At 40.3% G+C, this 108,781-nt stretch overlaps 9 protein-coding genes and 2 long non-coding RNA genes across 11 annotated transcripts; 7 read left to right on the forward strand and 4 right to left on the reverse strand.

Annotated features, from left to right (window-relative positions):
* Nucleotides 1-8,482: 8,482 nt before the first annotated feature.
* On the forward strand, nt 8,483-9,193 carry LOC122042704. The gene is made up of 2 exons (XM_042602979.1): nt 8,483-8,935; nt 9,107-9,193. The coding sequence occupies exons 1-2, from the start codon at nt 8,483-8,485 to the stop codon at nt 9,191-9,193; spliced, it is 540 nt and encodes a 179-aa protein (XP_042458913.1).
* Nucleotides 9,194-17,724: 8,531 nt separating this feature from the next.
* Nucleotides 17,725-18,428, forward strand: LOC122042708 (sucrose synthase 2-like). The gene is made up of 3 exons (XM_042602991.1): nt 17,725-17,855; nt 17,940-18,091; nt 18,176-18,428. Exons 1-3 carry the CDS (start codon nt 17,748-17,750, stop codon nt 18,426-18,428), a joined length of 513 nt encoding a protein of 170 aa, XP_042458925.1. The 5' UTR covers nt 17,725-17,747.
* Nucleotides 18,429-30,372: 11,944 nt separating this feature from the next.
* LOC122003613 (putative leucine-rich repeat receptor-like serine/threonine-protein kinase At2g24130) lies at nt 30,373-33,926 on the forward strand. The gene is made up of 2 exons (XM_042558728.1): nt 30,373-33,255; nt 33,422-33,926. The coding sequence occupies exons 1-2, from the start codon at nt 30,387-30,389 to the stop codon at nt 33,844-33,846; spliced, it is 3,294 nt and encodes a 1,097-aa protein (XP_042414662.1). The 5' UTR covers nt 30,373-30,386; the 3' UTR covers nt 33,847-33,926.
* Nucleotides 33,927-38,592: 4,666 nt separating this feature from the next.
* Nucleotides 38,593-39,044, reverse strand: LOC122003724. Its single transcript, XR_006118088.1, has 3 exons — nt 38,987-39,044; nt 38,814-38,897; nt 38,593-38,724 (listed from the first exon to the last, which is right to left on the reverse strand). It is a non-coding gene; the product is annotated as an uncharacterized LOC122003724 (long non-coding RNA).
* Nucleotides 39,045-40,461: 1,417 nt separating this feature from the next.
* On the reverse strand, nt 40,462-41,011 carry LOC121982142. Its single transcript, XR_006112010.1, has 3 exons — nt 40,951-41,011; nt 40,791-40,866; nt 40,462-40,632 (listed from the first exon to the last, which is right to left on the reverse strand). It is a non-coding gene; the product is annotated as an uncharacterized LOC121982142 (long non-coding RNA).
* Nucleotides 41,012-44,335: 3,324 nt separating this feature from the next.
* Nucleotides 44,336-44,746, reverse strand: LOC122042716. Its single transcript, XM_042603004.1, has one exon. The coding sequence runs from the start codon at nt 44,744-44,746 to the stop codon at nt 44,336-44,338; it is 411 nt and encodes a 136-aa protein (XP_042458938.1).
* A 1,450-nt stretch (nt 44,747-46,196) lies between these two features.
* On the forward strand, nt 46,197-46,952 carry LOC121982127 (molybdopterin synthase catalytic subunit-like). Its single transcript, XM_042535040.1, has one exon. The coding sequence runs from the start codon at nt 46,276-46,278 to the stop codon at nt 46,864-46,866; it is 591 nt and encodes a 196-aa protein (XP_042390974.1). The 5' UTR covers nt 46,197-46,275; the 3' UTR covers nt 46,867-46,952.
* Nucleotides 46,953-47,037: 85 nt separating this feature from the next.
* On the forward strand, nt 47,038-50,079 carry LOC121982131 (protein DCL homolog, chloroplastic-like). Its single transcript, XM_042535048.1, has 3 exons — nt 47,038-47,421; nt 48,691-48,805; nt 49,701-50,079. Exons 1-3 carry the CDS (start codon nt 47,078-47,080, stop codon nt 49,863-49,865), a joined length of 624 nt encoding a protein of 207 aa, XP_042390982.1. The 5' UTR covers nt 47,038-47,077; the 3' UTR covers nt 49,866-50,079.
* A 1,430-nt stretch (nt 50,080-51,509) lies between these two features.
* Nucleotides 51,510-56,362, forward strand: LOC121982148 (D-3-phosphoglycerate dehydrogenase 3, chloroplastic-like). Its single transcript, XM_042535069.1, has 5 exons — nt 51,510-52,110; nt 54,427-54,803; nt 54,923-55,033; nt 55,140-55,235; nt 55,593-56,362. The coding sequence occupies exons 1-5, from the start codon at nt 51,573-51,575 to the stop codon at nt 56,262-56,264; spliced, it is 1,794 nt and encodes a 597-aa protein (XP_042391003.1). The 5' UTR covers nt 51,510-51,572; the 3' UTR covers nt 56,265-56,362.
* Nucleotides 56,363-58,682: 2,320 nt separating this feature from the next.
* On the reverse strand, nt 58,683-62,328 carry LOC121982154 (ethylene-responsive transcription factor 3-like). Its single transcript, XM_042535080.1, has 2 exons — nt 61,335-62,328; nt 58,683-59,052 (listed from the first exon to the last, which is right to left on the reverse strand). Exon 1 carries the CDS (start codon nt 62,016-62,018, stop codon nt 61,377-61,379), a length of 642 nt encoding a protein of 213 aa, XP_042391014.1. The 5' UTR covers nt 62,019-62,328; the 3' UTR covers nt 58,683-59,052; nt 61,335-61,376.
* Nucleotides 62,329-69,232: 6,904 nt separating this feature from the next.
* On the forward strand, nt 69,233-70,815 carry LOC122042722 (alpha-amylase isozyme 3C-like). The gene is made up of 4 exons (XM_042603016.1): nt 69,233-69,307; nt 69,433-69,565; nt 69,646-70,454; nt 70,564-70,815. The coding sequence occupies exons 1-4, from the start codon at nt 69,233-69,235 to the stop codon at nt 70,813-70,815; spliced, it is 1,269 nt and encodes a 422-aa protein (XP_042458950.1).
* Nucleotides 70,816-108,781: the final 37,966 nt, after the last annotated feature.

Raw genomic sequence — 108,781 nt, forward strand, 5'->3', positions numbered from 1 at the left:
TTCTTCTTGGCCAAGTTGGGACACTTGCTCTTGTAGTGCCCACTTTCCCTACACTCAAAACATATTATATGATTTTTATTTTTAATTGAAACATTTATACCTTCTTGTGTAGGGATGGCACTTGCTCCTCCATTTGCTATTTCTTGAATTTCGGAGGTGGCACCATCTTCTTCTTCTTCACTTGACCCGGATGTAGAAGCTTCTCCTTCTTCTTGATCCGGCGTCACCAAGGATTGCTCCCCCTCAATCCTAGAGGTGGAGGCTTCATCATCTTGAACATGAAACAAGGAGTATGCTCCCTCCTTGTTCCCTTCGTTGCATTCCCTTGAGGATGAAGCTTCTTGGATTTCCTCTTCTTCGGAGGTTGAGCATCTCTCAACCTCGGAGTCCTCCTCTTGGTCTTGCTCCAAAGAGTCACCCTCTCTAGATTCTTCATGATCTTGTACAGTGGAGGGGATCTCTTCATGAAGCTTGTCCAATTTACTCCATAATTCCTTTGCATCTTCAAATTCTCCAATTTTGCAAAGGATGGTGCTTGGCAATAAATTGACCAAAAGCTTGGTCACTTTGTCATTAGCCTCGCACCTTTGGACTTGCTCTTGGCTCCACTTGCTCCTCTTGAGAACTTTACCCTTTGAATTTCTTGGAGCCTTGAAGCCTTCCATTAGAGCAAACCATTGCTCTATCTCCATCATAAGAAAATTTTCGATTCTTGATTTCCAAGAATCGAAACTCGTAGAAGTGTATGGTGGAGCCACCCTTGTGTCAAATCCAAGTCCATCTTGGAATTGCATCTTGAAGTTGAGCTTGATAAAGTCTTGAACTTGAAGAATTTGCTCCAACTTCTTCACCCTCTAGCTTTTCTTGTTATGCTTGACCCTTCCGGCGATGATTCCGGTGAAGAGCGGCCTCGCTCTGATACCACTTGTTAGGACCAAAAGTAGCTAGAGGGGGGGGTGAATAGCTCGTCGCTCGGCGTGGCTTGTTTCTTCAAGGATATGCAGCGGAAAATAACAGAAACAAACACACACGCTAACACTAGGATTTTACTTGGTATCCACCTCCAAAGGAGGTGACTAATCCAAGGATCCACACCACGCACGCACCCTCCACTATGAAACACTCCTTTTCGGTAACTACCGAGGGCGGAGAAGCCCTACAAGACTCTCAGTACAAGAAGAAGAAAGGGAAATACAAGTTAAGCAAAAGCTTACAAGATGTGCAGTAAAAACCCTAACCCTAACTTCTTCCTCTTGCAATAGATCCGCCTCTTGACTTGGAAAGCCTCCAAGAACCTTCAAGAACTGGCGATCACGTGCTTGTAGAGAGCTGTGGAGGAGCTGAAATGAATCTGAGAAGAGCTTGTAAAACCATGCCGAAGACCACGCTCGCCTGCGGCTTTAAACCCGACGGTCGGATCCCGATCGATTCAATGTTCGAATCGATCCGGGAGGCTTGATCGATCCACGGATCGATCCGGAGCGCCTGAGAAGCGCTGGATCGATCCACGGATCGATCCGGCGCTTATCGCGCGAAATCGACCGAGTTACGGCCGATCGATCGGACCTCGGATTGATCCACGGATCGATCCAAGCTTTCCATTGGAAGAATCGGATCGATCCACCGATCGATCCACGGCTGATCGATCCACGGATCGATCCAAAGACTTGGTTTTGCCCAAACCAAGTCCCAAACCTCCCTAACCAACATCCGGTCAACCTTGACCTGTTGGTACATCATGCCTCGCATCTGGTCACTCCCTTGACCTGCTAGGACTCCCCACCAAGTGTCCGGTCAATCCCTTTGACCCACTTGGACTTTTACTCGTCGTGCCAAGTATCCGGTCACTCCATTGACCTACTTGGACTTCCACCAGATGTCTGGTCAACCTTGACCCATCTGGACTTCTTTCCTTGCTAAGTATCCAGTCAATCCTTTGACCTACTTGGACTTCCCAACACCAGATGTCCGATCATCCTTGATCCATCTGGATTTCCTTCCTTGCCTGGTTTCACTCACCAGGACTTTCACTTAGCTTCACTCACTAGGACTTTCACCTGGCTTCACTCACCAGGATTTCCTTCTGCCTAGCTTCACTCACTAGGACTTTCACCTGGCTTCACTCACTAGGACTTTCACCTGGCTTCACTCACCAGGATTTCCTTCTGCCTAGCTTCACTCACTAGGACTTCCTTCTGCCTAACATGCCAGTTAGGACTTCCCAGTCAAGTATCCGGTCAACCTTGACCTACTCGACTCTTCTTCGATCAATATCTTATTGTCAAACATCTAAACCCAAACCAAGACTCAGCTTGGTTAACCAGGTCAACCTTGACCTGAGGGATGTTGCACCAACATTTACCAATCGATCAACATGAGGAATCAATCGATTCGGGTTGTTCGATCAAGACAAGAATCCAACAGGAAGCTTCTGGATCGATCGACTGATCAATTGGTAACCCCAATCGATCAGTCAATCGATTGAAGGTTGTAGGAGTCAAACAAAAAGCTTCTGAATCGATCGGCTGATCGATTGAAGATTACAAGAATCAAACAAAATGCTTTTGGATCGATCAACTAATTGATCGAGATTCATCAATCGATTAGTCAATCGATCGAAGTTCACTAGGTTATCCACAGAAGATTTCTGAATCAATTGGCGAATTGATTGACATTAGTCAATCAATCAGCTGATCGATTGGGATGGATGAACGAGCGAACAGAAGCTTTCTGGATCGATTAGTGGATCAATTTATGTGTGTTCAATCGATTGACACTCATGTAAATCAATTCACTGTTGGTTAGTCCTAGGAAAACATATCGGTTCCACTGTACAAAAATTTTGTACAAGTGTCGAACCTTTCCTTAAATAACCTATTGTGTTCTTAGAAGTTAAATTAGGAATCGCATATGGAACTTAACATCATTGATTCCAAATTTAACTTATCTGTTCTTAATGGTTTAGATTTGGATCGCAAGCGGAACTTAACACTATTGATCCAAATCCACCTATGTTATTAATTCCATTAAATATTAATTTCCAAAATTGGCTTCCAGAACTGTATGGCGAGGCACATGACCTTCTTGGATATGGGAGCAACCACCACCGCCTAGACAAAGCCTTTTAAGGAAAACTAATATTTATTTTCCTTAAATAACTCTAGGTTAACCAAAAAGAACAATCGAATCACAAATTCAAAAAATAAAGAAAACACAAACTCGAAAATAAATTCGAAAAACTAGATCTAATGCCTCTTGTGTTTGGAATTCATACAAAAGAAATACAACTAGTATGATGCGGAAATTAATTACTAATTATACCTTCTCTTTGTATGCTAATGACCTCGAGATCTTTTGCCGTATTCCTCGCCTCGCCTTGGACGTCGTGTGGGCGACGATCTTCCAAGATGAACACTACCCAAAAGCTTTCTTCCTCTTCCTCTAAAATCCGGCCACCACCACCACCAAGGAGAAGAGAGCAAAAGGGAAAAGAAGAGGGAAGAGGGAGGGCCGACCACACCAAAATCTCCAAGCAAGAGAATAAGAATTGATGATTCATGAGGTCTCCTCACCTCTTCTTTTATATTACTTACCCAAGGCAAATAAGGGAAGAATTTTTACAAAAATTAAAATCTTCCTCTTGCTTTTCCTTTTTCCTTTTAATTTTCCTTTTCTTTCCTCTTGATTGAATCAATCACCAAATCAATTGGATGATGATTTATTATTTATTTTGGCCGGCCCCTTGCTTGGGCACCAAGCAAGGTGGCCGACCACCTCATCAAGGAAAGAAAAAATATTTTTATAAAATTTTATAATCACTTATAAAATTTTACAAGCTCTCTTCTAATTTCCTAAAGTAGAACTTAAAAAAAGGAAAGTTTTAAAAAATTAAAACCATGTTTTAAAATTTAAAACTTCTCTTATAAAATTTTCTTTTTTAACATGATGATAGAAAATTTAAATTTTAAAACTTCTCTTCCTTTTTTTTCTAAACCATGAGAATGGTTAAAAAAGGAAAGTTTTAAAACTTTTAAACTTTCTTTTAAAACTTTTAAATTTTCTTTTAAAACATGTGGCCTAATTCAAATAAGGAAAGTTTTAAAATTTTAAATCTCTCTTTTAAAACTTGTAGTTTTATACAAAGAGAAGATTTTAAAAATTCAAAACACCCCTCCTTGTTTGAATTATTATGGTCAGCCCCTACATGCTTGGGCACCAAGCAAAGGGCCGACCCTTTAAGAGGAGATGTGGTCGGCCATTGCTTGGTCACCAAGCAATGAACCGACCCCCTTCTTGGACACCAAGATGAGCCTTTCTTTGGATGGACTTGAGGGTTTAATGAGGCTACGACAGGGACCTAGAGGAGAAATTGGTTTTGGCCTTCCGATGAGCTTGAGTATCCCGTGTTCACCCCGAACACACAACTCAAGTTCATCGATAATAACTCATTCCATTAGAGAGTTATTATCGCACTACCGCACCAATCCCAAATTACATTATGAGCTCCTTCTTATCATGAGGGTGTTAGTCTCCCTGTATTTAAGATAACGAATGCCCACTAATTAAGTAAGTTACTGACAACTTACTTGATTAATATCTAGCTCCAAGAGTAGTACCACTCAACTTCATTATCATGTCGGACTAAGTCCACTTGCAGGGTTTAACATGACAATCCTTATGAGCTCCTCTTGGGGACATTCTCAACCTAGATAACTAGGACACAGTTTTCTTCTATAATCAACAACACACACTATAAGTAATATCATTTCCCAACTTATCGGGCATATTGATTTATCGAGCTAAACCTCACCCTTTGATAAGTTAAAGAAATAAATATTAAATATATGTGCTGTTGGTTAGTCCTAGGAAAATGTACCGGTTCCACTGTACAAAATTTTTTGTGTACAAGTGTCGAACCTTTCCTTAAATAACCTATTGTGTTCTTTAGAAGTTAAATTAGGAATCGCAGATGGAACTTAACATCATTGATTCTAAATTTAACTTATCTGTTCTTGATGGTTTAGATTTGGATCGCAAGCGAAACTTAACACTATTGATCCAAATCCACCTATGTTATTAATTTCATTAAATATTAATTTCTAAAATTGGCTTCCAGGACTGCATGGCGAGGCACATGACCTTCTTGGATATGGGAGCAACCACCACCGCCTACACAAAACCTTTTAAGGAAAGTTAATATTTAATTTCCTTAAATAACTCAAGGTTAACCAAAAAGAACAATCGAATCATAAATTCAAAAAAATAAAATAAAAGAAACACAACTTCGAAACAAATCCGAAAACTCTAGAATCATATGTCTCTTGTGTTTGGAATTCATACAAAAGAAATATAACTAGTATGATGCGGAAATTAATTACTAATTATACCTTCCTTTGTAAACTTTAATGACCTCTTGATCTTCTACCGTATTCCTCTTCTTATCTCGGACGTTGTGTGGGCAACGATCTTCCGAGACGAGAACCACCAAACTCCTTCTTCTCCAAGCTAGATTCGGCCACCATTAATTCTCCATGAGAAGTAAAGGTCCGGCCACCACCACCAAGCTCCAAGGGATGCTAGAAACGAAGCCTTCTTTCTCTCCTTCTTCTCCTAGCTAGAACCGGCCACCATGGACTTCCCTTAAGTTGATGCCGCCGGCCATAAAGGAGGAAGAGAAAAGAAGGAGAAGAGGAGACCATAGGGTCGGCCACACCAAGGAAGAAAAGATAGAAAGAAAAGAATAGAGTCGTTAGCCATTAAGACACCTCTACCCCCTCTTTTATAATCCTTGGTCTTGGCAAATAAGGAAATTTTAATAAAAACTTCCTTAATTCTTTTGCCATGAAAAAGAAAAAATTAATTAATTAAAAATCAATTTTCTTTTTCCAAATTTCTTGGCCGGCCACTTTCTCCCCAAAACAAGGAAAGTTTTAATTAAAATAATAATTTTAATCCCTTCATGATTGGTTAATAAAAAGAAAATTTTATAAATTAAAATTTTTCTTTTAAACACATGGATAATTTCCAAAAAGGAAAGTTATCTCTAAAAATTAAAATCTCTTTTCAATCTACAAGTAAGGAAAGATATCAAATCTTTTCTTAATCTTTTGTAGAAACTAATAAAAGAGAATATTTAATTTTTAAACTTTCTTTTAAATCATGAACATGGTTAAAAAGGAAAGTTTTCTCAAAATTAAAATCTCCTTTCAATCTACAAATAAGGAAAGATTTCAAATTTTTTCTTAATCTTTTGTAGAAAGCTATAAAAGGAAAGATTTAAATTTTAAACTCTCTTTTAAAACCATTATATCCACATAAGAAATAATTTTAATAAAAATTCCTTTTAATTTTCTAGTGGTCGGCCACCTAAGTTTGGGACCCAAGCTTTGGTCGGCCACCAACTTGGCTCATCCACTTGGTCTTGGCCGATCCTAGCTTGGGTTCCAAGCTAGCTTGGCCGACCCCATTAGGATGGGTAAGAAGGTGGGTATGTGGTGGGTATAAATCTCTATATACAAGAGGCTACGATAGGGACCGAGAGGAGGAATTGGTTTTGGTCTCCCGATGAAATTAAGCTTCCCGTGTTCGCCCCGAACACACAACTTAACTTCATTAATAATAATTCATACCACTAAAGAATTATTATTAAACTACCGCACCAATCCCAAATTATATTTTTGGGCTCCTTCTTATTATGAGGGTGTTAGTCTCCTTGTGTTTAAGATATCGAATGTCCATTAATTTAATTGAGTTACTGACAACTCACTTTAATTAATGTCTTAGTTCAAGAGTAGTACCACTCAACCTCATTGTCATGTCGGACTAAGTCCACCTGCAGGGTTTAACATGACAATCCTTATGAGCTCCTCTTGGGGACATTCTTAATCTAGATTACTAGGACATAGTTTTCTTCTATAATCAACAAATCACACTATAAGTAACATCATTTCCCAACTTATCGGGCATTTTGATTTATCGAACTAAATCTCACCCTTTGATAAGTCAAAGAAATAAATATTAAATATATGTGCTTGTTATTATATTAGGATTAAGAGCACACACTTCCATAATAATTAAAGTCTAGTTCTTTTATTAAATCAGTATAAAAAGAACTTACCTTAAATGGTCCTGCTCAATACACTTAAAGTGTACTAGTGTAATTTATTAGTCAAGATAAACTAATGCCTAATTACACTACGACTATTCCAATGGTTTGTTCCTTTCCATCTTAGTCGTGAGCTACTGTTTATAATTTATAAAGAACCGATAACACAATCTTCTGTGTGTGACACCACACACTATGTTATCTACAATATAAATTAATTGAACTTCTATATTTGATATATATAAATGTAGGCACTTGACCAATGTGATTCTTATAAATGTTTATACAAAAGCTAGACTTTTAGTATACACTCCAACATGTGCTTGTTATTATATTAGGATTAAGAGCACACACTTCCATAATAACTAAGGTCTAGTTCTTTTATTAAGTCAGTACAAAAAGAACTTACCTAAAATGGTCATACTCAATATACTTAGAGTGTACCAGTGTAATTTATTAATCAAGATAAATTAATACTTAATTACACTACGACTATTCCGATGGTTTGTTCCTTTCCATCTTAGTCGTGAGCAATTGTTTATAATTTATAAAGAACTGATAACATGATCTTCTGTGTGTGACACCACACACCATGTTGTCTACTATATAAATTAATTGAACAATTACATTTAACAAATAAATGTAGATATTGACCAATGTGATTATTTTATTTCAAAAATAAATATTTACAAAAGCTAGACTTTTAGTATACACTCTAACATTCACATCCATTCTTGATTGATTAAAAGGGTGTCAATCGATTGGTATTCAATACCAATTGATTGATAATTGAATTTAGCTCAATTTTCAGTAATTTCTTTTTGGATTCTTCTTCGCTCTTGCTACTTAGTCAAACTTATACTATCACCAAAGTAAGAACTATTGGAGAGGCTAGGAGTATTAGTGTAGAGGAATGTATGTCCATGCTCAGGGGGATTGACTCAAAAGAAAAACATTCTTATGTTGGATATATGTTTAAGGAAGCTCACAAATTAAGTTAATTTCTTGATCATGCACATGGTGTGTTAGTCCAAAGGAAGGAGCACCGTGTGGTTGATTAGAAGCATTTTGAGTGATGCTAAAAAACATAAGCTAATTTGGAAACTCATGAATAAAGTATCATGCACATAATGTGGCGGCCCAAAGGAAGACGAGTTATGTGGCAGATGAAGGTGATCATGAGTTATTTAAGAGAAATAATAGCAAGTTACAATTTAGTTCAAAGACTTTATGTAATGTTGCACTAGATATCTCTATTAATGCCCATGTAGTAGCATGTTTCGTTTATTGCATTTTGTTATTGTAAAACTATAAAGATACATGCCTTGTTTGTTAAATTGAGCTATGTTCTTTGTTTTTGTTTATATAGTACTCTCAATGTCTGCTAATTTGAACAATATTCCTGTGCTTACTGGCACAAACTTTGGACAATGGAAAGAGCATATTACAGTTTTATTGGACTGCATGGATCTGGACTATGCCTTTAGGCATGATCGCCTTGCACCTTTGACTGATGATTTGACTTCGGATCAAAATATAAACTTTGACAAGTGGGAGCGATCTAATTGCATGCGTTTGATGATCATGAGAATGTCAATTCCGGAATCACTAAGGGGTTCGATAACTGAGAAGGAGGATGCTAAATTCTTTCTCAAGGAATTAGTGGACCGATTCACCTTAAACAAAAGGGTCGAAACTACTACACTTCTCATGAAGTTAGTGTTTATGCGGTACACAGGGAAGGATAACATTAGGGAGTACATCATGGAGATGTCTACCTTAGTTACAAGGCTTAAGACACTAAAGTTAGATATGTCTGAAAGTGTCCTTGTGAACCTTATCTTAATCGCTCTGCTTATACAGTTCACTCCTTTTAAAATTAGTTATAATACTCAAAAGGAGAAATGCACATTAAATGATCTTATAACTCAATGTGTAGAAAAAGAAAAGAGATTGAGAGGTGATACATCTTAAAGTGCTCACTATGCATCCTCATCTCAGTACTCGAACAAGAAAAAGAAGAAGGGTAATGGTAAGAGCAAGGGTAAACAACTTGCAATAACTAGGGATTTAGGGCATAGGGTGTAAAAGCAACAAGATTCAGACTCAACTTGTTTCTTTTGTAAAAATAAAGGCCATTTGAAGAAGGATTACCCTAGATATGTCAACTGGCGTGCCAAGAAAGGTATACTTCTCAACTTTGTTAGTTCAGAAATCAACCTAGCTACTATACCTAATAACACTTCGTGGATAAATACTGATGCAATTACTCAGATAAGTGTAACTATGAAGGGTTAAGTCATGAGCCGAATGCCAATTGATATTGAAAAATTCATCTATACCGAAATTGGCAAGAAAATAAAAGTAGAGGTAATAAGTGTCTTTAGAGTTTGTTTGGGGAACAATGTACTTTTGAATTTGAAAAATACATTTGTAGTGTTGTCTTTTAAATAGAACTTAATTTTTATTTCATATTTAGACAAATTCGGATATACTTGTTCATTTGGAAATGGAAAGTTTAGTATTTTTTGAAATTCTATCTTGTATGGTACTGATTTCTTTATTGACGAACTATATCGATTGGATACTGAAACTCATATAGATAATTTTATGATGCATAGTATAGATGTGAAACGTGGTGTGACAAATGAGAATTTATCCATGTTGTGGCATAAGGGTTTAGGGCATATCTCTAAACAGCATTTGGAAATCTTAATGTCACTAGAAATTCTCAATTCCCTTGATATGTCAGATTTGGAATCTTCATTGAGTGTATCAAGGGGGAAATAATTAACAAAAGTAATAAGGATTGAAGGAAGAGTAATGGAATCTTAGAGATTATACATACGGATATATGTGAACTATTTTCTAAGACTTTTTGGAATGGTCAATTATACTTTATAAACTTTATAGATGATTATTCCCGATACGGATACTTGTACCTTATTCATGAGAAGTCATAATCCCTAGACACAAAATTGAAGTTGAAAATCAACTTGGTAAGAAGGTTAAGGCTGTAAGATCCGACCGTGGTGGTGAATACTATGATAGATTTGACGGATTAGGTGAACAACGTCCTAGGTCATTTGTGGATTACCTTGCTGAGTGCGATATCGTGGTGTAATACACCATTCCCGAGACACCTCCGTAAAATAGTGTACCAGAGAGACAAAACTGAACCCTTATGGACATGGTGAGAAGTATGATTGCATTTTCTTCTTTACCGGAGTCCTTGTGGGGTGAAATGCTCAAGACTACAGTTTACCTACTCAACGAAGTTCCTAGTAAGGCAGTAATGAAAATCTCATACGAGTTGTGGACAGGTAGAGTGCCTAGTCTTAGGTATCTATATGTCTGGGGTTGTCCAGTTGAAGTTATGCCCTATGGGCCCAATGAAAGAAAATTAGACTCAAGAATCATTAGTTGTCATTTTGTATGATACTCTGAAAATTCAAGAGGTTTCAAGTTCTATAACCCCTTGAGTAGATCCTTTTTTGAGACGAGTAATACCAAATTTATTGAGGATAATGGGAGTGATAAAGCTAGGAAAATGTCATTTGAGAAGAACATTAGTGATCCTGATATGGTGACTACTAATACAACTGATAGTGAAATGGTTACCATTCCACATATGGTTGAAGCTACACAATCGGAAGGGGTAGTTGGCCATGATATTCCCATGTCACCTCTAATTTATTTGAAATGTGCATCATCTCAAATAGAGGTATTACCTCCTATTGTTAAGAATGACTTCTAATCACCTCAAGATCAAGTGTCACTAAGAAGATCTATTAGAGAGAGAAGATTCATTAGATAGATGAGATCCATGATGTCTTGTGATTATGTTTATCTCCAAGAGCATGAATTTAACATTGGGTTGGAAGATAATTCCACATCATTCCAAGAGGTCAAACAATATCCTCATCCGAAAAAATAGATCAATGCCATGAAGGAAGAGATGAAGTCTATGGCGAACAACGATGTTTGGGAACTTGTAGAATTGTCTGAAGGTGTGAAACTCATTAGTTGTAAATGAATATTTAAAACCAAACGGGATTCACATGGCAATGTCGAAAAGTATAAGGCACGCCTAGTCACAAAGAGATTCACTCAAAAGGAGAACATCGATTACAAGGAGACTTTTTCGTCCATTTCGACAAAAGACTTTCTTAGGGTAATCATTACACTTGTAGCTCATTTTGATCTAGAGCTATACCAAATGGACGTTAAGATTGTGTTTCTCAATGAAAACATTGAAGAAACTATATACATGGTGTAACCAGAGAACTTTGAGTTAGATGACTCAAAGCACCTAGTATGTAAACTAAGGAAGTCCATTTATGATTTAAAGCAGATATCTCGTTAATGGTACTAGAAATTTGATCAAGTGATTCTTCATATGGTTTCAAGGAGAATCCAGTTGATCAGTGTTTATATATCAAGTTCAGTGGGAGCAAGTTTATTATACTTGTTATTTACGTGGATGATATATTGCTTGCAAGCAATGATACGAATCTAATGTTAGAAACCAAGTCATTTATATCTGATGAATTTGAAATGAATGATCTTGGTGAAGCATCTTTTGTCTTAGACATACAGATTGTTCGTGATCATTTAAGGTATACACTTGGACTATCACAAAATGCCTATATAAAAAAGATGCTAATTCGATATGATATGCAGAATTTTGCTCTCGGCGACACTCCGGTGGCAAAGGGTGATAAAGTTAGCTTGCAACAATGTCCACATCATGAACTTGAGATTAGAGAAATACAGAATTCTCCTATGCATCAATAGTAGGGAGTTTGATGTATGCTCAGATATGTACACGTCCAAATCTTGCGTACATTATGGGGATGTTGGCCAGGTATTTGAGTAACCCTGGACCAACACATTGGAAAGTCGTAAAGAGGGTTATGCGATATCTGTAAAGAACGAAGTATTACATACTCACATATCGGAGATCAGGTCATCTGGAGATCATTGGATACTCAGACTCCGATTTTACTAGATGCTTAGATAGCAGAAGGTCCACTTTAGGTTATGTCTTCATGTTGGCAGAGGGGCTATATCATGGAAAAGCGTCAAACAGACGCTAATATCCACTATTACCATGGAGGCAGAGTTCATAGCCTGCTATGAAGCTTCCAACCATGGGATATGGATGCAGATGTTGGTTAGTCCTAGGAAAACGTACTGGTTCCACTGTACAAAAATTTTGTACAAGTGTTGAACCTTTCCTTAAATAACCTATTGTGTTCTTTAGAAGTTAAATTAGGAATCGCAGACGCACTACAAGAAAATTGGGGTTTTACAACACTTAAAAGACAACGTTTTTTTAAAAAAGAGTTATCTTTTTTTTTTAACAACGCTTTTAGTGAAAACCGTTGTCTATTTCATTATTTTCTTATTAATAGACAATGTTTTTTTAAAATCGTTGTCTATTAGTGATTTTTATGGATCAAAGACAACATTTTTTAAAAAGTGTTGTCTATTGTCAAGTCCTCATCTAAATCTAGATTAATATAAACCATTGGATCAAGTAAGAAGCAGAAAATCATAGTTTCACTCGCCCACCTTCACGAGCCCTTCTCCCAACTCCTCCGTTGATTCCCCATCGACGATGAGGCATTCTTCATCCTCGGACGCATCGGCGGTAGCGAAGCCCAAGTGCGGCGTCCGGTTTCTCTTCTTCTTCTTCCAGGCCGTCTTCATGGCGGCCGCCCTAGCGATCTTCTTCGTCTTCGCCAAATTCGCCGCCGTCGTCTTGCTGTTAGTCGCGGTGGGAGCCGTTCGCGGCCGCGAGTGCCGATAGATCGCAAGCGACGACAGCGACGGGGGAGCGCTTCGAGGCCTCTCGCCCACCCAGTTGAGGGGGCTTCCATGGTTCGAGTTTCCCGGCGTGGCCTCGTCCCGGCTCTGGACGACACCCGATTGTTCCGTGTGTCTAGTGAAGTTCAAGAGAGGGGAGAGGTGCCGATCGCTTCCCTCCTGCGGGCACGTCTTCCACGCAGGCTGCGCCGATCAGTGGTTGGTTAGGTCTCCGGGGTGCCCAATCTGCCGCTCCATCGTCAGCGACATGGGCCCGGAGCTGGCGGATTTCTAGAGGTTGATTCAACTCCTGACAATAGGGTTTCCTCTTCCCTGTACAAAAAAAACTACTCCGTTTGCTCATTCTAGTCTTTTCTTAACAATTTTTCTCTTGCAATTCAATTCTTTGCATGAATTTTAGGCTCAATCTTCAATGCATACTGTTGATTCAAACACATTTACTATGACAAAATCTAAATTATTCGTTATGTTCTTGCAAACATCATTCATCCCCAAAAACAAGCTTTAACAAAGAAAGGAATTTGCTTCATTATCTTTTATCTCCTATAAGATGTTGCAAACTTGTCAAATTTGATCTTGACCTTCTTTTCTTTTTTGAAAAACAAGATTAGAAGATTATGGCAGTGGAATGGAGTTAAACTAAGATATCATGAGATATGCATGGAAGTATAGCACTGATAAAATTGTCATCTCATAACATAAATTGATTTTTATCTTGAAAATTTTGAAGATAAAAATTTGTCCTCATCTCAATATTTTTTGGTGTTGCATGCTAAAGGTTCTTATTATTTGTTAGAATAATTATTTATGGTTCTTTAATACACTGTGATTTAAACCTTTGTTTGGCGTTGCATGCTGAGGCTGTCAAGCCTAATACATTGTGATTTAGACCTTTGTTGCTTATTATTTTGCTGTCATTTAACTGTCTGCTTCCGATTTTGTTTGGATATCCTTTTTAACGTTGCATGACATCATTTTGTTTGTTTCTACAGGTTTGATGTTGTTATACACTTCGCTGGACTAAAAGCTATTGGTGAAAGTTCATTTAGGAATACTTTTATTTGTCTAAACCCCTACTATACTTCGCTGGACATAGTTTATAACTACTTTTTCTTTATCTTGCAGTGAGAGTCTTCAATATTACTTTTTCTTTAAAATGCTCCAGTTAGTGGTATCCTTTTGACTTTCTAGTAAAATATATTTGATTTGTGAGCAATAGTTTCTCCAGCTTATTAATTTTCACTGCTGCTTATTAGTGGCTTCTTATCAATCCTAGTGGCTAGTCGCTTGGATGTAGATGCTCCAGTTCTAATCAACACAATGACACTCTAATATGGATAAGTTCTGTTTTGTATACAATCTAATTATCATTGGTGACTAGTCACTTAGGTGGAGATGCTCCAGTTCTTAAACTCTAGATCATTTTTTTCCTACTTGGCTCAAGCCACATCAGCAGTAGTTAAAAAATTACAAGGACAACAATTAAGCTGTAGCTCAGATACATTGGAGTACTTTCTTGTCTTCAGTTTGTTGCCCTTAATTCATGCTAAGTCATTATGGGTTCGGTCATCGGCATTGTGATGAATGGCACAATATTAAGTCTATTATGTAAGCTTTCTTTGCAAATATTCTGCAAGCTTTCTGCAAGATTTTTGCAAGCTTTATGCAAGATTTTGGCAAGCTTTAAGTCTATCAAGCATGTTAAACTAAAAATTCGACAAGCTTTCTTTAGGAAGTTGGCAATTTTCCACTATTGGTTAAACTCATATTCTAAAGAACGTTTCATTTTAGCTTTCTTTCTATAACTACTGTATACATTTTAGAATGGAGAAATTGCAAGCTTTCTCTGTATATTAGAAACTGCGCAGTTTGAAGAATGCAGTTTAGAAACTGCATGCATTTTAGAATGCATATTAAAAACTACATGTATTTTAGAATGCAGTTTGAAGAAACGTTACCTTTCTGCAAGCCAAGCTTTCTTTCTGCAAGCTTTCTTTCTACCGTTTAAAGAAATGTTGCATTTCTATAATAACAGTGCTTTTTGCAAGAAAGTATTTGCAGAGGTACAAAGATCCTCTTTCGCTCCATGAAAATATCGAGAGAAGTCTTTCTTTCTTCTGGATAGTTGATATCTGCATGTTTACTTGCATTGCCAAAACGATGTAATACTCAACGAGCAACCAACCATCTATTCAGCTTATGATTTACTGTTTCATGGTTTATCAACATGAAAACAGATCATTGCCTTCTTTAAAAATACTAATAGATCATCGCCTATCATACTTTACCTTACAACCGTTGTATTCTAAAATTGTCTAAGATGTAATGGCCATATTGCAATTCTATTACCCTTATCTTGAGAAACCGTGAGTTAATGAGTTCGACACATCTTTGGGATTTAGGATTTTTGATTACTCATTCAAATCTTTAGCCTTGTTCTTGTTGCTTCAACTGTTAATGGGTCTTGATACGGATAGCGCTTTAGGGGTATGGGAGAAGTTAAAGGAAAGAAGAGGGGTAAAGTGGTCTTGACACAGGGGAGGGTTTAAGGAGAGAGGAAAGCCACTGTAGCCAGGGCTTCGGTTTTTGGCCGCCGCCATCTACAGGGAGGAGGAGAGACTTCTTCTCCTCTCGCCACAGCCGCCTTCGAGCGATGAACGCCGGCGATGGCCATCCCTCCTCTTCCTCATCTCCTCTGTCCTTCCCCTCTCGCCACCGCTAAGGGGACGTTTTTTGGGTTCGTGAATGTGCCGCCGCCAGCGGAGGGGTTTTCTTCCTCCTTCTCCGACGCCGTAGCCGGAGTCGATGCCGGCCGCCCCCCGCCTCTCTCCTCTCCCTCTCCTTCTCACTGCAATTGCCAGCAGAAACAAGGAGAGCTTCTCCTCCTCTCGTCCTTCGCCGGAGCCGACACCGCCGCTTCCCTCCTTATCTTCCCCGCAGGGGCGAATCCAGAATTTTAAATTTGGGGGGGGGGGGGGGGCCGCATGATAAGTGACAAAAATAATTATCGTCAGAAATTTGTACACCCTTGAACAACCTCCGAATTCTCAATTTACGACTGAAATCGAAATCAAAATTTACCTAGAAATCACCGTCCTAGGTTACCGTGGTTGACAAGATAACAATAACGAACAAGCTCAAATGTAGTTCCGACACGAAACAAGGGCCAACGACCCTTCTCAAGTTGCGATATTACTTCAAGATTTTGATATCAAACTACCAATAGAAAATTTAGATTGCGGACTTTCTAAATATGTAATCAATTTTGAATTATGACGATCAACGATGCTACAATTGACAATGAAAGCAACAACAATGATTTTGGAGTGAATTGGAAAAGATCGAGATATCTAGCCATAGGAGAGAAAATGCCTATATCATAAATTAGAAAAGATTTCTATATAGTAATAAACTAATAATATTATTACTAATAATATTTGTATATAATTAATGATTTGTAGTTTCCTTTTGTTAAATTTAATTTTTTTTTTCAACATAATTCCTATTAGGTAAATTAAAAAACACCCAAAAGAAATATTTTTCTCTTAAATTATATAGCATATTTAATAAGTATATCAGTCAATTATATTAAAATATATTCAAAAGGAAGATTAATTTCATCATCTTATACTCCTTCACCATTCTAATTAATACTATATATATATCCTAGTATATATAATACAACCATGTATATATAGGGAGGATTTACATGGAGATTTGGGGGGGCCGTGGCCCCCCCAAGCCCCCTTGTAAATCCGCCTCTGCTTCCCCGGGACACTGCTGCTCCAGCCGACGCCGCCGGCTTCCCACTCTTCCTTCTGTTCTCCCTCTCTCTCACGCTCTCCTCGCTGGAGCCGACCCAGCGCTGCCCTCCCTCTGCTCTTTCTCCTCGCCGGCACCAACCTCCAGCCGCCGCCACCCCCTCTTCTCCATGCTGTCGCAACCAAGGAGATGACCTTCTCTCCTCTCCCTGGTCAGCGCCGCTGGACTCGCGCCGCTACCGGCGCTTGCCATGTCCGGCCAGATCCCCTAACACCGAGCTGGCCTAGCATCGCGCTGGCCACTATTATCGTTGTCACTGATTTGAGCAGCTTCCGGCCCCGTTGTGTGCCGGCCTTCGCGCCGTTATCTTGTTCCCGCTTCGTAGGTTATGGTGCTTTGGCCTTCGTGCCTCGATTATTGTGGGGCGTCATTGATGTAGCCGTATTCCGCTCTTATTGTTTTTCCGGTCTGCGTGCCGGTATTTTGTCCTGGCCTGCGTGCCGACCCAGCGTCCCGGCCTGCGTGCCGACCCAGCGTCCCGGCCTGCGTGCTAGTGTCTTATCCCGGTATGTAGCCCGTCTTTTGGGCCCATGCCGCGTTCAGCCCTTCGTCGTCAGATCCAGCTCTCCAACTTGATCGGAGTCATCTGCTCTTCCGGGTCGCGACAACTTGAGTCGCGTCCCATCCGAGGGCGCCCCCCTGGGCCAGGGTACGTTTTTCGTACTCACCCGTTTATTTATTTTATTATTATATTATTAGCCGGGTACTCATATATTCGTTGAATCTGCCTCGAGCATCGAGGTACTGGGGGCCGGGCCAACCCGGTCATCGACTGTAGATAGCGTTGACCAGAGGACTTTTGAAGACTTGGTCAACACGGGAGCCATCTCAGCACACCCCTCCTCCGGGACGTCGCGACTCCAGTCAACCTTCTATACACCTCACCCGACGGTCCGTCTGACTCAGCTTCCGGACCGGATCAGGTCTATTTTTGATACCTTGCATCTGATTATTTTCATCTCTCAGGATTATTCACCAGGGCAAGGGTATGCTGCAACCCCACCAGTTGTTGGCTGAGTATGGAGCTACCTTTTCTGAAGCCGATAAGGAAAAACTGAAGGATGGAGCCTTTGAGGATGTTATCAAGGCAGCACAGGTATACATTGGATGATACTGTTTCTAGCATCGTCATGTTTTAATCTTTTCATTTTCTCATTGGATCATCTTGTCCTCAATGCAGGAAGCCATTGTTATTCCTCCATGGGTTGCTTTGGCTATCCGACCTAGGCCTGGAGTCTGGGAATACGTCCGGGTCAATATCAGTGAGCTCGCTGTGGAGGAGTTGACTATTCCAGAATATTTGCATTTCAAGGAGGAACTTGCTGATGGAAGGTAAGTGAAGCTAAGACCTGTATCACTATCATCAGATGCTTTATACCTCTTTGAGAGAACCATTTATAATTCTTCTCCTTTCAGCCCACAGAACAACTTTGTGCTGGAGTTGGATTTTGGGCCCTTCAATGCTTCTTTTCCTCGCCCCTCGCAGTCAAAATCTATAGGTAATGGAGTGCAGTTCCTCAACCGTCACCTCTCTTCAAAGTTGTTCCAAGACAAAGAAAGCTGGTACCTCTTGCTTAATTTCCTAAGGAAACACAACTACAAAGGCAACAACAGTGCTACCTCTTGTTTATATTTCAGGCCAACTGTTCAATCTGTTCAAAGCTCATAAAGATCCTAGACAAAATTCAATTGCTTATTCCTGTAATAGATTGAGAAAGACAAGCTACTTCTTCAGTATTGTGCTAGTAATTACTGTACTGTTTTGTCCCGTTCTCAAGCCGATAATAATTTTTGAGTGTAGCTAGTAGAAGTAAACAGATTGTTGGCTTCGAGATCGGCTAGTTATTTTGTGCTCTTTTGTTTTAAATGTGAATATCACTATCTACTTTGAAACAGAATTAGTGTTAATTTTGATATTTACTAGATTCTCATGAAAATACTAATATTACTTCAATGTCAGAATTCTATTATTTTGGTATGAGTTTGAAATCATTAGCTGAGTTGATTATATGTAAAATTCGAATCTGGACATGGTAAAAGAAAAATAATAATTTCGTAAATATAAAAATAATGATTTTTAATTTTTTTTCTTCTTTAAAACGACAACGCTTTTAAAGCGTTGCAAAAAGTGTTGTGTTTGCAAAAAAACAACGCTTTTAAAGCGTTGTAATAGTGTTGTCTTTGCAAAACATAACAACGCTTTTAAAGCGTTGCAAAAACGTTGTCTTTTCTACCAAAAACAACGCTTTAAAAGCGTTGCAAAAACGTTGTCTTTGCAAAAACCGACAACGCTTTTAAAGCGTTGTAAAAGCGTTGTCTTCGCTACAAACGACAACGCTTTAAAAGCGTTGTCGTTGAGTAGACTTTTAACAGCAGTGCTTTTAACAACGCTTTTTCAGGCACATAGACAACGCTTTAAAAGCGTTGTCTATTAGCTTTTTTTCTTGTAGTGACGGAACTTAACATCATTGATTCCAAATTTAACTTATCTGTTCTTAATGGTTTAGATTTGAATCGCAAGCGGAACTTAACACTATTGATTCAAATCCACCTATGTTATTAATTCCATTAAATATTAATTTTCAAAATTGGCTTCCAGGACTGCATGGCGAGGCACATGGCCTTCTTGGATATGGGAGTAACCACCACCGCCTAGACAAATCCTTTTAAGGAAAGCTAATATTTAATTTTCTTAAATAACTCTAGGTTAACCAAATAAAGAACAATCGAATCACAAATTCGAAAAACAAAGAAAACACAAACTCGAAAAATAAATTCGAAAAAACTAGATCTAATGCCTCTTGTGTTTGGAATTCATACAAAGAAAAAATAACTAGTATGATACGGAAGAAAATTACTAGTTATACCTTCTCTTTGTATGTTAATGACCTCGAGATCTTCTGCCGTATTCCTCGCCTCGCCTTGGACGTCGTGTGGGCGACAATCCTCCAAGATGAACATCACCCAAAGAGCTTTCTTCTTCCTCCTCTAAAATCCAGCCACCACCACCAATTTAGGAATTAAAGAGAGCAAGGGAAAGGGAAGGGGAGAGATCCAGCCATCATAAGAGAGCACAAGCAAGAGACTAGAATTAGATGCCTCCTCCTCCTCCTCCTTCTTCTTCTTCTCCTCCTTCTCCTCCTTCTTGTATCCGACCACTTGAAGAAACCACAAGCAATATGTGGCCGGCCCTAGCATGATAAGGAGCTAGGGGCCGGCCCTAAGGAGGAGACTAGAGAGAAGAGAGAAAAAGAATTCATTAACCCATGAAGTCTCTCCTCCCCTTCTTTTATAATACTTGCCCAAGGCAAATAAGGAAATTTTTTTTACAAAAATTAAAATCTTCCTCAAGTTTTCCTTTTTCCTTTTTATTTTTCCTTTTCTTTCCTCTTGATTGAATCAATCACCAATTATAGATTAGTTTTAATTTGATTGGATGATGATTTAATCCTATTGGCCGACCCCTTGCTTGGGCACCAAGCAAGGGTGGTCGGCCCCTATAAGGAAGGAAATATATTTTTTTATAAAATTTTACAAGAAGAATTTCTCTTATAAAATTTTACAAGCTCTCTTTCAATTTCCTAAAGTAGGAGTTAAAAAAGGAAAGTTTTAAAAATTAAAACCATGTTTTAAAAATTAAAACCATATTTTAAAATTTAAAACTTCTCTTATAAAATTTCCTTTTTTAACATGATGATAGAAAATTTAAATTTTAAAACTTCTCTTCCTTTTTCTAAAACCATGAGGATGGTTAAAAAGGGAAAGTTTTAAAACTTTTAAACTTTCTTTTAAAACATGTGGCCTAATTCAAATAAGGAAAGTTTTTAAATTTTAAATCTCTCTTTCAAAACTTGTAGTTTTCTACAAAGAGAAGATTTTAAAAATTCAAAACACCCCTTCCTATTTGAAATATTGTGGTCGGCCCTTCCTATGCTTGGACACCAAGCATAGGGCCGACCCTCTTGAGAGGAGATGTGGCCGGCCATTGCTTGGTCACCAAGCAATGGACCGACCCCCTTCTTGGATACCAAGATGAGCCTTTCTTTGGATGGACTTGAGGGTTTAATGATGCTACGACAGGGACCTAGAGGAGAAATTGGTTTTGGCCTTCCGATGAGCTTGAGTATCCCGTGTTCGCCCCGAACACACAATTCAAGTTTATCGATAATAATTCATTCCACTAAAAAGTTATTATCGCACTACCGCACCAATCCCAAATTACATTATGGGCTCATTCTTATCATGAGTGTGTTAATCTTCCTGTGTTTAAGATTACGAATGTCCACTAATTAAGTAAGTTACTGACAACTTAATTAATATCTAGCTCCAAGAGTAGTACCACTCAACTTCATTGTCATGTCGAACTAAGTCCACCTGCAGGGTTTAACATGACAATCCTTATGAGCTCCTCTTGGAGACATTCTCAACCTAGATAACTAGGACACAGATTCCTTCTATAATCAACAACACACACTATAAGTAATATCATTTCCCAATTTATCGGGCTTATTGACTTATCGAGTTAAATCTCACCCATTGATAAGTCAAAGAAATAAATACTAAATATATGTGTTTGTTATTATATTAGGATTAAAAGCACACACTTCCATAACAACTAAGGTGTAGTTCTTTTATAAAGTCAGTACAAAAAGAACTTACCTAAAATGATCCTACTCAATACACTTGGAGTGTATCAGTATAATTTATTAGTTAAGATAAACTAATACTTAATTACACTACGACTACTTCAACGGTTTGTTCTTTTCCATCTTAGTCACGAGCAACTGTTTATAATTTATAAAGAACCAACAACATGATCTTCTGTGTGTGACACCACACACCATGTTGTCTACTATATAAATTAATTGAACAAATTACATTTAACAAATAAATGTAGATATTGACCACTGTGATTCTTTATTTCTAAATAAATATTTATACAAAAGCTAGGCTGATCCTGTCCGAATACTGAATCAACGGACGCTGGGCACGGGGCGCTTTCCGACTGTTGACGTGGATCTTCGACTGGTAGCACGAAGCTCCGGCGAACCTGCACAGAAGTCGGGCCGGGAAGGGGTTCCCGGCGGCGACCCTCCGACGCTCAAGTCAGGCAAGCAAATGGTGGAAAAAGTAGCTCAAAAGGAGTTCCACATGTACCTCCGGCGAAATATGAGGCTCTTTATATAGAGCGGTGAAAGAGCTTATGCACGTCCACCGAGGCGCATACGTGTCCGCAGCTCATACCTCGGTATGTACCTGTCAGAGAGCTTACCTGACACCATACTGCTACAGTCCAAGCATGTCTTCGATGGGACAAGAGAACACCTAGCCGTCAGACTAGGAGTATCGACGACCGCTCTGGAGAAGGCCAAAAGGTTGCTGGAAGCTGAGCGGGGTAAGACTTCCGGATTGACAAGCGAGGTTGCCCGCCTCGAAGCCTTAGTCAAGCAGCGAGATAAAGAAATAAAGACCACGACCGCTCGGAAGCTCAAGGTCATTGATGATATGGACTTGATGAAGGTGGAGAACCGGGGGCTGGAACAACGGGTGAAGGAGCTAGACGCCTCGCTAACTGCCGAACGGGAGGGTCGCTCCGCCGATCAGACCAAAGTAGAAGGAGCCTTGCAAGATCTTCAAGCTGCTGTGAATGCTTCCCAGACTACTCTCAAGGATTACCAAGATGGAGAGCCCGGTCGATCGGTGGAGGTACACAAAGCCTTCGTCCGCTCGGACGAGTTTGGAGAGAAGTTTACCGACAAGCTCTCCTTGACTTTCGAGGAGGCAATTAAAGTGGCGGTGGAGTACATGAAGAACAAAGGCCATGCTCCGGCCGATCTGTCCGTCCCTGCTGAAGACCTGGCGACCATGATGGGCTCCATCCCTGACCACCTTTTTAATTTTGATGACTAAGAATCTGTCTGTGAGGCTATTTTGTAATTCTCTGTATGGGCGTCGTTCGGGGCAAACTTTATGAATTTTGTCAATCCGCCGATCGGCGTGGATGAACTGTCTCTTGTTATTTGTCCATTCTTCCCGAGTCCGATTTTTGTTTTTCGCCTTGGTCTTAAGCTTTTTGTGCCCAAGTACATTTTATAAAGGAGCCGCTCGGCCTTACGCTATTACGTCGGGTCCGACCGAGGGCTACGCAGAAAACCATCCATCCGGCGGCCCTATAGGCTTCGGTCGCCCGTCAAATTTTACCGTCGGAACTTGACTACTGTCCGATCGGTGGGTTTATAAACGCCGAGTCATCTTTCGACGGTTTTCCGCTCGGACGTTTATAGACGCCGGCTCGTCTCTCGATATTTAACGTCGGAGCTCGACGGTCTTCCGCTCGGACATTTATAGACGCCGGCTTGTCTCTCGATATTTAACGTCGGAGCTCGACGGTCTTCCGCTCGGACGTTTATAGACGCTGGCTCGTCTCTCGATTTTTAACGTCGGAGCTCGACGGTCTTCCGCTCGGACGTTTATAGACGCCGGCTCGTCTCTCGATATTTAACGTCGGAGCTCGACGGTCTTCCGCTCGGACGTTTATAGACGCCGGCTTGTCTCTCGATATTTAACGCCGAGCTCGACGGTCTTCCGCCGGACGCTTATAGACGCCGCTCATCTCGATATTTAACGCCGAGCTCGACGGTCATCCGCCGGACGCTTATAGACGCCGCTCGCCTCGATATTTAACGCCGGAGCTCGACGGCCTTCCGCCCGGACTATAGAGCCGGCTCGTCTCTCGATATTTAACGCCGAGCTCGACGGTCTTCCGCCGGACGTTTATAGACGCCGCTGTCTCGATATTTAACGCCGAGCTCGGCGCCTTCCGCCAGACGCTTATAGACGCCGCTCTCTCGATATTTAACGCCGAGCTTGACGGTCTTCCGCCGGACGCTTATAGACGCCGCCTGCCTCGATATTTAACGCCTGAGCTCGACGGCCTTCCACTCGGACGTTTATAGACGCCACTCCTCTCTCGATATTTAACGCCTGAGCTCGACGGTCTTCCGTCGGACATTTATAGACGCCGCCTCGTCTCGATATTTAACGCCGGAGCTCGACGGTCTTCCGCCGGACGTTTATAGACGCCGCTCTCGATATTTAACGCCGAGCTCGACGGCCTCCGCCGACGCGTTTATAGACGCCGGCTCGTCTCTCGATATTTAACGTCGGAGCTCGACGGTCTTCCGCTCGGACGTTTATAGACGCCGGCTCGTCTCTCGATATTTAACGTCGGAGCTCGACGGTCTTCCGCTCGGACGTTTATAGACGCCGGCTCGTCTCTCGATATTTAACGTCGGTATAGGCGCCGGCTCGTCTCTCGATATTTAACGTCGGAGCTCGACGGTCTTCCGCTCGGACGTTTATAGACGCCGGCTCGTCTCTCGATATTTAACGTCGGAGCTCGACGGCCTTTTAAGCCTAATTTGGACAATGTTTACCTGGCCGAACTGCGCAAGGTCTTCGCCATCGAGCCTTTGGCTCGGATAATATACCTCCGCCCGAACGATCCGGGGCTTGGTTAATACACTCCCGGCCGAGCGGCACGGGACTTCCCATCGAGCCTTGGGCTCGGTTAATACACTCCCGGCCGAGCGGCACGGGACTTCCCATCGAGCCTTGGGCTCGGTTAATATACTCCCGGCCGAGCGGCACGGGACTTCCCATCGAGCCTTGGGCTCGGTTAATACACTCCCTGCCGAGCGGCACGGGACTTCCCATCGAGCCTTGGGCTCGGTTAATACACTCCCTGCCGAGCGGCATGGGACTTCCCATCGAGCCTTGGGCTCGGTTAATACACTCCCGGCCGAGCGGCACGGGACTTCCCATCGAGCCTTGGGCTCGGTTAATATACTCCCGGCCGAGCGGCACGGGACTTCCCATCGAGCCTTGGGCTCGGTTAATACACTCCCGGCCGAGCGGCACGAGACTTCCCATCGAGCCTTGGGCTCGGTTAATATACTCCCGGCCGAGCGGCACGGGACTTCCCATCGAGCCTTGGGCTCGGTTAATATACTCCCGGCCGAGCGGCACGGGACTTCCCATTGAGCCTTGGGCTCGGATAATATACTCCCGGCCGAGCGGCACGGGAGTTCTCATTCGAGAAACTATACTAACAGAAAGAGAAGATAACTGAAGAACTGACCTGCCGACCAGCGGGGGATCTGCCCCCATTTCTCGACTCCCGAATACCAGTGGAGTGAGGAAAATACGATATACTTGCTGAAAATCATCAGGGCTTCCTCGTCGGACCGATATCGGGGCAGGCGTTGCTCCCACTTGAGTTCCGGTCGAACCCTCATTTTGCCTCCATTTCGAAAGCTGCTCCGGTAGGTCCGCTCAGCTGTGCTATCCGCTCAGCTTGAGCCTTCTGTTTCTGTTGCTCCTCGAGCTTAGCTGCTCTTGCCTTAATTAGAGCGTCGGGCTTCTCACTAGAAAGCGTCACCGTATGTTGTCGTCCAGCCTCGTCCATTGTTTCCGATCGGATGTAGGAGCGTTCCCAAAGACGGCGCCAAATTGATCCTGTCCGAATACTGAATCAACGGACGCTGGGCACGGGGCGCTTTCCGACTGTTGACGTGGATCTTCGACTGGTAGCACGAAGCTCCGCCGAACCTGCACAGAAGTCTGGCCGGGAAGGGGTTCCCGGCGGCGACCCCGACGCTCAAGTCAGGCAAGCAAATGGTGAAAAAAGTAGCTCAAAAGGAGTTCCACACGTACCTCCGGCGAAATATGAGGCTCTTTATATAGAGCGGTGAAAGAGCTTATGCACGTCCACCGAGGCGCATACGTGTCCGCAGCCCATACCTCGGTATGTACCTGTCAGAGAGCTTACCTGACACCATACTGCTATAGTCCAAGCATGTCTTCGATGGGACAAGAGAACACCTACCCGTCAGACTAGGAGTATGGTCTAGCCCTAGGACTTGACAGCTGTCAGAAGATGTTCGTCCTTCTTTACCCACCATAGGTCGGGACGTCTGTCCGTCCGGCTGGACGGGGAGTTCACGCTCCGGCCGGACGGACCTCATCTCCTGCGCAGTCCGGACGACACTCTCCTCACGTCCGGACTGCCGTTTGCAGCGATATGCTAGGGAGAATTTCGGTAGGGTGCTATGTAAGAACTGTTAGCAGTACATCACCTTCTCTTAGGTCTTCCGCTCGGCTCTTTGCTACTGTTCCATTGAGCGTCAGAACCCCAACTTTAGTCGGGGCGCCTATTGCCCTCAGCTATTCACCGGTCGGCCTGCCCAGGCCGGTCGGGATCCCTATCCGGTCGTCCACTTGGCCTTTTGACTCCAGCGTGGCATGGACCCCTCAGAATGGGGGTCCACTGTTCTAACCGCCGGATCATAGGCTTTTAGTATACACTCTAACAGCAGAATCTTATCACAGGGTTACAGATTATTGGAGGCATTGATAGGCCATTGAGAATCAACTATGATAACAAAGCTGCAGAATTATATTCCAAGAACAATCGTAATTCGTCAAAGTCTAAATACATTGACATAAAATTTTTGACAATTAAAGAAAGAGTTCAAAATGATCAAATAATGATAGAACATATAAGAACAAATCCATGTTAGCAGATCCACTCATCAAGGATTTACCATCCAAAGTGTTTCATCAGCATGTGTTGAATATGAGAGTTCTTTTTTTTATAAAGTACCCATTATGTAAATCTATATTTTGTGTGATGCTCTATGTTTATGAACACATATTTTTGGCTCATTATATATATAGTACAGTTTTTCTTATATGTGTGCATGAGTTCGACTTTTTTTGACATATGGATATCATATTTACTATTGCGGTTTTACATTTGGTTGTTATAAATATGATGTAGACTCCATTTGGAGTCATAAAGTTGAATCATGATTTACGACTGTAGTTTAGCATAAGATTTTGGTAAATATGATTTGGATCCATTTGGATCATAAGGAGGACTTATTGAGAATGAGCACTTGTAGATCACATTTCATGTCATTTTTGTACTACATATTCACATTTGATCTATGTCATTAATGATATTAGTACTGTGATTACTGTTGAGTTTTGTTATAGTTATAGTAGCTACTACTTCTTTAGTCCTGTACTAATTGATTTAATGGACGAGATTGTTTAAAAGGATATTTAACTCATAAAGTTTGACATGTTGAACTTAGGGGCACATGGTGTATAAGGAATCAAGTATAGCCCAAGTGGGAGACTGTAGGATTAAGACCACATAGGTGGATTTGATCTAATTGAGTCCACATGAGTGGACTTAATCTCCATAAGATTAGGCTTACACTTGATTAACGCACACACAACTAATTGTCATTAAAGTAACTAAACTCAATTAAGTAATCTAATGTTTCAAACATATAAAGAGAGTTTGAATTAAATGGATGTGGATTTAATGTATAGATTTAATAATCCGATTCATTAACATTGATGGGTTGTTAATAAGACACGGACTTTTATGGTGGATAGTCTTCATAAGTTAGGTCAAGTATAAAAGGAAAGAGATAAGGTTCATTAGGACATACTAAACCTAGCTTTCCTATCCCAGCTTCTTCTCCCTATTGAGAAGAAACGTGGTTTTACCGGTTCAATTCTGTGGAAGACAACCGTTGCGTTCACGGGATATTCCGGTGACAAATAGGAGCAATGACGGATCTAGGGGGAGCGGGGGTGTGCTTGAGCATCCCCTTGCTCCCGAAAAATTCCACCAGTATGCTACAGTCCGAGGCGCAGCAAGAAGGAAGACAAGCTCCAGCTCCCTTCTTTGAGTACCCTCTTCATTTTTTGTCTGGATCCGCCACTGAATAGGAGGTTATAACATTGCGATGGAATTAGGACAATTATTCATAAGCTATTGTTATTTTTTTATTGAGTTTTAGAGATTAATAAAAGTTATAAAATATATATATATATATAATCTTACACTGATGGCAAGTACAAGATCGATTCAAATGGCAGAGAATGAAAATGTATCCTTTTACCTATATCATCTAAAGAGAACTATTTTTTTCAAAAAAAAAAAGAAATTAAAATAACACCTCATTTATAATTTAATATTTAAAATATGTCTTTGTCTTTCAACTTAAAACAGTTATGAATAAAGATATATCACTTTATACAATTTTAACACTCCAAAGTAGTGTAAACTTTAGCTAAATCTGCTTGAAAGTTGTACAATTTTAATCGAAATTCCCATAATTTTACAATAATATATCTCCAAAATGAAATATTATTGCTATAACTTTGGGAGAGACATACTTTTTTTTGACGTTACGGTTAAGATAGAAAGATAAAACGAGTGTCAACCATTCTTCTTCCTAAAGAAAATTTTTAAATCCTATCTCGCAATCAAACCGCATTAGAAAGATTTTAAAGGAGAAACATTTTAATTCATAGATTATAATATCTGAAGTCTACTTATATTTTTGCCTCTTTAGTGGATATTAAAGTTCAAACGACCATTAAGATAATCAATGAAACATGCATCATTTCTACATGGAGTGGGTGCACGAGCATATTCCTAAAAATATAATCATTCCTTTGTTTTTCCACCTCATTCCTGCTTCTCTCAAGTTCAAAAGGCATGCATCAAATTTTTATCTATAAAATTTTCTTTAAAAAAAAAAATCAATCGGTATTATCTAAATCACATACCCAACTTTTATAATATTAAATCATATATTATATTTCCAAAATATCCTCTTTCTCTATAGATTCATCAGCCAATTTTATCTAGAAAATTCTAAATCATTTCAAATCAAAACTAATGTACTCTTGAAAATATCCTTAATATATTTATACTCGAATCTAGATTCAATAGCGTAAATTGAAAGTAGTGCAAACATAAATATATTAAGGAGATTTTCAAGAATACATTAATTTTAATTTAAAGTGAATTGGAAGTTTTCTATATTTATCAATTAATTTAGGATGAAACTGATTGATGGACATACACCATTCAAAAATTTAAAAGTTTAATTTTTTTAAATTGGATGGCGTTGACTAATGAATATTATTGTCTTAGGTATTATAATGAACTTATGATAAATTTTATCAAACTAAAATTCACTATTCTCAATTTACACTATTGAATTCAAATCAAAGAAAATAAATACATTAAGAAAGTTTTTAAAAGTACATTAATTTTGATTAGAAATGATTTAGAATATTTTAAATTCATCCGTCAGTTTTGGATGAAACATAGACCTAAAGAGAGAGAGAGGGATATTTCGAAAATATAATACTTGATTTAATTAATAATAAATCTTACTTGTGCAGTTAGTAAAATGCCCAATGAAGAAATAAACAGAATGCATGTTGCATTGCTTTTAAAATATGTATGAGCAATTTTCTACTGGTTAAAACAAAAAAGATAAGTCGAGCAAAATGTCACCGGCCACTAACCAAATGGCAAATAAAGGAAGAATGTGGTATAATATAAAACAATGCCATTTGATACGAAGATGACAAAGAAAACATTATTGCAACTTTTTAGATCGCAATTCCTCTCTTCAAGCATAGTTGGATACAAATGTTTCTCATGCTTTCTCCAAGGACCAATAGAAATATAATTAACTAGTTTAACGTTTTCATGATCCTCCTAACTTTGACCAAAGGCAAAATGCAAAAGGCCTACAATATGATAATTTTCAACTACAATTATTTTGGTCATTTATCAGGACCTAAAACACTCTAAATTATTAGAATTTGTTCCTCAAACTCATCGTGAATCATAATATGTGAAGTCTCAAAGAGTAGTTGGCTACCATATCTACTTTTTACGTTCCAAATCCCTTTACAAAATATTAATTAAAGCAGCCCTTTGAATGCTTCTCCAGCCCAAACATTGTAGTGATTGACCTTGAACTACCATTGCATCGCTATGATTCGATTTCCAAATGGAGTGGGCGAATAGAATACGGAATACACATTAATTTATTTATTTTCTTAGAGAATTTCTTCAACCGACCAGGACGTCCTCAATAGGATCGTAGGCGATTGCCCTAGATAAGCTATTATATTTCCAAGTGCTGTCAAAAGTATCAAATGCAATCCTTAAAGATGCCAGGCATTAGCGGGAGCTAGATTTAAGGATAGCTTTTCATGCTTGGTGCAAATTCCTTTCTAAATAAAAATAAAACAAATGGGTGTAGAAATGGTTAAAGAATGATCGAGTGACTGACCTCGGAGCTCCACTGCATTGCCAGATGGATGGGGAAATTAAGTTCTTGTTCGACCGTCCTTACGACCAAATGGCAATATAAAAGGCTGAGAAATGATGCATTTACGAAAAGAATGTCTGGCAACAAAGTTGACAATGCATGAAAAACGTATTCCGTTTGTCTGCAAGTCAAAGCATCGCGACTTGCTCTGCAATTGGACCGATGATGGATCCGATGGGTCATCCAATGAGCAAACTGAACTTAATGTTCATTCCATTGTACGTAAGACTATGATGACCTAAACAAAGTCACGCCCCATCACATATAGTTAGTGGCTTCAGTGTCCACGTGACAATTTCGGCACTAAATGATCTTCTTAATGAACCTATAAATATGCTTTAATAGGTCATGCGACCTAATAATCTTAGGTGTCATCGATGCATTGTTTAGACGCATTGCCCACTATGAATTATTCAAACCCTGCCAAAGTCCATATCCTCCTCTTCTTCCTCTTGTCTGTTCTTCTTCTCAACCAACGCCTGCATCTCGACGCTGCAGATAACAATGACCGAGGTGCGCTTCTAGAATTCAAAAGAGGCCTGCAGGATTCAGATAGTGTGCTCAGCGACTGGAATAATTCAGCTCAAATCTGTCTCTGGAAGGGCATTAGCTGTGGCAAGGGAGGGAGGGTAATTCGACTCCAACTCTATAACGCATCTTTGCATGGAACCATCTCGCCATTTCTATCCAATCTTTCTCAACTTCAAACCCTTGATCTATCACACAATTCCCTCCACGGTTCCATTCCTGATGAGATAGGTTCCTTATCCAACCTTGCTAGGCTTGATCTTAGTGGTAATCAGTTGGGAAGTGGAATACCTACTTGTCTTGGCATGCTTGCAAATCTTGTTTTCTTGAACCTTTGGGATAACCCACTAGGTGGAAATCTTTCCACCTATAAATTCCACAATTGGACCCGGTTAGAATTTTTGGACTTCACCCATATTAATTTGTACGGTCCAATTCCTCCACAGATGGGCAATCACCTTCAACAGCTGCAAATGCTTTTTCTTGGCGAAAACAATTTGACAGGGAGCATTCCATCTTCTCTCTCCAACATATCCAAGCTTCAACGCCTTGATCTATCATTCAATTCCCTGTGCGGATCCATTCCTGCTGGGCTAGGGTTTTTGTCTAACCTCAGCAGACTTGGCCTCAGCAATAACAAACTGAAACAAGGAATACCAGATAGTTTTGGCATGCTTTCGAAGTTAGTGTTTTTTGACCTTTCTGCAAATGAGCTCGCTGGCTACCTTCCTACCTTCATTTTCTACAACTGTACCTTGTTGGAAACAATACACCTTTCTGATAATGCCTTCAGCGGTCCTATTCCTCCACAGATAGGATCTCATCTTCATGCTCTACGAGAACTGCTACTCGGAAAAAATGGTTTGACAGGAACCTTTCCGCCTTCTCTCGCAAATGCAACAAGTCTCGAAAGAATATATCTTGACTATAACCACCTGAATGGTCCGTTGCCATCTGACATTGTAGCACAGTTACCTGCCCTGAAGATACTGTCCATTTCTTACAATAATTTTTCTAGTGAGGAAAATCTTACCTACTTCTTGACTGCAATTTCAAATTTAACTCAACTAATGCATCTTGGCGCAGAAGGACTTCACCTCAAAGGTAGACTTCCCTCGACATTTTGTCTCTTAGATAGTCTTTCCATAATCCTTCTTCAAGACAACAAACTAGACGGAACAATACCGTCCAATATTTCAAATCTTCAAAACTTGACTTTTCTGGAACTTTCTAATAATCTATTAGAAGGCCCTATTCCAGTCGAACTGTTCCTCATCCGAAATTTAGAGAGGGTGTGGCTTTCCAGAAACAATCTAGATGGCCAAATTCCTTCTATTCCTGCTAATATCACGACTCACCTTGGAGATCTGGACATATCACAGAACCATCTTGACGGTAGAATACCATCATCTATATCAAATTTGCAAGCAATGAGGTTCTTGCAATTGTCTGAGAACTTCCTTGGGGGGCCAATACCTTCAAGCATGGGTAGTATGAAACTGGAGCACCTAGACCTGTCCTACAACTGTCTGTCTGGGCAACTGCCAGTACAAGTTGCGGCCCTGAGCACAATGACCTGGATCTTTAGCTTGTCACATAACTTGTTAGAAGGAGAACTTCCCAGGCAATTGAGCCAAATGGATAAGGTTCAGGCCATTGATCTGTCATCAAATAAATTCAATAGTACCATTCCTGACTTGAGAAGTTGTGTAAGTGTTAAGTTTTTGAATCTATCTCACAATTCACTTCAAGGGCCAATCCCAAAATCCTTTGGCAATCTTTTAAGCCTGCAGCAGTTGGATGTTTCCTCAAACCTCCTTTCTGGTGAAGTTCCTGCTTCACTGCAGCAGTGCAACGAACTAAAGCAGCTTAACCTGTCGTTCAACCAGTTTAGTGGCTCTCTGCCACAAGGTGGTATATTTGATGCTTTGACCTTCGATTCACTCAAGGGAAACAAATTTTGCGGGACAGAAGGATATCTAAATTGCAGCTCAAGGACGAGTAGCATAGCACACAGGAAGGAGTTCATCCTATTGCTGAGTATCACTTCCTCAGTACTTTTCACTCTCATCATTTTCTGCACCGTAGCAGCCAAACCTTTCAGAGGAACAGCATTGGGTCTGAGTAGGTACCCTTTTGACTTGATTAGTGATCATCCAAGAATAACTTACAGAGAACTTTGGGAGGCCACAGGAGGATTTGATCAAACTAGATTGATAGGGTCTGGTGGCTTCGGACATGTTTACAAAGGCACACTAAGGGATGGAAGTTTCATTGCCATTAAGGTATTACATCAACATGACCACAATTCTTCTCGGATATTCAACAGAGAGTGCCGAGTTTTGAAAAGAGTTCGACACAGAAACTTGATGAGAATCATCACAACTTGCAGCAATCCAGAATTCAAAGCTATAGTGCTAACTTTCATGAGTAGAGGTAGTCTAGAAGACTATCTGCACCCTAGAGGAGATTCAGAGACATTTCTGAGCCTGACTGAAATAGTGAACATTTGCAGTGATATAGCAGAGGGGATGGCATACTTGCACAGTCATGCACCAGTTCAGGTGATTCACTGTGATCTTAAACCAAGCAACATTCTCCTCGATGATGATATGACTGCAATAGTTTCAGATTTTGGCATTGCTAGACTGGCTTATGCAGCCGCAGATAGAAGTGCAACAGTCGATAGCATTTCTAGTTCAACGGACACTTTTCTGCATGGATCAGTTGGGTATGTTGCTCCAGGTAAAATATCAACTCCCTCAATCTCATTTGCATATGTGCTCTATGAATAAGCAATTACATATTTGAAGCTCTACATAAAGTAGGATAATGAACCAATTGATTGATGCACTAATTGAGAACATATGCCTTTTTTTGTCTTTGCCGAATGTCTTCTTTTCCCCCCTAGAGTACGGGTATGGTAGACAAGCATCTACAAAAGGGGATGTCTATAGCTATGGCGTTATTGTGCTGGAAATGATCACTAGAAAAAGACCAACAGATGAAATGTTTGACGGGGGTGTGAGCTTAATCAATTGGGTGAAGTACCAGTATGGAAGTCAATTGGAGAATGTTATAGACCCCTCACTAGCCAGGGAACTACAGCAAAAGATTCCAGAGGTTAAGAAAATATTTGAAGTAGCTATCATGGAGCTCATTGACTTGGGTCTTGTTTGCACACAGGAAACAGCTTCAACCAGACCATCTATGATCAGTGTTGCAGATGACCTCGACAAAATAAAACAGTACATTCGTGGTGATGAAACTGCAACCTTCACATCATCGCATGGTACGTCATCGACCATTGAAACACGGGATGATTGGTTGGTGTGAAAGGTCATGTGTCTCATGCCTTTGACATGATTCATCGAAGAGAAGAAAACCAGTTTTTCATTTCCTTATGGTACATTAGTAGCAAGAATTTGAAAGATAATCAAATAGAAAAAAATATTTTCACTTGCATTGTAGAATACGTGCCCAAAGGTTTGAAGATTGTCAGATAAGCAATTCAAATATACTATTGATTCTAGATTTGTTTAAGCAACAACTATAAATACACAATTTATTAAAAATAGAATAGTAAGTAAACAAGAATCAAGCTGCCCTAAAGTAAAAGAAGAGAGAGAAGAAAAAACTCACATCCACAACTAACCTCTTCAAAGACGCAAAATAAAAACAACCTTCCTGAGTGAATGATTTTTCTTGAGCATGACTGATTGATTCCCTACTCATTGTTATATTGTCCGAATGTAGACAAGATAGTTCACTGGGAAAGATAGCTCTAATGTAGACTAAATCAAGACTCGTCGCTGTATCCAAGTAACTCCCAAGCGCTCCTGCATGCAAGAAAAGCTTTAGTGATCGGGTCAAGAAAAGGGTCCCGACGTTAGCCCTCTGACGCTCAAGTCAGTGATCAATTTTTAAGAATGAATAGTGAGAAAAATAGTAGCGATATGTATGTAAAATTATATAGTATCGCATACCTACACCTATAGCTGGAGACCCCTTTTATAGTGTTATGTTGTGTTTGCGCACGGATTTCAAAGTATTTTTAAAAAATGACAGATAATAAAAGAGCTCTGACACCTTTCCTAAAATGGACCTACAATCTCTGCGATTGACAAATTGGAAAATTAGAATGTGTAGCTTATATACAGAATATTTTTTGTCCTCCGTGACACAAAATGTCAAAAAGGAATATGAGGTTGTTGAATCATGGGGCCACCATAGGCTCACCTGGCAAGCCGAGCGAGTCTTTAATATAGTTCGATTGGCCATCACTCACAAGAGCCATCTGGTTGACTTCGGTGAATGTAGTTGGCGACTTGGCCTTTGCTTGGGTGGACCAAGCGTCAAGCATGTCCCATCGAGCCACATGTCTGGTTGAGTAAAACACTTGGGCAAGCTCGTTAATACTTGGCTTTACGCTTCATCAATACTTAGGAGATCGGGTGGGTCAAGCGTACAATATGTCCGATCAAGCCATATGTCCGATCGACTAGATCACTCAGTCGAGCTCGTTAATGCTTGGCTTCGAGCTTCACCAATGCTTAGGAGGTCAGGGCTCGAAGCTCGACTGGCTAGAGGGTCCGATCGGACAAGCTCTCGATCTAAATGAGGATGCACCTTGGCTTAGAATATTAACCGTCTCTTGACTTTGACTGCCATGTGTAGCCGGCCTTTTTGACTTTCAGGGAGTCCACCTTAACTACTGTATCACATTAGAAAACAAAGTTCCAATGTATACTGTAACAATCTCATAACTAGCAGTCTAGTAGGCCAAGCTTTGCTTCTTAGTGTATTAAGAAACCCTGATACATCTTTTCATTGTGAAGTCCTTGATTCACTAGGCAACCATACTATTAACACCACTCGAGAAAGATGCATTACTCTAGTATAAGCGCAATCCACAATATCTCCAGCTTTAGTGAAAAAAAAATGTTTGCAAAGCTTGTTTGTGTTTGCAGGTGAAGTGTTTCTCATATGTAGCTTTATGGTAGTAGGTGACGCGGCGATAGGGATGAGTCTATCTGGCACGAGTCCACTGTCACGGTGTAGGTCAAAGTCAAGGCGATCAACGCCAGGGCTTAAACAAGGCTAGGCCGCACCGAAGCGGGAAGCAGTTTAACGACTGATCTCAACGTCCAGTCGACCATCTGAGTAAACTAGTGTGGTCAACCCGGTCGACAGGAGTGCAAGCTGAGCGGGCTTGGAGCCCGAACTGAGCAGACCACTTGTCCGGCTCGAGGTATGACGTTGGCATTGTACACATAATGAATCGATAAAATAATAAATAAAAGAGGAGAAGACAGATAATTAATGAGGGAAAGAGAAAATAAAAGAGAACACTTCATCTATCATTAAATGAGAAGAAGCCAAGACAAAGATGTCTTCTGTGGGTAATTAATATCATTAAACAGGGGAGGATGGAGCTAGGGTTACTAAGAAAGGTATAAAAGAGTATGTCAAGTATGAAAAAAGACAAGATGAATCTCTATCTCTAGTACTTTCACCCTCTTCTTCTTCTGTTTCTAATTTGAGCGTCGGAGGGTCAACACCAGAGACCTCTTCCCTAGTTTTGGTTTTGTTTTGCAGAGAGGAGCGAGATCTTCATTCAGTCAGCGAAACGGCCACCTCCCCGGCTTTCTAGCTTCACGTCTTTAGACAGGATCATTTTGGCGTCGTCTGTGAGAATGTAGCCTGCATCTGAACGAGAAGATGGAAGATGTTGAACGACTCACAACAGTGACGCTGATGCAAGAGGATTTTGACGCACTAATACATGCTTGAGTGATGAAGATATTGGAGCAACAACAACAACATGCGCTGGTTGATCGACAAGTGCAAGAGTCCGCAGCTTCGGCGGCGGGTCGCTAGGTTGAGTGAGGGGACAGAACGGAACAACTTTCCATTCGGGGCCCAAACAAGAGGTCGATCGACACCTATGGGGAAGCACCTCATGCGTCGATCCCCTTACATCGAAAGCTGTTATAGACTCCAGCAAAAGAGAGGGCCCGAGCGGACAGAGACTGGGAATCTTCCTCGGATGAGATACCCGCTCGAGATACAAGTAAAAGGAAGGCATCCAAAGAGGATAATTCGCCCGAGCGGGTCAATCAACAGTTTTCAGAAGGGATTCTAAATAACCCTCTGTCGAAACATTACACCCCACTGATGATGGGAAAATATAATGGAGCGACTGACCCTGATGACCACTTGGCCAACTTTGATAACACGACCACACTGCACCAGTACACATGGGGTGAAATGCCTAGTCTTCCTCACCACATTATTTGGATCGGCGCAACGCTGGTTCAAGCGGTTGCCGAGCAACTCAATCCACAGCTTCAAGGACTTCCGAGCGACCTTCGTACACCACTTCGCTAGCAGTCGTCGCCACCAGAAGACGAGTGTGAATATATTCTCATTGAAGCAAGGGCCCCGAGAGCCCATTAAGGGCCTATATCCAGCGCTTCAATCAGACGACGAGATCTCCTCAGATGTGTTGGTAAATGCCTTCACCCAAGGTCTCACCGAAGGAGAATTCTTCCGTTCGCTCATCCGGAGACCGCCGAAGGACTTTGGCCACCTACAGAAAAAGGCCAACGAATATATTAACGTGGAAGAAGCTCAGGCAGCAAGGAAGAAGGAGATGCATGCCGAGCCCGCATGAGTATCTGAACAGCGGCAGCCGAGCAGCCATCAACCTCCCAAGGGGTCTCGATCAGGAGGAGCCCCGCCACATAAGCCCAGGACATATGTCGTACAACATGCGGCAGCCACTCGTCCAAAGGCTGCAAAAGGCAAAGTGTGGACGTCGATGTTCTGCTCCTTCCAACAGTCAGCAACGAACAACACTCGGGACTGCTATGACCTGGCAACTAGCAGGCCGGCCCAGTGGGGATATCACCATCAATCATGGTCACCTGATCGACGACAAAGGCGCTGATCAACTATCCGAAAAGAGGGAGAAAGGACAACGCTCGAACCACGCCACCATCGACCTCAACGTGGGAACAATCCAAGTCCCGCTCGAGGCTTCGCCGAGTGAAATGAACCGTCGGCACAGGAGGAAGAGAACAGGAGTAACGTCGCTCAAGGGGAGATAGGTATGATCACAGGCGGCCCGGTCGGCAGAGATTCTAACCGAGCAAGGAAGTCACATGCTCGACGACTCGAGATTCACCCTGTTGGCTGCAACAAGGAGAAAGCGGAAGGACTCAAAATTAACTTCGACCCTAAAGACTTGGAGGGAATAGAGATCCCTCACAACGATGCACTGATCATCCGAGTGGTAATTGCTAATTATACAATCCATCAAACTTTTATTGATACAAGGAGCTCGGTGAACATCATATACAAAAAGACATTCGACCAGTTGCAAATCGACTGGAGCGAACTACCGCCGATGATGACCCCGCTCTACGGTTTCACGGGATAACGAAGTGTTGCCGATCGGCCAGACCAAGCTAGCCATTTCACTTGGTGAGGAGCCCCTGAAGAGGATAAGGACCACAAACTTGATTAGGTAGATGCACCGTCGGCATACAATGTTATATTAGGCCGACCGACCCTAAACGACACTACAAGAAAAAAGCTAATAGACAACGCTTTTAAAGCGTTGTCTTTGTGCCTGAAAAAGCATTGTTAAAGGCACTGTTGTTAAAAGTCTGCTCAACGACAACGCTTTTAAAGCATTGTCGTTTGTAGAGAAGACAACGCTTTTAAAGGGTTGTCGTTTGTAGCGAAGACAACGCTTTTAAAGCGTTGTCGTTTTTAGCGAAAACAACGCTATTACAACGCTTTAAAAGCGTTGATTTTTTAAAAGACAACATTTTTTGCAACGCTTTAAAAGCGTTGTCGTTTTAAAAAAAAAAATTTTAAAAAATTATTTTAAAATCATTATTTTTATATTTACGAAACTATTATTTTTCTTTTACCATGTCTAGATTTGAATTTTACATATAATCAACTCAGCTAATGATTTCAAACTCATACCAAAATAATAGAATTCTGACATTGAAGTAATATTAGTATTTAATTACATAAGAAGCTAGTAAATATCAAAATTAACACTAATTTTGTTTTAAAGTAGATAGTGATATTCCTCTAACTCTTCCTAAATCCAGCTTCAGTTCCACACTGATGGAAACCATCTGCTTCTCTGTGAACTTGGAGACAGACTCTGCATCAAATTCAGCAAATGCCACCCTGCCACACAACATTTCTTTCAAGATTCTAAATTATTCGAAATAAGTACTTTCCTTTGAATAAAAACTATTTCTAGCATTAGTTCTAACCTGAATTCATTCCTCTTCTTCAGTATAGTAGTCCAGTCCATCCCCACTTGAGCTCCTGTTAGAACAAGCAACTCAAACAACATCCTGCAAGTTTATCCATCTGAATCTTGTCAACATGTAAATTTAGTTGAAATTTGTGTAGATAAGATGAAGAAATTTGTGGAAGTAATCACCTGTCATCATGAACTGGAACTCCCCATTCCTCATCATGATAAGCAACATACACAGGATTTGTGTATACATTAGCAAGAGGATAGAATAATTAGTAATTTGCCCTAATTTTTCTTTGAGTTTATTGTAATTTGTAAAAGCCCTCTTTTGGTACCTGAACTCACTGTTATGAAGCTGCACTTCTTCTCTTCTTGGGAGGCGCTCATGGCAATGCCGGGACACTCAATAGAACCCGCCAACTCCTCGATCTTGGCCGGAGTCCTCCCGTAGTGGGCGATCTGAAACTTCCTCTGGGCTTGCATGAGCGTGGCGTGCTCCCTCTGCGCACCGGCGACACTTCCGGCAACCCTGTTGCGCAGCAGTCCCGAAGAGAAGTTCGCCAACCGGATTTCTCCACTCACCTTCTCTGGCTTCTTGTTCTTATCCATTTTATAGTGTCATTGTGTTGATTAGAACTGGAGCATCTACATCCAAGCGACTAGCCACTAGGATTGATAAGAAACCACTAATAAGCAGCAGTGAAAATTAATAAGCTGGAGAAACTATTGCTCACAAATCAAATATATTTTACTAGGAAGTCAAAAGGATACGACTAACTAGAGCATTTTATAGAAAAAGTAATATTGAAGACTCTCACTGTAAGATAAAAAAAAAACAACTACAAGATATATATCCACTCTAATATAAATTATAACTTTACATTAGTTTACATTTAAAATGTTTTAAATTTTGTTAGGTGAATCAAGTGTCATCACACTAGTCCTATAACATGACATCTTACAACTAATCTCTATCAAACCCCTTAACAAACAACCATTCTAGGTAAAGCTTAACAAATAACATATTTTTATATTTCTATGACCCATGGTCAAGGTCACAAAATATTACATTAGCTCACATTTTAAAATCTATTACATCTTACAACTAATCAGACAAAGAACAACCACTTTATTTAGGTAAAGCTTAACTGATTAAACACTATATTGTTTTTCTCACAAAGAATGAACCTTTTCTTTCTTGTATAAGAATCTTTTCCTTCCTAAACCTTTTGCATACAAAGACCACCTATTTGTATCTACTAAGGGCAGTTCTAATGAGCATATTTGAGCGTCTACCTTATTGGGATTGATCGATTCAGTGTTCTTTGAGTAGCATCGAAACAAACAAGTGATGATAAAGTAGACTTGACTCGATCCCTACAGTAAGAACTCATACATACAGGCTAATAAAAAACCAAACTTAACACCGATTAGTTAACTTAGACAAAGATTCTCTGCATCTTATAGAAATTGAACAGTCAAGAACTGTAGAAAAAAAATGCAGAATGCAAAATTTTAAGTAAATTAAACAGTAAAAACTCAACAGGAAACCAATGGTGAGTAAAAGGGCAAAAATTGAGCAGTAAAATTCCATATTAAGCATCCAAATCGTAATACAACAAACTAAGCAGTACCTATGGGATGGGGAAGACCTCGAGGAGCTACAAACAGACGGAGACATCCCAGAAAACCCATAACTTCCTTCAGACATGGATGAACTCAAAGCAACCCCTGGTTGCTTGTTCTCCACACAACTCTGCTCAATCTTCATGACTTCGATAGCCATGGCGCCACCATCTCCCATGCAAGCAGCAACCAGATTCTAAACCCTACAACACCAGATCAAATCACCACATCAAACCCAACTCCAACGGGCAAACGTAAACGCCACTATGGTTGTAACCAGAGCCAAAAGCTACTACACGAGGCTCAAACAGCAAGAGGAAAAAAAAACAGAAGGGATCCAGAAAAAAAAACAGAAGCAAACCAGAACGGAAGGCAAATCTCCAGAAAAGGATCGATCCGAACAGGTTCAGAAGGGATCCAGAAGCGAGATCTAAATTCTAAAACAAATCGAGGACAAAAAAACTTAGAGATCTCTCTAGCAGAACCACGAAGCGATCCAGAGGGCTTCAGATATCGAGTACCTTGCGTGAACGAAGGCCGGAAGCCGGAGATCGGACTGGATACCCACGAATCGAAGCAACGTTATTCTCACGGGATGCTCGCGTTCCGCCGGAGAGTTCAAAAGGAAACCTTTTCGCCTTCGCCCGTTGAAGCAAAAGGAAGAACTGCTCGATATCGGACGGGTAAGAGATTAATCCCACGAATCAAAGAGAAGGAAGCGTGAATGAGGCGACGGAGGCGAAGAGATTAATCCCGCGGTCTTGACGGAGAGGAGTTTGGAGGAGTGGTTCGAGGAGAGGGGTTCGCCAGAGAAGGGTTTGCCAGAGAGGAGTTGAATGGAGAAGGCCGCGTGAGATGAGGAGTTGGGAGAAGGGTTCGGGATCAAAAACGATCGGAAGATAGGAGTTGGGAGAAGGGTTCGGGTTTTCTACTCCTTACTTAGATCCAACGGTTTGTATTAATCAAGATTTAGATGAGAATTTAACAATAGACAATACTTTTTAAAAACGTTGTCGTAGACACTAAAAAAAAGGCTAATAGACAGCGCTTTTTATGAAGCCTTGTCTTTGACCCGTAAAAATCACTAATAGACAACGATTTTTAGAAAATCGTTGTCTATTAATAAGAAAATAATGAAATAGACAACGCTTTTCACTAAAAGCGTTGTTAAAAAAAATAGACAACGTTTTTTATAAAAAAACGTTGTCGTTTAAGTGTTGTAGAATCTCAATTTTCTTGTAGTGCGAGTTCCGAGTGGTGGTGTCCACCTACTGTCAGAAGATTAAGTTCCCGGTGGACGACAAGGTAGGAGAAGTCAAAGGTGACCACTTGGTCGCTCGACGATGCTACATTGAGATGGTTAGATCAGAAGCAAGGACCGCTCGAAAAAACTCGCGCTTGGAGGTTAACACCATCATTGAGAAGCCCCCGACGATGGTTTATGAAGAAAAGGAAGAAGTTCAGATTCACCCGAACTGATCGGATGCGACCACCTTCATTGCCGCCGATCTGGAGAGCGAGGAAAAGGTGGAGTTGTTTGCCTGCTTCAGGCGGAATCATGACGTGTTCGCTTGGTCGACCCACGAGCTCCCCGGAATCTCGCTGAGCGTCGCTCAACACGAGCTTCATATTCGACCGGATGCCCGACCTGTAAAGCAAAGGAAAAGGGACTTCAGTGTGGAGCATAACTGGATCATCCGGGCATAAATAGAGAAATTATTGGAGGTCGGTCACATCCGGGAACTCTAGTTCCTGAGTTGGCTCACTAATGTCGTGCTGATCTCCAAACCGGGTAACAAATGGAGGGTCTGCATCGACTTCCGTGACTTGAATAAGGCATGCCCAAAGGATTTCTATCTATTGCCTCCGATAGACCAGATGGTGGACTCTACGACAGGCTGCGAGCTGATCTGCATGCTCGACGCATATCAGGGCTACCACCAAATGCCGCTCGTCCGAGAGGATCAAGAAAAGGTCAGCTTTATCACGACCGACGGAATGTTCTGCTATAACGTCATGCAGTTCAGATTGAAAAACGCCGGCACCACATACCAATGACTCATGAACAAGGTGTTTCGAAAATAGATCGGTCGTAACTTGGAGGTATACGTCGACGACATATTAATAAAGTCAGTCTGAACTACTAATCTATATGCAGATATCGAAGAAACATGCCGAACCTAGAGGACATACGAGATGAAGCTAAACCCGAGCAAGTATCTATTCGGCATTACAAATTTGAAATTGTTGTGAGTCCAAAAAAAAAAAAAAAACGATTAGAACAACCAAATGATCATTTGTGGTGCATCGAATGAACTAATTTTCATGGTTCACTTCTTACACTTAAAGAATTTTATTTGTTTAGAATTTTGTTTTTTTGCACAATATATAGACTGTAATTTTATAAATCTAAACTTTAATAAAAAAATTAATCTAAAAATAATTTATAATTCATAGTTTTAAATATTTTTAAAAATCACGGTGGTGGAGTTGGGGAGCCGCATAAACTATACAGACTTATATTTGATGTGCCAAAAAAGAAATGCAAAAACAGTTAAATATTATTATAAATATAATAATAATAATAATAATAATAATTTATCAGGTAATGCAGAATAGAAAAGAATGAAAGGATGCATATAAGAAAAGAAGATACCCCTTTTGCATGGACAACTGCAAGTCTGCAACATGAATTAGCGTGTCAGTGCAATCTCTCTCCAGTATTAACGTTTCATTTCCAGTTACGAAAGATGTGAACTGTTCGGCTGTGCATTATGAGTATTTTGGATTAGCCAGTGCTAATTAAAAAAAGTGTAATTAGAATTGCCAAATATTTTTTAAAACCAATAATACTTAATAGTGCAAGTGATTTCAAATTAAAAAAAATAAAAATATATGGTTTATATTGTGAAAAAAGACTAAATAATTCTATTTAATAATAGTTTTTTTAAAAAATAATTAGTTTTTGATAGAAAACAAAAGGATAACATCTTAAAAATTAGAAGTCTTTCTGTAAGTTTTTATGGAAGAAAAATTAGACAAAGAAGTATATATATATATATATATATATATATATATATATATATATATATATATAACTCTTCTGTTTCATTGAAATTTAAATTTTCCATCTACAATAAATATACTCTAGGATGTTCATCGTGTGAGGCTGCTGAAATGATAAATTCCATCATTTACTATCATAGGACGTTCACCGTCCAAAATGTAAACAAATGCTTTCTAGGTGGGATTTGAACATGCTCCTATTATTCATGTTACACCGTGCTTGTGCACAAATTCCTACATTATTCACTAATCAGTTGTCATTAAATTATAGTAAAAATATGATTATGTTCATTCCAGACACCTCTTACAGTTTATTATTAAATTATATGGAGAAAAATAAATCATACAACTAGCTTATAGTTACAACCAAGTGAGTAGAGGAGGCGTAAAATTGATCCATTAATCTATTGTCACGTTATAGTAAATCTGTCGTGAGGAAGAAATGAATATCCCAATTTGAAGATGATAAAAGGATCACAATGATTAGACGCTTACGACTGCACAATCACAACTACGTCGTAATTTTCAGTTCTCAATTGTCACGTTAAGCATAAAACTAATGAGAATGAACATAGATCAAAGATTTGGAATTGAATCGATGATTTCTTGCAGTTCTGAAAAGATCAAACATTCGAATAATGATTCCTCGTAGTTTCATTTCAGATTGAGATTTAGTACTTGCGACAAAAAAAAAGAAGAATAAATTCAACCCTCGTAGTTCAAAATCAAATGCAGTCTGTAAATTGATTAGCGAGTCGCAGAACCTAAATTCGTAATCTTATATACAATTCCGCATAAAAGAATAGAAGGAGAAAGAATAGGGGAGACTCGCCGGATTCCTTAGGCATCGACGACTCCGGCGGACACAGGGTGCAAAGGTGAGGGCGGAAGGCGGGACAAGAAGCCCCGGGGCAGGAACTCGCCTCTGCCGCCTGAGCCCTCGTCGCTGTCGTGCCCCTCGTCGAAATTGAGAGCGTAGCTGAGGGGATCATAGCCAAAGTGGCGGTGGGAGCGATGGCGCCGCTTGATCCGAGACACCAGGCTCCGGCATTTCCCTCCGACCTTGAGAAGCTCCTGCGCCTTGCGCCGGATCCAGGCGGCGGACACCCGAATGAGCACGGGGGACCGACCGTCCTCTCCGTCGCCGCCCGAACCACCGCCGGCGAAGCAGCAGGACAAGTAGATCGAGGAGCGGAGCCGGTGCGCGAGGGACGGAGGCGTCGAAGCGGAGATGTGGTGATCGAATCCCATTTGGATTTGGGGGAAGAGTAGGGTTAGGGTTTGCGAGAACTGAGTGGGGATCGAGGGAGAGAGTGGTGCAACGCTGGTCAGTGAGCGGAGTGAGTGGAACCGTATTTATTGGATCTTGAAATGGGGCTCCGTGGCGGGTTTTCTCGAGCCGAACCTCGGCCTTTGGTGGGAGACTCCGCCGGGTCCTCGGAGAGTGGTGAGTGGAAATGCGCGTTTGAATGAAGGACAAATCCGAAACGGATAAAATTTATTTACTGGGACTTTATTAATTATGAAATTATTTCAGAGAAATATTTTTCTATTATCAATTTGTTTTTTGTTTTTTTCTCTAATTTAATTTTTAAATTTGTGCAAAATTGAAAAAGACTCCATCATTAAATAAATGCGTAAAAATCTTTTTGATTTGTGACTCTATTTTTTTATAAAGAATACAAAACTGGAATAAATAGATAAAAACTCTAGAAAAATATAATTGTAAAATTCAATGAAAATAATGTAGAAAAAAAAATCTTTTTCCCATCTTTTATTTCTCTTTCGTTTCCCTTATAGTTTTCTTAAAAATTATTTAATATTCTACTTTTTAAGAAAATATATTACTTAAAGGGTCAACAGGCTGAGTATCTATTAATCCTGATTATCGGCTTGAACTATTACCGAGTCGATTAAGGTTCAGGGTCCATTAACCCATTGAATTATCGGTTCGATAACTTTTTTTTTTTAATTTTCATTGCCGGGTCAATTAGGTTCAAGGGTCCATTAATCCGTTGAACGGATTTTATAAAAAATTTTATATATGTTAAAAACAACTTATCATCAGCTCTCCTAGATAATAACTAAGTATCTTAACCAAGTAAATTATAATTATTAATATTTATAGTTATTATTTAATAATTAATCAATTATTTTATTTTATTTTATTTTTATTATTCATAATTAAAGATGCATATTAGTTAATTTATAATTATTTATCAATTAAAGATTTCATGGGTTAATTAATTATTTAATAACTGATTAATAATTTTTTATATAATTATTTATAAAATTTTAAGTAAAAGATATAGACATACAAATTCATAATCCATCATTTTTTTTTTATATAGATTTCATCATTTTACATGTCTATTTTTGAAATTTTTCTTAAATTTTTTTCTTATGTCATTTCTCTAATAATAATAATAAATATAAATAATTTATAAATTTATAATTATAATTTTTTTAATATAATAATCTAGATAAATTTGGACCAGTCACGGACTGTCGGCAGGTCTGAAGAAGTCGGATCTAACGTTAAGAGCCACTCGAAATCTATAAATTAGCTTTTATGGTCAAATTTTAAATTTATGTGAAAATAAAAATATGAAAAATATCTGAACCATGATTTTAGATAGTAATAAATCCAAACATCAATTAAAATAAGTCACAAAAATCATCTTGTTTAATGACTTTTGGATGAAACTTAAAAAGTAAAGGTCACCAACTCTTTATGGTTTAATAAAAATACTAGGGCAAGGAAAATCGCCTCAACCCTCATGGCTTCGGCGGCGGCGGAGGAAAAGGATCTGGTCGAGATACTCGACGCCTCCTACGGCCCGATCGACACCATCAGATACGTCGACTTCGTGCGCGACCCCGCAGCTGGCGCGATCGCCACCTTCGAGGGCACGACCCGCGACACCTTCGAGGGGAAAAGCGTGGTGGAGCTCCGCTACGAGGCCTACGTGCCGATGGCGGCACGCCGCCTCGCCGCAGTCTGCGCCGAGGCGCGGGCGTCCTGGCCGCTCCTCCGCCTAGCGGTGGCACACCGTCTGGGGACGGTGGGGGTGGGGGAAGCCAGCGTGTTCGTGGCGGCGTCAGCGGTGCACCGAGCGGAGGCGATGGAGGCATGCCGCTACGTGATCGACGAGGTGAAGGCGTCGGTGCCGATCTGGAAGAAGGAGGTGTACGAGAACGGGGAGGTGTGGAAAGAGAACAGGGAGTTCCGGGAGAGGATGCTGCTCCATCACGAGCATGGTCCGGCCCAAAAACACAATCAGACATCCAACGGCTGCTGCGGCAGCAAAGTGAAGGTAGACGGCGCTGATCACAGGACGAAAGAAGAAGATGAAGCCACGACCGTCTGATGTGCATCGGTTGATGGCTATTGTATTTTATGTTAGCTGATACGGACGACAAGTATCAAAATAAACTCCACTTTAATTTTTAATTAGCATGGAGATTTGCCTTCTTTGCTCATAAGTGCAGTGTGATATTAAGAAAATTGAAAATTTAAATTTAAATTTAAATACCAACTTACAGTTTTTGTTGTAGTTAATTACCCATTTTGTGTACTGAATGCTTGGGAAATTGGGCCACAGTATCGGCCCAATTTTGAAATCCTTTTCTATAAACCCTAGCGGTGGTTCGGGCGCACGAGCAGCAACGATGGCTTCCTTTGCAGTGACTCTACTACTGCGACGCGTCCCCTCCCTCCGCGGCGCCCGGGCCCTTTCGGTGGCATTACCGTGGCGATGGTATTCGAGCTTATCTCGCGACAGTGATTCCGACTCTACGGTCGCCTTCTCGTATGGAAGCGAGAGCGGCTCGGACGAGTCGTCAACGCCGTTGAGGGAGAAGGAGATCATGAAAGACATTGAACCTATCCGGACCCTCGCCAAAGATATTCTTCACTCCAAGAGGTAATTGTCGTGATTCAAATCACTAGAGTGATGATAGGAAAGTAGAAGCTTGCCCTAACCTATTTCATTACAGTACTGCTTACTCTTCTGGTGTATTTCTATCATAGGATGAATTTTGGAATGTAAAAAAACAACATTTTATTTTCCCCAAGTATAACTTGGCGTTATGAGCTTTGAATCGGCTCTTTAATTCTATGGCCACTCATTGAATTGTCAAGATCTATACTTTAGCTATACAGACTACCATAGGGGTAGCCAATTTGAAAAAGAACAGCCATTCAGAGAAAGTGTTGAGTTTCTTTTTTCTTTTATTTTTTGTGGGCTGAATGGAACTAAAAAGATACATGTCAAAATGAATCTATCATCTCAACTCTTGAAAGAAACCCAATGAAAACTCTGCTTACTACTCCCTAAGTAAAGGAAAACCAAGTTCACACATCTAAACTGGAAAGCAAAATGAATCAATAGCACAAAGACAGCGATACGAAATCTTCTCACATGACCTCCAGTCTCCATAACAGTCATATCGAGTAATATCACTGAACCTTCATACCTTCCTAGCTCACAGTAACCGTATCAATCTGGTCAGAAACAGCTTTTAGTTTAACTTAAGATCATTGCCAAATAAACAGACCAACTCTTTATTGTTCACTAATTTTTACAAGACATTGATTTCCAGCAATAACCCATCATTTGCACAAATCCATATTCCTTGTATCAAAAAAATTTTCTTTGAATCCTTGGTTTCTCATTACAAATTATTGGGCATTGCACTAAATCTAGTGAAATCACTTCACATTGTTGTTTTAACCATTATAATGACTATCACCTTCAGAGAATGTTAGGAGAAGACTTAGTACTATGAAACAAATAAGAGTTCTAAGCCCATCCGTGTCTGCTAACCTGTCTAAGATAATTGGTGCTTTGACGGAATAATCTTACAACTACTTTCTCCGGTCTTCTCTCTATGTTTATTCATCTATCTAATGAAAAGAAAATAGGAATTGCATGGCACACATTTCAAATTTATGGGAATGTTCAATCTGCAAAATACATGGATATCTGGTAGCAGTTCAGTCAACACCTTAGTCTTGTATTTAAATCGTGTATGATTGTTAATGTTTTATCATCATTCATCACTAATACTTTTCTGATCATTATTAATAATAAGTTTTGCTTTCTCCTTTATTTTTTTATCAGTTTCATTGACTCATGATTCTCCTGTGTAGTAATAAGTTCTGAATTTATTCTGTGCATACTGCCCTGCAGATACAGAGATGGGGAATCTTTAAACGCTGAAGATGAAAAAGAGATCACAGAAAAAATTCTCCATTATCATCCACATTCAGAAGATAAGATAGGCTGTGGCCTCTCTTCTATAGTGGTATATTTAAATATTGTACTTTTTACCTTTGCAATTATGTATTTTCAACGCTGTTGTCCACATAGATTGATGCTTAATTCATAAACTATACTACAATTTGCTATGCTATAGAAGTAAGATATACCCATTTATTCTCTTGGAGATGTTCTCACAACTGAAACATAGGACAGAAAAATCTAAAGGTGCATTATTCTGCCAGACCTTTTACAATTTGAAGTAGGAAGTAAGCCTTTTCATTCTTTAACCTTTAATAGGAAAGCAATAAAATGAATGCTAGGATTAGGGATAATTTCACCATTGTTAGTAACAGAGTCAGCTAGGTGACAATGAATGTGTGCGGAGAGATCTGAACGGCCTGGTTGAACTTAAAAGATCATCTTGCTTTCTGTTAGCAAGCAAGTGGTTAGTCTTTAGCAGGTTGTTTTTGTTGATACCACTGAGGTTGCTATTTAGGAACTCTGTTGTGGCTAGGGCGACAGCTGATGAAGAAGCAACAAATTCCACATACGAGCACTATGTTCCAGTTCTCTTGTTCCACAAGGTGACTTCAATACTGTATTGGGGGTTCTAGAACATGTAATTTTAAATTTGAGCTCTGTGTTCCAGTCCTCTTGTTCCCCAAGGTGACTTCAATATTGAATTCATTCTGGTATTGTAGAAATTGGTAATCTTAAATGTGACTATCAAAGATCCACGATGGCGCTGAGTAGAGTTTATGGCTAGAGTTTAGTTCATTTGTCAAATTTAAATGAGAGGAAAGACGGTCTACATTTCAATTGAATTCTGTATCATTGCATCCATTTAGGAGGTTTCAAGCTATACTGCTGGGTAGGTGGCTCTTTTTTTTTTCCTGCAAAAAAACAGAATTGAAGCTTACCTAATTTTCTTTGTGAAGGTTGATCGACATCCAGAGTTCAGATATTCTCGCTGCTTATTTGTAGCACGAACTGATGGTGACTTGGTAGACTTCTCTTACAATAAGTGTCTCAAAACTTACATCCGAAGTAAGTATCCATCGCATGCTGAATGGTTTATTCGTAAACATTTTGGACGGAAATGATTGGAACGTTTTCCATCTACCATCAGAGAGGTGAACCTTTTTGGTTGATGCCATTGTTCTCTATCAATATAGACCTTTTCTTTTTTGCAGTTGTAATGTTATTAGTTGATGGATGAAAAGATTATAGACCTTTTTTCTTGACAATTATCTTGTCAATCCAAATGATTGAAGCAAACTCTAAATTAATTTTGGTGAATTGAGCTAGTAACAATCATTTTCAATGAAACTGAAGTTTGACTGCATTTAAACAATTTTGCTTATTTGGATCAGTTTTTAAAATATTCATGATCACTGCCTATTTGTTCCTAGCTATATGAATACTCTGTCAAGCTGTATCATATGCAACACTGTCACTAGAATTCGTCTTAATACCATCAATTCTTTTATTTATCAATTGTTCTTGTTTATTTATGTATATTATTTCTACCTATATCATCTTTCTTCCTCCTCACCTATATGTTTTTTTTAAAAAATTTTATTAGAGCCTTTTAACACCTTTTTTTCTTGGAGCCACTACCTACCACAAATTAAACGATCAAGCATTGTTAAAATTTGAGCTTTTGACGAACAAGGTATGTGATGAGGGTTTGGTAGGTGAGGTGAGAAAAAAAAATTGTTTAATCTTTGGATATTTAAAATTATCAAATGACCATAATTTTTTATTACACACTATTAAAAATATGTACGTGTATACTTTTTTTCTTCAAAAATTTTGTGAAACCAATCGCATCTAAAAATTTTAATATTGAATGAGAATGACATGCTATTTCTTGACTTAAAATTAAATATAAAAACCATCACCAACCACAAAGTTGTCAGATAGTCGGCATTTCGTCAGCTTGTTCAACTACCATTTATTATGATATTTTTTTTTAGTAAAGAAAGCCCTTAAGAATGTATTTAATATTTAACATATCTTTTAAAATTTATATCACTTGAAACCAAATTGAATTTAAATTGCTCCAAAAGGAAAAAAAATTGTACTATTTTATGATAATTTTAGTTTAATTTTTTTAGATAAAATATGAAAGAAAATATTGGATGATTTTAATAAAATTAAAATACGTATATTCATTTAATGATGTGAATAAAAAAGAATTGTCTTTTTAATTTTTAACCTTTTTTTTTCTTTCTCTAAAATGAGAAGGGTTGTTAGGGTAGGTTATTGCTTCTTTACATGCAAAGTTTTATGAACAATGACAAATATGGAACTAAACTTAATTCTTAGTATTATTAAACTAACTAAAGAATGCCCTCCGATTTAATGAAAGTAAAGCATTAAAAAAACATGAAAAATAAGCCAAACTCGATCGAATTTGATAAGGGCCGTTCACTTGGGTACACTTGGGTAGATCAAGCCAAACATTCTCTCAAGGCTTGATGTGACAGTAAAAGATTATATCCATTTTAAAAATAATTACAGTTTAATTCTCACGGAAGAGACCTCTATAACAATTGAGAAGGCCATATTAGTAATTATCATATTTTTGATTTGTTTGATAAATAAAATATAGGATCAGACCGTACCGTGTATCTCAAATTAATCGGATTGTAAAATTTAATTACTTAGTTAAAAAAAAAAAAAAACCAAACCCGACCTGATGCAGTGCGCTATAAATGCACACCTCTGAGTCTAAGCAGGCCGCTACGGTCCATTTTCAAGATCTTCGGGCTTGTCACGGTGCCATCCTCACTCGACCAACTCCAATGGCGGCCTCCACCGGACCCATCGTCGATCCTTCCCTCCGCCTCCGCCACTTCTCTTCCCTCTCTCGCCGCCTCTTCCTAGCTCCTTCTCGGCTCCACGCTTCTCCTATTCTCCGCCACCGTCTCCCGCGCTTTGTCGCGATGGCCGGAGGATCGGACCCGAAGCCGAGGGTCCTGGTTGCCGAGAAGCTCGGCGAAGCTGGTATGGAACTTCTCAAGGGAGAGGCCGACGTGGAATGCTCCTACAACCTCTCCCCCGAGGAGCTCCGCTCCAAGATCGCGCTTTGCGATGCTCTGATCGTGCGCAGCGGCACGAAGGTCGGCCGCGACGTGTTCGAGTCCTCCGGAGGCAGGCTTCGGGTCGTCGGACGCGCCGGAGTGGGGATCGATAACGTGGATCTCGCAGCCGCCACAGAGCACGGCTGTCTCGTTGTGAACGCGCCCACTGCGAACACGGTGGCCGCGGCAGAGCATGGGATTGCTCTGCTCACCGCCATGGCCCGCAACATCGCTAGATCTGATGCCTCCATGAAATCTGGTATGATCTTTAGTCCTCCCTGAACCCTTATAGTCTCGTTTGAACATTTTAAATGTCACTGGCCTTTCTTTTATGGCAAGTAACGGAAACATGACGGCTTAGTTTTCATAGGAAAGAAAGACATTCTATTTTTTGAATCCTTTTGTGTGAAACGAAGAACCCCACCGAACGTTGTATATAATTACAGGAATATTGGGAATTTACATAAGCTTGCCATTAATTTTCAAGGAGTCACTCCTTTTTTATCTTCCTAGTTCCTATATGCTAAATGCTAAATCTTATGGAAGAAATCTTTAATAATTTCGTCTGGTTTCTATATTACCTTTTTTTCTCTGGTTAAGTGAAAGTTTCAAAATGTACATGTTTGCTAAATGAATCTACCAAATGAATAAAAGAAAGAAATAAAGAAAAACAAAAAATAACAAGAACGTTACCCTACAAAGAAGGATATCAAGAAAGTGAAACTATCCTTTTTGACCAAAAAACAAAAAATAAAAAAAAATAATCCTTTGTCAACAAGAACATTGCGCTATTACTATTGAGATTTTACCTAGCTGCATGTTATTCTTTAATACAGTTTCTACATTCATTTGGAAATTCATATTTGGGTAGTCCATGTTCATAGAATTTTTTTAAATTTTCATGTCAACAAATATATTAAAGAATACAGGCACAAATTTATACTTCTGTTTCTGGCCCACTGCTCGCCTCCTTCATACCTTAGAAATGGAAATGATAGAAATGCAAGTTACTAATCCAATTAATCTAACTAGTCAATAGGTAGCAAAGATACTCCTATTTCTTGGTGTGAAAATGAAGATTTTTTTTGCCACTTGATTCTTTTACTATGCAATTTATTTTCCTTGTAAATTATGAAAAATCTAAATTATTAGTACACCATGTATCCCCATTTTCTGGCCAAATTTGCTATTAGTATAAGCTAAATTTTGTATGAATGTTGCTCGTTTCATTCTTGACTAGCTTCTGTGATCTTATACCTACTTGTTATAGTCCTCTGTTGACTGTTGTCTTCGAAACTGATATAGTAATCATTTGACCGGCCAATCAGTTACACATTTGTTTAGGAAATCTCTCTTTTTTGATAAGAGGAAATGGCCCATGGCTAATGTACTATGCATTACATATCAAGCTGTCATAACTAACAAAAGCTTGCTGTGAATCCCAATTTTTTTTTTTAGGTTAACCATGTATGTACTATGTACTATGATTACTTGTTTTTGATCTTCTGATTTGCACACAAACCAATCAATTTATTGTTTGTTTTTTAATCTTCTGATTTGCACACAAGCCAATCAATCATTGCTTGCTTTTAATCTCACTTTTGATTTGCACAAGTCAATCCTCATCCAAAATTTCTTTCCCTTATGGAAGTGTTGTTTAATTTGCAGAATTTATAGTCCTGTTTGATGTCAATGAGATGTTGAATACTGTATGAACGCAAATTGAATTATACTTAATTCTTCATTATTTAGCAGCAGTATAACTTAACTGCAAAGAGCATGTTTCTCCTCTGGGCTGGATTTCTACTGTGTGCACGAACAAGTTTGAATTTTCACCTTACAATTGCACACAAGGAAGTTCATGGTCGGACAGCTGAAACTGAAGGAGAGTTCTGTTGATCTTACCTTCAAAATAGATCTATGAATGAATGATCAAGGAAGGCTGTTGTGCATAAAACTACTATGAGGATAAAAGAACAACTTATAATCATACTTGGCGAACCTATATTTTCTTCACGAAGAAGAATATGGAGATTGCTTATCACACTTGGAATTATGCTTCATGCTTTTTCTTTCATTTATTTGTTACATTCTTTTCTTCAATGATTCTACTGACTTGGTTATCTTGTTATATATCAGTTTGTTTTGGTTTATTTTTCAGTATGTTTCTCTGCAGTAGATCAATTTATGTCAATCAGTAAGCGGCCTTACCAGTGATATTTTCTTGATGGTTTAAACCGCTTATAAAGCAATGTGAGACCATTCTTGTTGTTTGGTGAAGTAGGGACAGGATTAAACCCTACCAATAGTGATATGATTCATACTCAGCACATGTTGGCAAAAAGTCCTCAGGATCTAACTGACTATAGACCAAGCAAGTGTTCATGCATTGTACATCCTTTAATTGTGCATTTGTATTGTTAGCTTATCTAATCTTATCTGGCAATTTCTTAGCAAAATAACATCTAGCAGATAAATGGTTGTATTGGATGTGTCACTCTTGTAGGAAATGAATTTATCTCAGCACCTTCTCAAAGTATTTGTTCATACATTATGCTGCTTTATTAATTCTCAGGTAAATGGGAGCGCAACAAATATGTTGGTGTATCACTTGTTGGCAAAACACTTGCTATTTTGGGGTTTGGGAAAGTTGGATCTGAGGTAGCACGTCGTGCCAAAGGGCTCGGAATGCATGTCATTGCACATGACCCGTATGCGGCTGCAGATCGTGCCCATGCTATTGGGGTGGAGTTAGTAACCTTTGATGAAGCATTAGCAAGGGCAGATTTTATCTCATTGCATATGCCTCTAACTCCTTCAACTTCTAAAATTCTTAATGATGAAGCTTTTGCAAAGATGAAAAACGGGGTGAGGATTATAAATGTTGCACGCGGTGGTGTGATAGATGAAGAAGCTTTACTAAGGGCATTGGATTCCGGAGTTGTTTCTCAGGTGCTTATCCTATGTTTTACTCAATCTTTTTTTCCCACTTAATTTTGGTTTCCTTACAGTTGACTGTGTGGAAGCTAAATTTAGTTGTGAAATAGCTTAAAGCTTTGTAAGTTTATCAGGCTGCTTTAGATGTATTCACCAGAGAACCCCCATCCGCCCAAGACAAGTTGGTTCTGAATGAAAAAGTTACAGTCACACCACATCTTGGTGCCAGCACTGTTGAAGCGCAGGTTAGGAGAATTGTGCTGCTACTCTTACTTTACTATAGATTGCAGATTCAGATAGATGAGACCTAGAGGCATTTATTTTGATTCTTATGTTTAAGTTTAAAACCAGGAGGAAGTGGCGATTGAAATAGCTGAAGCTGTTCTTGGAGCTCTGAAAGGAGAGCTCGCTTCTACCGCAGTAAATGCTCCAATGGTTCCTGCTGAGGTATGTTTGCTTGGTGTTCTGAACTGTGCATCTAATTTCTCTAGGAACAAAGAAACATATACTGAGATATTAAATCACACTTTCTTTTCTTATCTGCTACTAAAAACTACGACATGACTTTACTCTTTAACTGTTGGCTTAGATGCTGATCAAAGACGCTGCAACTGATACGAGTCCTCTGAAATTTCTGACAGACATGCTAACACTCACACACGAAGTGCATTGTTTCTTTTAGTCAAAATCTTAATGATGCAACCTTTTATCACAAAGCTAAACGATAAGCTATTTCTTGACGTAGCAATATTATGTTTTGGATCCATCATGGCGTTTGATATAATTTACTTTTGTGCTTTCTAGGTCATGTCTGAGCTTGCGCCATTTGTTGTCCTAGCTGAGAAACTTGGCAGGTTAGCGATACAACTTGTAGCAGGAGGCAGCGGTGTGAAATCGGTGAAGGTGACCTACACATCAGCAAGAACTTCTGGAGATCTTGACACTAGATTGCTCCGAGCCATGGTCACCAAGGGTCTCATCGAGCCCATATCAGATGCCCATGTTAACCTCGTGAATGCCGACTTCATTGCCCGGAAAAGAGGCATTCGTATCTCAGAGGAGAGAGTTTATTTGGATGGTTCTCCGGAGGATCCTATAGAGTCCATAATGGTTCACATTGCCAATGTTGAATCTAAATTTCCCACAGCTATGTCTGGAAATGGAGAAATAACAGTGGAGGGCAGAGTAAAGGATGGCATACCCCATCTAACCAAGGTTGGGTCATTTCAAGTGGATGCTAGCATGGAAGGAAGTCTGATACTCTGCAGGCAGGTTGATCAACCTGGGATGATCGGATTCGTGGGAGGTATTTTGGGCGATCAGAATGTCAATGTGAGCTATATGAGCGTCGGACGGATTGCTCCTCGTAAACATGCAGTTATGGCTATCGGTGTCGACGATGAACCCTCCAACGAAGCTTTAAAGAAGATAGGAGACATCCCAGCCATTGAGGAGTTTGTTTTTCTTAAATTGTAAGGCTATTTAGCCTTAATGCAAAATAATATCTGGATGTGTCTTACTTTCTACTTCTTTGGTGGTTCTTCTAATTTGATGAACTAGATCATTTTTCAATTCATGAAGGTTTTCTTGATTCATTGGTATATATATAGAATAACAAAAACAAAATATTTTAACAAATTAATAATGAATTTCGGAAAATGTGCATGGGCATTTGAATTGTAAAAGTATTACATATTAGGAAATATCTAGTTTTTTTTCGGAGTAATATATAATTTTCAAATATATATATATTTTTAAAATTTATCTATTTAGCGTTTACATATTTTTAAAATTTATTCAGATCTTTAAAATTTTTTAAATCTATTCAATTATTTTTCAAAACTATATTAATCTCAAATAAAAAGTTGATGTGATACTTTACTATGTTTTTTTTTATAATCCAGTTCGCCCGACTAATCTTAATCTTGAGAAAAATAAAGACAAAGAAAGCCTTAAGCTCTTATTTGATATTGAGTTCATTTTAAATTGTCAAAAATCTTCAGATAACCATTTTTTATAAATAAAGTGTCCTTTAAAACAAATTGAACAAAAAAAATTAAATTACTTGAGAGTTTTTAAATAAAAAAGTACCAACAAATACAAATTGAACAAGCTAATTGGTTACACTGGCCAATATTAATCTGTCCAATTACATATTTATCATATTAAGCTATTGAAAACCTCTTTAAAAATCAAATAATTGAACGAAAAATAAAAAAAATAAAATAAGAAAGGAGAAAGCCCTCCATGGTAGGAGTGTTCTGGGGAGGGAAGAGATATTGTCTAGGTATGCAAGGCAATAGTTTATCCTGTGATAAATGTTAATGGTTCAAGTCCGCCTATATCTGTTACTATGATAAGTCATTTTTTTTTTAATTAAACAGTTATTTAGTATTCATGGATATTGATAAGATACTTAAATATATTTAAGTAAAAAATATGAATCAGATGGAACATGCAATCGGTCCACCCACAAAAGTTTCTCAAGGCCGCTTAGTACTGCTTATATTAGCTTTAATATTAATGGTGAGGTTCAAATGAATACTTAGGGGTATTTAATTAGGGATTATAGTTGATAACCTTAGTAAGTAATTTATAAAAATTTTATTTAGTTTATGTAATGAGTGATTTTTGTCATGTCAGTAATTTGATAATACAATCCGGAATCAGAAAATCTGGAAAGCCAGTCTTTCACGATTCCAAGGTTATTCCACATCATCACCGACTTTTTTACAACCTTCCCATGAGATGTGGCCAATCGGCTCAGCATTCCGGAGCTCATCTTCTAGACCACCAACACCTACGGTCTCATGGCTTCTCTCTACGTTGCAACATTACGACTCTGCCGAGGGATAAATTGGCAGAGTTCGCATTGGGCCTAGCAGAGAACAACCGCCCCTTCTTGTGGGTGGTCGAACCCGGCCTAGTGGAAGGGGGCATCGAGGCACTGCTTGAGGGATGGTTGAGGAAACTAAAGGACATAACTTGTTGATGAGATGGTGTCATCAAGGGAAGGTTCTGTGCCACCGGACCATCGACGTATTCCTGACGCACGGTGGCTGGAACTCGATGACGGAGAGCATGGCTCGTGGCATTCTGGTGATCTACTCATCGAGTTCGTAAACTAATACACCAACTGCTAGTATGCTTGCCAACATTAGGAATTCAGAATGAAGATCAAGGAGGAGGTGAGGAGGCAGCAAGTGAAGGAGGTTGCATGGGAAGCATTGAAAGGGGAGGAGATGAGGAAGAAGGCGATGGATCAGAATAGAAGGAGAAGGCACGACAAGCCACGGCAAAAGACTGAACTTCGTTTAAAAGGTAAATTAGTAAATGCCAAACTAGGTTGTTGCACAACGTTGAATCAAATAATATTAAAGTTATATTTTATTCTCATAACCTTAATTATATGATTATCCGATAATCATATAGTTAAGATCATGCTATAATTTGAACTAAACACACTCTTATGATGGATACCCAAACACCCAGTCCAGGATTTAAGATTTAGGATTTAATAACAAGCTGCAAAATGTTTAGTGAAGTTAAAAATAAGCACAGATCTAGATATTTCTCAAATAAGTCAACCTTTCAAACTATCCCTAAATCCATAAGCACAGATCTAGATATTTCTCAAATAGGTCAACCTTTCAAACTATCCCTAAATCCATAAGCACAGATCTAGATATTTCTCAAATAGGCCAACCTTTCAAACTATCCCTAAAACTATCCCTAAATCCATGGCAAGAGACATCCTCGCAAACTGAGCGTCAAACTGATTCAGATTGACAAAGCGGGCAATTGCGGGTGAATCAAATTTTGATCCAGTTCAACTGAAAAAAAAAAACAAAAAATATATGGTCTAACCCAACACAGTCCAAATCAATTGCAAAGTCAATCAGAACTATAAAAAATAAGCTTCAGTCGAGTAAATATTTGGATAGGCATAGACCAAAACCAAACACAGAACAAAAAAAATATTGATCTACACCCACCCACAACACTAATGGGGCGTCGACAAAACAGTAGGGATGCTTCGACTATAACATCTCACCTTTAGCACTTTCAGCTTCCGGTCAAACCATAAAAAGAAAGTTGATTCTTCCCTTCTCGTGCTTGACTTGTAGCCTCTGTTGGCATTTATATCTTAGTGCATACTTCGTCTACTTCGTGTTCATCATTTTGCTGTATGGATTAGTGTATCAGAGTGTATTGGCCGAACTGTACTTCCAGGCCATTGACGAGAAGGTTCGGTCTTTAGAAGCTGAAAATACAGAAATGAAGCAAGTAGTTAGGTTACGAAAACTTGCAGAGTATTCACAGCCAAAGAAAATTGAATTACAGCTAGAAACCACAAAACTATGAGTTGAAGAAGTCAGTCTACACCTCACAACGTCTGCATAAACTTACCCAGAACTGCATTTGGATTGCACACCTATAAGAAAAAGAAAAAAAAAAAAGAGAACAAACAAAGAACAAAGAGTTTCTTTGGGGTCCTCTTCAGCTCTATAATCAACCAAGAGTTCAAAACTTCTTTCCCTTTGAAAAGATGTCAACAGATGAAAGACAAAAAAAACGGTTGTGATCTTCCCCTCACATTCTTAATTTTACTAAGTCAATTTCATCAACCAAAATCAAGTAAATGGATCAGTATCATTATTGTCATCAAGCCTGTGCTAGCCCCAACTAGTTAAGATTGACAGGATTTTTTTTCCCTCCATTGAATAAAACAAATACACTGGGTAGCTTTAATTATATATGATATATAACATCGGGTCGAGTAAAACTGTATGAAACATAACATTTTGCAAAGGTTCATACAGTGTTTAAAATAGAAATAAGAAAAAAAGGGTAAACCATAGCACCGAAACATAAAGGAACTGGATGCAATTTATCAGGAAAATTTTACAAGTTAGAGCAGAAAAATGCCCCGGCGAATATGATTCCTACTCCAGTAGGAATTGGCCCAGAGTATTAATCCTTAGCTTGAGTGATGGCTGTGAATCAGTGTGTACCTAAATGACAGTTGAGTGCTACCCAACCACATAATCAATTGAACAAAGAAAAACATGCCAACTAACTTTTAATGCTTAACATAGGAAACACTATAGATGAGAACACAAGGAAAAAATGTAATGAACACTTGAAAAGGAAATTTTGGACGCGCTTGTATTGGACAGTTATATTAAATTCATTTGCTTAAAGACAATCCATGAAACCATATTAGACATAAATCTATTATGTGTACATCTAGGGTTAATCAGAAAAGGGATAATATATATATATCCTATAAATCTAAGTATAATCCATAAAAAATTTCCTAGACGATGACAAGATGCCCAAGAAATATATTTCATGACAAGTCTAAGACAACTTGAGGCATACAACCTTTAACAAGTGATGTAACTAAGGAATATATTAATACAAGCGGACAAAAAATGCATCGTAAATATCATCTAGCCGTATACTAAAACTGTTACAGATATCACAAGCAACAGATAGAACAAACAAATAAGACTTTTGAACTATGAATGCTTCTTATCCGAAGTCACAGTCGATAAAGATGTAACAGATAAAATTTAAATTTTGATTAACAAATATCGTACGACACAGCAACCCTAAACAACAATGACAATATCACAGCCTAACTGTTCAGAATCAGCTAATTTCGTGGCATTACATAATAAAAAGGCAACAACTAAGCTTCGTATGAAAATACAAAAAGATATAGACTTTTCATCATTGAGCATGTCAAATTAGTAGCCTATGAGCTTATCCCAAAATTATGACAGTTCTACAATAAAATTGTTGAAACACCAAGCCATCCCCACAAAACAATTTATGAAACTGTGTAGTGCCACAATATAATAGCTCAACCTCCAAATCCCGATAACTTGGTAAGTAACCAATACACACTAGAGAAGATACAGACGAAAATTATTCCGACCATACAATTGGAAGAAGCGTTTGTAACTTCAAAAATCTGGATATTAGACGAAAATGAAAACATAATAAACAATATCAATGAAGAAGCAGACCAAACCATCATATTCACCTAAAAAACTAAAATATATAAAGGCAAGAAAATCCTAAATCAGCAGTACCTCTAAAATTCCCATAAGACTATGAATATCCATTGTGCAACTCATTCTAGCCAAGCTCTTTCCCTCTACCTTGATGTAGCTAACTCTTTAGAGATCAATAAAGAAAGTATGAATAACTCTAAAGTTGATTGATCTTTCCATTTTTAGGTCATTTCTTCTGTGTGGAATGTCAGTTCTTTAAATAGATTTCACAACGACAGCATTTGTACATAGAAGATCCAACTCAATAATCAAAATTTTCTAATTCAACATAAATAAAGTAATGTAGCTACTATATTTAGAAAAAAGGAAGAGAAGAAGAACAGATAGAACAATTTCTTTGGATACTGTGGAATAATCATCTTAATCAAATGAAACTACGACATAGATCTGAATCAAAGAGAAGGTATGTGAAAGGCCGCAACTATCGATGGTGCTAAAGAGAGGGGGGAAACGAACGGACTCTTTTAGCAACGTTCCCTTTGCTAAGCGTCAGATCAGGATGTCAGAGGCGGAGAATCGTGGCTTGGAGGTCATCATCTGGTGGCGGGAGAAGGTTAAGATCAAATGGCAGTGTATGCTGGTACGCAGAAGAGATGTCACGCTCGTCGTCAACGACGGAGGACGACGACCCGCAGTCACTGTGACGGTCGTCGTCGCCATCTAGAACTCTCTGGGGTTGAGGTTTGGCCTGCCTCCCCAGCTGCGACATACGTCGATGGCTCAGCGCTGCCACCACCGGCGGAGGAAGACGCGGCCCACTGAAGGACTCCACGGTGCTGCTGTGGCTGCTCGACGTCGGCCGCTGCAGCGACGGAGGCGGGAGGTCATGGTGGCCGTGGCCGAAGGGAAATCGGGCGGCGAAAGGGCGGCGTAGCACAGGAGTAGGGGAAGGGGAGGCAGCGGCGGCGAGAGGGAAGTTGGTCTTAGCCTTGGGACCCCGGAAGGCGCGGGCAGCGGCGTCGTACGCCAGCGCGGCGGCCTCGGCAGAGTCGAAGGTGCCGAGCCACACCCTGGCCTTCTTCCACGGATCCCGGATCTCGGCCGCGAACCGCCCCCACGGCCGCTTGCGCACACCTCGGAACCGCATCCCCGCCGCAGCCGCCGCCGCCGCCGGGGGCTCCATCTGAACTTGCCCCTTCCGCATCTGGCCGACAGATCGAAGGAATGAGAAGGGGGAAGCGAAGGAAAGGGGGAGGAAGGAGGAGAGATGGGATCAAAGCAGGAGGAGTGTTGAATTCGCCATGTCGAGTTGTTCAAAATTAGGGGGATAAATTGGCTGGCTGATTCACGATGGTGATCGATTGCCACACAAAGAAGGGAAGATGATTTGTTTGTATGTTCTGTGAGGGGTCACGTCTCCGTCTACATCTCTCCGTCTCTTCCCTTTCCTTCCCCTCCGCGCCTCCTCCGCTTCCCCATCTTTTTCTCTTTTCGGATGTTTTCTTTTCTTTTCTCTTCCCTTCCGATGGTCTTACATTTTCGAAATGACTATCCTGCCCTCCTTACGGTATTGTTATTCAGGTAATTTCAAAATATATATTATTGAAAAAAATAAAAGGGCAACGCTCGCTCGATAAATATTTAAAAAATCATAAAAAATGTGATACATATAAAGTTTAGATAAATCTAATCAAAACTATTATAATAATATTAAAATATTTTTTTAAAAAAATAATAATAAAATAGAAGTCTATTTTAACATTTGTTCAACACTTTTTTAATAATAAACAAACTCCTTTAAATTTTATCCTATATTATTTCAAAGTGGTCGTTGGAATTTGGATTTTCAAAATAGACCTCAAAATTACCCAATTGAAATCCACATTTTATTTATTTAATAGAATCATGATGTGATGTATTACCAACTAACAAAATAACCTCACATTTTTCTCATATTGCCTAATGAAATAAACTTTCTTAATGATTAAGTGATAACAATTTTTTAAAAAACATTGAAAGAATTTGACTGCTGAAAATTTTAAAACCCAAATTAAAAAATCAGATAAATTATAGAGTGGATATGAATTTCTTGTAAATTTTCACTTGTGCTTTGACTTTAATATATTAATTAGTGATTTTTTTTACTTATTCTTGTTGGTATACTAATTAGAGATACTTAGAAGAGAAATGTTCTTATTAGTATAATTAAAGCTATGTAGAAGGAATATTCCTCCAAAATTTTGCTTCATCATTACTATTAACAAAAATTTTAAAAATAAATTTGTAAGGCATCATATTAAATAGCATCAAAGTGTATTCTCAAGAAGGTCAAACAAAGGTCAGAAGAAGATCAAAGTGAATCTTTCCAATCCAAGAACAAATCTACTGGCTCTCAGATGAAGGGCAGAGCCAACCTTGCCATCTTAGTGATAATGCAGATTCGACCGTCCAGACACGAAAACGCCTGTCAGCTCCTACAACAGTTGATCTCTAGCTAACAGAAGAGATGGAGCCAGAATTTCTCTCTCCAGTAGTACTTATAAGTAGACAGTACAACTACTCTGTTATAATTATACATTTGTTATTTCATCAATTTGCTATTGTCATTCTAAAACATCAGGTAATTATTATACAATAAAACTCTTCTACCTAAATCTGTAATCATTTTTTTATATTATAAAAACTAACAGTCATGCAATTATCAACAAGAAGTAACTCTAAAATTGACACATTTCATCAAAACATGATTTAAAGAAATGATACTCTACATTAAGAATGACTAGCCTTCAGTATTCACTAGCCTTCAGTATATTATTCATTAATTTTTGTATATTTTGTACTTGTAAAATTTATTATCTTACTGTTATTTATTTTTAATTTACCCTAATTTAACTTGGATTGCTCACATCAAAAAGAAGGAGATTATAAGTACCACGTGGTAGTTTTGATATGATCAACCAAGTTAAGTTAGATCTGATTGTATTTTACCTCTTGTGTCTAAGTGTGCAGGAACTTAGGAGCACAAGAAGTCGAGCGAAAGACGCAGCTAGCGAGAAGGATGACACGGAAAAGAGTCGACGGGCTCAGTGCGTCCAAGGGACGAGATGCTGCGGAAGAGTACCCTAGCGGATGAGAAGGAGACGCGTGACGTTTCCGAAGGACGAGAAGTCGGAGCGAAAGGTTGCTCGAGAAGGACGGAAAATGGATTCAGGTGAGTCATATTCTGGATGGCTAAAATCACCCAAGTGAGCTGAACCAGAGTGGAAGAGCCGGACCCAAGCGAGCGGAACCGGAGCGGAATACCCGGACCAAAAAGTCAACCAGGGGTTGACTTTGGGGTTACGGTGCCCGGACCACCCAAACCCAGGGTGCCCCAGGCGCGCGCCCTGGTTGAGCTAGAACAACTCAGTCCATGCACCCGAAGCCCTCCCGAGCACCCGGACTAGAAACTTATCGAAACACAACGTGGCACGATTCGTTGTAATGGGGATAAAATTTTATCCCCCTCCAGACGCCTGAAACTCTTTCAGACGCCCTGATCAGGGCTATAAATATAGCCATGATCCCAATAGCTAGAAATAATCACTTGTACGTAATCAATTCCTTTGTCTGTTCTACTTAGGGATGCAAACGAATCGAGCTGGCTCGCGAGCTTTTCGAGCCGGCTCGAAAAATATTCGATTTGTATTCGAATTTGAGCCTTAAATTTTTCAGCATATTCGGCTCGATTCGGTTCATTTACACCCCTAGTTCTACTGCTGTATGAGCTGTCAACGCTGTAAGAGGCTTCTTCGCCTGAAGGAGACTTTGATAGTAAGCTTTAACTGCCTTGGATTAGCAATCATCTGATTGTAAACTAAGTAACCTCTCTGCAGTTCTTCTTTCTTTCTAATCAGTTTGTTAATTACTTTTTATGCAAGTGTTAGTTTAATAAAGTTGTAAAGTTTGAGAAGGGGTTTGTTTCTTTTATTTTTGTGCAGGGATATTCACGCCCCTCTAGCCGGCCGCCAGAGGACCAACACGTTGTAAGAGGAAGGAGAATCCACCACTATGAAGATACTCCTCCGAGTCCCCATGAGGGGTTCGGTGCCCAGGGATATGGCTAGTTTGATTTAGCCAATCTATTATACCTTGTTCTCTGTGAATCCATATAGGGTGGTGGCTACCGGTTGGAACTCACTTGCATAAAGCTGCATATTATCAAACATACTTTTGAACAACACATTGACAGAGCTTTCAGTATCAACGAAAACTCAGGCCACTCGGTTGTTAGCGATTACCGCCTTGATGATGAGCATGTTGTCGTGAGGGAGCTCCACTCCTTCTAGGTCTTGAGGCCCAAAGCTGATTTTGAGACCTCATCACTCGCTCCTAGCTGCAGCCGACTGCATAGATCTCTAGTCGGTGTTCATGAGCCTTTCTGGCTATGGTAGAATCTTCATCAGTGGGGTCTCCTGAAATCATGCTGATGTATGTCCCGCAGTACGACATTTCCTTGGTTCTCCTCTTCCCGAGTCTCCATTGACTCCTTTCCTCTACTAGCTAATTGGACATCCTGATTTTCCCTCCCTTGAGGTGGGTTGGCAGGGCAACCAGAGGTGTTGGGGTTATTGGCCTATTGCTTCAGGAGTTAAGACACGATTTGGGACAGGGGCAGACCTAGTTCAGTCGCTCGGTGGGCATCTCAAGCAAACTGAAGACAATTTCTTATATCATGGGTATCAGACCAATGGTAAGGTCAGTACTAGGTTCCTTAGGAGGGGCTCGTTGGCAGGGGTCCGAACGGTCTCAACCCGTTGCGGCACTCTCGCTTCTCAAACCAGCGGAAGATTTAGTCAGGGATCTCTAGGGCGGACTAGAGGTGGTGGTGGTCTCCGATCGGGCTGACCGGTCGGAGTTGGGCCATCCCTTCCTTCTTTCGGGCAACATGAGCTTCCTACACATTAATATATTTGGCCACTTTCTCCAACAGGTCATCGAAGTCCCTCGTGGGCTTTCGGATGAGGGCTCGAAAGAAATCTCTCTCTAACAGACTTTAAGAGAAGACACTTATTAATATCTCCGAGGTGGTGGCTGGGACGTCCATCGCCACTTGGTTGAAATGCTTGATGCACATTCTTAAAGACTCCTTAGCTCCTTGTTTAAGTGCAAATATACTATGATTGGTCTTCTGGTATCTTCTACTATTAGCGAAATAGTGCAAGAAAATATTTCTGAATTCTTTGAAACAAGTAATAGATCTGACTCGTAGTCTATCGAACCATCTCTGTGCTAAGCTAGAAAGAGTGGTCAAAAACACTCGACACTTTATTGCATCGCTATACTAGTGTAGCAGAGCAACATTCTGGAATTTTCGAAGGTGATCCTCCGGATGGTTGTTACCTCTGCACTCTCTTATAGACAAGGGACTCTTGGGTATCTTTTCATCTAGGACTTCCTAAGAGAAAGGCACGCTTGGTTGTTCAGACGTTTCCCAAATAGCTAGGGCATTTCTTTTCTTTGGGTCCTTTGGGGCGAATTCTCAGCTGAGGAAGCTTACGATCACTCAATTTTGGCGCAACCTTCTCTAGGTGCTCGGAAAAGTGCTTGAGGGAAGTCGCATGGCTTCTTCCTTTTGGATCTTCCCTCTGAGGCATGGAGTCCATCCATCGAGGCCGTAGGTGCTCAGCGCAGGTGAGAATCCACAGTTTGTCTTTCTGATGTTGCTCGTGGCTTGACGTTTTTGAATATCTTATATTCCTCAGGTGTCATGGTGACATTGATTTTGTCAGTATCGCCCATCTTCATGTTCCGAAACAGGCACAGAGGTTTCTCATAGATGACTCCAAATTTGATCCCATTTGAAAGCTAAGTCGAATGGAGGGGTCGATGATGAGTGTAGGAATGGAAGGTAATGTTGACTGAGTAGCGACTTGAGACGGGAACCCAACGATAAGTTGGAAACCTCGGACTTCCATCAGCCACAAGGAGAGTAGGTGGAAGAGAAAGTACTCACGGTTCTACACACATCACAGAGAAAGCACACGGGAATATTAGTACAAGAACTAGGGAGGGGGTTCTTGGCGCAGACATTCCGACGCTCAAGTCAAGACCGGAGTAGAGTAAAAAGTCTAGAAAGAAGATGAAAAATAGAACAGTAGTAGATGCATGTGTGTACCTGACCAACGGAGAGGACCCCCTTTTTATATCCTCTTATAACCTCAGTAATAATGAGGCATCAAAGAATTTCTGGTGTCAGAGTATGTTGGGTGATGGAGGATGCATGACAGATCTCCATTGGGTAGAGGTAGGTTTCGTGACATGCATGTGATCGAGTATTAGAATATCCTTTGACGAATATCTCCCTGATAGGAGGTTGTGATTCCCTTATAGTATTGTCTCCTACGTGATAGTCTGACCGGCGTAGGGGTCAACCGGGAGTAGATCAAGAGTCGTGCCCATGAGAAGTGAGGGGCCAAGCCCTAGGGGTCCGACTGACATGGGGTTCGACCAGGAATATACTGGGAGTCGTGCCCATGAGAAGTGAGAGGTTGAGCCTTGGGGATCCGACCAACTCAGGGGTCGATTGGGAGTTGATTGGAAGCTGTGCCCATAAAAAGTGAGGGGCCGATCCCTAAGGTCCGATCGACGCGGGGGCTGGCCGGGAGTAGATTGAGAGCTATGCTCATTAAAAGTGAGGGGTTGAGCCCTGTGGGTCCAATTGGCTCGGGGGGCCGATTGGAAGTAGACTGGGAGTTGTGCCCATGTGAAGTGGGGGGTTGAGCCCTGAGTTCAACCAGCGCGGGGGCCGACCGAGAGTAGGCTGGAGCTGTACCCATGAGAAGTGATGGGCTAAGCCCTAGGGTCCAATCGGTTCTGAGGCTGGCCGGGAGTAGACTGGGAGTCATGCCCATGAGAAGTGAGGGGCTGAGCCCTAGGAGTTTGACTGGTACGGGGGCCGACCGAGAGTAGACTAGGAGTCATGCCCATGAGAAGTGAGGAGTGGAGCTCTGGCGTCTGACCAGCGCAGGAGTCGACCGGGAGTAGACTAGGTGTTATGCCCATGAGAAGTGAGAGATTGAGTCCTAGGGGTCCGATCGACTAAGGGGCCGACTGGGAGTTGTGCCCATGAGAAGTGAGGAGTTAAGCCCTGGGGCTTTGATCGACGCGGGGGTCGACTGGAGTAGACTGGGAGCTATGTCGATGAGAAGTGAGGGGCAGAGCCCTAGGGGTTTGACCGACTTTGAGGCTTACCGGGAGTAGACTGGGAGCTGTGTCCATGAGAAGTGAGGGGTTGAGCCCTGGGACGACCGACGTGGGGGCCATCCGAGAGTAAAGTAGGAGTTGTGTCCATCAGAAGTGAAGGATTGAACCTTAGGGGTCCGACCGGAGCTGGGGACCGACCGGGAGTAGACCCAAAGCAGTAATCGCGAGGCACAGGAAGTTGTCCCAGAAGATCCGATCGGCTATTGCGACCAGTCGGTTGGGAACTAAGAGCAGTGACCCTAAGGTAGGGGGGCCAAGTTCCAGGAAAATGGTCCGTTCAGATACATACTCCTCAACCTTGATTGCCACCTTCTTTTAACCAATGTTTTGAAAATCAGACTGGTCACTGAACCGATGAGGTGATCAGGTTGAGGTTTTTGAGGTTCGACCGGTCGAACCGATGGTTCAACCATGCTTCAATAATTAAAAATCATGCTATATATATATATATATATATCATGCTTCAATCCTGGTTGAACCGGCGGTTTTGACCGATTATGCCCGTATTTGAGAGGTTTTGACCGATTTTGATCAATTTTTTTATTTTTTCGGCTTTGATGATTGACCGGACCGGATCAAGGACCGATTCTCAGTTCGGCCGGTTGGACTGGCCGGTCCGGTCCGATTTTCTCAACACTACTTTTAACTTTTGATCATCACATCACCTTGACTATTGACCTCACACTATCCCTAGGCCACCCACTAACGTAGTATCACTACTCATGTAATCAATGTTTCTTCCCAAATGAATAATAATTATTTTCGAGATAAATTAGATTTGATTAATAACTTCAATCGTATAAAGTTTCATTAAGTTTAATTCTATTTTTCTTTACTAAAAACCATAACTATCTAATAGCTTTCTTATTTCTCATTCTTCTACGCACGACACTAACAATTCAAATTCTTTTGTCATTATATTTCGATCGTCCTAATTAATTCCATCCAAATAAAAACAATGCTTGGGGAGAACTTGCGATCGGCCCATGATTTAGTTAGTAACAAATTAGATTATATACCTTCTCTATCTTCTCTTCCTCACAAGAATACAAAAACACTTTTTGACATAATTAATTTGATCATTTGACTCTGCCCTACTTCTCTTACTATATAAACCCGCCATTTTTTTCATTCACAATCATCCCCTTCCTCTCCATCTCTCCCATTTCAGAGATGAAGAGCCTCCTTTTGACCTTACTAGGGTTTCTTCTTCTTCCAAATTTAGCTTTGTCTCAGCTCCTCTTTCAGGTACTGTAAATCTTCTCCGAAAAGATAGATAAATTTTGCTTCTGATTATTAATTACTTAAATGATTCATATATATCTATATTAGGGTTTCTGATAACAAAACTGATGAACATATATATAATGCAGGGCTTCAACTGGGAGTCATGGAGGCAGCAAGGTGGCTGGTACAACTTCTTGAAGGACAAAGTGCCCGATATCGCGAGCGCAGGAGTCACCCATGTGTGGCTACCTCCCCCTTCGCACTCGGTTAGCGAGCAAGGTCCGTTGTACGCTAGTTTAATTAATTAATTCGTTGCAGCCTCGAAATGAATTTCACTTTAGTGATTATATACGCCGTAGGTTACATGCCCGGGAGGTTGTACGACTTGGACGCTTCCAGGTACGGGAACCTAAACGAGCTCAAGTCGGTCGTCGACGCGTTCCATGGCAAGGGCATCAAATGCGTCGCCGACATCGTCATAAATCACCGGTGCGCCGACAAGAAGGACGACAGAGGGATTTGGTGCGTCTTCGAGGGCGGCACCGCCGACAGCCGCCTCGACTGGGGTCCCCACATGATCTGCCGCGACGACACCGAGTACTCCGACGGCACCGGCAACCTCGACACCGGCGCCGGCTTCGCAGCGGCTCCCGACATCGACCACCTCAACGTGCAAGTCCAGCGGGAGCTCGCTGCTTGGCTGAACTGGTTGAAGAGCGACGGCGTCGGCTTCGACGGATGGAGGCTCGACTTCGCCAAGGGATACTCTTCGAACATCGCGAAGATATACGTGCAACAAACGCAGCCGGATCTCGCGGTGGCGGAGGTCTGGAGTCCGCTGGCGTACGGCGGCGACGGGAAGCCGGAGTACGATCAGGACGGCCACCGTCAGGAGCTGGTGAATTGGGCTCAGCAGGTCGGGGGCAGTTCGACGGCGTTCGATTTCACGACGAAGGGGGTTCTGCAGGCGGCGGTGGAAGGCGAGCTGTGGAGGATGCGCGATCCGCAGGGGAAGGCGCCAGGGATGATCGGGTGGCTGCCGGAGAAGGCGGTGACGTTCGTCGACAACCACGACACCGGTTCGACGCAGAAGGCGTGGCCTTTTCCTTCGGATAAGGTCATGCAGGGCTACGCTTACATCCTCACGCATCCAGGAATTCCATCCATTGTAAGCACTGCATGCGCTACTGATCGATTATTGAATCGATCGATCGATCGATCAACACCACATTTTCAACTATATTATAAGCAATTGATATTTACTTCTCGTTTTACAGTTCTACGATCATATGTTTGATTGGGGGCTGAAGGAGCAGATATCGCAATTGGTTACGATAAGAAGCCGAAATGGGATTCGACCGAATAGCACGCTGAACATCTTGGCCTCTGATGCCGATCTCTATTTGGCGATGATCGACGGAAAAGTAATCGCAAAGATTGGAACGAGATTTGATGTCGGGAAGCTTGTCCCGCCCAACTTCCATGTTGTTGCTTCTGGGGAAGATTACGCTGTGTGGGAGAAGAAGTGAAGGCTAGTAGCTCTGCATCTTGAAGCTAGCTACTTTGCCATGGTGCAATTTATACTTGAATAAGAATTTCGTGTGAGAATGATATGGATTAATATTCGATCAATAGATTACTAATTTATGAAAGTACTTATTTTGTTAATTTGTTCATAAGTAATTTTCATAGCTAGAGAGTACGATGGGATCAGGGGAAAGAGCGGCCCTTTGTACCCACCAAGTATATAACGACACCACGACACCTTGGGACGCGGTAAGAATTTGGACCGATTTTGTGCTTTCCTAAATCCCCAAGAGAAACTTAAGCGCCGGATGGACCTCTCGTCCCAGCTGTCTCCTTTGTGTAATATGGGACGATTGATTCCGACTCCATAGCAGATTTTAATAGAGTATTTAAGATCGCGTAAAATTTATAAACACGTCCATTTGACAAATCATCACTCATACAATCAAATGACTCCTTTCCAATTCACATCAAATGTACGTCTGTGATTCGGTCCGACATCAAAGATGAGGAGGAGGCCACCGATGGATCGGAGGGACTGACGAAGGATCGGAGCTCGCTGGGTTGAGTCTATGATTAAAGAGAGTTAGTATGGGCACATTGGTGGATTTTAACGGTCATATTCCTACGTTCAAGTCGTCCAATGATAAAAGGAAAAAATAAAAAATACAAAAGATGGTTTTAATTAAAGGCAGATGGAAATTGATTTGTGCCTACCAATATTTTGAAAAGCGGACCGGTCACTAAACCTATGAGATTATCGGGTCGAGATTTTTAAAGTTTGACCAGTCGAATGGGTGGTTCAACCGTGTTATATATATATATATATAGACAGAGAGTATTGATATCCTGCGCGACGTGCACAGTGCGCGACTGTCCGCGTTGCGTAGGATATCAGCCTTTTTTTTCTTTTTTATTTTTTTTTAATTTTTGAATTAAAAAATAATTAAAATATTTTTTAAAATTTTATTTCTAGGATTCATGTTTCCCAATTGGGTTATAATTTGTAAGTTATTTTCTTTTTTTAAGAGTTTACCTCTAGGTTTAGATTTTTCAATTGGGTTATAGTATTTAGTAAAAAAAATTAAAAATGAAATAAATTTAAGTATTTATAGAGTATTGTAATATGTTTAGGGGATATATTCATGGATTAAAGATTTATATATAAGGAAATATTAATTTTTTTAATTCAAAAATTAAAAAAAAAGAAAAAAAAAAAAAAAAGCTGATATCCTGTGCGACGCGCACCGTCACGCACTGTGCACATCGCGTATATATATATATATATATCATGCTTCCATAATTAAAAAGCATGCTTCAATCTTAAACCTACGATTTTGACCGATTTGGAGCGGTTTTGATCGGTTTTAAACGGTTTTGACCGATTTTATTATTTTTTTTCAGCTTTAATGGGTGCTCGGACCGGACCAAGAGCCGATTCGCGGTTCAACCGGTCAGACCGGCCGGTTCGGTCTAATTTTCTAAACATTGGTGTCTACTAGCACCGGCCGAGACGATCTCTCTTTTATATCTTTACCCTAGAAGAAAAAATGGATCTCACGTTCTCCACTTGTCCCATGTTTGGATTGAGGGGATGTCTCACTCATATACGTTCTTCATGTTCTTAGCCACGTGGCCTCTACTTAGGCACCGAGAGACCAGGGTCTCGAAGTTGGGAGTTGAGTGTCCAATGACATCGGTCTCGGAGCCAGGAGTTGAGTGTTGAATGACATTGGTCTCGGAGCTGGGAGTCGAGTGCAGAATAGCATTACTCTTAGAGTCGGGAGTTGAGTGCCGAATGACGTTGGTCTCGGAGCCAGGAGTTGGGTGCTGAATGATGATGGTCTCGGAGCCGAGAGTTAAGCACCAAATGACATTGGTCTCAGAGTCTAGCGGTGAGTGCCCTCTTATTAGGATATAACTCGAAGGGCCTAGGCTCGGATCTGACCTCGACTAAGTTTGGTCTCTTTTGACTTCTGCTCTAAAGTCAGTTGACTATTGACCTCTAAGTGCCACGTGGATGTTGACTAATCTTTAGTATCATGAGTTTCTTATGGAATTTAAGAGCATTCATGTAACGACCTGCCTCCTACTAGCTAGGCTGCGAAGCCGATCGCTACATTATGATGTGCTGGATTATTAATGCGGAATGAAAACTGGCTAATTTAAAATTTTACTGAACTAAATGCTGTAAAGTTTAACTTAGTGTTCTGGGTGTACATAGGAGTTGTACACATGCTAGGGGAGGTGTTTACAACTGATAATAAACTTCGGATCGATCCACAGACCGATCTACTGATACTGGCACGGTAGGAAACTTCGGATCGTTCAACCGACCGATCCAAAAACCACACTGCAATCCTGTACGCTGCTGGATCGGTCTGCCGACCGATCCAGCTGGTCCCTGATCGGTCAATGAGACCGATCAATGGCTTACTGATCGGTCTGCTGACCGATCAGTGAGCCGCGACCCAGCTCCCGATCGATCCACGGATCGATCAGGGAACGAATCAGAGACTTCCTGATCGGTCTGCTGACTGATCAGGGGTTTCTGATTTCGTATCAGGCCCCTGATATCAGCACTGATGCGTGCCAAAGTCATTACACAACACTATAAAAGCTAAGAGAAACATTCTACTAGGTAATGGCTAACATACTAAACATGATTAAGGCATAGAATACTAATTCATGGCATGTAAACATATGGAAACCAAAACTAACAAGGTTTTAAACTGTTCTCTTGCTAACTAACAGAAACATAAGATAACGCTTGCTATAAGTACTAATGCATACTGAACACGTTCTAATGCATAATAAAATAAAACTAGATCCCTAGGATCTTTATTCCAGTTCCTTCCACACACATCTTGATCTGCATTGACCTCCAGCCTCCACTGCTAGTCCATTTCCCTTTTACCTGTATCTGCAGTATAAGGAAAATAGTATCTGTAAGCTAAAAAGCTTAGTAAGAAATCATCTACCTCACTAAAACATGCATACGATGCAATTATGATTTTAAATCATGCTGTTTGAAAGGATATGCTAAGTATACTGAATAAACTAAACATGGCATGACATATAAGCATACAATCATGGCATATCTAAAGCTGAACATGATATCAATCACATGGTATCAATGAAGAACTAAGCTGATACTAAAAACTGAGCTAAGCTAATACTGAGCTACTGCTAGGACTGTACTGAATTCACGAACTAATTTGTGAAAGGTTTTAACCATATACATATAGTAAGTGAAAATACTAAGCATGCTGCTGATGGGCCCTGTGCGCGCATCCCTAACTAGACCCGGGATTGCAAGTTCCGAATCTAGTAGGGTTTACTAGGTTAGCTAAACCTAGGGACGACTATGGGAGCCCAACCCAACGGATATCTAATCTAGTACAGTGCCACTAAAAAGTAAAATACTGAAATAGCTAATACTATTTTGCTGAATCTAGGTTATCTGAACCTAGAATTAGGTTGTCTGAACCTAGAGGTGACTGTGGGAGCCCACCCATTTGGACATCTAGTCTCGTAAAAGCTGAAATAAAAACTGATTATGCTAATTAACATGTTCTATGGCATTTAACTAAATGCCCACTGTATCATAAGGCTGTGCTAGGCATTTTGTCGAGCATTTGGCGCTCTCTAACTCTCCTCTCGATCAGGGAGACCACCTCTAGGCACCCAGCAACGTCTAAACCCCTATCTACAGAGGATACACGTGCTCGGCCCATCTAGAGATGCTCACTAATCCCTAAATCTGTGAAAAGAGTTAAAATACACACTATATGTTGACAAAATTCAATAAAACTAATCTAATGTATAAAAGAAAACACGCGAGAGCTACTTATACTGCAGGTGAGGGGTTTCTTCCCTCGTATGCTAATTTCCTTACAATTCTATTCGCTAGAATTCCGGTGGAGACGACTCCTCGACGATCTTCTCGCGTCTACGTGTTCCTCTCGCAGAGGGGAGCGTCCTCGTGTCCGAGATGTCACCGGAAGGCACTCCTATGGCCCTAGGGATGAAACCCTAGGCTTGCTTGGGTGTTGGCGCCGAGAGAAGGAAGGAGAAGAGGGGGTCGGCGTGAGTTAGGGTGAGGAGAAGAAAGTTGTCGAACCAAACTCTAAAATAAATCAAACCCAACCTAACTCTTCTATTTATATTAAGTGGATAATTGAACCCAACTCAATTATAAATATATTTGATTCTCCTTTCTCTCAGAACGGCCCTGCTGGGTTCATCGGTTACTAAGGCTAACTAAAGGTTTAGCGGACCCGAGAAGTCCCGGGTTCGATTCCCGCTTAAACCATTTTACTTTTCTATTCATTTTTGATACTTCTGATACTCTAAAAATTTCAGAAAAATATCTAATAATTCCAGAAAAATCATAGAATATTCCTAAAATAGGTTTGAGAATTTTTGGGCGTTACAATCCCCCATACCTTATAAAAAGTTCGTCCTCGAACTTAGAATAATTCTGGGTACTTCTATCTCATGCTGACTTCTGTCTCCCAAGTTGCCTCTTCTGCTGTGTGACTGTGCCAAATAACTTTGACTAATGGTACTTCCTTGTTCCGCAATTTCTTAACTGCTCGGTCTATTATCTGAATAGGCCGACTATCATAGCTGAGGTCTTCGCGGATCTGTACCGACTGGGGCTCAATCACCTGGGTGGCATCTGGGGTATGCTTCTTCAGCATAGAGACATGAAATACGTTGTGGACAGCTGACTTTTCCTGGGGTAGCTCTAGCTCATATGCTACCTTGCCCACTCTTCTGCTGATAAGGTATAGTCCCACATATCTGGGACTAAGTTTGCCCTTCTTCCCAAAACGCATCACTCCCTTCATGGGAGCTACTCTGAGGAACACTGTATCCCCGACTGAAAACTCTAAGGGTCGTTGTGTATCGGCATAGCTTTTCTGGCGCGGTCTCTATCCTCTGGCGGATCTGTTGTATAGTTGTTGTGGTATCTGCCTGAAGTTCTAGTTCTTTCTGTTCACCACTCTCATACCAGTGATTGGAGATCTACACCTCCGCCCATAGAGAGCCTCGTAAGGTGCCATGCCGATAGTGGCACGATAGCTATTGTTGTATGCAAATTCTGCTAAGCTCGGATATTTGCACCAACTTCCTTGAAGTCTAGGGCACTCGGAGCATATCTTGATACGATTTACTCGCTCAGTCGACCATCATGCGAGGATGGAATCTTGTCTTGAACTTTAACTTAGTGCCCAATTGTACACACTCCCGGAAGTGTGATGTGAATCTGCTGTCTATCCGAAATGATGGTTCGTGGGACTCCATGTAGTCGGACGATCTCCGGAGATACAACTGAGCTAGCTTCTCCATGGAGTAGGATATCTTGATAGCTAAGAGGTGGGCTGATTTAGTCAACTGTCGACTATTACCCGGATGGCGTCAAAACCATTCGTGGTTCGGGCGGTCCACTATGAAATCCATAGAGATATCCTCCCACTTCTATTCGGAATCATATAGGTTGCGAACTCCTCTGATCGTGATGTTACGCCTTGACCCTCGGCGGTGAGATGCTAACATATCTGGCGATGTCTCGCTCATCCCGGGCCACCAAAAATGGTTCTTCGGGTCTTGATACATTTTGGTGGAACCTGGATGCATCGCATAGGGAGTCTTGTGAGCCTCATCTAAAATCATCCTCGTAGCTCCTCCTCTGGAAACAGAGTCCATCACCAAAATACAACACCCGCTATCGGACACTCAATTCTCTACTTTCTGATTCGCTAGCCCTTGCTTGATTTTCTGAATTTCGTGGTCCTTCCTGAGCTGGCTGAATATCACCAAGCAAGGTAGACTCTAAGGTCATAGTAGAGGCTGTCCAACGATGAGTTCGAGACCGAAATCTACGATCTCTCCGTAGGGGCGGTGACATGGCTGTAAGAGATAATAAGGTAGCACTGGATTTTTCTGCTAAGTGCGTCGGCTACGTTATTGGCTTTCCCTGGATGGTAGAGGATGTCTATATCGTAGTCTTTGACCATTTCAAGTCATCTCTACTGTCGCATGTTCAGATCCTTCCGAGTGAAGAAGTACTTCAGACTCCGATGATCTGTATACACTCTGCCGAGCTCCATATAAGTAATGTCTCCAAATTTTGAGAGTGAACACTCTGCAAGCTCAAGGTCATGAGTAGGGTAATTCTTCTCATAATCCTTGAGTTGTCTGGAGGCATAGGCGATCACCTTGCCGTTTGCATCGATTGCTCTTAGTCCCAACTTAGAGGCATCACTATAGATGTCAAAGGCTGCTGGTGTTGTCTGGTAGAGCCAAAATGGGAGCGATGGTCAATCTCCTTTTAGCTCACTGAAGCTCCTTTCCTCATCCTTTGAAATTTCCTATTCTTTCTAAGAGCAGTGGGGAGGCTATCCCGGAGAAGTCCTCTACAAACTTTATGTAATATCCTGCTAATCCCGAAAGCTCATGATTTCATTGGCGTTCTTAGGTCTCTTCCAGTTACTTACTGCTTCTATCTTGCTGGGATCTACCATAATACCATCCTTTGAGATGATGTGACCCAGGAAGGACACATGATCTAGCCAAAATTCACATTTCGTGAACTTGGCGTATAGCTGGTTCTGCTGAAGGGTCTGCAATACTAGTTTCAGGTGCTCTGAGTGTTCTTCCTGAGTTCCTGAGTAGATAAGAATGTCATCGATAAACACAATAACAAACTTATCTAAATACTCCCTGAATACTCTGTTCATGAGATCCATGAATGTAGCTGGAGCATTGGTCACGCCAAAGGGCATGACTACGAACTCGTAGTGTCCGTATCTGGTTCTGAATGTTGTCTTGGGTATATCCCCTTCTTTAACCTTCACTTGATGATAACCTGATCAGAGATCTATCTTAGAGAACACTGTTGCTCCCTTCAGCTGGTCGAACAGGTCATCGATTCTGGGAAGGGGATACCTGTTCTTGATCGTGACTTGGTTCAGTGATCTGTAGTCTATGCACAGTCGCATGCTTCCATCCTTCTTCTTCACGAACAATATAGGCGCTCCCCATGTTGAATGACTCGGGCGTATGAAACCCTTGTCAAGCAGCTCCTGTAGTTCCTTCAGTTCTGCTGGAGCCATGCGATAAGGCGCTTTGGAGATAGGGTTTGTACCGGGAATGAGCTCTATCTCAAGGTCAATCTCCCTGTCTGGTGCTAAGCCTGGTAACTCTTCAAGGAAGACTGCTGGGTAGTCACATACGACTCGAACCTCTGCTAGCTGTTGGTTCTTGTCCTGGCTGGCGTTGACTACGTGTGCTAGGAATCCTGTACATCCTGAATCCAGTAGCTTCTGTGCTTTCATAGCTGAGAGAAACTTCTTGGCCTTTCTCTTTGGTTCCCCGCTGTATTCAAATTGCACTGCCGCTTCAGGTTGGAAGATGACTTTCTGTTTACGGCACTCTATGGTAGCACCGTATCTGATCAGAAAGTTCATTCCAAAGATAACGTCATAGTCGGTCATCTCTAGCACTATCAGATCATAAAAGAGCTCTCTGTCTGCTATAATGACCGGCACTGCTCTGAGCCAGTGCGTGGATGTCATGATCTCTCCTGAAGGTAGTGCCATCAAAAACTGACCACTGAGTACCTCTGAGGGTATTTCTAATTTTTCTCAGAACATCCTGGCTATATATGAATGGGTTGCCCCAATATGAAATAGAACAGTAGCACTATACTGTAAAATGCTAATCTGACCTGTGACAACTGTCGAGGCATTGGCTACGTCCTCTCTGGTGAGTGAGTAGATCTCGCATTCGCCATCGCTGGAGGGGCTTCTAATCTGCCCTGGATGATAAGTGGACCTTCTAGAGCAGCCTGCATCTGATATAACTGAGCTGGCTGGCCTGCATACTGAATCTGCTGTGGCTGAGGAAGACCGGTCTTGTTCGGGCACTGCTTGGCCATGTTCCCTTCTTGTCCACATTCAAAGCATCCTCGTGTGCCCTTGCGACAAACCCCTGGGTGGAATTTCCCACAAGTAGCACACTTTGGATAACTGGGTCGCTTGCTAGATGGTCCTCCTTTTGGGTCACTCCCTAATTTGCGCTTGCTGTTGGAGTTCCCTTTCCAGTTAGAGCTGTGGTCTTGCTGTTTTTGAGTGTGAGAGTTTCCTTGGCCTTTGGACTCTGAGGAGACTTGCTTCTGCTGCTTTATGCTGTTCTGGCAATGCTCTGTGGTCAAGGCACTGCTCACTAACTCCTCCGTGGTTTGTGGCCTATGTATGCCACCAGCCACGTTCATTGCTATCTCTGGCCTCAGCATCTTGAGCATCAACAGGATTCGTTCCTTCTCTGTGCTGACTAGCTCTGGGCATAGACGAGCCAACCTGTTGAATTTCTTCACGACTTCCTCAACTGAAAGGTTGCTCTGATGAAACTCAGTGAACTCGTCGTAGTGGCGGTTTGTAACCCGTATGTGAAAGAACTCCTCGAAGTCAGCCCATGACATCTGATTCATTGGGCGCTTCGTTCTGATTCTTTCCCACCACATGCGTGCGTCTCCTGTCAGGCAGAAGGAGGCACACTTCACCTTCTCGTGTTCTGGCCAGTCCAGAAGCTCCATCGTGCTCTCCAGTGTTTTGAACCAGGCTTGTGCATCCCATGGTTCACTAGTGCTTGAGAAGTTCTCTGGCTTGACTCGCTGCAACTGGATCAGATAGGCTTCCTTTCTTGGCTTAGTTGCTGGGACTGCTGGTGCTGGTACTGGTGCTAGCGCTGGCGCTGTAGGCTGGGCTGGTGGAACCTCTAAGACTTCTGGAGTCGTCAGGTTCGGTTCCGGGGTGACTGTGGGGGTACTCTGCTGATTAGCCACCAACGCTGTAAGGTCTGGGGGAGGCACTGAACTGCCTGCCTCTTGCTGGGGCTCAGTAGCTAGTGCCATTTTAGCTGGGCGTCCTCGTGCCATTGCTAAAGACATAGAGGACAGAACATGAATAACTATTACAATCATAATTGTATAACTATCGTTATCATGTTATATACTATCACATACTATCATGCAGCAGTTTATCTATAAACATGATCTATAACAAGGAAACAGAAAGCATAAATAAAGTAGAGTATTCTTACTTGGAAGCTGCAGGTTCAATGCTGATGTGTGTGTAGGAAGTATGGAACTTGGCTCTGATACCACTATGTAACGACCCGCCTCCTACTAGCTAGGCTGCGAAGCCGATCGCTACATTATGCTGTGCTGGACTATTAATGCGGAATGAAAACTGGCTAATTTAAAATTTTACTGAACTAAATGCTGTAAAGTTTAACTTAGTGTTCTGGGTGTACCTAGGAGTTGTACACATGCTAGGGGAGGTGTTTACAACTGATAATAAACTTCGGATCGATCCACAGACCGATCTACTGATACTGGCACGGTAGGAAACTCCGGATCGTTCAACCGACCGATCCATAAACTACACTACAATCCTGTACGCTGCTGGATCGGTCTGCCGACCGATCAGTGGCTTACTGATCGGTCTGCTGACCGATCAGTGAGCCATTTTTTCGCGACCCAGCTCCTGATCGATCCACGGATCGATCAGAGACTCCCTGATCGGTCTGCTGACCGATCAGGGGTTTCTGATTTCGTATCAGGCCCCTGACATCAGCACTGATGCGTGCCAAAGTCATTACACAACACTATAAAAGCTAAGAGAAACATTCTACTAGGTAATGACTAACATACTAAACATGATTAAGGCATAGAATACTAATTCATGGCATGTAAACATATGGAAACCAAAACTAACAAGGTTTTAAACTGTTCTCTTGCTAACTAACAGAAACATAAGATAACGCTTGCTATAAGTACTAATGCATACTGAACACGTTCTAATGCATAATAAAATAAAACTAGATCCCTAGGATCTTTATTCCAGTTCCTTCCACACACATCTTGATCTGCATTGACCTCCAGCCTCCACTGCTAGTCCATTTTCCTTTTACCTGTATCTGCAGTATAAGGAAAATAGTATCTGTAAGCTAAAAAGCTTAGTAAGAAATCATCTACCTCACTAAAACATGCATACGATGCAATTATGATTTTAAATCATGCTGTTTGAAAGGATATGCTAAGTATACTGAATAAACTAAACATGGCATGACATATAAGCATACAATCATGGCATATCTAAAGCTGAACATGATATCAATCACATGGTATCAATGAAGAACTAAGCTGATACTAAAAACTGAGCTAAGCTAATACTGAGCTACTGCTAGGACTGTACTGAATTCACGAACTAATTTGTGAAAGGTTTTAACCATATACATATAGTAAGTGAAAATACTAAGCATGCTGCTGATGGGCCCTGACAACTGTACTTGCTGTGCGCGCATCCCTAACTAGACCCGGGATTGCAAGTTCCGAATCTAGTAGGGTTTACTAGGTTAGCTAAACCTAGGAACGACTATGGGAGCCCAACCCAATGGATATGTAATCCAGTACAGTGCCACTGAAAAGTAAAATACTGAAATAGCTAATACTATTTTGCTGAATCTAGGGTATCTGAACCTAGAATTAGGTTGTCTGAACTTAGAGGCGACTGTGGGAGCCCACCCATTTGGACATCTAGTCTCGTAAAAGCTGAAATAAAACTGATCATGCTAATTAACATGTTCTATGACATTTAACTAAATGCCCACTGTATCATAAGGCTGTGCTAGGCATTTTGTCGAGCATTTGGCGCTCTCTAACTCTCCTCTCGATCAGGGAGACCACCTCTAGGCACCCAGCAGCGTCTAAACCCCTATCTACAGAGGATACACGTGCTCGGCCCATCTAGAGATGCTCACTAATCCCTAAATCTGTGAGAAGAGTTAAAATACACACTATATGCTGACAAAATTCAATAAAACTAATCTAATGCATAAAAGAAAACACGCGAGAGCTACTTATACTGCAGGTGAGGGGTTTCTTACCTCGTACGCTAATTTCCTTACAATTCTATTCGCTAGAATTCCGGTGGAGACGACTCCTCGACGATCTTCTCGCGTCTACGTGTTCCTCTCGCGGAGGGGAGCGTTCTCGTGTCCGAAATGTCACCGGAAGGCACTCCTATGGCCCTAGGGATGAAACCCTAGGCTTGCTTGGGTGTTGGCGCCGAGAGAAGGAAGGAGAAGAGGGGGTCGGCGTGAGTTAGGGTGAGGAGAAGAAAGTTGCCGAACCAAACTCTAAAATAAACCAAACCCAACCTAACTCTTCTATTTATATTAAGTGGATAATTGAACCCAACTCAATTATAAATATATTTGATTCTCCTTTCTCTCAGCACGGCCCTGCTGGGTTCACCGATTACTAAGGCTAACTAAAGGTTTAGCGGACCCGAGAGGTCCCGGGTTCGATTCCCGCTTAAACTATTTTACTTTTCTATTCATTTTTGCTACTTCCGATACTCTAAAAATTCTAGAAAAATATCTAATAATTCCAGAAAATCATAGAATATTCCTAAAATAGGTTTGAGAATTTTCGGGCGTTACAATTCAGATCAATTACCTTATCTGAAGATTTTATCCTAAATTTTGAATAGGGTAGATAAAAAACTTTTACTTCAGCTATCTTATCTATTCCCTAAATTTATATTTGACGAACAGTGATTATCTAAATTTAGGAAATGAACCCTCTATCTTAATAGTAAAATAATATTTCTTTTCAATATCTCTCTTTTCATGTATTCTTTTCAATCTCTCTCCTTTCACTTATTCTAAAAATATAATAATAAAAAATAGAAGAAAGAGAAGAAAATAATAAAAAATTAAAGATAATAGAAATTTTAAGGTAGTTGATGTAGTGTGTAGTGAAAAGTGATTGTCCAAATTTAATAAAATGAGTTATTTATCCTAAATTTTAGATATAGTGATAAAAAATTGATATAGATGCTCTAATAGAAAGTAGGAATCATACTGGACTAACTGGATAGTAGTGTCGGGTTCGAAATTGGGTTTCTGAGGTGGAACTGAACCATCATTCGATGCCTAGTAATCTACTAGATCTTACATCATGTAAAGCGCCTAATAACTAATAAGTGAAATAATTTCTGCATGGGATTAGGGGTGCAAATGAGCCGAATCGCTCGCAAGCTGCTCACAAGCAGTTCGATCAAAGCTCAACTTAAGCTTGGAGTTGACCGAGCGCGAGCCAAGCTCGGAGTTGACCGAGCTCCAGTCGATCTCGTAGTTGACCGAGCTTGAGCCGGCTCGTTTAATATTTTAGCCAAGCTCGAACCCATTTAATACTGGCTCGATGGCTCGTCGAACTTGTTCGAGCCAAGCTAATTCAGTATTTTAATATTTAAAATAATTTATATTTTAAAATTAAATAATAAATTAAGGAGGTGTTTATGATTAATCTATTTTATTAGGTAAGCAGATCGTTTGAAGGTTCGAATCACGTCCATGATTTGATAAATGACTACGGAAAAAAAAAATCAAATGACTCCTTCCAATTAAGGACAAATGGACGTCTGATTTAAAGTAAATTATTCTAAATATTTTCAGATCAAATTTAAGATTTAAATTATAATAGCTATAAGGTAATTGTTACACTGGGTAACAATTAGCTGTAAACTGTTATCCCTATTTTTTATATAGTCGGATAATGTTAATTTAAAATATAATAGATGTCCTGAAATCTCCTTTAAGTATTTTGCTTATTAAAATATTATTTTAATTAAGTTATTACTTTTTTTTTCACAAGTAAAATTAACATGATATTATTATAGAAGCCTATATATTATAACAACTACTTGTTAATTTCTACCCAATTTATTCAAAAATATTCATTTGAAATATATTAAATGTCATAGAGTCTTATTCATTTATTTTACTTATTAAAATAAATAAAATTAATATAAAATAATGACATTGTTATAGAAGCTACCAACCATATGCAAGATATTATAGTAACTACTTGCTAATTTTTACAATGTCGACTGTGATCTTCATTTGAAATGTAATAAGTATCATCGAGTGCTTTTAGGCTGCGTTTGGTAGCCTGTAATCTACCTTGTAATGTAATCCAGATTACATTACAAAGTCGATTATTTTGTTTGGTTTGATTTAAAACTTGTAATGTAATGTAATCTGGATTACAAAAAGTAGTGAAGATTTGTAATCTGGATTACAAAGCAAATGCTATGTAATCCGATTACATTACGATGTCATTGTTTCACCAAAATTTAAATGTCGAATATACCCCTAGTCTGTTGTCGACCGCCGCCCGCCACCGGTCGCCGACCTTCGTCGCCAGTCGCCGACCTTCGTCGTCGGTCACCGGCCGGTTGTCGGCCGGTCGCCGGCCGCCGGCAATCGGCCACCACTGTCGCTGCCAATCGTCGGCCGCCGATCGTCGTCCGCCACCGTTGCCCGCTGGTCGTCGCCCGCCTGCCGTCGCCCATCGCAGCCGATTGGCGAAGACGGTGGCCTGCTGCGGCGACCGACGGTGGCGGCGGTAGCTGGTTGCCGATGGCTACCGCAAACTCCGACAGAGGTGTGACGACCGCCGATAGAGGTCACAGGATATTTTTGTTATTTTATAATAATATGAATTACATGCCTTATAAAAAATAATGGATACCAAACAAAAGAATGTAATCACCTTTGTAATCAAAGATTACATACATTACATTACCAAACGTAGTAATGTAATCAAGATTACATTACATTACATTACAAATTTGATTACATTACAAGCTAGATTACATTACACCCAATCAAACATAGCCTTAGTTTATTTTGCTCATTGAAATATTATTTAAACCAGATTATTATATTGCTCTCTAATAAACTAATAATGATATTGCTATAGAAATTAACAACCAACTATTATATGTTATAGCAACTAACAATCAACTGCTACATTTTAGAATAACTACCTATCGACTGTTCGAATAGTTCACTACAAAAAAACCCTGGAATAGTGAGAGATTTACTAACATAATGTATTTTCGTCGATATCCTCCAACCGAATATTATTTTTGTTAGAGACCTTTGACGAAAGTCGAATTCCGTTGGGAAAGCTTCCATCCAACATTCTTATTTGAAGATACAAACAGAAATACAATTCAGTCGGAAAGAGATTTCTGACGAATTATTGTTTCTGTTAGGAAAGAAGAATCCACCGATGGAAAATAAACTTCCATCGAAGGGGGGGGGGTTACCAATGACAATAACACCGACAGAATATTAATTCTGTCGGTGGTCCTTAGTGCAAATCTAGGGCACAACTCCGATTTTCACTCACGCACACATCTTCCCCAATCTCCTGAGCCCTGTCATTTCTCCAGATCCGCCGACAATCTCAAGTAAGAATTCTCTGCCCCAATCTATCCCTCTTCCCGATTCCAACAAAGGTCGAAGGCTTTACTGGCCACAAGCATGACATTGTTTTCTCTTCCCTCCACCAATCGCGGCTTTGCTAACAAGCGACTGGCGCTTTGGTCGGTCGATAGAATGCAACTGGTTGTTTGGTCGGCCGTTAGAACGTGGCTTGGTTGACTGCCAGCTCGTGGCCGACAGCTTGGCTAACACCGCTTGGGTAGTGGATGGCTGTTGGCCGCAACTGACAGCTTGGTCGTCATTGGCAGCTAAACCGTCGCTACCAGTGTGGCCGACTGCCAACTCACGCAGAAGCATGGGCGACTGCAGCTTGGCTGGGGACTAGTTGTTGGCGACGAGCTTGGCCATGGCTGGCAGGTTGGCCACAACTAGTAGTGTTGCTGCTTGCCAGCATGTGGCTGACAACTTATCCGAGCATTAGCTTGGTCATGCCGTGAATTTATCTAGCTTGTCATTCTTTGTCATTAATTTTAGCTACTTTTTTTTTTGTTTTGTATGTTACTGCATTTGTTGCCCTTCTCCGGCTAGACTACTCATTTTCAGGTATAATTTATTAAATAATACCTATGTTAAGTTAGTATTTAGTTCTATAATATGATATAGTCATTTTGTTATTTTAGTGTTGGTATATTTTCATCTAAGATAATTTTAGACCTCATTATTTTTTGTTAGAACATGAAAGATAGTATAATTTTTTATTTTATGAAACTTATATACTTTGTAGCAAATTGTATGAATTGCATTTTCATTAGGTGACAATGTTTATAAACAAAACTTGGATATATAATCGATTAAAAATGAATTTATTAGAGATGATTTTATTGCTAAAGTTGAGCAGTTTGTAAACTTTGGTAAGAGTTATCCAGAATATATGAATGGTGCCGAGTTACAGTGTTTGTGTAATCATTTTAAATATAGAAATAAAGACTTTTGTGATGAGGATACAATGAAAGTACATATATGTAGAAATATTTTTATGTCAAATTACTACAATTGGTATGGTCACAGAGAGATTTATTTATATGAACTAATTGAGTCTTCTAGTGGTTCGTTATCTGACACAATTATTGTTGGGGAATCATCACTAATGATATTACAATAAAATCAATGGTTCATGATGTGATGAATGCAGTTGATTATTTCAATATAGATGAAATATCAACACCTAAATATCAACAACTATATAACATATTAAAGGCTACTAAAAGAAAAGTGTGGGAAGACATTCCTTCTAGTCATTTTCAACTATTAGCTATTACAAGGTTATTGAATATAAAAGTAGAACATTATTTTCTAGAAAAATGTTATGATGACATATATCAATTGATGTCAGAGTTGCTCTCTACTAATAACATAATGATTGATAACTTCTACAGTATAAAAAAATTGATTAAAGATTTAGGTTTGCCTATAAAAAAGATTGATTGTTGCTTAAACAACTACATGATATTTTAAAATGAAGACATAGAACTGAGTGAATGCAAAATTTGTATTCACCCTTGTTATAAGCATTATACTCATATGCTAGGAAAGAAAAAGAAAAATATTACTTGGAAAATAATGTATTATTTTCCCTTAATTGCTAGACTTCAACGCTTGTATGCATTTGCCACATGATGTGACATCACAAGTATGTCATCTTTGTGATTCCCTTGTATGGAAACATCTTGATATTGTATTTTTCTCATTTGCACATAATGTGAGATTGAAACTTTTAACAGATGAATTTCAGTCATTTGGTCAATCAAGATAGCAATATTCATCTTGGCTAGTTATATTAACATTGTGCAATTTACCGCTATGGGTGTACATAAAAGATGAATTTATGTTCCTTACTATACTTATTCATGGTCCAGCCAATCCCAAAGAGAAGATAGATGTTTTCTTGTAACATCTGATTTCTAAGTTGAATAAATTATGGAATGTAGGGTCAGCTACTTATGATGTTGCAAGTAAACTAATTTTAGATTGCATACTGCATTATTATAGATGATTAGTGGTTTTCCAGCTTACTTAATGTTATCGAGATGGAGCACGACTAGTAAATTAGCAATGCGCATACTGCATGATAGAGTCTGATGCAATTTCATTATCTTGCAGTGGGAAGGTATCTGTTAGGTGATCGGTGGCCGGCTTGAAGAGGGGTTGGTTAGACGACACCTGCAAATTGATCGCTTCTCTACACGGTTAGTTTACGCAAGTAGAATATACTAAAATTAAAACAATGAAAGCAAAGCAAGAATACAAACGCTAACACGATTCCTTTACGTGGTTCGGAGATTGCTTGCTCCTACTCCACGACATGTCCTTGAGGTGGACAAACCCTTGATCCTTCAGTGGATCAATCCCCGACAATCTCCGGCTAGAGCTTACTCCTTCTCGGTGGAGTACAACCTCTCACAAAGGTTCTCTTCCTCTTACAAGATGAACTTAGGTTTAGGAGGAAGATAGTATGACTTGGAAACTTTGGACAACGATAAGGAGTAATTCAACAATAATCAGTAACCCCCTTTATGCCCCAAAGCTTCCTATATATAAGAGGAGAGACTTGATCATCATATCAATTCATCTCAACACCAGTCGACTAGCAAAACCATCAGTCGACTGGTGCTACCGTTGGAGGTAGTCAACGGTTACTTTGCAGCACCAACGGTTTGCCAACGGTCATTTACCAGTCGACTAGTAGCTGCTGACTGAGCGAACAAAATGCTTCTGTTCGCTCCCAGTTGATTGCACCAGTTGATTGGTCCGATTACACTCACACTCATCCTTTCCGGAGTCGCCCTCTTGAAGCTCTCTTCCTCGGCCTTCATCCCTTAGATGCACCTGAGCTCGCGGCTCCTCTCTGTGCCATCCTTCACGTTGCCTTGAAGTCCACTTCTCTCGGCTCCACTCTATTGCTCCTCGTCCGACGGTCCCTCGGATGTCTTCCACACCATCCGTCACCGACTCAAGGATCAGAGCCCTAAGATGAGCTTTCCAAGCTTAGCCGCACCAAGCTCCTCATGTGTGTTTCACCAAGTCCTGCATGACTCAAACACACATATCAAACGTATATGAAAGTCTAACTTAAACTCTTTGACACACACATCAAAATCATGATCATACCGATCAAACCTAGGTCAATTGCACCAACAATCTTCTCCTTTTTGATGTGTGACAATATGTTTAAGTTAGGCACAAATAATAACATTAAAAATTACAAGCAATATGTAAACATAAAGCTTAAAACCCAAGCTCCCCCTTAACATATGCTCTCATCCTTAATTTTCAAGTTTTACACATAATAACTTAAACCTTCCCATTTCTCCCCCTTTGACACCATCAAAAGTTGTACCAAACAAGTACATATACCAAGGTATCATAGTGGACATAAAAATACCCAAAACCAACTCTTGATAGTGCTAGAAAATAGCTACCAGTCGACTGCTAACTGTCGCAATCGATTGACACAAACCTAAACCGATTTTCAGCATTCTGAAGCCAACTTCAGAAATACATAAAAAATTCAAAAAATCATGAATTTTGAAAACATATTTTTTTATAATGTTCTTTAATGAGGAAAAATATATTTTCATGAAAATTCATCATATTTTGAAGTTTTGATAAAAACTCAAACACCTTGAAAATATGTAATTATGTATCAATTTGAAACCTAATTTTGTAATCATATGTTTCAACATAATTATATCACAGTAAATAAACACATAGAATTATTTTCAAAATATTTGAAATGTCCAACTATAATCTATGGGCAAGATGTACATTAATTAAACATTTACTTTCCCCATAGTTGGCTTATGATCACTAAGAATTGATATATTTCATAATTCATCAAAATGTCATAAGCATAAGTGAATTATTTGTATCATCCTATCATCTCACATTTATGTTTAGAAAATAATGAAAGTCATTGTAAGATGAAATAAGGTAACCTCTACTTAGCCTTCTTTATCATGAATTTCTATCAAGGCTAAGTGCTCCCCCTTGAGGTCTCAAATCAACCATTTTTCAAAGATTTGAATTATGATTTCAATGGTTGACTAATCCAAAATCCTCTAACCCTTAAGGATTGACTTTGGCACCCAATAGAAATTCTTTCTAATTGGGTTAACTAAATATTCTTTGGGGATCCATTTTCTATCTATAGTTTTGGTTTTTGATTGCCCCCTAGCAAGTAAACAATGATAAGTCTTTTCATTCTTTGATTCATTGTATCCTAACCCATTTTTCTTAAAACTTGCCCTTTGACTCCCAATAATCATATTTAGGGTTTTAGAGGCAATTTCAAATTTTCTAAGGGCATTGGTAAGGTATTCTACCTTTTCCCTTAAGGCCTTATTTTCTTCTAATAAATATAAATCATTTGAATTTAAAGAAGAAGCATGCATATCATTGTCCTTAGAACACATGGATTCTAATTTTTCTTCAAGCATGCAAATATCATGTTTCAAAGACTTATTTTTCCCTTTTAGCCTTAAATAAATCATCATTTGTACTTATAATAATTTTAATTAAAACATGGGGAGGAAGATTATGTACCTCACTTACCAAGAAGTCTGAATCGGAAGTTTGACCTCCCCCTTCACTTGAGCTCCCTTCTTCATCTTCACTTGAACTCCTTCCTTCTTCTCTTTCGGGTGAGGTGAAGGTTATGTCATCAATTCCCTTTAGTGTAAAATGGGATACATGGTGCTCTTCTTCCTCCGATGACGATGGATCATCCCATGTTGCTTTTAGGTTTTTGACTTTCTTCCCTTTTTCTTTTGACTTCTTCTTCTCTTCCTTATTCTTTTTTCTTTATTCTTCAAAAGAGGACAATCATCTCTTATGTGTCCTTCTCCATGACAATTATAGCAAATGATCTTCCTTGTCCTACTTTTGCTTCTTGAACTTTTCCTAGCACGAGATTTGTTAGAAGAAAAAGATTTAAATGCTTTTCTCATCTTCCTTACCATATATGCCTCTTGATCGCTATCCATTGAGGCACTTGACTCCTCGAAATCGGAAGATGATTGAAATGGAGCTTTCTTCTTCTTCCCCTTTCCCTTGTTTGCCATAAGAGCTACTCCTCTTGATCTTTCTCCATCTAGTCCTTCAACTCGTGTCTCATGAAGCTCCATAGTTGAAAAGAATTCATCTAGAGAGCTCTTCTCTAGGTCCTTTGAAATATAGAACGAGTCTATAATTGAGCTTCATGTCGAGTTTCTTGGGAAAGCATTGATGACTTTCATCATAATGTCCCGGTTGGAGAGTTTCTCACCTACACTTGTTAGTCCACTTAAATTTTCTTTAGTTTTAGCATGAAGTGAAGATACCTTTTCTCCTTTTTCAAGTTTAATGTTGTTGAGTTGAGTTTGGAGAAGGTCTCTTCTTGCTAACTTTGCCTCCGATGTGCCTTCATAAAGCTCTATGAGTCTTTCCCACAAATCCTTGGCACTTGTGTAGTTTCCAATCCGAGTTACTTCTTATTGAGGAAGAACACTCAAGAGATGGTGCATTGCTCTTGAGTTTGCTACATGCTCTTCTCTTTGCTTCTTGCTCCATTTTGTTGGTGCAATATTCCCTAGGTCAAGGTTGACCTGGTTGACTAAGCTTGAGATAACTCAAGCTTGAATCTTGATGTTTGAGTTTTGATGTTTGACAATACATGGAGACTGACAATACTCCTCTGGTCAAGGTTGACCAGTTAGATGTGAGGAAGAGTCAAGTAGGTCAAGACTGACTGGATACTTGACTGGAAAGTCCTGGTGAGTGAAGTCAGGCAGATGGGAAAACCTAGTGAGTGAAGCTAGGTGAAAGTCTTGGTGAGTGAAGCTAGGCAGATGGGAAATCCTAGTGAGTGAAGCTAGGTAGAAGGAAAGTCCTGGTGAGTGAAGCCAGACATATGGGAAGTCCTGGTGAGTGAAGCCAGGCACGTGGAAATCCAGGTGGATCAAGATTGACCAGACACTTAGTATTGAGAAGTCCAAGTAGGTCAAAGGATTGACCGAATACTTGGCACGAGGGGAAAAGTCCAAGTGGGTCAAAGGGATTGACCGGACACTTGGTGAGGAAGTCCTAGCAGGTCGAGGGTGACCGAATACTAGGCATGATGTCCCAACAGGTCATGGTTGACCAGATGTTGGGTTTTAGGGGCTTGGGACTTGATTAGGGCAAATCAAGTTGTATCAATCGATCAACCGATCGATTGAATCATGCCCAATCGATCGGTTGATCGATTGGGTGAGGTGCCGCGAAGAAACCTTAGACCAATTGATCAAGTGATCGATTGGGAGCTATCGCCATTGGCATAAAGACCCTCCCAATCGATCACCTGATCGATTGGGAGCCTCAAATCAATCGGGCGATTGATTGGGAGGTTGGGAAATCGCGCGAGACATGTTGAATCGATTGGGCAATAGATTCAAATGATTTTCGAGAGCATAGAGGCACTCTAGATCGATCAACCGATCGATCCAAAGCCCCCCCCCCAATTGATTGAGAGCAATTCAATTGATTGGGATCCGACCGTTGGCACTGGATAAAGCCATTACGAGCATCTTCTTCAGCAGTTCTTCGCCTGATTCTTTTGTGATCTTCACTGCGACATCTCCAGAGCTCAACGCCCGTTCTTGAAGCATTCTTGGAGCAAAGTGTTGCTATCCTTCCAAGATCAAGAGACATTCAACACAAGAAGAAGAAGCTAGGGTTAGGGTTTTATGCTGTAAATCTTGTAAGATCTTACTTGTATTCGCTTCCCTTTCTTTCTTCTTGTATTGAGAGTGTTGTAAGGCTTCTCCGCCTTTGATAGTTACCGTAAAGGAGTGTTTTCATAGTGGAGAGTGCTCGTGTGTGTGGATCCTTGGATTAGTCACATTTTCTTGAGGTGGATACCAAGTAAATCCTTTGTGTTAGCGTTGCATTTTTGTTTCTTGTATTTTCCGCTGTATATCATCACCAAGAAACAAGCAACGACGACCACGACGAGCTATTCACGCCCCTCTAGCTACATTTTGACCCTAACACATCTTACTTTCTCAATTAACTCATTATTTTGATCTCTAGGCATCTCAAAACCATTTTCTATGATTAGCAAAATGCCAAAGTCGATTTCGAAAAATACCTCCATTCTCTTCTTCCACCAAGAGAAGTCTCCTTCGATTTTGGGTGGATGAATGCTTGAACCGACCATTTTGATAGTGCTCTTCTCGGCGATTAGTTTGTTGAAGGCGTCCTCGCTCTAATACCAATTGTTAGTGTTGGGACCGAAAAGTAGCTAGAGGGGGGGTGAATAGCTCTTCGCGTGCTAGGTGCTCGTCGTTGCTTGTTTCTTCAAGAATGCGCAGCGGAAATACAAAGAAACAACATAGCTAACACTTGGGATTTTACTTGGTATCCACCTCACAAGAGGTGACTAGTCCAATGATCCACGCACACACACACACCTCCACTATGAAACACTCCTTTATGGTAACTACTAAAGGCGGAGAAGCCCTAAAAGACTCTCAGTACAAGAAGAAAGGAAAGGGAAACAAAATACAAGCACAAAGCTTACAATGAGTACAGAAAACCCTAACCCTAACTTCTCTTCTTGGCTTTGATCCGCCTCTTGACTTGGAAAACCTCCAAGATCCTTCAAGAACTGGCGATCTGAGCTTTGAGAGCGCTGTGGAGGAGCTGGCGAGAGATCTGAAATGAATCGGTGAAGAGATACTGAAGGAGACGCCCGCCTGCAGCTCAAATACGACGCAACAGTCGGATCCCGATCGATTCGAAAACTCCCAATCGATCGGGGAGGCTTTAGATCGATTCACGGATCGATCCAGAGCGCCTCTGTGCTCTGGAAAAACGCCTGGATCGATCCACGGATCGATCCAGCGCTTATCGCGCGAAGCAGCAGCGTCCCAATCGATCGGCTGATCGATTGGGACCTCTGGATCGATCCACTGATCGATTCAGAGGCTCTCTGTTCGCTAGGAAAGGCTTGGATCGATCCAGCTCTTGGTTTTTGCCCAAAACCAAGTCCCAAGCCTCTCAAACCAACATCCGGTCAACCTTGACCTGTTGGTACATTATACCTAGCATCTGGTCACTCCCTTGACCCACCAAGTGTCCGGTCAATCCCTTTGACCCACTTGGACTTTTCTCTTCGTGCCAAGTATCCGGTCACTCCCTTGACCTTACTTGGACTTCCACCAGATGTCTGGTCAACCTTGACCCATCTGGATTTCCTCGTGCCAAGTATCCAGTCAATCCTTTGACCTACTTGGACTTCCCAACACCAGATGTCCGATCATCCTTGATCCATCTGGATTTTCCCTTGCCTGGCTTCACTCACCAGGGCTTTCACCTAGCTTCACTCACTAGGGTTTTCCATCTGCCTAGCTTCACTCACTAGGACTTTCACCTGGTTTCACTCACCAGGATTTCCTTCTGCCTAGCTTCACTCACTAGGACTTTCACTCTGCCTAACCTTCCAGTTAGGACTTCCCAGTCAGGTATCCGGTCACTTTTGACCTACTTGACTCTTCTTCATTCATACTGATCAGTCCCTGATCAGAATCTCCCCATATGAACAACTGCACCTGCATTGTCCATGTGTCTACATGTATTGTCAAACATCGAAACTATGACCAAGACTCAAGCTTGGTCAAACCAGTCAACTTTGACCTAAGGGATATTGCACCAACAGTTAGGTGATCGGTGGTCGGCTTGAAGGGGGGTTGGATAGACGGTACCCCCAAATCAATCGCTTCTCTACACGGTTAGTTTACGCAAGTGGAATATACTAAAATTAAAACAATGAAAGCAAAGCAAGAATACAAACGCTAACACGGTTCCTTTACGTGGTTCGGAGATTGTTGCTCCTACTCCACGGTGTGTCCTTGAGGTGGACGAACCCTTGATCCTTCAGTGGATCAATCCCCGGCAATCTCTGGCTAGAGCTTACTCCTTCTCGGTGGAGTACAACCTCTCACAAAGGCTCTCTTCCTCTTACAAGATGAACTTAGGTTTAGGAGGAAGAGAGTATGACTTGGAAGCTTTGGACAACGACAAGGAGTGATTCAACAATAATCAGTAACCCCCTTCATGCCCCAAAGCTTCCTATATAAGAGGAGAGAGTTGATCATCATATCAACTCATCTCGACACCAGTCGATTGGTAAAACCATCAGTCGACTGATGCTACCGTTGGAGGTAGCCAACAGCTACTTTGCAACACAAACGGTTTGCCAACGGTCATTTACCAGTCGACTGGTAAAACTACCAGTCGACTGGTAGTTGCTGACTGAGCGAACAGAATGCTTCTATTCACTCCCAGTCGACTGCATCAGTCGTCTGCACCAATCGACTGGTCCCGATTACACACTCACACTCATCCTTTCCGGAGTCGCCCTCTTGAAGCTCTCTTCCTCGGTCTTCATCCCTTAGATGCACCTGAGCCCGCGGCTCCTCTCTGTGACATCCTTCACGTTGCCTTGAAGTCCGCTTCCCTCGGCTCCACTCTGTTGCTCCTCGTCCGGCGGTCCCTCGGATGTCTTCCAAACCATCCTTCACCGACTCAAGGATCGGAGCCCTAAGATGAGCTTTCCAAGCTTAGCCGCACCAAGCTCCTCATGTGTGTTTCACCAAGCCCTGCATGACTCAAACACACATATCAAACACATATGAAAGTCTAACTTAAACTCTTTGACACACACATCAAAACCATGATCGTACCGATCAAACCTAGGTCGATTGCACCAATAATATCTTGGTTTGATAATCACCATAAATTTTTACTAGTTTATCACCCTTTCAGGCGAAATAAAAAAAGAACCCTAAAGAATGTTGTAGTCAGAAAATCTCCTCCAATAGTCCATGCTTTAGGTGAATAATCATTGAACAAATAGATAATTATGGATTTCTACCAGTATCTCAACCTGGTTCCGATGAGATAAATAAATACATTGTTAGGATGTGCAAGTGTGGTTGGAAGAAAATAAGTATTTTTTGGAAGCTATCATATTGGAAGTATCAACTCATTCGACATAATTTAGATATCATGTATATTGAGAAAAATATTTTCGATAATATCTTCAAAACTGTAATGAATGTGCCAGGAAGAACTAAAGATACTATAAAATCACGTGAGAAATTAAAGAACTAGTCAATAGACCAGAGTTACATCAAGATGAAACAACCAATAGATTTTCAAAAGCTTGTTATACATTGGACAAAGATGATAAGCAAGTTTTATGTAATTGGTTGAAAGAAATCAAATTTCCAAATAAGTATGCCTCAAATATAGCTCAATGTGTGAATATGAACGGGTTAAAAATGTTTGGAATGAAGAGTCATGAATATAATGTATTCATGCAAAGACTTATTCTAGTAACTTTTCATGATTTACTTTCTTATAATGTTTGACAAACACTCACAGAATTGAATATATTTTTTTAGATATTTGACAGCGAGGTGTATTATAATGGATGGTATGCTTCGGCTAGAAACATATATTTCTCTCATATTATGTAAGTTAGAGCACATATTTCCACTCAGTTTCTTTGATTCAATGGAACATCTACCAGTACATTTACCATACGAAGCACAAATAGCATGTCTTGTGCAGTATAGATGGATGTATCCATTTGAATGATTTATGAGAAAATTAAAGAATAATGTTCATAACCAAGCAAGAGTTGAGGGGTCAATATGTAATGTTTATATGGTTGAAGAAGCATCTTCTTTCTGCTCCTATTATTTTTCTAATAATGTGAAAATCAGACATTGCAAGTGCCCTAGAAATTATGATGATGCTGAGTCGATAGACCCATCGATGCTTTCTATTTTCAAATTTCCTGGTAAGTCAATGAGTGTATCTTTTTCTAGATGATTAACTTAATAATAATACCATACTGTAAGAATATATATACTCTTAAACTGTGATGAAGTCAAACCATACTTAAAGTAAGTTGACTACTCTAATTATACATTTATCCACCGTTTCATTTGTTTGCTTGATATCTAATTTGTCTTAAAATTACATTCTTTCCCAACTTGTATGAATAATAACTATATCTACCAAATCCATCAATGAGTGTGAGTGGGGTAGCTACAAAGTTAGCGGCCGAATTTACATTATGTTTTCAAATATATGTAAGTTAGAGAATTTATAAAAAAATTTAATTCATATGTATTAAGAAGTACCCTAATTTATTTCATAATTATTTTTATAAATGAAAGATCATAGAATATCAAATGTGTAAGATGATAGGATAATGAATATTCTTAGTAAATAAAGTTGTACTCTGGTTACTATGTTAATAGCCTTAAATTCCACGTGATACAATGAGATTCACATAAATTAACCTATAATTATGATGTTTGTATCAAAGGATATATGAACATCAATAACACTGAGTTTGATTATTATGGTAGCCTTGATGAAATCATAGAGGTTGAATATCCTACATTACCTATAAAAAGGTGTGTGTTGTTCAAATATTTATGGTATGATCCGACCCCAAGAACAGGTACCAGAATATATCCAAATTATAATTTAATTGAGGTTAATGCAAACAAAAGATTCAGCAAGTTTGAACCTTTTATTTTCAGGGTACAAGCGGGTCAAGATTTTTATCTTGAATACCCTAAGACGAGAAGAATATATAGTGAATGATTGTCTTTTTATCGAATAAAACTTCGCTCGACCATAGAAATGTCGAATACCATCACTGCTCAAAACATGATATATTTTAGAATGATGAAGTTAGATCGAGATGTACGTGAGAGGGGGTGATTCACGTGGTTTTGAAAATTCTAACTTTTTTTGGTTTTAAAAAATAAAGTGCACAACAGAAATAAAAACAGACAAGAAACAGAAAGTAAAAGACACGAATGCAAGCGATTTTACTTGGTTCGGAGCCTTTAGTGACTCCTACTCTAAGACCTAGGTCTCGCTGACCTATCAATGGACATTCTACTAAATGCCTCTTCAGGAACCGCCAAAAGAGGTAATTGAGTACAAAAATTAGGGATAGTGTAACAACCTACACTTCCCTTTTAGAGCAGTAGTATAAAGAATACAACACTAATAAAATGTTACCAACAAGTTAGAGCGCTCGGTTTGTTGTTGTCAGTCTGCCAGAGATGATCGGATGACTCGGAAGAGCAGCTTGGTGGCAGACAGACTTCTTTGACGTAGTAGCAGGAAGCCGGAGCAATGAGAATGTCAATCAGACGCGTAGAAGTTTGTATATCAGTTGGTTCTTGAAGCTTGGTCGAGATACCCTTATCAAGGGTATGGAAGGCGCCTTCCATAGCCTTGAGGGTGCTTCCAACCTATAAAGTTTGATCTCGAACTCATTACTTCTTATCGCGACGAAGTCTAAATTTTTTCCTGCGGAAGGTGCCTTCCATGGCACTGAAGGTACCTTCCATGAACAATGTGGAATGCACCTTCATAGCATGGAAGGCGCCTTGAGCACTGTTCACCCGAGACCCTTTATGCTCCTTTTGCCCTGCAAAATGTGTTAGTCCAATAACCAAATAATAACCTGTAAGATGATATTAGCCCAACAATAATAAGGAGTACTAATTAGATCCCGCCTCCCCGAGACCAAGATTTAGTCAATGTCTCAATTTAGGTTTTCGAAATAGACCTAATTTGTATCGATGTCTACTGTCCCTTCGAACGAGGATGCACCCTCATTTAGTCACTCTTCTCCAGTGACTTACCTTTTCTTACCAGGTATAGAGTTACTTTTCGGAATCACACATCCATATCGAACATCCCAACTTACCGAAATCACACGTCTGGTGTTCACCCATCGGGAATTGCACATCCCGACTTGCTAGAATCGCACATCCGTCTTCTCCATTTGGGAATCACACATCTCGACTTGCTGAAATCACACATCTAGTCTTTACCCATCGGGAATAGCACATTCCGACCCTTGTCAAAATCCCACATCTGACTTCAACCCGTCGGGAATCAAACATCCTGATTGGGGTTAGTCAACCCTACACACTCGGTAGCAAGGTTAGATAACAATACATCTAACTTTAAACTATTTGTTATTCATTAAAACTCAGGTTTAACCATTGGTGCTGACTGCACCAACACAATCTACATTTCAATCACTTGTAGATGTTAATGCCACTTATAAGAATATAAATGATGGAGAGATGTCCAATAGTGAGGATCTTGTTGAACCAATAGAGTCTAGCGATAAGGACTTTGAAACTACTAATATTGATTAATTAGATGTTAATGATAATTAAATATTAGCATTATTGTTCATCAAGTAAATTATGCTTCCATATTATTTTTTATTTATATTATTATGTTAGTAAATTTTATTATAATATGTTGTAATGTTATTTTGTAAACATTATTATGGCAGAGCAATATCAGGCAGTAGCACTCCATGGATACATTATTTTTTCATGTAAGTTTACTCGGTACTCTTGATGGCTACCGAGTTACCACCATATCACTTGAAAATTCAAAAATCGAGTATAGGCTTTTGGTACTACATGGGGGCATGTAGATCAGGAGACGAAGATATTTTATTATAATAAATTTATAATAAGTAAATTTAATATTTTGTATTCTATAATATATTTATCCTTCAATATACTAAATTTTTTATTTAACTTATAATTGTAGAAAAATATATACATGGGAGGAAGATTACGATGAACAATTTAAAGATGCTTGGAATAATTATTATTCCAAACTTTATAGAGACCTTCTTTATTATATGAGAAAGAAGTTTACCAGGCTAACTGGGCTATATAAAGGTGGCAAGAAAATGTTGAAAAGGCACGAATAAATAGGAATACATAGCCAGATGACCCGAGCACCAAAACCGCTCGATATATGTCAAAATCCAGATCTATTATTGAGCATGTCGTGGATCTGGTGAGTTTAATTTAAAATTATATAAGCAAATTTTGTATTTATTACTAAACTTGTATAATTTTGTCCCAAATTATTTGTGTATGTAGGAATGTGAACTCGTCCGCCAACTCACTTGTATGGAGGTCTTTCTCAAGACCCACAAAAGAAGGATGATACATTTATCAATCTCAGGCTATACACATAAAATTATTAACTTTATTACATTTAATCATTTCTATCTTAATTAACATTAGTAATTGTGATCAAATTGAATATTAATCATATTATATTTTTTCACACAAGATCAAATGACAAATAGCGTGGCTTAGACATCTCAGTCACCAACAAAGGGGGAGTCACAACCTTTATCTACTAAGGCGCTAAATAAGATTTATTATGATGTTGTAGGTGGACGGACAAAAAATCCCACCCTTTACAGTGGTTCCCAGGCCAAAGTTGCATTTAATTGTTTGAGAACACCTAGGGGTTGTGATAGCTCATCTTCCTCTTCTTCTATTGAGGTGTAGTCTTTAAAATGGAAAAATCAAGAACTGCGAGCTCAAATTGCCTCAATAGATTAGAGGATGAATCAGTGGATGATCGCTGAGGAGCATAGGAGAGTAGAGGATGATTGGAGGAGAGTCAATCATAAGGCTCTCATGGCTTATATGTGAGCGGTGGTGGCTAATTTCACTCAAACCCAGACACCATATAGTTTTGAGTCACAAGAGACTTAAGATCCATCAGACCATGATCATTAGCTTTTTCTGATGTTTGTTCAACTACAACTTAGTTTTTTGTTTATTATATATAAACCATGCAAAATATATTTATTCTGTTTTAATATATTGGTGCAGCGGGACCGGCAAGAGGGGGTGAATTGTCTGCACAATAAGAATACCCTCCTCGTTTCTTTCAACTCAAAAAATACAATAATAATAAAGAAATAAACTAACAGAAATAAAGAGGAGACAGAGAATTTAACTTGGTTACAACCCAGGGAGTTGTTAATCCAAGGCGATGAAAAAGCTCAGAAAGATCTCCTTCCTGAAGGCAGAGAAACCTTTTACACACTGAAAGCTCTAAACTATTGCTAGGAATTGAATACTGAGTTGATTTATTATTTTCTAGCTCCAGGGGCCTTTATATAGCTCCTGGAAAGTCTATCTCGAGTGTTGAAGGCGCCTCCAAGAGGGTTGAGGGCGCCTCTAAGAAGTTTGACCGAATAAAGCTTTATCCGATTACAAATGTTCATCTTGACTGAGCCGGAGGCGCCTCCATTACCCTTGAGGGCGCCTCAGACTGGGTTTGAGGCTCCTCAAAGGGAATGGAGGCGCCTCCAAGCCTGTAGGCAGCGCAGGCGCCTTCAGCCCTTTGTTGAAGGCGCCTTCAGCCCTTTGTTGAAGGCGCCTCCAGCTAACTTTTCAGCTCCTTTTTACTTCTATTCATCTTCCAAAGCTCCGATTGCTTGGGTGATTGCGGCCAACTGAAATAGGGCTCATCCGAACCCAATTTCTGGCCTTCTCCTCGACTAGGCTTCCGACCCGGATTCTCATCCCTCGAACGCCGTACACGTTCTTCTCGTCCACCAGTGTACTCTTCTGCAGCTCTTTCGTCCTTCGGACGCACCGAGCCCGTCGGCTCCCTTCCCGTGTCGTTCTTCTCGCTAGCTGCGTCTTCCGCTCGACTTCCTGCGCTCCTAAGTTCCCGCACACTTAGACACAGGGATCAAATAACAAACAAGACCTAACCTAACTTAGTTGATCACATCAAAACATCCACGGGGTCCAACAATCTCCCCCTTTTTGATGTGCATCAACCCAAGTTCAAGTTAGGGAAATAAAATAGACAAATAGTAATTTATAGAAATTACTAAACTAACAATTCAAGCATAAAGATTGCAATAGAATTTGCAACACAAGTTAAAAATAAATTTTAAGTAAAAAATATTAAAAATTTCCCCTAAACTTGTACCTATCTTTCTCCCCCTTTGATCACAGCAAAACGAATGGGGTAATAATTATCAAGTAAAAAAAATTCAAGTAAAAAAAACAATTTTTAAAATCCAAGTGCAGCATTTTCAAAATGATTTCTAAGAAAAAAAATCTTTTTTAAAAATTTTCTAAGTAAAACTTACGTAAAACAATTTTTTGAGAAAAAGATAAATACACATTTTTAACTTCAGAAGAAATTTTAACTTTAAAAAAAATGTTATTTGAGAATTTTTTTAAGTAACGAACATTTTTCTTAAGAGAAAAAAATATTTTTGAAGAATTAAAAAAAAAGATGTTTGAAAAACTTTATAAAACATTATTTAATTCTAATTTTAATAGGCCTTATTGGTTATTGAAGCAACCACTTCCTTAGACAAAGTCTCATAAAGAAATTTTAACGTTTAATTTTCTCGCTGTAAGCTCTAACTAAAAAAAATTAAACTAGCAAAGATTTTGGAACTCAGTATAGGTTCCTTCCTACTGGATTTTTTAAGAACTTAGGGGGTACATAACTTTTGAGAATTTTTCTAATTTGACCCTGGTGTTTTCTAATATACCAATTCAATTTTTCATAAATTTTAATTTTTGATTTTGGAAATTTATTTAGGCATGCATGATCATTTTTCAATTTTAATTTTCAATTTTTCATATTCTAATTTCAAATTATCATACATTTCTAGAGGGCATGCTTTTGCTAAGTTTAATTTTAATTCAGTATTGTCTTTTTCTAATTTTGCTAGATCTTTCGTAAGCACTTTGATAAATTGAAATGACTGAGTAGGGGATAGAGCACGTACCTTACTTACCTCACTTAGTGATGCTCCCCCTTCATCATAGCTTTCTTCTTCTGATGATCCTCCCCCTTCATCTATGCTCATCTCCGAGTTGGTTTCTTCAAAAAGATGGTTGGCCATCAGTGCTAATCCCGAGAAGGCTTCGACTTCAGATTCCGAGGATGAAGATTCATCCCATGTAGCCTTCAGACTCTTGCGTTTGGAGGACGTCGGTCTTCGAGACTTCTCCTTGTCCCTTTTCTTTAATTTGGGGCAGTCATCCTTGATGTGCCCTTCTTTGTTGCAGTTGTAGCATCGGACCGTCCTTTTGTTGCGTTGATGCTTCTTCAATTACGATCTAAATTTATTAGTTTTAGCAAATTTATTCAACTTCCTTACCAATAATGTCGCTTCAGTTTCGTCGATTGACGCTTCAGAGTCGCGATCGTCCATCTCGGCTTGTAGGGCAACATTGAGACTTGAATTCTCTTTAGGTTCTGCAATTCTTGATTCATTAAGTTCAAATGTAGAGAATAAACTTTCTAAAGTACTTACCTCAAAGTCCTTAGAGATGTAGTAAGCATCTACTAAGGAAGCTCACTCTGGAGTTCTTGGGAAGGCGTTGAGCGCATACCGGATAGAATCTCGGTTCGTTACCGGTTCTCCGAGATTGGTCAGTTGAGTTATCAACTCCTTAATTTTTGCCTGGAGTTGTGCTACCTTCTCGTCGTTGTTCATCCGGAGATTCGTTAGCTGAGTTCGGAGGATGTCACGCCTTGCTAACTTTGCTTCAAAGGTGCCTTCGTGGAGCTCCAGGAATTTTTCCCAGAGGTCTTTAGCGAAGTCATAGCTTCCGATCCGACTTACCTCCTGGGGCGGCAAGACGTTGAGCAGGTGGAACTACACCTTTCCGTTGGCAACGAAATCGGCTTGCTCCTTCTTTGTCCAGTTGTATTCTTCCTTGTCTTTGGGGGCTACAAAACCATATTTCATAATAAGAAGAATATCAAACTTAGTCTTAAAAAATACTTTCATTCTTCGCTTCCATGTAGCGAAGTCTCCGTCAAATTTCAGAGGATGAATGCTTGTTCCGGTCATTGTCTTGATCTTCATGCTTCAGTCGGCGGTGAGTCCTTCTGAGGCTGTCGGTTTCTTATACCACTTGTTGGTGCAGCGGAGCCGGTAAGAGGGGGTGAATTGCCTGCACAATAAGAATACCCTTCTCATTTCTTTCAACTCAAAAATGCAATAATAATAAAGAAATAAACTAACAGAAATAAAGAGGAGGCAGAGAATTTAACTTTGTTACAACCCAGGAGGTTGTTAATCCAAGGCGATGAAAAAGCTCAGAAAGATCTCCTTCTCTGAAGGCGGAGAAACTTTTTACATACTGAAAGCTCTAAACTATTGCTAGGAATTGAATACTGAGTTGATTGATTATTTCCTAGCTCCAGGGACCTTTATATAGCTCCTAGAAAGTCTATCTCGAGTGTTGAAGGCGCCTCCAAGAGGGTTGAGGGCGCCTCCAAGAAGTTTGACTGGATAAAGCTTTATCTGATTGCAAACGTTCATCTTGACTGAGTCTGAGGCGCTTCCATTGCCCTTGAGGGCGCCTCGGACTGGGTTTGAGGCGCCTCAAAGGGAATGGAGGCGCCTGCAAGCAGCGCAGGCGCCTTCAGCCCTTTGTTGAAGGCGCCTCCAGCTAACTTTTCAGCTCCTTTTTACTTCTATTCATCTTCCGAAGCTCTGATTGCTTGGGTGATTGCGGCCAACCGAAATAGGGCTCATCCGAACCCAATTTCTGGCCTTCTCCTCGAGCAGGCTTCCGACCCGGCTTCTCATCCCTCGAACGTCGTGCACGTTCTTCTCGTCCACCAGTGTACTCTTCCGCAGCTCTTTCATCCTTCAGACGCACCGAGCCCGTCGGCTCCCTTCCCGTGTCGTCCTTCTCGCTAGCTGCGTCTTCCGCTCGACTTCCTGCGCTCCTAAGTTCCCGCACACTTAGACACAGAGATCAAATAACAAACACGACCTAACCTAACTTGGTTGATCACATCTAAACATCCACGGGGTCCAACAATCTCCCCCTTTTTGATGTGCATCAACCCAAGTTCAAGTTAGGGAAATAAAATAGACAAATAGTAATTTATAGAAATTACTAAACTAACAGTTCAAGCATAAAGATTGCAATAGAATTTGCAACACAAGTTAAAAATAAATTTTAAGTAAAAAATATTAAAAATTTCCCCTAAACTTGTACCTATCTTTCTCCCCCTTTGATCACAGCAAAACGAATGGGGTAATAATTATCAAGTAAAAAAAATTCAAGTAAAAAAATTAATTTTTAAAATCCAAGTGCAACATTTTCAAAATGATTTCTAAGAAAAAAAAATCTTTTTTATAAATTTTCTAAGTAAAACTTAGGTAAGACAATTTTTTGAGAAAAAAGATAAATACATATTTTTAACTTCAGAAGAAATTTTAACTTAAAAAAAATGTTATTTGAGAATTTTTTTAAGTAACAAACATTTTTCTTAAGAGAAAAAAATATTTTTGAAGAATTAAAAAAAAAGATGTTGAAATTTTTTTTAAAACATTATTTAATTCTAATTTTAATGCTTTTACCAGAAAGTGAATTAAACATTTTATTTCGATATTTTGGCTTTCAAGTCGTGGTGAGGCACTAGGCCTTATTGGTTATTGGAGCAACCACTTCCTTAGACAAAGTCTCATAAAGAAATTTTAACGTTTAATTTTCTCGCTGTAAGCTCTAACTAAAAAAAATTAAACTAGCAAAGATTTTGGAACTCAGTATAGGTTCCTTCCTACTGGATTTTTTAAGAACTTAGGGGGTACATAACTTTTGAGAATTTTTCTAATTTGACCCTGGTGTTTTCTAATATACCAATTCAATTTTTCATAAATTTTAATTTTTGATTTTGGAAATTTATTTAGGCATGCATGATCATTTTTCAATTTTAATTTTCATTTTTTCATATTCTAATTTCAAATTATCATACATTTCTAGAGGGCATGCTTTTGCTAAGTTTAATTTTAATTCAGTATTTTCTTTTTCTAATTTTGCTAGATCTTTCGTAAGCACTTTGATAAATTGAAAGGACTGAGTAGGGGTTAGAGCACGTACCTTGCTTACCTCACTTGGTGATGCTCCCCCTTCATCATAGCTTTCTTCTTCTGATGATCCTCCCCCTTCATCTATGCTCATCTCCGAGCTGGTTTCTTCAAAAAAATGGTTGGCCATCAGTGTTAATCCCGAGAAGGCTTCGACTTTAGATTCCGAGGATGAAGATTCATCCCATGTAGCCTTCAGACTCTTGCGTTTGGAGGACGTCGGTCTTCGAGACTTCTCCTTGTCCCTTTTCTTTAATTTGGGACAGTCATCCTTGATGTGCCCTTCTTCGTTGCATTTGTAGCATCGGACCGTCCTTTTGTTGCGTTGATGCTTCTTCAATTACGATCTAAATTTATTAGTTTTAGCAAATTTATTCAACTTCCTTACCAATAATGCCGCTTCAGTTTCGTCGATTGACGCTTCAGAGTCGGGATCGTCCATCTCGGCTTGTAGGGCAACATTGAGACTTGAATTCTCTTTAGGTTCTGCAATTCTTGATTCATTAAGTTCAAATGTAGAGAATAAACTTTCTAAAGTACTTACCTCAAAGTCCTTAGAGATGTAGTAAACATCTACTAAGGAAGCTCACTCTGGAGTTCTTGGGAAGGCGTTGAGCGCATACCGGATAGAATCTCGGTTCATTACCGGTTCTTCGAGATTGGTCAGTTGAGTTATCAACTCCTTAATTCTCGCCTGGAGTTGTGCTACCTTCTCGTCGTTGTTCATCCGGAGATTCGTTAGCTGAGTTCGGAGGATGTCGTGCCTTGCTAACTTTGCTTCTGAGGTGCCTTCGTGGAGCTCCAGGAATTTTTCCCAGAGGTCTTTAGCGGAGTCATAGCTTCCGATCCGACTTACCTCCTGGGGCGGCAAGACGTTGAGTAGGTGGAACTCCGCCTTTCCGTTGGCAACGAAATCGGCTTGCTCCTTCTTTGTGTAAAATACCGAAAAATGGCGAATAATGATAAAGGAATTTTCTGAAATTTTTAGAAATTTTTCTGGAATTTTTCGAAACTCGTATGGATGAGTTTATGGGGATAAAAATGGGGCCCCGGGAAAGCCTGTTTAGGCTACCTATTTAAGCGAGGAAATGTTTAATTTCTTAATCCCTTTTTATATTTTCTTTTCTTTATTTTCTTTCTTCTTTTCCTCGCCGAAACCTGCGCGCCCGAGCCTTCTTCCCCGCGAACCTGTGTTGTGCCAAAACTGCTCTGAGGCAGTTCCTTCCTCTCCCCTCTGCTCTTCTCGTTCTTCCTCCCAGAGTCGACTCTCCTCCTTCTTTTCCTCCTTGCCGAGCGACGGTGCTGATGACCTCTACAGCCGACGCCGACCCCCGGTTTTCCCCTCTTCCTTTTCAAAGCGTCGCCGCCGCACGGGACATCGTCGGCCACCAGGACCGACCCAGCGTCATCGCCCTTCCTCTCTTTTGATCTACGTGTCGAGGCCGACCTTTGTGCCCTATCGCCGGTTGCCGCCACTTTGCCCTAGCCGACGCCACCACCGCCGTCTCCCTCTACTCTAGGTCTGGTCCCTGGGCACCGGCCGAAGCTTCTCTTTCTCCTAGCGCCAAGCAGCAGCGCTCCTGCCCTAGACTGGGTCCACGGCCGCCGGCACCTCTTTCTTTCCAAGCAGTGAGGTGAGCAGTTTATCCTTGTTAATTTCTTGGATTTCAATCTTGGTCAGATTAAGTAAATTCTTAGTGGTGTATCTGGTTTCCAGCAGCATTCCTTGTTGTTGTCCGACAACAACCCTAATACTACAGCTACTTCAATCCAGCAGCAATTAATCTTTGCTGGCAGCAACAACCCTAATTTGGGTAGCAACTTTGTGATTCCAGCAGCAGGAAAAGCTCTGCCGTGAAGTATTCCAACAGCAAACCCTGAGTTCCGGCACAAAGCACGGCTGCGAATTTAGGTAAGGGGTAGAAATTTGATATATGTGTTGAATTAGGACTAAATTGGGTAAGTTGCTATGATTGATTATGCTTATTGCAAGTCCTAATTCGAATGAATTAGTTAGAATTGATTGAGGAGTTAAATGATCCAATTAGGGTTTATAATTGGATATGGATTTATGTTAGCTTCTCGGGGATTTGATTTAGCTAATTGATTTATATGTAATTACTAAATCTGGATATACATTGGTCTTACAGGACTGATTCGAGACGAGCGTCTTGACGTTGGATTTGACTGGATTGGACCTGCTATTGGAGGTGGGTACCTCTTGACTTATCTTTTATGATATTGTCAATTGGATATGCATAGTATTTTATAGCTACAAGCAATGATCATGTTTGTCTTTGGTATGTCACGGTTTGATACCCATAGAATGTTCTATTTTGTCGCTTGTTATGTATCCATGTTTATACCTCTAGATTATTTCCATGAGTACCTTAATTCCTAGAGTAAGTGACATACCATGCTTTACTGAGTTAGGGACTAGATTCTGGATTTTTATATCATATCTGGTCTGTGTACCTAGACCTTTTTACTTTGATTCATGTATATTGTTGGTACATATTTTATGGAGGTGGATATGTTCAGGACCTAGGTTATTATACCATAGAGGACTTGTATACCCTAGATCTGTGGATTTGACTTACTGGTACTAGGGTACGCATTTTATATATATATATGGATTGATACAGGATATTGCAATGCTTAGTGTCATGCATCATTCGCATGATTGCATGTTGTGCGATTGTCGGCTCCATTATTGTTGAGCGCATTGCCAGTTACATGTATCTGCACACACGACCACTCATGGGTTAGTGGTATATTCAGGCAGGGTGTGTTGCAGCAAGTGCTCTGTCAAGGGCTCCGTTGGTCCACTCATGGGTTAGTGTGACGCAGCGTTGTAGCAGGACAGAGATCCCTCCCCGTCATCGTGTATCGGGAGATGAGAGCATTGAGCTCCCCCAATTATGATTTGGAGTAGGAGGATAGGTGTACTCCGACAGCATCCCGTCCACTCGGTCACTCATCAGGAGCAGTGACGTCAGAGTGCACGGTTGTCACAGCCCTACTCATGTGTGAGACGGCTGACTGGAGAGTAGGGGTGACCAGGACATGTCATTGGCATCATATGCATTTATTGCATTTATTTGCTTGTGTTTGCTGCACTTATATGCTGCATTTTGGTGGATGCATTTGTTTGACATGCATACAGGAGGCATATTGTGTATCTGGTTTGACGACCCTTTTGTTCTGGATAGGATTTCCTGCTGAGTACAGCTTCCTCAGTTACCTTTCAGTTTTGCATTTTTCCTATATATGATTAGGAAGTTGTATTCTATGTTTATTGCTGTTAGATATATCTTACTAAGCATGTCTATTGGTATTCGCTGAGTTGTTGAACTCACCCCCGTGGACACTATCTTTTTCAGGTACCAGGTTGGTTATGATGTCGCTTGGAGTATCCTGTCTGCTGGTCCCATGTCACCTCAGAAGATCTGTCTTCGATGTTGTCCATTTGTACTTTGGTATTTGTGTATCTAGCTTGTGTTTCAGTTTTGTTTCCGGAGTGGTGTTTTGTGGTGTGGTGTAAGCCTAGCCGGCTAGCATGTCATGTATTTTGGTTTTCTATCATTTTTCTACTGTGTTTTGGATTTTTGTTCCAGCCGAGTGGGCTGATGATATAAACTACGTGGATGACTTTGTGTTATATTTTTTTTATTACTGTTATTGTTCCGGCCGTGTTGGCCGAGGTATATGTGGCCCTGAGAGCTTTGTATAAATGTTTCAGATTGTCACCCGTACAGGGGAGGTGCTGCCGAAATTTCTTCGGACAGGGACTCCTTCCGGGTGTGACACTTTGTCCAGTTGTATTC

This window comes from Zingiber officinale, chromosome 1B (assembly GCF_018446385.1).
Source record: "Zingiber officinale cultivar Zhangliang chromosome 1B, Zo_v1.1, whole genome shotgun sequence".
NCBI classification, from domain to species: Eukaryota; Viridiplantae; Streptophyta; class Magnoliopsida; order Zingiberales; family Zingiberaceae; genus Zingiber; species Zingiber officinale.

What these genes read in the sequence shown, in the direction of transcription:
- LOC122042722 (XM_042603016.1), top strand. Translation starts at nt 69,233, where the DNA reads ATGAAGAGCCTCCTTTTGACCTTACTAGGGTTTCTTCTTCTTCCAAAT. An exon ending in TGTCTCAGCTCCTCTTTCAG is followed by an intron (nt 69,308 to 69,432) that starts GTACTGTAAATC and finishes TATATAATGCAG; the next exon opens with GGCTTCAACTGGGAGTCATG. An exon ending in GCACTCGGTTAGCGAGCAAG is followed by an intron (nt 69,566 to 69,645) that starts GTCCGTTGTACG and finishes TATACGCCGTAG; the next exon opens with GTTACATGCCCGGGAGGTTG.
- LOC121982131 (XM_042535048.1), top strand. Translation starts at nt 47,078, where the DNA reads ATGCTTGGGAAATTGGGCCACAGTATCGGCCCAATTTTGAAATCCTTT. An exon ending in GATATTCTTCACTCCAAGAG is followed by an intron (nt 47,422 to 48,690) that starts GTAATTGTCGTG and finishes ACTGCCCTGCAG; the next exon opens with ATACAGAGATGGGGAATCTT. An exon ending in GTGGCCTCTCTTCTATAGTG is followed by an intron (nt 48,806 to 49,700) that starts GTATATTTAAAT and finishes TTCTTTGTGAAG; the next exon opens with GTTGATCGACATCCAGAGTT.
- LOC122042704 (XM_042602979.1), top strand. Translation starts at nt 8,483, where the DNA reads ATGTCTGCTAATTTGAACAATATTCCTGTGCTTACTGGCACAAACTTT. An exon ending in ATATGTCTGAAAGTGTCCTT is followed by an intron (nt 8,936 to 9,106) that starts GTGAACCTTATC and finishes TCCTCATCTCAG; the next exon opens with TACTCGAACAAGAAAAAGAA.
- LOC122042716 (XM_042603004.1), bottom strand. Translation starts at nt 44,746, where the DNA reads ATGGGATTCGATCACCACATCTCCGCTTCGACGCCTCCGTCCCTCGCG.
- LOC121982127 (XM_042535040.1), top strand. Translation starts at nt 46,276, where the DNA reads ATGGCTTCGGCGGCGGCGGAGGAAAAGGATCTGGTCGAGATACTCGAC.
- LOC122042708 (XM_042602991.1), top strand. Translation starts at nt 17,748, where the DNA reads ATGCTGCAACCCCACCAGTTGTTGGCTGAGTATGGAGCTACCTTTTCT. An exon ending in ATGTTATCAAGGCAGCACAG is followed by an intron (nt 17,856 to 17,939) that starts GTATACATTGGA and finishes TCCTCAATGCAG; the next exon opens with GAAGCCATTGTTATTCCTCC. An exon ending in GAGGAACTTGCTGATGGAAG is followed by an intron (nt 18,092 to 18,175) that starts GTAAGTGAAGCT and finishes TTCTCCTTTCAG; the next exon opens with CCCACAGAACAACTTTGTGC.
- LOC122003613 (XM_042558728.1), top strand. Translation starts at nt 30,387, where the DNA reads ATGAATTATTCAAACCCTGCCAAAGTCCATATCCTCCTCTTCTTCCTC. An exon ending in AGTTGGGTATGTTGCTCCAG is followed by an intron (nt 33,256 to 33,421) that starts GTAAAATATCAA and finishes TTTCCCCCCTAG; the next exon opens with AGTACGGGTATGGTAGACAA.
- LOC121982148 (XM_042535069.1), top strand. Translation starts at nt 51,573, where the DNA reads ATGGCGGCCTCCACCGGACCCATCGTCGATCCTTCCCTCCGCCTCCGC. An exon ending in ATTCCGGAGTTGTTTCTCAG is followed by an intron (nt 54,804 to 54,922) that starts GTGCTTATCCTA and finishes TAAGTTTATCAG; the next exon opens with GCTGCTTTAGATGTATTCAC. An exon ending in CCAGCACTGTTGAAGCGCAG is followed by an intron (nt 55,034 to 55,139) that starts GTTAGGAGAATT and finishes GTTTAAAACCAG; the next exon opens with GAGGAAGTGGCGATTGAAAT.
- LOC121982154 (XM_042535080.1), bottom strand. Translation starts at nt 62,018, where the DNA reads ATGCGGAAGGGGCAAGTTCAGATGGAGCCCCCGGCGGCGGCGGCGGCT.